The sequence below is a fragment of the Plecotus auritus genome, assembly GCF_963455305.1.
Source record: "Plecotus auritus genome assembly, chromosome: 6".
NCBI lineage: Eukaryota > Metazoa > Chordata > Mammalia > Chiroptera > Vespertilionidae > Plecotus > Plecotus auritus.
The window spans coordinates 86,306,323-86,450,501 of NC_137773.1; the positions used below are offsets into that span (position 1 = coordinate 86,306,323).

Consider the following 144,179-nt stretch of genomic DNA (forward strand, 5'->3'; position numbering starts at 1 on the left):
CACCCCCAACCCGGGGGGCTTGACAGGGGACCTCAGGCCACGCCTCCCGCCTTGGCACCAGGCCAGGGGACCTCAGGCCACGCCCCCCAACCTGGCAGGGCTTGACAGGGGACGACCTCAGGCCTCGCCTCCTGCCCTGGTGCCAGGCCGGTGGACCTCAGCCACGACCCCCGCCCCGGTGCCAGGCCAGGGAACCTGAGGCCACGCCCCCTGTCCAGCGGGGCTTGATGGGGGACCTCAAGGTGTGCTTCCTGTCCTGGTGCTGGGCTAGGGGACCTCAGGCTGCTCCCCCCGGCCCAGTGCCAGGCCTGGGGACCTCAGGCTGTGCCCCCCACTAGGTGGGGCTTGATAGGGGACTTCAGGCCACGCCCTCCACTCCGGCACCAGGCCGGAGAACCTCAGGTGCACCCCCTGCCCCAGCACCAGGCCCGGTGACCTGAGGCTGCACCCCACTGCCTGGTGGGGCTTGATAGGAGACCTCAGGCTGTGCTCCCCACCCAGCGGTGCTTGACGGGGGACCTCAAGTTGCACCCCCAGTGCTGGGTCGGGGGAACTCGGGCCATGCCCCCTGCCCAGCGGGGCTCGATGGGGAACTTGAGGCTGCACCCCCCTGCCGGTGGGGCTTGACGGGGAACCTGAGGCTGTGCCCCCCTCCCAATGCCGGGCCAGGGGACCTGAGGCTGCACCCCCCTGCCTGGCGGCGCTTTACGGGAGACCTCAGGCCATGTCCCCACCTGGCGGGGCTTGACGGGGGACCTTAAGGCATGCCCCCTGCCCTGGTCTGGGCTGGGGGACCTCACGCCATGCCCCCCATCCTGGCGCCAGGCCAGGGGACCTCAGGCTACGTCCCCTGACCGGCAGGGCTTGACAAGGGTGGGACTGGCTAGGTCTGGATCTAGCCCAGTGGGTGGAGGGGCGGCCCGGTCTGGGTCTCACGTGATTTTGAGGTGCATGTGGGTGGGCGGGGACTTGACTCTGGGTCCTGTGGTGCGCCCCAGACTCTGACAGGAGGAAGGTTTTCACATATATTTTACTAATTTTCTTTAATCTCTGACACTTCTATTATAGAGAAAGGGCAAATAGCAATATTAAATTATTTCCTCTAATTAAACCCCTTTTATGTGCACTAATTTTGTGCACCGGGCACTAGTATAGATATATATTTGATGGTTTTTTTCCAAGTTGAATTTCAAGGCTGTAACCCAGGGAAATATTTTAAATTTAACCAATCTAATATACTTGAAATCGCATGGAAAGCTTTATCAAATAAAAATTAAAAACTATATTTTAAATGTTATAAAAGTTTTGGCTCCTAAGGAGGGCAAAATATTTCTTAAAATCCAACAGCGTAATTTTAAAATGACAAAACCCATAGCCGCCTGCATTTTTAATTAGGCTGAAGGTGGGGCCACTTTTGCGCCTTGTGAATCAGATGTAAACATTTACTAAATTTACTTTGCTTTTTAATAAAAGATACCTACTTAAATTATAAACAATTAAATTCTAATAAAGACTAGAAATAGCTAGTGAGATTTCTGTTTGTCTGCAATATAATTTTGACTGTATCTTTTAGGAATTTTGATTTGCTCTTCCCTTGTGTATTGTGAGAATAAAGAAACCATCTTTTCTATCAAAGAACAGTTTAGGCAGCCGCCATGATGGCCACATGGCTTGACGCTCCCCCTGGGGGCTGCCATCTTGAAACAGCATCCTTATAAGCAATTTGATTAAGTCTTCTAAGAAAGTTACTGAAGGCCTCCCATGAGCCCTCTGTATATGTAAATTAGCCTAGGGGATACTCTTAAAATATAAAATTCTAGCTTAATAAAAAGGAGAAATTTAAAATTTTGAAATCTCTTTCACTAATATTTACTGTGTAAACTAAGATTGTTATTAAAATATTAAATCTGATCCGTACTAGTAGTCACCATGACCTTAAGGGAAATTGTTTCATGTGACATGGCCTGGCAATACTTGCTGGGATTAAACAGCAGTTTAAAAGGTTGCTTGGTAATAAAGACAAAGGTTTTTAAATGAAACTTTCTGTAGCCTGAAAATTATTTTGGAAGGAAATAAAGAGAGGTTTTCTTCAAACATCTAAAGAACTGTAATTGAAAAGTCAATATATTTGGCCTCTTGAACTGAAGTAAATAATTTGTGTTTTTGCCTCTCTGACAAAGCTAATGTTAAAGTTACTTAAAGACTAATTGCAGGGACTTAATGTCATTTACTGTCTATAACCTAGGACAAGTGAAGTTAAAAAATAAATCTTATTTCAGATTAATTTAAATTGGCTAATTGAAATAAGTGAATATTCATAAAAACTTAATTGTACTGGACCAAAAAAAAAAAAACTGTTCCTGAAGTATTCAGTCATATTTTTGTGCAAAAAATTAAAGTTAAAAGTTATCAAGACTGCATTGTAAAATTTTTAAAAGCCTCCTAATATTTATTTATTTATTTATTTATTTATTTATTTATTTATTTTTTTAGCCTCCTAATATTTAAATAAAAAACGGGGGGATAGTGGAAAAATATGATATGTGGAGAAATATCCTGTAAATAAATTACATCAAGAAGTCTTTTACTTTGGAAAATTATTTTTCATTTGTAATGCTAATAGCAAGACACCCATGAAAAATCACATGGTGTCAAAATAAGCCAAAGGAAAATTGTTTGGGCAAAAATAAAAAGGATTCCAAGTCAAATTTATAGAAAAGATTCCTTTATTAACCTTTGGTCGAGAATATGTTTGTATATTCCAGAAAAGCCCATGTGGATTCCTGCAACAGTGGATCCCAGAGAGGAATTGACAGGACTGCTCCAGCCACAGAAATAGCAGTGGCCCCAAGAACAGAGGAGAAACAGTCCAGAAAATGAAGATGGTGAAGACACCTTGCCATGCTAGCAGTCTGCAGCTGTGCATCATAGCAGGTTGCCCAGGACCAAACCAGAGAGGGTTGGACCTGCATTGCCACCATCCAGAACTGAAATATCATTGCTGACATGTACACACAAAGAACTGTTGGACATTGAAATTGGAACTCAAAGAACTGTTGGCCCAGAAAGAAACTGACTGCAGGCTAATTCCTTTAATGCCTGACAGCAATTTAAAGGGACTTGATAGAACTCTGTCCTTTCCATTGAATTTAAAAATTTTAAAACATACATTCTTGTTTAATTTAAAAAATCAAAAAGGGTGAGATGCCGAGAACCAATTCCAGCATGTAATAATTACAAGTTTTATCAAAAGGTTGGTGAAGCTTGGGGAGCTCAACAGGGTTGAGTCATATGAAATTTACCTGTTGGAAACGGCTAAAAGGCAAAATAGATATATATATATATATATATATATAATGAAATTAAGGTTTTATAAAGCCATGCTTATTTTTATTATGTTGACACTCCTGATCTTTTCTATCTTAGTCCATTAAAAAGAAAACTAAACTGATCCTAAGTCACAAGCATGATTTTATAACCCACTTGGCCTCCGCTGGGCAATGGCTCTAGCAGGCCTCTCGGTCCTCTTCCTCCCTTCCCCTACACTTCAGTTCAGCCCCTAGAGCAGGGGTGGGCAAACTTTTTGACTCGAGGGCCACAATGGGTTCTTAAACTGGACCGGAGGGCCAGAACAAAAGCATGGATGGAGTGTTTGTGTGAACTAATATAAATTCCAAGTAAAGGAGCGGAGGGGAGAGCAAGAGAACCGGATAGAACAGCCGGATCCGGCCTGCGGGCCGTAGTTTGCCCAAGGCTGCCCTAGAGCCTCCCTTGTAGACTTTAACAAGGACCTAGTTGACCTCCTTGCTTCCAGTTTCTTCATGTTTAATCCATCCTTCCAGAATCAGTCCACCTTTAAAAATTGTGATGGTGTCCTCCCTAGTTTCTCTTTACTTTGTCCATTCATTCCTCATCATTCCTCCACATGTTCTCTCCTCTTTTCCTCTACCGTCCCATGATCCCCAGGAGTAGTACCTTCTCCCAGAAGCCTTCTTTCATTAATTCACTCACTCATTCACTAAATGTTTGCTGAGCATACACTGTGCTAGAATTGGGAAATAGTCTTGAGCAAGGCAGACGAGTTAACACCTGCAGTGGGGTGTGTAAGGGCATCTATGGGTCCCCCTGCACTCCCTTTTCCCCCAACTGTGGCTTATTGAATTCTGATGGGGCCATTAAAGCTGTAATGATCACCAGGGACCCAGGCTCCTTCTGTCACATTGTTTTGCCATCCTTATTATATAACATCCACCTCAAGATCTAAAATGGCTGTTGGTGCTCCAGCCATCATGTCTGCATTCCAGCTAGCAGCTTCAAATTTTCCCATGTGCGCAATTGGGGCAATACCTACCTTGGAAGATCGTCAAAAAGAGGAGACCAGACCAAAGTGTCTCTTGTGGAGCTCCTGTGATTAGGCAGAAGCTCCCAGAGGCTCTTGGTAGGACTGGGTTCCCTCTATTGTGCAATGCCTGCTTCCCAGAGCCCTTACCCAGTGGGCCCTCCAAGGAACTTGACAGCCTGTGGGCCTTCAGTAGGCTCCCTTGCTCATCTCTCTGACTCCTGGGGCAGTAATCATGTAGGCAGCACCCATTTTCAATCCCTCACCAGCCACTCAGACCCCAAGGGCAGGGCCTGATTCTCCTCCTCCAGGCACCCTGCCACCCCAACACCCAGCCTGTTAATCTGAAGGAGAAGGCTGGGGGTCGGGGGAGGGCTGCTGTTTGGTGCAAGAGCTGGTGCTGCTAAGTAGCTGAAATAGTGAATCACCAGAGGGTAGGGGCGAGTCTGGGTTCCGTGAGCCTGGCAGGGAATCAGCACAGAGTCAGGGCCTGAAGAGGAGGCAGTTCCCCAGGATCAGCCATGGAATTTGTAGGGCCCAGTGAAAATGAAAACGTAGGCCCTTTGTTCCAAAATTAAGAATTAAGATAGTGACAGAAGAGCATTAAGCCAAGCACAGACCCTGGAGTCCCAGCCCAAGGAAGTGATGGACAATTTTAGTGTCACCTGGAGGCTCCATCATAGAGGATTCTAGAAGGGACCCACGACCCAGGGCCACTTCCTGGGACAGAGAGGCCTGCTCTGGGGCCTAAGGCCGAGCATCCCTGGGGGCATGTGGGGTACTGGCCTGGCAGTGAGAAGCTGCTTTTAGGGGAGGCTTATCAGGAATGGCATCACTGTCCTCTGCAGGATTTCTTCAAAGTCCTATGATCCCGTGTCACACTCCCCTGGGAAGGGGTGGTCATAATATGGATTCCCAGATCCACCCCCATCCCAAGAGGCAGGCTTTATTCGGTCGGGCCCAGGGATTGGTGATTTTGGAACAAGCTCTAGCATTGGTTCTTAGGAGATTCTGGAGTTTCCCGCTCCTCCCCTCGACACTCTACAGAATAAACCTTGAGAACAACTGGTGGGCTGCTTCAGTGGCTGGAGTGCAGATTTATTCTGTAATATTTGAGTAAATTTACTCTGTTTACAAATGGCCTCAACCATCCTATGCTAGGAATTGTTTCTTGCCATCTTTGGTCCTGGACTGGCCGTGCTAAATGAAGCCTGAAGAACATGCTCCTTCTCCAGCTGCTGTTCCGAGCAGGCCAGGGCAGGCCGGGAGGGAGCATCTACTCTCCAACACCACTGGGGTAGGATGGGGCTGGAGTGTGGATTGTGACCCCCAAATGGGTATGCTTAATGTGTTTACTGCAATGAAAAACGAGAACGGGCTTGGAAGACTCGTGTCTTTACTGTCATTTGTAGTCCTCGTGGAATCCTGCAAAGGACACAGCAGAGCCTAAGGCAGAACCCAGCTGGCACTGGGAAAGAAGAGGCATCACAGTGCACGCACCGTGAGCTTCAGTGCCTTCCAGCAGAGGAGGTGTGTATTTAAAGACATTCTTTCTGTCTGATTTCATCTAAGTCTTGAACACTAAGACCAGACAAACATTGTGGTCATCATGGATTTTGGATTTCTACAGTCAGTGAGTATCTTTCTTGCCACTTCCTCCCCCACCACCACCCCGCACACCTGGCGAGGGCCGAGGTGGGCCCAGCGCTCCTGCTTGACGTGAATGAGATAAAATATTGGGGACCAAATATACTGCAATATACATTATTAAGAAACGTTCTAATAACAATTGGAGCACAAAACTATTGGTATAAAGAGATTTCCAAAGAGAGAAACTATTGCATTGCATTAGATGGCACTTCCTAGACTAGAGGTTTGTCTTTCTTCTTTGCAGTTGCTTTTGGGACAGGACTCTCACACGGAGCAACCAAGTGCGTGTTGCTATTGGGACACAGATTGGGAGTTTAAAGTTCAGGGCTGTCCAAGTCCTTGGGATCTGTTTGTCCCCAGAGATCTCAACTTCAAACAGTTCCAGATGGGACCTGCCCACGGTCACCGTTCTCCAGGATCACCAATTCCAAGGCAGGCATTCTAGAAGATTCTATGGACCACACTGCAGGCATGGCTATTTGTGCAGATTTGGCGGGATGGCGGGCTTCTGAATGCACCACTGGAACACTGACTGCCTTGGCCCCCTTGAATCAGGTGCATTGCAGACTCAGTGGTTGGCTTCATGTTGGCTGTAACCTTGGACAGAACCACAGTCCTTCCTGGTGCTGGTAATCCTTCTGGTGTTAATTCTTAGACACAGCGGGCCTATTTCTGTGACTTGTTCTTTGAGCCACATGGGGCCATGGACTACCTGCCATCTAGGGACACGCTGTGTGGATTTTTGGAGTCTAGAAGTGGGGTCCCTAGTATCTCCCTGCTTCAGCACAGGACAGGAGGCCAAGGACAGCCTGTCTACGAGAGGCCATGGGGTGCAGTACGGAGACACGCCTTTCCATCACAGGGGCACCAGAGCAGGGTCTCCGTGGATGAGGTCAGCGTGGGACTGACCAACAGCTGTGAGACACCTTTCCTTCCTGGGATCTGCCTGAGTTTTAAAAATCATGGTGAAAACTGGACTGAGCTGAATGGAGAAGCCAACGCAGAGGTGCTGACCTGCCCAGCTCGGTCTTTCCAGCTCGGCGGGGCGTGTGGAAGTGGCCTGAAGGTCACAGTCCAGGAGGAAAAGATGATCCGGGTGGCCCCCAGGGAGCCACTCAGGTACTCAGAACCAGGTGTGACCTTCGGCTGTGGTGAACAACAGTTTTCTTGGGGAGGAATAGCATGTCCTTTCAGGGTGCACATGCCCTGGGATCCTGTGAGTCAGAGTCAAGGTCACTTCATGTAAGAGGCACGATTGTTGTGGAGCTCGAGGAGGCCAGGCAGGCCTGGGGAAGGGCCTCAGTGCTACATACCCTACAGGGAGTGGTTTGGGTCGCTGCGCTCCCGTTTTACCAGGGGCTCACCCAAGCTGCGGGCATCCGCATCAGCCTCACTGCTCCGGTCTTCACTGATGTCATCTGTGGGGTCAGTGTTGGGGAGAAAGGAGTGAGTGGGGGGCGACGGGAGGGAGGGAGAGAGAAGCACATCCTCAGAGGCGCCCAGGCATGAAGAGACCTCAGCTCTGGTCTGGTTAACCTGGTCCTTTTTGGCCTTCTCATCCGTGACTTCTCTTGACCAGTGCTCATTTGCCTGGGTCACATTCCTGGCAGGTTTTCCCTTGGTGCTTGGTCTTCCCACCCCTCTGGGGACAGGGAGTAGGTCAGAGCTGGGGGCCTTTCTGCCCCGCTACCCCTTCAAATCCTCCTCCCACCTCATTCCTAGCTGTGGCCCTGCTCCTTGGAGCCTGATGTGGGTGCCCATGAAGTGCCACACTCAAGCAGGAGAGGACAGGGCTACTTGGAGGCATTACTGGGACACCTACTGCTGCCAGGGTGTCACCCTCTGTCTGGGTGCCAGCTCCTGAGGCCCTCAACCCACCCGAGAAGCTGCTCTGATTTTCCACCAGGCCATTCACAGGAGGAAGCCCATGGGAAAGCCACGGACACACCCACCTTTGTCCAGCAGTGTCAGTGACAGGGAGGCGAGGTCGTTGAACTGAAAGAGAGAAGACCAGAGTCAGGGCCCTCTGCAGAGTGGGTCCTCGTGAATGTCAGCAGTGTCACCCACCCACAGTTAAAACAGGCTTTCGCTTTGTAAGTGAGGGGTTCTTACATAAGAAGTAGCTATGATGCTATGTGTCCCCTCTGCCACTTTCTGGGTTGCGTCTGAGAGCTGCTAGAGAGTTGAGGGGGTGCTGACTGCTCAGGCCAGCAAGGAGACAGGGGCTGTGGCCTCTGAATAGTGACAGTGAAGGAATAGCTGGCATTTATCAAGGGCTTATTATGTTCCAAAAGCTGTATAAGTATAACCTCATTTCTTCCTCAAAATAATCCCACATGATACCCAAAATAATTGAAAACAGGTGTTCAAACAAAAACTTGTACACACATGTTTACTGCAGCACAATTCACAATAGCCAAAAGGTGGAAACAACCCAAATGTCCATCAATAGATGAATGGACAAACAAAATGCTGAACATCCACACACTGGAAAGAGCAAAGCCACTAAAAAGAGCAAAGCACGGACACCTACAACATGGGTAAACCTTGAAAACATGATGCTCAGTATGAGAAGCCAGACACCAAAGGCCACATAGTGTGTGATTCCATGTGAAATGTCCAGAACAGGCAAATCCAGAGACAGATTCATGGTTGCCAGGGGCTGGGGAGGAGGATGGGGATGGGGCTTCTCTGGGTGATGGACTATTCTGGAATTAGATAGAGGTAATATTGCACAACACTGTGAATGTACTAAATGTCACTGAATTGTTCACTTCAAAATGGTTAAAATAGTAAATTCTATGTTATTTGTATTTTACCTCAGTGTTTGAGGCCTCATTCAGAGGCAGGGTATCCTGCCCAGAGTGAGAATAAAGAGTAGGCCGAGGAGACAGGATCTGAACCCAGGCCTGCAGGCTCTAGCATTAGAGCTCTTTCCTGCCCACTGTCCACTGTGTCATGCTCAGCAGACTCCCTCACCCCTGCAGGCTTCTCTGGCCCTCACCTCTCCCATCACGGCAATGGGTGTCTCTCCGGTTGCCTTGGCGACACGGTGCTCCACCAGATAGAACATGTACTCATCATACAGCAGGCGGATCAGGTGGAAGGAGCCGAAGCTGGCGGCGCTGCGCAGGGTGAGGTCTCGGATCACCATGGAGCTGGGGGACAGGCAGACAGAGGCTAGGCACCTTTCGGGAGCACGGAGCCCCACCAGGCAGGCGAACCAGGCTTTTCTTCAGCTCTGAGGTTGTCTGGGGACCTCTTAGACCTACAAGGGGCATGCCAGTTGCCAGACAACCCCCATGTCCCAGTGTGACTCAGGTGGGGACAGGCAGATGGGAGGTGAGCAGGAGCGGTGGCTCTAAGAAGAGGCCACTGAGAACATAAAGGTGACAGTCTCTGACATAAGCCTTAGAGACCACCTTTGGTAAGGAGTCTTTTCAGTGCTATAATGACTCCCCAACAGCAGGCCACCTTTCCTAGCCTCCCCTGTATCCTTCCCTCCTCGGTCTGTGGTTTAGGTACCTAAAAACAAGACAGAATTTCAGGGTGTCTTTGCCTCTGGGGTTGGCAAACTAAAGCCCAATCCAGACCAAACCTAGCTTACCCAGCCTGTTTTTATACAACCTGAGCACTAAGAATAGCTTTTACACTTAAAATGGTTGGGGGGAAAGTCAAAAGAAGAATTATTTTGTGACCCATGAAAAGTATCTGAAATTCACGTTTCAGTGTTTATAAATAAAGTTTTATTGGCACACAGCCATGCCTGTTTGTTTACATGTGTGTGCCATGTGCCAATAAAACTATTATTCAAAAATACTTAGTATCGGAGAAACCAAGATGGCGGCATAGGTAAGCACCTAAACTGCTGCCCCGCACAACAATTTCAAAACTACAACTAAAAGAGAGAACGGACACCATCCAGAACCACAGGAAAGCTGGCTGAGTGGAAATTCTACAACTAGAAGGAAAGAGGAAATCTCACGGAGAAGGAGCGGCAAAGAGCTGAGGTACAGAGAGACACGCGCGCAGAGAGAAAGGGCGTCGGAGTGCCTGGCTGGCTTTCTCTGGCGGGAGGGGGAAGGAAGCCCCCGACTGCACTGAACCCCAGTTCTGACTGCACTGAACCTCAGTTCCAGGCGAAACCCTGTGGACCCAGGCTCACACAGGTGGAGTTTGGACTGTTAGGTACAGAGAAAGGCACACGAAGACTCAGGGGAGCCGTGGCGGCAGAGGTCTGGAGGCGCCAGTGTGCACAAAGACTGAATGCAGAGGTTGCTGCAGGCATTCCCTAGCGGAAGGGAGTCGGAAGCTCCTGACGGCACTGAACCCCAGTTCCGACTGCACTGAACCGAAGTTCCGGGCAAGCCCCTGGGGACCCAAGCTGAAATAAAAAAATATTATACAGAGACCCAACAGCAGACTAGAGGAACACAAGAATCAAGTCAAAGATTTGAAATACAAAGAAGCAAAAAACACTCAACCGGAAAAGCAAAAAAAAGAAAAAAGAATCCAAAAAGTTGAAGATAGTGTAAGAAGCCTCTGGGACAACTTCAAGCATACCAACATCAGAATTATGGGGGTGCCAGAAGAAGAGAGAGAGCAAGATACTGAAAACCTATTTGAAGAAATAATGACAGAAAACTTCCCCGACCTGGTGAAAGAAATAGACTTACAAGTCCAGGAAGCACACAGAACCCCAAACAAAAGGAATCCAAAGAGGACCACACCAAGACACATCATAATTAAAATGCCAAGAGCAAAAGACAAAGAGAGAATCTTAAAAGCAGCAAGAGAAAAACAGTTAGTTACCTACAAGGGAGCACCCATATGATTGTCAGCTGATTTCTCAACAGAAACTATGCAGGCCAGATGGGAGTGGCAAGAAATATTCAAAGTGATGAATAGCAAGAACCTACAACCAAGACTACTCTACCCAGCAAAGCTATTATTCAGAATGGAAGGTCAGATAAAGAGCTTCACAGATAAGAAAAAGCTAAAGGAGTTCATCACCACCAAACCAGTATTATATGAAATGCTGAAAGGTATTCTTAAAGAAGAGGAAGAAGAAAAAAGTAAAGAGAAAAATTATGGACAACAAATACATATCTATCAACAAGTGAACCTAAAATTCAAGTGAATTAAAAATCTGAGGAACAGAATAAACTGGTGAATATAATAGAATCAGGGGCATAGAAAGGGAGTGGACTGATAGTTCTCAGGGGGAAAGGGGTATGAGGGGTGCAGGAAGAGACTGGACAAAAATCGTACACCTATGGATGAGGACAGTGTGGGGGGAGGTAAGGGCAAAGGGTGGGGTGGGAAGCGGGTGGAGGGGAGCTATGGGGGGGAAAAGGAGAAACAATTGTAATAATCTGAACAATAAAGATTTATTAAATTAAAAAAAATACTTAGTATCGGATTCTTTTTAAAAAACAAAAAATGACCCCTGATCTCAAGTAACATGGCACCCAATTGGAAACCCAGGTCTACAAACACATCTGCCATGTAGTCCCAAACACTCAAATGCCCATTTCAGAGCTCACCTACTCTCAGTTAAGTCTAATCACTATTGTAAGCAATAAAAGAAACAGGCAGGGGCAAGAGAGGAAGGGAGACACAATGTAAATACAGACTATTACAGTAATTAAATGAGGGTTATCACACTGGAGTGTTCTGATGCCTTGGGCCTAGTAAGCAAACCAAAATCTAAGCCATGTCAATGTCTGAGAGTGAAACTTAAAACAAGGAGTCACAACTAGTTCCTAAATAAGGCAGCTGCTGGAACTGTAGCCAATCAAATTATGTCCCTGCTTTGCTTCCTCATCTTTTCCATAACACCTCGTCCTCGTTCCCGTTGGTGGAGGCACCTGACACTTTGGGTTTCACGCTGACCAATTCGAATTGGTATTTGCTCAAATGTTTGGAAATTCTAATGTGTCTCAGTTTAACTTTTAATAGGCTGAAAATGTCCATACTTGTATATTCACAATGGGGCTGCAGGGAGTCATTAAAGACAGCTGATAACATTAGTTTATTTAATCTTTTTGCATCTCTGGGCCAGCATGTAGATGCACTCTGAAGGCAGTTTTGTTTAGCCACAGAAAATGACAGCTGGCTTCAGTTGGTTGTGGCTTCGAGATGGCTTAAGAAGAGCAACCAAGGAAGGAACCCAGGTGGTGACTGTCTGTGTCCAAACTGGCACTTTAGGAAGTAAAGGTCACTTGAAGAACATTCTTGAATGCAAAGGGTGTACTTTTAAGTGGACAGGGTGAAAGGTCTCAGGGTTTGTGATACGTTTTCTCTTTAGGAGCTTCTCTGGTTCTTTATGGCCAACTCCCCTTAGGTAAATGAAGGGCCATGGACTGCAGGTCCCTGGGAAGGAGGCTCTCGCCCTCTGCTCACCTCTGCTGCCTCTCCCTCCATTCCCCACCCCCAGGAAGTTGTGCTTGGTTTGAGATTGTGCCAGCTCCCTTCTCCTGAAGCTCTTTGTCAGACACAAGGTAACAGGCCTGGACACTCATGACAACTCAGGCTGTTCAAACACTGTTTGTTAGAGGACCCCATATCCACATGCTTCAGGTCTCACCCCCCCATCTGTGGCCCACCCAGCTCGGTTCCAACCTTCCTTCCCCTGAACCCCCCCCACCTCCTCCTGTGTTGGTATTCTGTACCCCCTGCCCCCAACCTCAACATCTGGTGCTATGCTTCAGTTCAAGTAGCTTTTCTGAACCATCTCCAGGTATGTTTCGGGTTCTCCACACGGGCTGATAGCTTCCTGCAGTAGGAACATTAGCGGAACTCCACCAGGAGAAGCTCAACCTGAGCGTAGTGATCCCACATGAAGCCTGTGCCCATCCCTGTACCATTTTCTGGTGGAGGCTATAGAAATAAGTCCCTTAAGCCCAATAAAATGAAGTCAGGTAGTGTTTCATCCTTATAGCGAAAAGTGCCCATGTCACAGAGGCAAAGACCCCTTTCAACTTTAGCTGTGTTCTCGTTTTCACATTTCTAAATCATAGACTCATCCTACTGCTCTCGACTGGTCAGATCATGACTTTCCCTGAGACACGCCACCACAGGCACTCTGTCTCTGTACCGAGACTCAGAGGTGTACCGCCCTCTTCATCCATCATCTCAGTGTTGCTTCACAGTACTTTTTGGCTCAGTCGATGTTCCCTTATGTGACAATGGGGTGTTAAGCTCACAGCTGAGCCAGGCAGTATATTAGGCTCACATTTCCTTCTTCATTCACAAAACCCACATTTCGGGGCTGGGAAAGGTGCAGTGGAAAAAGCAACATCCTGGCTCTTGGGGAGTGTGCTCGATCACAGAGGAGACAGACAACAGATAGGCAAACAGAGGACGAGGTGACAGGTGACCATGAGAAAAAGCAAGGCATGAGCCACAGAGGATGAGCAGGTGCGTGCTTTTACTTAGGGAGGTCTGGGAAGGCTTCTCTGGTGATGATCCAGCCACATGGCTATCCGGGGGAAGGGTGTTCCAGGCAGAGGAAGGGCAGTGCAAAGACCCTGAGGTGGCAAGGCTAGAGTAAAGGATAAAGCAGGAGTTGGGAACAGGGAGTTACTGGGCAGTTGGCTGAGAGACCAGTGAAGTTTGTGGGTTTTTTTTAAGACCCAGATAGTAAATATTTTCAGCTTTGTGGCCACATGGTCACAACTCTGCTAAGGATCCATAAACAATGAGTATGGCCTAGTGTTAATAACAGTTTATGACCAAGTGCTAATAACAGTTTATTTGCACAATCAGGTGAAGGGTGGTCTGACCCACCAGCTGTAACTCCCTGTTCAGATGGATCACGCATGTCCTGAAAGCCTTAGAGTGGCTATCATTTTCCTGGGGTTAACTGATTCTTTCTTTCTTCCTTTCCTTCTTTTCTTTTTTCTTCTTTTCTTTTCTTTCTTTTCTTTCTCTCTCTCTCTTCCCCCCGCCCCTCTCTCTCTCTCTATTTCCATTGATTTTAGAGAGGAAGGGAGAGGGAGAGAGAGATAGAAACATAAATGATGAGAATCATTGATTGGCTGCCTCCTGCACTCCCCCTACTGGGGATCGAGCCTGCAACCCTGACATGTGTCCTTAACTGGAACTGACGCTGGGACCCTTCAGTCTGCAGGCAGATGCTCTATTCACTGAGCAAAACCAGCCAGGGACAACTGACCCCTTCTTTAAAAATGTTCAATTTCCCATGTATTTATCACTGAGACCAGGATCCCCTGCAGAACTGCTGGGCTGCTGTCAGCAAGCACAGTTCATGTCTTCTGGGCAGTGTCCCTCCTGAAGCCTCGGTTCCCTGCTCCCTTCTACAAAGGTTAGAATTGCATCTTGGAAATGGTTTTCCTTCAGAATTCTGAAGATACTGCTTTCTCTGTACCCAGACTCACAGGAGGAACTAGATCCTGAATTCTAGTTCAGTCAGAAGACACTGTTCTGGTTCTTAGGCCTTCAGTGCGGCCCGTCGCTGTTTCTTGGATGCCTTTCGGTTGTCTCCAGCCTGATAGTCCACAGGGATGCTCCGTGGGAAGGCTGTCACTCATGGTACTGGAAACACAGCGGCTTCTTCAGTTTGGAGACGGGTGCCCTTCAGTTCTGAGACAGCTACTTGATTATGGTTTTATTATTTTCTTTCCCTCCATTTTTCTTCACTTAAAATAATTCCTATCAGTTGGATAGTGAACCTTCTAGATCAAATCCTTTCATTTTTCTCACATTTTTTTCTTTCTCCATATTTTTTCCTCTCTCGTATTTACTTTCTGTGATAGTTTATGTGTCAACGTGACTAGGCTCTAGTGCCCAGTTATTCAATCAAACAGTGGTCCAGGTGTTGCTGTGGAGGTATTTTGTGGCTGTGATTCACATCTATCACCTCTAGACATTAAGTGAAGATTACCCTTGATAACATGGGCCTCATCTAATCAGTTGAAAGGCCTTCAGAGCAAAACGGAGGCTTCGCTGAGGAAGAAATCCCACCCATGGCCTGCAGTGTCACCTGCCTGAGTCTCCAGCTGCTGGCCTGCCCCACAGATTTCACACTTTCAGGCCCTCACAGTTGCATGAGCCAGTTCCTTGAAATACATCTCTTTATATATAGTATATATATAATAAAACCCTAATATGCAAATCGATTGGGCGGCAGAATGACCAGATTCTATGATGTGCACTGACCACCAGGGGGCAGACGCTCAATGCAGGAGGGAGCACCACTCAGCCAGAAGCCGGGCTCATGGCTGGTGAGCGCAGCGGTGGACAGTCAGGCGGTAAAGAGCGAGGGGTCCCGGACTGCGAGAGGGTGCAGGCCAGGCTGAGGGATCCCCCTCACCCCCCCGCACGATTTTCTTGCACCGGGCCTCTAGTTAATATATAATTATTTCTATATTCATATAATTATGATTAACCATAATGTATTTATATATATAATTTAAAATATATGTACCCTCGACACACCTGACCCTTGCTCAGTACCACTCTGCAGGGACACATGGACTGCAGGGGAACTGATGCCAGTTTCTGCCTCCTGCTTGCACTTGGCAGTGAGTGACTAAAAGCCTGATGGTTGCTCCCCGTCAGGCTCACTGACCTAACTGACCACCTCACACCACCTCCCAAACTCTTGCTCTCACTCATTGATCTGCCATCGTCTGCTCTCCTATTCTCCTTGTTCTGGGGATTTATGCCTTTTTACCAGTTCCTCTACTGCCACTTTGTGGGGTTTTGCTGGGGAGCAGAAATAAACACATGGACTCAAGCTGCTATGTTTCTCCAGAGGATCGATGACGATTTCTGTCTGTGGAAGCCTGCCACCTACTTTTAGGCCACAGAGGGCCTCTGGGCCTGACCCCGGGAGCCAGCCTGCCAGATGAGGCCTACAGGTTGGGCCCCTGGTTTGGGCTTTTGGCCACTGAAGGCGGGACAACCTCTGGAGCCCTCCACCCCTGCCCTCCCAGAGTTCTCGGGGAGTTCAAGGAGCACTTACCTATAAAAGGACCATTTCAGCAGGAACTGCCGGGCGGCCTTGGGGAAGCTGGGGCTGCCCGCATGCTGCTTCAGGACCTGCGTGACCACGTTGTCGAGCCAGCTGGCCCACTGGTCCAGGGAGCTCTGCTGCTGTAGGGTCAGCTTGAAGTCCTGCTCCAGCCGCTGCACCACGCTCTCCTTGCACTGGCATACCCACGAGGCTTGCTCCTGCAGGCGCAAGGGCAGTGGGTCAGAACAGAGAATCAGTGACAGCCCCCCATACCAACGCCATGGGTGAGAGCTCAGGGACCTAGACTGCGGCCATCTCCTGAGCACCAGCTCCAAGTCTGACCTTAGACCGAGCATGCACCCGTCTTCACCCGTGGCCTTTTCCAACTGCAGTCAAGCACCATTAGTACCCACTTCACGGGGACAGAGACAATGGACCAGAGAGGGAAACTGCCCCGGCATATAAGGACTTAAATCCAGGTTTCCCGGACCTATAGCTCCGATTATACCATGTCTTTGGGTTTTATTTTTGAGTGGTCAATTGTGAATATGTGTGTGTTTAATGGGTTAACCCAGGGCCTGAACTAGACATAAATACAGTAGCAGGATCCATTTACTGACAGCCTGAACTTTTCTAGGCCCAAAGAAAGAGCTATGAATGTGGCAATAGGAAGGCACATTTTTAAAGAAAATGAACGAAGGTGATGGTCATAACTCCGAGAGGCTGAGAGATTCTGAAGTGGCGACCTGTGGTCCTTGGGTGGGCCGACCCTGAATCTAGTTCATGCAGCAGAAATGTGCACTGGGTGTGCTATGGGCTGCAGATTGAGGGCTTATGCATTTTTCTAAAGGGTGGAAAGCTAGGCCACAGGGGTTGGGGTCATGCGCACATTGTCCCTGCTTTGCAGTCTGGTCCTGGAACCCCATCCAGGCTGTGGGGAACCATGTGGGGAAAGTCACCTGCACGTTGGCAAAGTCCACGCGGTTGAGATCGCTGAGCATCTGGTTGATCTGGGAAGTGTTCTGAAGCACGGCCCGGGCCGCCTGTGCCAGGTGATTGAGGGATGTGTATCTCCGCAGGGTCTGGGCGAAGGCGCTAACCACGCTGACCTGTGGCCAAAGATGGCATGAGAGGGTGAGCTGCACGCATGCAATGCACGTAGGGAAAGCCTATTCCCTCTTCTCCTTGGAGGGCATGGACTCAGGGACAGTTCAGGGGCAGGAAAGAGGGATGTACCCTTGTGACAGTCTCAAGAACTTGAAGAGTGAGAATCAGTGGACACAGATGTCACCAACACATCACGTGGCACCTATAGTAGACAGTGTGGCAACAGTGGGTTAGAACTCAATTCCATCAGCTCTCTGGAGTGGTTGGTGAAAATGCTGGTTCCTGGGCCCGCTGGGTCAGACTCTGTGGGGGTGACCTTGGGATCTGTGATTTACTGACTACATAGGTGGTTCTTTTGCTCCCTGAAGTTGCAGTATCACCGGCCTAACAGCAATTCCAGACTATAGGCAGGCAGACCAGATGCCCCAAATCTGGCCTCCTCTATACATGGCAACTCTAAGAAATGTGTGCAAGAACAATTGCAAGAAGTTATTCTCTTTTTCCCGTGCGGGCCAAATATCCACATTTAAATTCTGATTTGTGGCCAAGACTAATGTAATAAGGATACAGCAAGGAGATTAAATTTCGTCTTTTCACGAGCATAGAAATATTCAATCTGTTGAGAGCTGACCCAATGTGACACATCAAATGGCATCTTCATCAAGCCCCTCCCTGCCACTACCTATCCTACATCAGCAGCATCTTCAGGACTTCCTGAAGGGACCACTGATCCTCAGGACACACAGGAGCGACCGGCTATCCCTGGGACCCAGCAGTCAAGTTCTCCCAGAGCAGAGCGAAAGGAGCCCCCTCCTCTGAGCTACTCCCGGCCCCCTCCCATTACAGCACAGCTGGGCCCAAGGGGTCCCCAGGCCCGTGGCCTCTGCTTCTGGTCACCAGTGTGGTCTGAAGGCCCAGAACCCATTCCCAGGAGTTACCTTAGTCTGGATAACCTGTTGTGGGAAGTCACTCATGGCGTTCGTCAACCAGCCTTCTAAGCTCTTGGCAAAGTTACGAATGGCCTGTGTCAAGGTGCCTGGGAGATGGAAACACAACATTAACAGTGAGAAAGGCAGAGCCTCGCCTCTCAGGATCAGCTGTGCGTAAGAGATGCAAATGTAATGAAAGTTACCACCAAAAGCAACACAGAGGAAAAGAGAACAAGGGAGCAGCACAGGCATGGGGGATAATCTGGGACACTTAGTGAGCGGAGCCTGGAGTAAGGGTTAGGGCTGTCCAGACCGTTCATCTCTGTTCACCTATCTGTCTACACTAGGGGTTCTCACCCAGGCTGACCCTGCCCCCTGGGGGACATATGTGGTTCTCATGACTAGGAGTGCTCTTGGCCTTGAGTGGGTGGGGACTGGGGATGCTGCTCAACACCCCACAGTGCGCAGGACGACCCCACAGAGAGTGACCTGGCACAGTGTCAGCAATGCTGAAACGGAGACCCTCATACACATGCATGTAAATATATTCTATCAACTTCTAAAGTTACTTTGAGATGGGTTACAGTAAGAAGGAAATAATAGGACTCTTTAAAAATAAAAATCCCCCAATGTAAAAGCAAATCTACCTCAAATTCAAATCTTAATATAGACTTACTGCACACTATACTTAACAGTTGTTGGGCAGGCAAGACCATAGGATAAATGCAATCATTATGCTGTTTCCCATTTTCTGGCACAAAAGCAGCAAACCAGTTCAAGAAAGACCAGCGGTTTCCAAGCACTGACATAAATGTGCATAGGTCACCTGCCAAGTGTAACCTGTGGTGTCTGCTGGAGGCGTTAAGAGTGAGGCCTCCCATTTGAACCAGTGATCCCACTTCTGGGAATATAACCCAAGAAACTAGAAACACCAATCAGAAAGGATATATGCACCCCTATGTTCATAGCAGCACAATTTACAATAGCTAAGATTTGGAAACAGCCTAAGTGCCCATCAGCAGATGAGTGGATTAAAAAACTATGGTATATCTACACAATGGAATACTATGCTGCTGTAAAAAGGAAGGAATTCCTACCATTTGCAACAGCATGGATGACTCTGGAGAGCATTACACTAACCGAAATAAGCCAGTCAGAGAAAGATAAATATCTCATGATCTCACTCATTTGTGGAATATAATGAACAACATAAACTGATGAACAAAAACAGATCCAGAGACAGAGAAGCATCAATCAGACCATCAAACGCAGAGGGAAGTTAGGGGAGGGTGGGGGTAAGGGGGAGAGATCAACCAAATGACTTGTATGCATGCATATAAGCCTAACCAATGGACACAGACAACAGGGGAGTGAGGGAATGAGCAGGGGGTTGAGGCGCAAAGCGGGGATAAGGACACATATGTAATACCTTTATCAATAAAAAAAAAAGAGCGAGGCCTCAGCCTTGACCAGTATGCTTGCTCAGTGGTTAGAGCATTGGCCTGCACACCAAAGGGTTGTGGTTTCAATTCCCGGTCAAGGGCACATACCTGGGTGGCAGGTGCATGCAGGAGGCAACCAGTCTGTCTCTCTGTCACATCAATGTGTTTGTCTGTCTGTCTGTCTCTCTCTCTCTCCCCCTTTTCCCTACCGCCCTTCCACTCTCTCTGAAAAAGCAATGGAAAAAATATCCTCTTTTGAGGTTTAAAAAAAAAAAAAAAAAAAAAAAAAAAAAGAACGAGGCCTCAGGTACCCACCTTGCTCACCCTTCACTTGGGATGATGCCAGGAGCCCACAGGAAAGTCTGGAAGTCAGGGGCTGGCACAACAGTGCCCCCTGGTGGTGGGCATTGTCACCACTACCAGAGGCCTGGCAGGCAGTTCCCAGTCAGTTCCCTGGGAAGGTCCATGCCAGCCCCAATGGGTGTAGCCAGCGAGGCCCAAGATTTCATTTTTTTCCTCCTTTCCTAAATTAAAGATGCTGGAATCCGGAGAAAATTCTATAGAATCCACCTTTCGGTGCTAAAGAATCACAGGTTTGGGAGGAAGCTGAGCTCAGCCTCATATCAACTTGGGGGAAGTGGGATAAAACCAGATTCAGACTATCCCTAGGGCTTTCAGCAAATGCAGCAGCCTGGAGGGTATGGATGTCCTGAGACTTGGGCCCCACAGTCTAGAACTCCTCTGGGGACATCAGAGACCCAGAAGCCCACAGTGTTGGGCAGTGACCTGAGGGTGGGCAGCCCTCACCAGAGCCATAACGCCCTCCCTCCTCTCTCCCTGAGGTCAATGACAAGGAAAACATGCAGGCAAGGGTGAGCATCTTTCCAGGGTGACTAAGCTGCTGCTCTCACTGATTCTCAGTGTCCCAGTCTGAGCTGGACCTGACAAGGTGGCTGCAGGGGTGCAGGGGAGAAAGGAGAAAGGCGAAAGGCAGGTGAGCAAGCTGCTTACTGGGTACTGGCCGCAGCACGTCGGGAATGAGGACCTCCACCAGAGCCTGGTAGAGGATGTGGTCACAGTTCCTCATCCACTTAAGGATGGGGTCACATTTACACAGAGACACCAGCTTGTCCTTCGGGAGGATGGTGGCTTCGGGAATCTCATCACTGTGGGGGGATGCGGGAGACGAGGTGAGCCGAGGCCTGGAGACCACCCCACACGGGTCATGCTGTCCACCCGCCGCCTATAGCTGAGATAATGACATTTCCCACTATGGCTACTGCTGACTTCTCATTGGGATGGCATATGGTCACCAATAAAACACACTTGAAACATGTGAATGGGCAATGCAAATTACAAATCAACTGTCAGAAGTATAAAAACAACATGTAATTATGGGGGAGCGCCAATTCTTGGAAAGTTGGCGCATTTGTCTGTGGGTTGCAGTGTGGATGTCATCGCGCCTGTCTGGGGGAACAACCACAGCACCTGGCTGGTAGAGAGGCGGGGCCGTCGCTGGAGGAGGCTTTAGCATTCCAGAAGGAAAGCCACAGCTTCTCAATGTAGTGGAACTGGAGGTTCATCACGACATCCAAAGTTGCCTGGAAATAAAATTGACCCGTTAGACACGTGAATGTGGGTGTTCAAAAGGGTGTGGATCGCTGTAGCTGGTTTGGCTCAGTGAATAGAGCATCGGCTTGCGGACTGAAGGGTCCCGGGCTCGATTCTGGTCAAGGGCACATGTCCAGGTTGCGGGCTCCATCCCCAGTAGGGGGCATGCAGGAGGCAGCCAATCAAAGATTATCATTGATGTTTCTATCTCTTCCTCTCCCTTCTTCTCTGAAATCAATAAAAAATTAAAAAAAAATAATAAGGGTGTGGATCACGTCATCAGGACATTCTAAGCAGTCAGTGGTGATTCAGGCTGTGGGGAGGGGATCTTTTGAAATCAGAGAGAGACCATAGTGGAGATGGAAATGGACAAAGGGGCGCTGTCCAGGGAGCAAAGATTCTATCTGCTCCTTGGCTAGAGGGAGCAGGGGCCTCTCTGGGTCCTCTGTGTTGTCAGGGACACCTGGGGATGTCTGAGGATTTGGTAGTCCTGGGGAGGCACACTGGGCTCTGCACCCAGGCCCTGGGGGCACCGAGGTTCCCACTGAATCCCCACAGCCCAGGTGTAGGCTCTTCCTGGGGGCCACCTGGAGGGGGCAGTCACCTCACAGTGCCGCCGATAGGCCAGCTGCAGGGCCTTGACGTCTTGAAGCGTGATGCTCTCCTGCAGCAAGACGCTGCCCAGGTCAGGTGCTGGGAACTCCGGGAAGACATGGGAGACATCTGGGGGGGGACGGAAACGGGGTCATCAGCAGACCTGCAGAAGGTCCACAAGCCGAAGACGGGCTGGGCGTCCCGTGTGCTGGGGGACGCTGTCCGGAAGTGGTGGTGACCACCTGACAACCCTGGGCGGCATCCTGGCTTCCCTGAGCAGTTACACAGCTTTTGTAATCTTCAGTTTTCTCAGGTACAGAATGGGGACAGCAGCATCACCTCCGAGCAACATGAAATATGCTGAGACAAGACAAAGCATTGCACCAGGGCCCAGACACAGTGAGTGCTCTCATCACCCCAACAGGGGAGCCAGCCAGAGCAGTGCCTCTAGGGACAAGGCTGGCCCTGTGGTGACCTCCCGGGCCTGACAACCTCTCCAGAAGACCCAACACAGGAGGGCTCTGTTCAGGCTCAAGAAATACATTAAAAATACACTAGGCCACTGATGTCTCAGTGTGTGTATGCTTGACACTGATCCCAGTGACCCTCCCTGGGCATGTCCCTGTGGCAGGCTCTTAGGATGCAATCCCAAGAAAGCAGTGGGCCACCTGGGTGGGTGGGGAAATGGTCTCTCCCACAGTTCCCAGGGAAGAGGGCCAGGCAGCCCTTTGTGAGGGCACCGGGAGGGGAGAAATCCAGTTTTTTAGGGATCTTGAGCATCCAGTTAAGCAAGGAGAAGAACCCAGGAGGACAGCCAAATCCTGCTGCTGCCCTGAGCCGACAGGTTTTAAAATAGGACATCTAGCTCAGCCGGTGTGGCTCAGCTAGTTGGAGTATCGTCCCGTACACCGAAAGGTATCAAGTTCAATCCCTGGTCAGGGCACATATCCAGGTTGCAGATTCCATCCCTGGTTAGCAACTGACCAATGTTTCTCTCTCACATTGATGTTTCTCTTTCTCTCTCTCTTCCCCCCTCTAAAATCAATAAACAAACAAACATATCCTCATGTGAGGATTAAAAAATAAAATAGGACATCTCATCTTCTCTCTGATGGGCATTTAATTTTATTTAGTTTTTTTTTTTTTGTTAATCTTCACCCGAGGATATTTTTTCTTTCTTTCTTTCTTTCTTTTTTTTTTTAGAGAGAGTAAAAGGGAGGGAGAGAGGAGGAAAGAAGAGAGAAAGAGAAAGAGAGAAACATCAGTCTGAGATTGGTTGCCTCCCACACATGCCACCACTGGGTCCAGGGATCAAACCTGCAATCCAGGTACAGTTTCTTGACCAGGAATCAAACCCTCGACCCTCTGTGCACAGGCCGATGTTCTAAGCACAGCCACACTGGTCAGGGCTATTTATTTATTTTTTGATGGTCATTTTATACATTAATTTTGGGGACATATGCTGATTGTTCTAAAATCTTACGGATGCCACAAGGAAGGTTTATCTAAAACTTTCTATGTAACAAAAAAGGTGTCAGGTTCTGCCGGGTAGCTCAGTTGGCAGGAGCGTTGTCCAGATATGCCAAGGTTGGGAGTTCAATCCCTAGTCAGGGTACGTACAAGAATCAACCAATGAATAAGTGGAACAACAACAACAAAAATCAATGTATCTCTCTCAAATAAAAAGAAATTTATAAAAAAGAAAAGGTGTCACACAAGAAAACTGTTTAATGCAGCCCTTTAGATGCTGCTGGTGCCGAAACCCACAAGCACACAGAAGTGCTGAGGAGATCTGGAACTTTCACAGCAGGCCCTGTACCCAGGGTGGGGGTGTCACTACTCACCTATGTATTGTTGGTGGTGCTGGCTCTGGGCGGCCATGGCCTGCTCTGGCGTGCTGTGTAGGCTGCTGTGCGAGCCATTGTCCCCAGGGCTGTCCGACTTCTGGACTGGACGGTACCTGGGTACAAAACACACGTGCCACCATGAGGCCCCAGCAACACTGCCTAGAAGAGGCCTGAGAAACACAGGGCTAAACAGGGTACAATTGGTGTGTGTGTGTGTATAATCTATAATAATAAAATCGTAATATGCTAATTAGATTGGACAGACGAATGACCTTCCAGACATCCTTTCAGACGAAGCCGCAGCAGCAGGGGCTGAGGCAGAAGCAGTTAGGGGCGATCAGGCAGGCAGGTGAGTAGTTATGGGCAATCAGGCAGGCAGGCAGACTGGTTAGGAGCGATCAGGCAGAATGGTTAGGGGTGATCAGGCAGGCAGGCAGGCTAGTGGTTAGAAGTCAGCAGTCCCGGATTGCAAGAGGGATGTCCAACTGCCGGTTTAGACCCAATCCCGCAGGGGGTCCTGGATTGTGAGAGGGTGCAGGCTGGGCTGAGGGAGCTTCCCCCCTACCCTCCCAGCACAAAAATTTTCGTGCACTGGGCCTCTAGTTTTAAAATAATTGTGATCAAATATACATAACAAAATGTACCACCTTAATAATTTTTAAGTGTATAGCTCAGTGACATTAAGTACATTCACATAGTTGTACAACCATCACCACCATCCCCCTCCAGAACTTTCTATCTTCCCAAACTAAAACTATGTCCCCATTAAACACTAACCCATCCCTGCCCTTCCCCAGCCCCTGGGTCCCACCATCTACTTTCTGTCTCCATGAATCTGACTCTTCTAGGGACCTCCTATGTCTGGACCTCCTACAATATTTGTCCTTTTGTGTCTGGCTTCTCTCACTGAGCATAATGTCCTCCAGGTTCATCCCTATTGTCATATGTCAGATGTCCTTTCTCTTTATGGCTGAATCCTATTCTATTGCATATATACCGGTATGTATATTACATTTTAATGATCCATTCATCTACTGTTGGAGTCATCGATTTATTGGGGTCATCGATTGAAACTATTGGGGTCATTGACTGGAACAAAGGTGCCACTCTGGCGGGGGATGTGGATAGTGGGGAGGCTGTGCGTGTGTGAGGCAGGAAGTATATGCATCTTTCACTCAATTTTGCTATGACCTAACACCACTGTAAAAAATAATGTCTATTTATTTAAAGAAGAGAACGCTCCGTCATTTCTGTTAGCTTGAGGTTGCATCCTCGGCCCCGAGTCCTGCTGGCCTCCCTTCATGTCAGTGGAGGTGAGTATCTTGGCTCTCCCAGGACACTGGAGACTGAGGTTAATGAGTTTGTTTTCTCCACTGCAGAATGGAAGTCCCCTCATACGAATGTATTTAATGTTTGAGAAACATTCTCCCTAGAAAAACCCAGGCCCGGTCCCCTTCCTCAGGCCAGACTCAACCTGGTAACTCACCTCGGTTTCTGATGCACAGGCTGCTGCCGCATGGCCATGTACTGGGTGTCCTCCTGCAGCCGGTTCAGGGGCGAGTCCGGCTTTAGACGGATCCCATAGTAATGATACTTTGAGTTGCCCCTAGAAACCAAACACCCGGGGTCAGCTCGTCCTAAAGGACAGGAGTGCTCTGTTTTGGCACCTGCACTTTGGGCCCTTGGGTTCAGTGTTTTCTGGACCTTGTGGGAAATGCTTACAAGCTGCCATGTGGCCAGAGAGGTTTAGAAAATTCTGCACACTACCTCCCCTTCTAGGAGGTTCCCCTCTTGTACTTTAGTATGATAAAGGCTCTGAAAACCAGTTCTGTGGCTATGTGCTGTAAAGATATTCTCTGTCAAGGATCAAAGTGGCAGAGGACAAGAGAAGACTTGCCTGTTCTCTTGGCTAGGATGCTGGCTTCTGAGAGGGCATGAATGTTTCCTGCCACCCACTTCTACATGACTTCACTAAAAGCAAGCGCTAGGCCTGTCACTGATCACAGCCACATGATCTCTAGGCCACTCACTTTAAGGAGACTGTGGCCACTTTTTTTCTAGTGAGAGGGGTGTTCGCGTTATTGTCTGGTGAAGTCTGACACATGAGGTTCCCTGGCAGCTATAGGCCAAGGGCAGGCCATGGTAGGTTAGTCCAAGTATAGTGAAAGGCATCAAGAAATAGTAAATCCAACTCCATTAGATAATCCCGAGGCAGCTTTTTAAGAAACCTATTATTATGAAAAATTTCAAACAAAGAGAAAGCTGAAGAGAACCCCTGTGTCCTGTCACCTGAAGAGAACTGAACCACAGCCCGCACCTTGGCCCTGGCCAGGCCAATGCTGCCGCCAATTTGGGGCAGCTCCAAGTCCACCCAGAGGCATGTCAGTCAGGAAGTGTGGGCAGGTGGAGGAAGCCCCATGTTCTCCAAAAGCTTGATTTGTATATAAAGAAAGAGGAGGAACGGGTGGGTGTGCGGGCTGTCAGACACCACTTCTACCCACCTGGTACCCAGCCGCCGGGTCCTCAGGCCCATAAACACGGAGCGAATCAGTTTCCCAAAGGAGGCGGCATTCACAGGGTCCAGCTTGTGCTCCTGGCAGTGCCGAAGGTAATGGTTATAAAGAGAACTTCGGGGGAGACTGACGCCTTCAGCGGTTTCGTAATTATCTAACAGCCACTGGAGCTGGAGAAAGAGACACAGTCCTGACTGTCAGATTCCCCCTAACACCAAAATGCTAACCACATGCTTTCCCTTCACTTCACATGGTGAGGAAATTCACTGCTACTGTCATGGATTTGGGTTCAAAAGATTCTGGGCATGTTACTTAGTAGCTTCTTTTCACCTGCTTCTTTATTCCTTCAATTTTCATTCTCCTTGACTTGAGAAAAATATGCATGGATGGAGACCTCGTACAATTTGTCCTTATAATCATTTAAACATGCACACGCCCCTGACACTGCTTAAACATCAAATGTCTCCTAAACCCATGGGAATGAAGATCAATTCTGATGACGAGAAAAAGGCAGATTCAAGAAAACTCAGGGGCCCATGAGCACCATGCCCTGCACTGGCCAGTTGTCCATGGAGACGGACTAATATCTCCTGCAGGTTCTGACTGAGCGGAGCATAGATGAAAACTGTGTGAAATACCTATGAGGCTCATGTGCCGGACTTTGTGCTCAGGCCAAGGCAGGAAAAAGAATCGAAAGTTGAAGTTGCTGCCCCCAAAGGTCACTAGTGTTGGACAGGCAAGAGCCACCCTTGTAGAAAGCTAAGTCCCCACATGGGGCAATACAACTGCCTGGGAGCCCCAAGCACAATGCCCCCAAAGCTGTAGTTTGATTCTGGCTTCCATTCTGCTTTGTGAGTACAAAACGCCTTTACCACGCACGGGCTTTGGGGACAGGCAGGAGCCATGTGCATGCACAGGAACCAGCCTGAGGCAGGATCCTGTGAAGGATCCAGGATCACTGTGGGAGGTAAGGGTCTATCTAAGCTGCCACCTCTGTCCAGACAACTCCACTGACAACGATGGTGGATGGGACAGGAGCCACGTGATGACACTGTTTCTGGGCTAGAGGGTGGGCATATTGCGTGGGTGGTGGGCTGGAAGGGGCACTGCACCAGGGGTCCTGAGTGAGGAAGGCTAATATCTGGCCCACTGTTCAATGCCTGGCCCATTACCAAAGGTAATGGTTAGAGAACTTCAGGGGAGACTGACTCATATGTAAAGAGAAAGCTTTGGGAAATATGATTCCTTTCTCCCAACTCCATGTTATTTAAATTGAAAGTAGACTTCTCTGTTTGGGTGATTCTGTTGAGCTGACATCAAGGTCATCATGAGATTAAGAATGCAGTTATCGCCCTGATCGGTTTGGCTCAGTGGATAGAGCGTCGGCCTGCGGACTGAAGGGTCCCGGGTTCGATTCCGGTCAAGGGCATGTACCTTGGTTGCGGGTACATCCCCAGTGGGAGGTGTGCAGGAGGCAGCTGATCGATGTTTCTCTCTCATCAATGTTTCTAACTCTCTATCCCTCTCCCTTCCTCTCTATAAAAAAAATCAATAAAATATATATATATAAAAAAAAAAAAAAGAATGCAGTTATCTTCCTCCAAGTAGAAGTGACTACAGGGAGAATTGAAACTACTCTCCAAAAGAATAGTTGGTTACACTTCCTCTCTCTTTGGCATTGAGAAGTTACTATGAAGGGAAACTGATTTGAAGGGCAAATGAGTAAAGACATGAAGAAGTTGGGGGAGGGAGCCATTGAGGAAGTGTCTCAGGCAAAGGAACAGCCCATTCAAAGGCCCTGAGGCAGGACTGTACCTGGGTGTTGGAGGAACAGTGAGGAGGTCTGTGTGGCTGGAGCAGAGTGAGCAAGGAGGAGAGAGGGAGGAGCTGAGAGCAGGGAAGGGATAGGGAGGTCCTGAAAGGCCATTCCGTGAACTTGGTTTCTACTTGGAGGGCAATGGGGCCCTGCAGGCTTCTGAGCAGAGAGGTGCAAGGATCTGACTTAGGTTTTAGTAGGATCACTCTGGTGGCTGCCATGAGAAGGGCATGGGAGCCGGGGGTTGGCTCAACAATCCACGGGAGAGATGGTGTGTGTGTGTGTGTGTGTGTGTGGCCACAGTGGTGGAAATGAGAAAAGTGTCTGATTGTGGATCGTTCTGAAGGTGACATCAAGGAGCATCAGGAGTGAGGTGCGGGAGGAGGCTGAAAGCAAGGATGAACACTTGGAAGTACTTGATGAGCAGGGACAATGGTGAGAGGAGGAGGGGTGAGGGGGATGTCAGGGCTCAGCTCTGGACACTAAAATGTGGAGTTGGGAGAGGGGTCCAGGCAGATGCCCTGCAGGAAAACTGTCCTGACAGCAGCAGAGATGGGGTCAGCCAGGCAGGGAGGGTGAGTCAGGAATAGTGAAGAAATAATGGTCCTGTCAAGACCACTGCTAGGCATTTGCCACAATAATTTGTAACAACTTCTGGACAAGGGATCCATCCATGAAGCTGCCACTCTAGCCAAGCCCCATATTAGTCTGAAGGTGACAGCTTTGTCATTATACTGGCCTGCAGTTGGCCATCAACTAAAGGCTAAAGGATCTTTGACAATGTGTGTTTTTTTTAAATTAAAAAGTCATATAGGCCCTAGCCAGTTTGACTCAGTGGAAAGATGGCCCTCGAACTGAAGGATCTCAGGTTTAATTCCAGTCAGGAGCATTAAGTACCTGGGTTGCAGGCTCTATCTTTGGCCCTGGTAGGGACGAGTGTGGGCGGCAACCAATCGATGTGTCTCTCTCTCCCCCTCCCTTCCACTCTAAAAATCAATGGGAAAAAATATATAATCTGGTGAAGATTAACAACAAAGACATCATATAATCTGAATACAATTAATAAAAGCAGGGTTTGGAAATAAGAGTTCATTTTAGTAGATAGTGGCTGCCTCCCCATAACAGTGAATTGGTGAATATGTTGTGGGGTCCCTGAGTCAGTGAGTGTCAGGGCAGGGGGTGGTGGGGAGCTTCTCACAGTGATCTGGGAGACAGTAGGGTGGTGGTTCTGGGAGAAGCCTGGCACCTCCAATGCTCTTGTTGGGGGACCTTGACTGAGGCCAGGCATGTCAGTGGGAGGCCACAGTGACACCAAGGGGTGAAGGTGTTTTCATCCCCAGCACCATCTTCATCACCTCCTTCCTCTGAAACAGCTATCCCTTGTTTTCATGCCATCAAATCACAGCCACCCCTATTTTAGAGACTGCTCACTTGAGGCCCCCTTCCTGTGGGATTTCCACATTCGGCTGTAAGGTTCCTTCAACCTGCAGACCCCTAGGTCTGAGCCCCCAAGGGCAGCATGGGAAGCTCTGGGGGGACCCTGACATCGGCTAGATCTGGAACATGCTGCCCCGCCCTCCTGGGCTCTAGGCATCACCACGTGCACCCACCCCAAGACAGCACATGGGAAGGACACAGTAGTAGTTTCAGAGGTAAACCTCTACCCTGGCTTCCTGGGCAGACTGGTTTGTGTAGGCTGGTTTTCTCATACCGCCGAGCTCCTGCCCTCGCAGTCCAAGCTCTTGCTCCTTTTGCTCCCACAGCCCCAATGCTGGGGGACACTGTGACAGCCCCCCTGCCCCCTAGCCAGGCTCATCTGCTCTGGATTGGGCTGGCAAAGGATTGGGGATTGTGGCCCCTGTCGCCAATACTAAAGCTATCTTAGATGTAGGCAGACGTGGTGACAACTGTCACAAGTGAACGTAGCAAGCTGGCCAGAGGGCAGGCTCAGCCAGCTGAGACTATGACAGGTGTCAACAGGACACACTGCCCATCTCTTTACCCCTTCCTCCCGCTCTCACATCTGCAAAGACTCCACCCAGCATACATGGTCAACTCTTTAGAAAAATCTGTCTATTCCCTTTGACTCCAAATTGCCAAGCTCACAGCTCCTGATGGAAGGAGGCTCAACCATAGATCAGCAGGGAGAAAACAAACACGGGGAGATTTTCCTGCTCGGAAGTCAACTCAGGAATATAAACTGGCTGGAAGCACCCAGGAAACTCTGCCTTCCAAAAGAAAAGTGTTAGAAAGCCAGGAGCAGCCCTGCAGCCAGACCAGCAGCGCATGCGTTTCCCCGAGACATTTTACAATTCCCACGGACCCACGTGCTGTCTGCTGGGGTCTGCGCCCCCATCCTGCCTTCCTCACAGGGCTCTCCCCAGGGCTGACCTAGCGCCGGGCCCACAGGCTGACGTGGCCATGTATGCCTGCTTGACAGCTGAAGCAAGCCTGCCCCATTGAACAGAGATGGTCCCTGGAGTAGACTGTCATTCTGCACACATTCTAACTAGTGCGCTCAGAGTTTGACAGGGTGGGGATAGGTATCCTTCCCTCCAAGCCCTTACTGAAGAATTTTCCTCCCCAGCTGTGGCCACAGGTGACACTGTCCAGCAGTGATGGGCAACAGGGTGGCCACGACCCACCTAGCCTGGGGGGGCACTGGGGAAGGGCCTGATGGTCTTCTGTGTTTTTCCTGAGACAACTCCGTAAGGCTGTTTTTCCTTCTAGTAACCCACCTCCGAGGCTGAGGAGTGCAGATCCTCATCACGTGTGCCTAGAGCAGCTGGCCTCGCCTGTGCCACCCCATAAACCCAGAAGTTTTGGGGCCTTTCTCTAGCTCCGCTCTGCCTCAGAACCACTGCCTTTCAGGCAACACTTGCCAGTACGAAAGTCTTGGGGCCACAGTTAGGATCGTGATTGACTACAGGGGACTTCTTTTTCTTGATGTTTTAATTCTCAAGAGAATTGAAGACATTTGGGGTCAAATCCCAACCTAAGTGCTTGAGAAGCACATTCTGACTTCAGTGGCCTGTCCTACTTTTAAATTTCCAGTTCCACATAAAGCTAAATTGAGAGCATTAGGAGGAGTAGAGGGAAAAGGAAGGAGTGTGAGGAGACCACAGCTTTCCTTCTAAACTGTCCCAGGAAACAGAGACTCTTAACCATCACCAGTGCCATCTTGCCCCATGAGGCTGCCCAGTGACAAAGACGTTTGCCTCCTCCTGGCACGAGACCCACAATCACAGTTTTCCCCAGGAGGCAAGTGAAGGAGAAAGATTTTTTACAAAGCCCAAATTAGTAGGAATGTGTTGCTTTGAATTTTTCTCAAATTACCTTTTTTTCCCCTAAAGGAAACTTAGATCATAGGAAACTTAGCTAAGAAACTTCATAGCATTCCCTATCCTGTGTCATACTTTGTTATTGTTACTTATTTTAGTATTAACTTTATTTATAACGCTTGTGAGATGCCAGGCATTGTTGGAAGCATGTCACGTGTATTAAATAATCTAATCCTCATAACATGCCCCTGAAGAAGTAGGCACTCTGATCATCTACCTTTAGGAATGAAGAACTTGCCTCCATCCCCTTTACATTGTAGGATATTTTTGCTGCATATAGAACTCTAGGCTGGTTTTCTCCCCCTTTCAACATTTTAAAGGTATCAAGTCATTTCCTTCACTCATTTTTGAAATGCCCATGCAGGTACGTGCACAGTGGGGCAGACCACCAGGCGACACACACTTACATGGCTGTTGAGTAAACCGCTTTTGTGTGATGTGATCCCTTCGCTTTTTTGGAGGTTTTCGATCGCCATTTCAAGCTAAAGAAAATGTGTGCAGAAACAAAACAAAACAAAATGGGAAAAAGGGGGGGGGGGGAAATCAGATGGTTAGCATCAGCCAAGACTTGTTTTTATTAATATCCAAATAAATGATTCAAGCGCCTACAAAATAAAAGTAAGGCTTAATGCAGGCAGGGGAGATGGGTTACATTATGAGTTGAAGCTACAGGCAGGCATGTTACTTCATTACATGCAGAGGAGCCCAGGAGCCCGAGGAGCACACGCAGCGGGTGAAGTTGTGATGTGAACACGGGCTGCATGTGCACAGGCACACCATGAACACGGAGTCGCTGCATACATTCAAATGTGAGCAAAGCCGGAGAAGAATCCACACACAGAGAATCAGATGACCAACAGAGCCCAAGGACAGTTGGTAGCACTGACTTTCTGGCCAGCCTGTCCTGTCACAAATCCAGTCTCTCTCCTGGATGCTTTGGGAAAATACCAACAAGGACAAAGACCCAGGCCCTGCCATCAGAGGCACTGGACCCTGGGGTCACTGGATATGTCACAGAGATAAGCTCCTGGATGTTTATGAAGTGTGAGCTGTGCAAAGAGGAATATGCGGCAATGAGAATGGAGTTATCAGGCAGGCCTGCCTGGGGGAGTGGACTTTTCAGTTGGGTTCTAAGGATCTCATGGACTTGAGGACTGAAGTGGTGCCACAGGTCTAAGCAAAGGAAGGAACACCCCACTGTGTGTGGCTAAGTTTGTATGTGCTGAATTTGACCTTGACTTGTACATGGAAATTTAAACTCTGCTGTGGCCCACCACAATAGGCAGAGAACTGCAATGAAAAGCAATGAACCTAAAGCATACGCTGTCTGTCCTCAAATACAGGAAAGGCAAAGACTTCAGCAATGCTTCTGCAAAAAAGCAGATTGAACAAGTATTCCAGAAAGTGCAGCAGGGCTGGGTTCAGGAACGAGAGGAATACTGTTTCACCCATCATTTCTTTTTTTTTTTTTTTTTTAAATCCTCACCTGAGGATATGTTTTCCATTGATTTTAGAGAAAGGAGAGAAAGAAACATATATCAATTGCCTCTCGTATATGCCCCAAACAGGGATGGAACCCACAACCTGGGTAAGTGCCTTCACCAGAAATCTGAAGTGCCATGATCTTTGAGTGTACGGGACAACCACTGTTGTTTATGTACACTCTTGCCATTTTCTATTCAACATTGTACCGGAAGTTCTGGCCAGGGCAATTGGAAAACAATAACAAATAAAAGGCAGCCAAATGGGAGAGAAAGAAATGAAACTATCTCTATTTGCAGACACCATGATTTAAATATAAAAAAATCTTAAAGGATCCATAAAAGACAATTAGCGCTCATAAATGAATTCATATAAGTTACAGTATATAAGAGCAACATACAAAAATCAGTTACATTTCTGAGTAATGAACACTGTGTAGAGGAAATTAAGAAAACAATCCTACTTACAATAGTATCTAAGAGAATAAATACCTAGCAATAAATTTAACCAAGGAGGTGAAATACTTGTACAATGAAAACTATAAAACACTGTTGAAAGAAACTAAAGATAAACAGAAAGATATCCTATGTTCATGGATTGAAAGACTTAATATTGATAATATGGCAATACTCTCCAAAATGATCTATAGAATCAATGCAATCCCTGTAAACTTCCAACTGCTTTACAGAAATAGACAAAGTGATCCTAAAATTCATATGGCATTGCAAAGGACTCCCAATAGCCGACACAATCTTGAAAAAGAACAAAGATGGAAAACTCACACTTCCGATTTCAAACTTAACACAAAGTTACAGTAACCGAAACAGTGCATTCCTGGGATAAAAATAGAAATGCAGATTAATGGGATAGAATTGAGAGTCTAGAAATAATCCCATACATCTATGGTCAATTGATTTTTGACAAGGGTGTCAAGACAATTCAATGGAAAAAGAATAAAATTTTTTTTTAAATGGCACTGGGATAACTGCACCACCACATGCAAAAGAATGCAGCTAGACCTTTACATCATATACAAAAGTCAACTCAAAATGAATCAAAGAACTAAATGAAAGAGCTACAACTATAAAACTCCTAGAGAAAAACATCAGGTAATCATGTAAAACAAGGTTATCTTCATGACCTTGGATTTGGCAAAGGATTCTTAGATGACATCAAAAGCACAAACAAACATTTAAAAAATAATTTTAAAGATAAACTGGAGTTCATCAAAACTAAAAACTTTTGTGCACCGCCCAGCTGGCATGTGGTTGAGCATTGACCTATGAACCAGGAGGTTATGGTTCGATTCCCAGTCAGGGCATATGCCTGGGTTGCAGGCTCGATCCCCAGTGAGGGGTGTGCAGGAGGCAGCCAATCAATAATTCTCTCTCATCATTGATGTTTCTATCTCTTTCCCTCCCTCTTCCTTCCTCTCTGGAATCAATAAAAATAAATATTTTTTAAAACTTTCATGCACCAAATGACACTGATAAGAGAGTGAAAGGACAACCTACACTCTCCCATACTAGTAAATCATATATCTGATAAGGGTCTTGTATTTAGAATATTAAAGAACTCTCAGAACTCAACAACAAAAGGACAACCCAATTAAAAATGGCAAAAGGCTTGAATGGGCATGTCTCCAATAAGCACATGAAAAGTTCCTCAACGGCATTAATCATTAGGGAAATACAAGACTAAAATCACAATGAGGTACCACTTCATATCCCCCAATATGGCAAAAAAAAAAAAAAAAAGATAATGAAGTGTTGGGAGCAAACATGTAGAAATTGGAACCCTTATACATTGCAGGTGGAATGTCAAATGATGCAGCTGCTGTGGAAAACAGTATGGCAGTGCCTCAAAAAGTTAAACATAAAACCAGTTAACCCATATTATCCAGCAATTCCACTCTTAGTTATGTATTCAAAAGAACTGAAAACAGGTGTTTAAACAAAAACTTGTACACAAATGTTCATAGCAGCATTATTCATAATGGTAAAAAGTGGAAAAACCCAAATATCAATCACAGATTAATAAACACAGTGTGCACCATCCATATTATGAAGTATTACTCAGCTCTGAAAAGGAGTGAAGCAATGACACAGACTACAATGTGGATGGACCCTGAAAACATCTCACACAGAAGGCCACACACTGTATGATTCATTTGTGAAATGTCCAGAACAGGCAAATCCACACAGACAGAAAGCAGACTGGTTGCAAGGGGCTGGGAGAGGGGATGGGAAGTAACTGCTAACTGGTACAGGGTTTCCTTTTGGGGAGATGAAAATGTTCTGGAACTAGATAGGGTAATGGTTGCACAACATTGTGAATGTACTAAATGTCATTGAATTATACACTTTTAAATGGTTAAAATGGTGAATGTTATGTTATGTGAATTTTACCTCAATAAAAAGATATAACTAATTTAAAAATCCATTAGTCTCTCTTGCAATTTGAATGAACCTTTTACTCACATGCATGGTTTTAACATCATTCTCTGGTCACTTGGACAATATTCATTCAGTGAGTTGGCAGATCTTCCAAATGTTGACACATTTCATTACATAATATTGAAAAATCACATTTGTTAATATCACTACCAACCTCATTGGAAAAGATACAAAGTTTTTCAAAATTCTCTTCTCTTTTTTTGTTTAAAAAAGTACTGGCAACAAAATCTGTCAGTTGTTTTTGTGGATACACCAGGTTCACACCATTTATTTTTGAGAAAATGTCTGCCACGTCTCTGAGTCTGAATGATCACAATGTGTCTGTTATTCTTTCAGGAAAAAAATGACATTTCAAAAAAAGTGGCTAGTTCCACTTAACTCATTGTACAGGAGCTTTTCCTCGAAATGGCCATCATACTTTGTCAGACAGCAGAAGAGCTGTTTGTCACAGAATATTAAAAAGACATGTAATCAAGGGTTGAGATTTAATACAATTAGTAATTTTTACTACTTCATCAAGGACATTCCTAAGTAAAACTGGTATTTGGTATTTTATTTCTCTTTTTCTTTTCGACTGAAAGCATAATGGTAAAGGATCAGTGTCTTCTAGAAGAGTTTATTGCCTCTGCCTTGATTCCTGCCTTGATTTGTGCTCATCTGTTTCAAGGGTGTTGATTTTGCACAATCACTGCAAATGATGATACAGGGAAAATGGTAACTAGTATTATTGGCTTAGTATTATTATAAAAAGTTTTGACCTTGTGGTGCCTCTTAAGGGATCCTAGGGACACACACAGGTTCGCTGGTTATAAGGCTGACTGCTAAAAATCATGGTATTATGAGTACAGAGGAAAAGAAAAGAATATAAGTTAAGATTTGCTGCATAAGACCATCTTCAAAAACCCATAGCTATTAAATAAGATTTAGACAAGTAGAGATACAGGAAATTAATTGAATGTATTGTGAATGTCCCAAGATGTTCACTGTGTTTTATTTTATTTTTTTAATTTAATAAATCTTTATTGTTCAGATTATTACAATTGTTCCTGTTGTTTCCCCCCATAGCTCCCCTCCACCCTGTTTCCATCCCACCCTCTGCCCTTACCTCCTCCCGACTGTCCTCATCCATAGGTGTACGCATTTTGTCCAGTCTCTTCCCACAAACCCCAAACCTCTTTCCCCCCGAGAATTGTCAGTCCACTCCCTTTCTATGTCCCTGATTCTATTATATTCAACAGTTTATTCTGTTCATCAGATTTTTTATTCACTTGATTTTTAGATTCACTTGTTGATAGACATGTATTTGTTGTTCAGATTTTTTTATCTTTACCTTTTTCTTCTTCTTCCTCTTCTTAAAGAATACCTTTCAGCATTTCATATAATACTGGTTTGGTGGTGATGAACTCCTTTAGCTTTTTCTTATCTGTGAAGCTCTTTATCTGACCTTCAGTTCTGAATGATAGCTTTGCTGGGTAGAGTAATCTTGATTGCAGGTTCTTGCTATTCATCACTGAATATTTCTTGCCACTCCCTTCTGGCATGCATAGTTTCTGTTGAGAAATCAGCTGACAATCGTATGGGTGTTCCCTTGTAGGTAATTAACTGTTTTTCTCTTGCTGCTTTTAAGATTCTCTCTTTGATTTTTGCTCTTGGCATTTTAATTATGATGTGTCTTGGTGTGGTCCTCTTTGGAGTCCTTTTGTCTTGGGTTCTGTGCGCTTCCTGGAGTTGTAAGTCTATTTCTGTCACCAGGTGGGGGAGGTTTTCGGTCATTATTTCTTCAAATAGGTTTTCAGTATCTTGCTCTCTCTCTTCTTCTGGCACCCCCATAATTCGGATGTTGGTACGATGAGATTGTCCCAGAGGCTCCTTACATTATCTTCAAATTTTTGGATTCTTTTTTCTTTTTGCTTTTCTGACTGAGTGTTTTTTGCTTCTTTGTATTTCAAATCTTTGACTTGATTCTTGCGATCCTCTAGTCTGCTGTTGGGTCTCTATATAATATTTTTTATTTCAATCAGTGTATGTTTAATTTCTAGCTGGTCCTTTTTCATATCCTCGAGGGTCTCGCTAAATTTATTGGCCTTTTCTAGGAAATTCTTGAAAAACCTTATAACCGTGGTTTTGAACTCTATATCCAGTAGTTTGCTTTCCTCCATTTCTTTCATTTGTGATCTGTTTCTTTGTCTCCGCATTTTCGCTGCTTCCCTGAGTTGGTAGAGTAGCTTTGTGTGCTAGGTGTCCTATACAGCACAGTGGCTCAGCCTCCCCAGTTACCTGAGGTGGACACTCTTGGTCAGGGGTCCTCAAACTTTTTAAACAGGGGGCCAGTTCACTGTCCCTCAGACCGTTGGAGGGCTGGACTATAGTTTAAAAAAAAACTATGAACAAATTCCTATGCGCACTGCGGGCCCGGGACAAGTCAGCTGCTAAGCAGGACATGCAGTGGCACCTGGCGGGCCGGATAAATGTCCTCGGCGGGCCACATGTGGCCTGCGGGCCGTAGTTTGAGGACCCCTGCTCTTGGTGCACCCCTTTGTGGACTGTGTGCTCAACCTTGATTGTTGTTGGTATCACTGGGAGGAATTGGCCTCCAGGCCAATTGGCTGTGAGGATCAGCTGTGTCTACGCTGGGAGAACTTCTGTGCTGGAAACACTCTTATGAGACAAGACTTGCAAAATTGCAAAAGCCTCTGTGCTCAGCTTGGATGGGGCGGAGTTTCAGGGCGGAGCAGACAGCCTTGGTTTCCCGTCAGCCCTGCCCTATGAGGCCCCTGGGTCTCAGTGTCCCTCAGTAATCGCTGCAAGCACCTCAGAGAGAAAGCCACCCTCGAGTTTCGCCCGCTGCCAGACAGTCCAGTTTCTCCCCGAATGAGTCGGGGTTCCCAGAAACTAGCCCGGAACTGGAGTTCAATGCAGTCGGGAGCTTCCATCTCCCTTCCGCTTACATTATTAGAAGGCCAGCTGCACACTCAGCCGCCTGAGCATTCAGCAGTCAGTCCTCTCTGTGTGTGCGCGCCTCCGGACCTCTGCCTTCCACAGCTCCCGAGTCTCAGTGTGCTTTCTCTTTTCCTGACAGTCCAGATTCCCGAATGGGTCTGGTTTCCCAGCGTCTCGCCCGGGACTGGAGTTCAGTGCAGTCAGGAGCTTCCGTCTACCCCCCGCTTTAGAAAGCCAGCCGCGCACTCAGCCGCCTGTGCACACAGCCGCCTGTCCTCTCCGCGTGCGAGTCTCTGCACTTCAGTCTTTTGCAGCTCCTCTGAGTCTCAATGTGCTTTCCTCTTTTCTTCTAGTTGTAGAATTTCCACTCAGCCAGCTTTCCTGTGGTTCTGGATGGTGTCCATTTTGTCTTTTAGTTGTAGTTTTGATATTGTTGTGTGAGGCAGCAGTTTAGGTGTTTACCTATGCCGCCATCTTGGTTTCTCTCTCTGTTCACTGTGTTTTAAAATATCACTTAATTATCTGAAGGCGATAAAGGTCAGGAAAATACCATCAAGCCCCAGAAGGACAGATGCCAGACAGGTTGATGCCCAGGAGTCAGGACTGAAGGCGCAGAGCACACACATGTCCAGCAGAGGGCGCTATGGCACCGCCTCCCGGCCCCACATGCGAGACACATGCCACATCTCTGAAAAGGAGCATCTGGCCCTTGAACTTGATCTAACCGAGGGCCTTTAACAGTCCTCTCGGTGGCTGGAGAAGTTAGGGTTTAATCTTTATATATGCTTAAAATGAAAACGAATTTTATATTTGACTGGAGTTTATTTCAAAAAGTTCATCAGTGCTACATGCACAGGCCCATATGTCAAAAAGCACCAAAGAGCCACGGAGGCATGCAGTGGTGCCCCATCCCTAACCCCAGCCCTAGCAGCTTTTCCTAAAATCATTTCTCTTTTTTGACCTTCTGGTAATCTCCTTCACATTTTAGAATTATGCATGTGCTTGTGCATCTGCTTCTTGATTTATCAGGCGCTTAATCTTTACTTTTGACTTGGTGCAATGCAGCACGTACTCCTTTTTATTGGCCATTTAATATCATTTGCTTCTGCTACATGAATTGCTAACAGAAGGCCTGCTTTAAGGACTCATTCGAATGGAAGACAGAAAATGTATAATGCTTATGATAAAAGATACAGTGTCTCAAGAACCCAACATAATAGCAGACAGCAGACTAGTTTTAAAGCTCCAAAGTATATTAAAATTAGCCAATTATTTAAAAATTGTGAAAGAAAAATTTAAAAACCCTTTCCTTTCATGTATAATTCTACCAAGATTTTACCTGATTAAGGACTATATTAATGCCTCCTAATAGAGGGTGTTGGTTACTTCTCCTCAAGTTTATTAGCATCTAACCCAATGGCCATTCCATAATAACCTTGTTAAAAGGACCTGCCAGACAGAGGTAGCCCCTACAAAGGGCCAGCAATGACAACTATTGATGAAATACCTGCTAATCCAGGCTGGGTTTTCCCTAATTCAATTTCTAGACCATGCCTCCTGGGAAGGGGCAGGGATGTTCCTTGGAAAGACCAGAGAAAAGTTGGGACAAGGACAGAAACCTGCTGTAGCTAACCCTCCATCCTAAAACACAGCATACTTACATGACCATAAGTGGAGAAAATAAACATTTAGATGTTGCATGAGTAACCCCTTTGGATCTTTAAAGAAAATGGGGAGTATTTTAAAGGAAGGAAGCAGCACGATGGGAATTTTGAGGCAGAAACATAAATCCTAGAATTACGCCTGGAGAAATCGACCATCCGCAGTTAGGGGCCATGGAGGAAAAAGGGGGAACAGTGGGCTCACCACTGGGGAGAGAGGGAGGCTGGCTTAGGGAAATGGGACATTTTAAATCTGTTAGTCCATCTTTATTTTGTTAATTCAGCATTTTAAAGTTATGTAAGTAATATTACATGTGTATGCTGTACAAAAATCTGATTAGGCCAGAGGCATATAAGTCTCCATACTGGGCCAGGACTGGGGTGGGGCCAACAAGGCACCCAGGGCACCAAACTTAAGGAGGTGCTCATGCTCAAGGTCGCACCTGAGCAGGGTTAGCACTTGGAGGTGAAACCCTCCTTAAATTTGGCATCCTGGGCACTTTACCCTTTGGGTTGTGTCAAAGAGGTCCGACCTGAGCTGAAATGACAAAAGCAAACCTCTCAGGTTAGTATCTCTGCTCAATGTACTTTAAAAAAAAAATGCAACAGAAAACTTTAGCATGAAAGGATTGGCAGATGTTAAAGGATGGATGCAGGAGCCGTATTTTTTTGTTTGTTTTGTAAATCCTTACCTGAGGATATTTTTTCCATTGATTTTTCAGAGAGAGTGGAAGGAGTAGGAGAGGAAGAGAGAGAGAAACATTGATGTGAGAGACACATCAACCAGTTGCCTCCTGCACTCGCCCTGACTGAAGTGGGGATCCTGCAACCGAGATACAACCCTCTATCTGTATGAAGATCTCAGGTTAGAGCATTAGCCAGAACCACAATCCTATGGCTCCTGGCTCTGGCTGATGCTCTAACCACTGATCCACACCAGCCAGGGCAGGAGCCATATTTTATTTCTGTTGCAAGCCTCAGGGCCATTTCTGTTCATGGCTCCCAGAAAGCCCCTCAGATCTCACAAGCTGCATCCTTGTGAGATGTTTCATGCCAAAACCAAGCTGATAAATAACAGAGAGAAGGCAGAGTCAGGGATCAGATTCTCATCTGAGACGATCACTTCCTAGGGGCTTTCATGGGGATGTGTGTTAAAACACAGCCCATTCATGGATTTCCAATTGACTTAAAAGCTTGATTCCTTAAAGGCAACCCAAAGAACAAACCACAGTAGCTAGTGCCCCGAGTCTGACCTGCACATCTGCTTGCAACCAAGGGTGTGTGGACCAGAGAATGCTGCTATTTCTCAATAAATTTGTTTCCTATAATTCTAGTATATTCTACTATTATAAACTGGTGCAGTCTAAAACTGAGCCTGCCATATCCATGAAAGTTAACATGGCATGCGAGGAACACTTTGTGATCACTAACAGCTCTAATCTTGAGTCCATCTAGCCAGTCCTCTAAGGGATAAGTGTGTCTGGCCCCCTGTGTCCTCGCAGCCCCTGCTGAGCTGACAGCTGGAAAAACTAAGAGAGGTGAGGTGGAAGCTAGGGCCTCTCGGACTGAGCAGTGGACACTGCCCCACATATCACAGCTTCTAGAAAGCAAGTGACTTCTCTCTATGCCTGTCCTCAAAGCCAGGTTCTGGGGAGTAGTCTACACAGAGAAAGAGAGAGGACAACAAGCCTCTCTGATGTCAGGGTGATGCCACAACACCCTGAAAAGAACAGGGATGAGGCTAAAACATTACCTTCTATTTCAGATTAGCCCACCACCAAAATAGTAAGTTTTTTTCTAACTGAAAATCAATCAATGTAATCCATCATATTAACAGTGTAAAGAAAAAAACAACCTCATGCCCTGACCAGTTTGGCTCAGTGGATAGAGCGTTGGCCTGCAGACTGGAGGGTCCCAGGTTCAATTCCAGTCAAGGGCATGTACCTTGGTTGCGGGCACATCCACAGTGGGGGTGTGCAGGAGGCAGCTGATCGATGTTTCTCTCTCATCAATGTTTCTAACTCTCTATCCCTCTCCCTTCCTCTCTGTAAAAAATCAATAAAATATATTTAAAACAACAACAACAAACAAAAAAATACAACATTATGATCAATGAAGAAAAAGCATTTGACAGAACTCAACATCCAAAAACTCTCTGAAAACTAGGAATAGAGGAAACTTCCTCAACCCAAAATAGGGCATTTATGAAAACCTACAATTAACATCACACTTAGCAGTAAAAGATGAAAAGATTTCCCCCCAAGACTGGGAACAAGGAAAGGATGTTCATATGCTCCTATTCAACATAGTAGAGTTCTAGCCAGCAAAAAAAGGCAAGAAGAGAAAACCAAGATGGCGGCATAGGTAAGCACCTAAACTGCTGCCTCGCACAACAATTTCAAAACTACAACTAAAAGACAGAACGGACACCATCCAGAACCACAGGAAAGCTGGCTGAGTGGAAATTCTACAACTAGAAGGAAAGAGAAAGGCTCACAGAGAATTGGAGGTACGGCAAAGGGTCTTTGTGCGCGCAGAGAGGAAGGGCTGCTGAGAGCCTGGCTGACTTTCTCTGGCGGGAGGGGGAAGGAAGCCCCCGACGGCACTGAACCTCACTTCTGACTACACTGAACCCCAGTTCCGGGTGAAACCCCGTGGACTCAGGCTCATACAGGGGGAGTCTGGACTGTCAGTTAGAGAGAAAGGCACCCGGAAACTCGGAGACCCGGGGGAGACCCGGGGGAGCCCCGGTGGGCAGGGGTCTGGAGGCACGCGCGCCAGTGTGCACAAAGGCTGCGGAGGTTGCCACAGGATTTCCCTAGCAGAACGGAGTCAGAAGGTCCTGACTGCACTGAGCCCCAGTTCTGACTGCACTGAACCCCAGTTCCAGGCGAGCCCCTGGGGACCCATGCTCTTACAGGGGGGAATCTGGACTCTCGGGCGGAGACTCGGGAGCCGGGGAAGGCAGAGGTCTAGAGGCGCGCGCGCGCAACGGCAAGGCTGACGGGAAGCCAAGACTGTCTGCTCCGCCCTGAGACTCCACCCCATCCAAGCTGAGCACAGAGGCTTTTGCAATTTGGCAAGTCTAATCCTATAAGGTTGTCTCCAGCACCGAACTTCTCCCAGCGTAGACACAGCTGTTCCTCACAGCCAACTGGCCTGGAGGTCAATTCCTCCCAGTGATACCAACAACAATCAAGACTTAACTACAACAAGGCTGTACACACAGTCCACAAAGGGGTGCACCAAGAGTATCCACCTCAGGTTAACTGGGGAGGCCGACCCACTGGGCCATATAGGAAACCTAGCACACAAATCTACCCTACCAACTCAGGGAAGCAGTGAAAATGCGGCAACAGCCCTGACCGGTTTGGCTCAGTGGATAGAGCATCGGCCTTTGGACTGGAGGGTCCTAGGTTCGATTCCGGTTAAGGGCATGTGCCTGGGTTGTGGGCACATCCCCAGTGGGAGGTGTGCCGGAGGCAGCTGATCAATGTTTCTAACTCTCTATCCCTCTCCCTTCCTCTCTGTAAAAAATCAATAAAATATATTTTATAAAAAAAAAAAATGCGGCAACAAAGAAACAGATCACAAACAAAAGAAATGGAGGAAAACAAACGACTGGATATAGAATTCAAAACCACGGTTATAAGGCTTTTCAAGAATATCCTAGAAAAGGCCAATAAATATAATGAGACCCTTGAAGATATGAAAAAGGACCAACTAGAAATTAAACATATACTGACTGAAATATTATACAGAGACCCAACAACAGATTAGAGGAACACAAGAATCAAGTCAAAGAATTGAAATACAAAGAAGCAAAAAACACTCAACTGAAAAAGCAAAAAGCAAAAAAAAAAAAAAAATCCAAAAAGTTGAAGATAGTGTAAGAAGCCTCTGGGACAACTTCAAGCGTATAAACATCAGAATTATGGGGGTGCCAGAAGAAGAGAGAGCAAGATACTGAAAACTTATTTGAAGAAATAATGACTGAAAACTTCCCCCACATGGTGAAAGAAATAGACTTACAAGTCCAGGAAGCATACAGAACCCCAAACAAAAGGAATCCAAAGAGGACCACACCAAGACACATCATAATTAAAATGCCAAGAGCAAAAGACAAAGAGAGAATCTTAAAAGCAGCAAGAGAAAAACAGTTAATTACCTACAAGGGAGCACCCATATGATTGTCAGCTGATTTCTCAACAGAAACTATGCAGGCCAGATGGGAGTGGCAAGAAATTTTCAAAGTGATGAATACCAAGAACCTACAACCAAGATTACTCTACCCAGCAAAGTTATCATTCAGAATTGAAGGGCAGACAAAGAGCTTCACAGATAAGAAAAAGCTAAAGGAGTTCATCACCACCAAACCAGTATTATATGAAATGCTGAAAGGTATTCTTAAAGAAGAGGAAGAAGAAAAAAGTAAAGATAAAAATTATGAACAACAAATACATATCTATCAACAGTGAACTTAAAAATCAAGTGAATTAAAAACCTGAGGAACAGAATAATCTGGTGAATATAATAGAATCAGGGGCATAGAAAGGGAGTGGACTAATAATTCTCAGGGGGAACGGGGTATGGGGAGATTCAGGAAGAGACTGGACAAAAATCATACACCTATGGATGAGGACAGTGGTGGGGAGGTAAAGGCAGAAGGTGGGGTGGGAACCGGGTGGAGGGGAGCTATGGGGGGAAAAAGGAGAAACAATTGTAATAATCTGAATAAAGATTTATTAAAAAAAAATTTAAAAAAAGGCAAGAAAAAAAAGTTATCCAGATTGAAAAGGAGGAAGTAAAATTGTTCCTATCTGCAGTTAACAAAAAACTCTTAGAACTAAAAAGTGAGTGCCACAAGGTTGCAGGATACAAGGACAACAGCCAAAAATCAACCGTATTTTCACATACTAACAATGAACAGTTAGAAACGAAATTAAAAAATCAATACCACTGCTCTGTATGTTCTAGGTTGGGGGCTGTCTGCACGTAAGGCAAGAAGATGGTGGCTGCAAAGATGACGAAAGCTGTTGGAGTCCATCAACTCTCGGCTCCAGTTTGTTAAGCAAAATGAAAAGTATGTGCTGGGGTACGAACAGACTCTAAAGATGAGCAGGCAAAGTGAAACTGGTCATCCTCACCAACACTGTTCAGCCTTGAGGAAATCTGAAATGGAGGACTATGTCATGGTGTCCATCACTACAGTGGCAATAATGCTGAATTGGGCACAGCATGTGGACATACTACAGAGTATACACACTGGCTATCATTGATCTAGGTCAGTGGTAGGCAAACTGCGGCTCGCAAGCCACATGCGGCTCTTTGGCCCCTTGAGTGTGGCTCTTCCACAAAATACCATGCCCTGGGTGAGTCTATTTTGAAGAAGTGGCGTTGGAATAAGTTTAAGTTTAAAAAATTTGGCTCTCAAAAGAAATTTCAATCGTTATAATGTTGATATTTGGCTCTGTTGACTAATGAGTTTGCCGACCACTGATATCATAAAAAGCATGCCAAAACATATTAGTGAAAAGTAAATCATGCAAGATTTTTCTTTAATAAAACTGGCCAGTGCTTGGTTTAAAAAATAATTAAAAAAAATAAAATAAAGACTAATACCACTTACAATAGCTCCGAAAACATGACATACTTAAGTATAAGTCTAACAGAATGTGTACAGGATCTACACGTTAAAAATTACAAAATGCTGATGAAAGAAATAAAAGAAGACCTAAGTAAATGGGAAAGCATACCATGTTCATGGACTGAAGACCCAACTCAATTCTCCCCCAAACTGACCTACAGATTTAGTGCTGTTTAATCAAATTCTTACTAGGAATTTTTTATAGATAATAGAAAATTCTAAATTTATATAAATAGCTTACACAATACTGAAGAAAAGTAAAGTTGGAGGAATCACTCACTATAAAGCTGTAGTAATTAAGAACAGGCACACAGATCAATGAAACAGAACAGAATGTCCTGAAACAGAGCCACACACGGCCAATTGATTTTTGACAAAGACGCAAAACCGATCCAATGGAGGAAGGGTAGTCATTTCAGCAAATGATGCTGGAACTACTGGTGGTTTCATATGCATAAAAATAAACCTTGACCAAAACCTTACATCTTATACAAAAGTTAACCCAAATGAAGCAGATCCAACTACAAAATGTAAAACTATAAAACTTTTCCAAGAAAACAGGAGGAAATTTTTATGACCTGGGAGAGGCAGAGTTCTCAGGTATGGCATCAAAAGTGTGATCTTTTCAAAAAAGAAAAATTAATAAATAAGACTTTATTTAAAAAATTCTTTTTTTCTGCAAATGACACTTGTAACAGAATGAAAAGATACTCTAAAAACTGGGAGAGAATATTTGCAAATTGCATATCTGACAGGGGACTTATAAAGAACACATAAAGAATTTTCAAAATTTAACAATAAGCCGAAACCGGTTTGGCTCAGTGGATAGAGCGTCGGCCTGCGGACTGAAAGGTCCCGGGTTCGATTCCGGTCAAGGGCATGTACCTTGGTTGCGGGCACATCCTCAGTGGGAGGTGTGCAGGAGGCAGCTGATCGATGTTTCTCTCTCATCGATGTTTTTAGCTCTCTATCCCTCTCCCTTCCTCTCTGTGAAATATCAATAAAATATATTTAAAAAAAAAAATTTAACAATAAGAAAACTAACAATCCAGTTTAAAAAATAGGCAAATGACTAGAACTGACACATCACCAAAAGCATATATAAGGCAAATGAGCACGTGAAAAGCTGCTTACCATCATTAGCAATTAAGAAAATGCAAATTACAATCACAATGAGATACCACTACACACCTACTAGAATGGCTAAAATGAAAAAATGCTGACAACAAGGAGTGCTGGTGAGGAGTGGAGCAACAGGATCTTACACATCGCTGGGGGAAATGTGAAATGGTACGATCACTTGAGGAAACTGTTGGTGATCTCTGATAAAGTTAAATACACACTTACCATATCAATCAGCAATCCGCTTGTAGGTATTTACTCAAAAGAAAGGAAAACATATGTCCATACAAAAACCTGTCGGTGAGGACTGATAGCTGCATTATTCATAATCGTCCAAAACTGGAAATCTCCCCAACTGCCCTCAACTAGTGAATAGATAGGTAGGAATACTACTCAGTCACGAAGAAGGAGGAAGTACTGGCTGATACAACAACCTGACTGGATCTCAAAGGCGCCACACTGAGTGAAAGAAGCGGAACTCAGAAGGTCATTACTGAATGATTCTGTTCATACAACAGTCCCAGAAAAACAAACCTCTAGTGATGGAGAAAGGGTCAGTGGGTGCCAGGGGTTGTGGGTGAGGGGAGGTCATGACTGCAAATACCAGGAGGGAGTTTAGGGGAGACAACCATTAGGATCCTGACTGTGGCAGTAGTTACACAAACATGCATGTGTGTCAAAACTCAGGGCTGTATTCCCAGAAAAGTCACACAGCTCTGTATTAATTTACAAAGTAAAAGTAAATATGGAAACTAGAGTTTTGAAAGTTAAGTTTTTAAAGCAGATGTTTTGGACAGGAGCATGGTGGGTACAATTCGGCATAGCTCTTAGGAGAAATCTCCTCTTGTTTATTCAGTCTAGTTTCATATGGGTGGACTGACCTAAGCCTCTAAGGGGCTGATAATAATGATGATATCACCAGCAGCACATACCAGTATGGAGTTATTTTTACAAATATGCAGTGTTCACAATAGCCCATGATGGGATATTCAGGTTTTTGGGGTTTTTTTTAAACCAGTGGAGGAACTGAGGTTCAAAGAAGCTGAGACTTGACTTGGGTCACAGGGCCTGGTTGGGGCTGGCAGGGCTCCCTTCCAGGGCTCCAGGTTGCCTTCCACTCACTGTCCCTACTTCTGCTGCTAGTCTATCCAGGGCCTATCCTGTTGCCCGAGAGCCTCGTACATACCGTTGCTGGAGACGACCGGGAAGTGTGGGCCAGCGAGTGTCTGGTGCTGTCCATACCCCCGTGGATGAGATAGGCTCCTGTGCTGGAGATAATGGGGCTCCCCCCGACATCCATGGTGATGCCCACCATGCTGTGGGAAGGGACTGCTGTCGGCGAGGAGCCTGCGACGGTCACCTGGGCGTCACCCGGGGCCTCGAAGTAAGATGCTGCGCTGCTTGTGGCATACATTGGAGGCTCGGGGTTATAGGCATAGGCCGTCCGCCTGTCAGAGAGAGAGAATGTGCCTCCTCTGAGTCTGGAAGGAATCCGGCAAAACTTCATGTCAAAGTGGAAGCCTGATGAGACTGAACATGTGGGGTAAGTCAGATACCAAACGCCTATGCATCACAGAGTTCAAAGCAATCGACTGAAAAATTCAGGATCACATGCGGACTCATCAAAAACTGATCATTTAAAAATTCTAAGTATGAAGGGGTCATATGAGGGAGCTCCTTCATGGAGATGGAACACTTCTGTGTCTTATTATGGTTATGTAAAATTTATACATGAGCCCTAGCTTGTTTGGCTCAGTGGATAGAGCATCAGCCTGCAGACTGAAGGGTCCCGGGTTCAATTCTGGTCAAGGGCACATGCCCCGGTTGTGGGCTTGATCCCCAGTAGGGGGCGTGCAGGAGGCAGCCGATCAATGATTCTCTCTCACCATTGATGTTTCTATCTCTCTCTCCCTCTTCCTTCCTCTCTGAAATCAATAAAAATATATATTAAAAAAAATTTATACATGAGAAAAAATGGCACAGAACTACACACACACACACACACACACACACACACACCGGAGTCAAAACTGGTGAAATGGAATAAGACCCATGGGCTAGTTAACAGTCCTGTCCCAATGTTATTTTCCTGCTATTGTCCTATAGTCATACTCAAAAAAGATGTCACCACAGGGGGAGACTGGGTGAAGGGTCTCCCATTTTGTAACTTCCTATAAGTCTATGATTCTATCAAAAAAGGTTAAAAAATGAAATTGCATAATAAAAAGAAATTTCTAAGTGATATGAAGAATTTATCTAATATTACTTTGACATCTGGATTAAATGCTTAGCTATCTATGTATGTCATCCCATAAAGTTTTCAGTTCCACTCCAGTAATGCTGGCCATAGTAAAAGGCAGTTGGTAATGGTTTCTCCTTGGTGGTGACTAAAGGCTATGACCTGTCCCAAGGGAAGGCCCCTCTGGTGGCAGGTGGCCCCAACCTCTGGGAGGCGTGCACTCCCATCCTGTCCCCTGGTGACATCATATATAAGTGTAATACAATCGAACCCAAGACCTTGACACTGGTACAATCTACACACCTTGCTCAGATGTCATGGATTTGACCTTCAGTGTTGTGCTGCTGTAGAAGCTCACACAACTCCTTAACCACAACCACACTCTCACCCTTGATCCCTGAACTTTCAAAGGAGAGTTGTCGAAATCAAATGAGCAAAAGGACTTATGTCTTGAGCCCAATGAGCTTCCCGAGAAATGTGTCATTTTCTGCCACAAGCATCACATAGTTCGCAAGCAGAAAACCCTATAAGTCCCTGACAAATAAAAAATCAAGTCATATCAACATCATAAAAAGCTAGAGGTTAACAAAGGCCAGGAAGAGAAAGCAGAGACAGAATCGGCTTCTGGATTGTGAAGACTGAATCTTTAGACTTGGATTACGGTTTGTTTTTCTTAAGACTGTCTTTTCTAGAAGTAAAAACTACAAAAGTGTGTGATTTCTGAAATCTCCACAGGACTGTGATGACCTCATACCACAGTAATGGTTCCAACATAGCACCCAAAGGATAAGGGGGAGGGATTTGTGCAAACACATCCCAAAAGGAAAACGGTGGGAGAGTCGTGAAGGAAGGTTCCAGACGTGGCCTGAGGTTCTCTGTGAGGCCCCTTCCAAGGGCAGGGAAAACCACGTACAAGGCTCCATTCGTGTAGACGGCGTCTCCGCCTTCCACGTACTGCACTTGGGATGGGTACACGTGTTGCACAGGCTGGACCTGAAACATCAGATATTTCTTTTTACACACAGTATAGTCTACTTGTTCATGATTTTCCATCATTCAAGCTGAAAATAACTTTGATTGCCTTTTATGAACATTAAGTACTGCATTACAGTTGGCACGTCTTGAAAGAAACTAGGAGAGGTAGTCCTGATCCACTGCTATGCATGAGGGAAGCCAAGTCCAATGTGCCTGTTCCATGGGGAAAGAAGCCAAACTGACAGCTAGGAAGGGCCCTGGGGCCTGCCAGCCACTGGGTAGAAGGGTTGGTAATGCTGGACAGTGGAAATCAGAGTATGGACAGAACGCCAACCTCTGAGCACTGGACCTGTCACCCACACCCAAGGACAGGGCAGAGGGCTCCAGCTGGTCACTCTCTACATGCCCCCTCCAAACCCCCTTAGGTTGGCCCTGGTGCCCCTCCCCAGCAGGAGGGCAGGGGTCCTGGAGCCACATTGGGGAGATACTGTGAAGGTCTGAGCAGAACTAGAAGAAAGGATGGGCCTAGAGTGGGAGATGTAGACCGAGGGTGATGGGAGGACCACAGAACAGCCCTACCTGGTCCCTGTCAGTGCAGCGCCTCAGCTAATGGCCCACAAGGGACGCTGGCCCTGGTAGTAGAGGCCGAGTTCTGCATGGAAAACTTCAGAATCTCACCGCAGAGGGAACCTTATCCAATGCCTAATTTAACCTCATGAGGGGTAACAAAATTAAAGGCTGAGTGACCTCTCTCTAGGCCTGTGTATGGAGCTGATTCCCACCTCCGAGGACAACCCAGTACTGATACACTCGTACACGCTCAACTCCTGGAGTAATAACATATCATGAGGAGCCAGGGATTACCATGCTGAGTGGGCTTTGCCTTAGGGGACCGAGTGAAATGCACAAGTCACTCCACAAGTCTGAGCTGCCCAGAGAGAAAGTGGTAGTGCAGGTCCAGCCTCACAGAGGGGGAAAGCTTCTGGAATCATGACATTAGCCTTGATCTCCCCTCCCTCAAGGAGCTAAGGTTCCCTTCTGTGCCTGCTCAGAATTTTTGTTTCTCCCTGACACCATAAGCCGCCCCTGGTTCCCCCTACACACACTGCTCATCTGAACAGGAACCCCTGAAGAAAGAAGCGTGTACTCTGGGGTCTCGGCCGTCTCTCTATTTCACTCATGGTCCCTCCCTTTCAGGCAGGACCCTGCACAAATTTTAATTCAGCATCTTGCAGAGCACGAGCTGGCCCTTGGGTCAGATCTGGCTTGCCTGTTTTTTGTCAATAAAGTTTTACTGACACACAGCCATGCCCCTTCTTTTACATCTATGGCTGCTTCTAGAGACAAAGCAGAGTTGAGTGGTTGTGCAAGACACTATCTGGCCTGCAAAGCCAAAAAAATGCACTATTTGGTCTTTTCCAGAAAAGGGCTGCTGACCACTGTCCTAGATTCCATTGACTGTCTGAGCTGATGGTCTGTGCTGTTCTTTGGTGGGTGAGCCCACACTTTTAAGCTTTCTTCCCAGATAATTCAATCTCACAAGAGGCACTTCCTTGGTCATGGCTCTTGTCTGAGGGTATAACATTTGCCTGCAGAGGGGTTTGCCTCCCCAGGAGGTTCTGTGTTCCTCCAATCCAGAACCTTTGCTATCTGTTCCCATGTCTAGCTCAGCACCCAGTGCTCTATCAAGGGGCTGGCTTATGTCTCATGCACTGAATTTCTGAATGAATGAAAGATCACAGCTGTCTTGGTTTGCTGCAAAACTGTTTAAAGTGAAAGATCTTTAATAAAACATAGCTTCCCAAGAACCTTCTGGTAAGGAACTGAAGACTTTAAAGAAGGAGCAGCAATGACAGAAAAGAATGCATAACACAGAGAGGCCTCCAGATCGCTAAGTGTTAATATGCCCCACATCACCTGTGCTATGGTTACCTGCTGTGGCACCTGCTGGATTCTGGGGAGGGAGATTGGCTGCATCTGGGCCCCTTTGGAAGCCGAGCCCGTTGCCTGGACCAGCACCCTCTAAAAGGGAAGGAGAGAGGGACATTCAGACTTGTCAGAGCTTAGGCCTGAAAACAAACACAGAATACAACCATAGCTACTGCCGCCTGGCCTGCTGTTGCTTTATTGGACACACAAAACTGAAAATGTGAAGGATCAAATGAATGTCAAAGTCAAAAGAGAAACAGGAGTGTTTTGTTTACATAAAGCTGGGGTTTTAGTAATCAATGACTTCGATTCTGTGATTTTCCAAAATAGACCCTAAATGTCACTGGTTGTGGTGATTCTGCAGTGCCTTTGCCTTCTAAACACCACTGTATAAAAAGAAATCAACAGAGACCAGGCATTCTATTAGCTCACAATCAAAGACAAAAAGAACATAAACAGTGCAAATATCAATGAATGAATGGATACACACAATGTGGTCTCTCCACACAATGAAATATTACTCAGCCCTGAAAAGGAGTAAAGCTTTGATATGTGCTACATGTGGATGAACCTTGAACATATAATGCTCAGAGAAGCCAGACACAAAATCACACTGTGGTTCCATTTATGGGAGATGTCCAGAACAGGCACATCCACAGACACAGGAAGTAGGTTTATGGTTGTCAGAGGCTGGGGAGGGGGATGAGGAGTGACTGCTATGGGAGACAGGGTTTCTTTTTTGGGAGTGATAAATGTATGAAAAATGCCACTTATTTGTTTGCTTTATAATGGTGAATTCTACATGATGCGAATTTCATCTCAATTAATTAAGTAAATAAGAGCATTAAGGATTTGCATTCATACACTCTAAAGCTGAACTGTCCAATATGGTAGCTATTAGCTGTGTATCCGTTGTGGCCATTTCAATTTCATTCTATTTAAATAAGCTGTAAAATTCTGTTCCGCAGGCACACTGGCCACATTTCCAGTGCTCAGAGCCATGTGAGGCTGGTGGCAGAACACATCTGTGTCTGCGTAGTGGGAAGTTGTGTTGGGTAGTGTAGGAGGGCTGAGAGGGGAAACATGGACAATGCACCATAGGAACTGAGCTGCAAGAATTCCTCTTTCTGACAAGGAAGCCTGGGGTGTTCACTGTTCAGGGAACAAAACACAGCTTGTGAATAAGGGTGCAGGAGGAAAGGGAGTCCCCTGCACAGGCAGTGGGGAAGCTCAGCTTTGAGCAGCAGACAGTGTATATGGGGATAGAAGGGGAAAGGCAGGGGGGTGTGGATGTTGACATGGGGCGGGGAAGGGGCACCTGGATGCATCTCTAGCCCTGGAACCTGGGAGAGACACGGTGGCCATGGCAGGACCCATTTCACCCACTCCCACGCCCCCTCTGGCAACCACCAATCTGTTCTATGAGCTTAATGTGTGGGTTTTTGTTGTTGTTGTTTCACATGTAAGTGAGATCATATGGTGTTTGACATCTCATTTAGCATAATTCCCTGTAGGTCCCTCCATGTGGTTGCAAATGGCACAATTTCATTCTTTTTATGGCTAATATTCCACTGTATCTATGTATCACATCTTCTTTACCCAATTGTCTGGATGGACACCTAGCTTGTTTCCATATCTTGACTATTGTAAATAATGCTGCAATATACAAGGGGCACAGATATCTTTTTTAGTTACGGGGTTTTTAAAAAAATATATTTTATTGGTTTTTTACAGAGAGGAAGAGAGAGGGATAGAGAGTCAGAAACATCGATGAGAGAGAAACATCGATCAGTTGCCTCCTGCACACCCCCTACTGGGGATGTGCCCGCAACCAAGGCACATTTTCCCGACCAGAATTGAACCTGGAACCTTTCAGTCTGCAGGCTGATGCTCTATCCACTGAGCCAAACCGGTTTTGGCTGAGTTACGGTTTTTGTTTTGACACAGCCTTAATGTAAAAATTCTCTCCACAAATCCTATATAATAAAAGCCTAATATGCTAAGTGTCTGATCGTCTGTTCAACCAATCAAAGCGTGATATGCTAATGGTATGCTAATGATATGCTAAGGCCGCTCAACCGCTCGCTATGATGTGCATTGACCACCAGGGGGCAGACACTCCGACCCGTAGGTTAGCTTGCTGCTGGTGTCCGGCCGATTGGGACTGAGCGAGATGGGCCGGACACACCCTGAAGCCCTCCCACGGTCCCTCCCCGGCTGGCCAACCTCCCGCAGTCCCTCCCCGGCCCCGATGGTGCATCGGTGGGGTCCCTCAGCCTGGCCTGCGCCCTCTAGGGGGATGGACCCCTCGGGGATGTCAGAGAGCCGGTTTCGGCTGATCCCACAGGCTAGGCCAAGGGATCCCACTGGTGCACGAATTCATGCACCAGGCCTCTAGCTTTAAATATATCTATTCTAATACTAGATTCAATTGTGAACCAATACTGAGAATTTTCACTTATCTTTTGCCTTATCCATAAAATCTTTCTGTGTAAAAAGGTCATTCCCAACGTAGAAGAAAACTTCCCTTAAAAGAGAAGAACAAACTAAGTCAGATTTGGTGGGGGAGACAGAGAAGGTGCAGCTATTTCAACAGCTGTAGCCTTGGGGCCAAGAAGGCAATTCAGAAGAACACAGATACCTCCCTGCTGAGTCAAGTGCTTTTCAAAACCACAGTGGATGCAACCACACTGGCCACAATGATCTTCCCCGGGCTGGTCTGTTACCTGCGGGGAGGCTGGCACTGGCTGGGCCACAGGCGCCTGGGTGGCCGCTGACGAACACAGAGCCACAGAAGCTGGCGAGTCTGCTGCACCCTCTGAACTCTGCATGCTCAGTTCTGAAGAGAGGCGGAGAGAGGGTGAGCGGGCAGGGCTGCAGTCATGAGGTCCACAGAGGCAACTGCAGATGCAGACAGGACAGGCGAGCGGGAGTTCCTGATAGTCTTCCAGGTTCAGAGCAAGGATCCGGCCAGGCTGGGTAAAGAACGGGGAATAGGTTGCACAACTGTTCCAAAGAAAGGGAGAGGGGAGGGGGCAGGGACTGTTCTTCCAAATATTAAACCAAAAAGTAGCCCTGCAGAGCTCCTCAGAGGCATGCAGGGACCACTGCTTGTCCCTGTCCCAGGCTGATCAGGCTGAACTATTTTCAGGACTCATGGAACTATTTACTCATGTACCCAGCAAGCCAAAGCCCCTGGTGGGTGCTTTCTCTTTGGGGAGTTTGGCAGTGATTCTCCTCAGGCAGGGTCTCTCCCCTTGGCACTGTGACACTGGGGCTGGATCACTGTCTGGGGGCATCCTGGGCACTGAGGGGTGTTGAGTAGCATCCCTGGGCCCCACCCACTAGATTCCAGAAGCACTCCCTCCTTAGGTGGCGACAATCAAAAATGTCTCCAGACATTCTCCAATGTCCCCTGGGGCAAAATTGTCTCCCAGTTGAGAACCACTGACCTAGGGAGAAAAAAGGTGATGTACAGTGATAGTTAAGAAACACTGTGCTGGGCTGGGTACAAGTCCTCAGAAATGTCAGCAGTAAATCAAAATTGCCCTCTGTACCTAGAGATCTTTGCCCACAAGAAAGCATAAGAATGTATTTCTTTGTAGCCAGATGCATACGTCTTTCAAATAGGTAATTTAAAATTTTCTACAAAAAGACTCAATATCAGAACAAAGTGGCAAATGATACAAAACCATTCTATAAAATGCAGAAAGTCTAACTGTCTTCATTTTTAAATAAACTACTGGCTACCTTAAGCATTTGAGAGGCAGTGGAATACACAAGCTGCAGAGAGAGGAGGTGGCTCTGCAGTTCCTATCCTGTCCTGGCCCCAGTTCTGAGCATGTCACTCATAGGAGTGGAGTCTCCTGGCTTCTGCCTCACATCACAGACCTGAATGGCACAGCACACATCACAGCACACATCCCAGGATATAGTGCCAGAACTTTTGTTTCTCTATCACCCCATGAGTTCCCACTTGCAAGAATGAATAAAAAAATTTTTTTCAAAGCCTTTTTTTATTTTTAGTGCAGAAAACAACTGGTAACAATAAAATAATTTGCCAAAGGGAAATAGAAAGGGATATGGGTGGGTTTGAATCTGAATGTGTTAGTTTAATCTCATCTTTATTGACTGGGATTATTCCATGACTTCCTCTAGTCCCCTGTCCACAAGCCTTTGGTACCATGAGAGCCACTGGATGGATCTGTGGTCTGCGTCTGTGGCATCTTTATTTCCTGTCAGCCTGACTCGGTTCTCAACACTAGATGTCCCCAGCACCACATGGTGACTGGCACATCCTCCTTCCTTTCCCTTTTTCAGAGGAGGTTGTGGCTTTCCAGCCCTGTGTTTCCAACTCTCTCTGCCTTCCTGACAGACTGACCTTTGGAATATTCTGTTGAAAACTGCTTAACCGAGGTCTCTTATTTACAGTTTTCCCTAACATTTAAATCAGTCATTTACACTCTATATACCACTTTGTTCCCATTTGAAGCCAAGTGGGTAACTTCAGTGACACTAGGAGGAGATAAGTGGACAAGAACTCTTTGTGAAAAGAATCTACTAGCAACAAAGTGAGAAAGCTGACTTCACTGAAACCACTTCTTTGTTCCAGAGGCAGAAATAATTTTGCCCCAAAGTCTAAGCCTTAGTGAAGCAAGGAGAGCTGTGAGGGCGTTGGGGATGGATAGTGAGTCCATGCTCAGCTTACTGTGGCCAGAATACACCTTCCAGAAAACAAGTTATTCCATATCATGTGGAGTTTTCATGCTAACGTGTTCCCTGGTTTAACACACTATTTACTATGCACTGTCTGAATTTATTGCACTGTTCAGCTTGTATTGTTTACATCAGGATCGGCACACTTTTGCTTTAAAGGACCAGAGACATTTTGGTCATCTAGTCTCTGCTGCAACTACTAGACATTGCCATCATGGCACAACAGCAGCCTTTGCTGACATGTAAACAAATGATCTTGGCTGTGTTCTAATACTAGTAAAACTTTATTTCCAAATACAGGCAATGGGCAATGGTTGCTGGTGCTCGGTCCACATAATCTGGGTTTGATAAAGTGATGTGGTTTTGGAAAATGGGTAGAAAAATTACACTGTCTTCATTTAAAACCTGGAGGTCCACAGGCCCTTAATCTAGTGCATAGTTCTGTGGCCATATCTCACCAACATGGCAGGGCTGGAGGGGGCTGCAGAGGGCGACTCAGATTGTTAGGAGGGTGGAGCCGCTAACATTTAAAGACAAATGGAAATATCAAACACTGGTCTGAAATGACAACAATGGTGCTCTAAAGCTTATGAAGTCACGCTGATTCACCAAACCGTGGAACCCCAGAAGCCAGGTGCAGCCCTTAAAACTTAAGACAGGAGTTTGGGCACAATGGACAGATCACTTTGGAGCATTGTAGTGCATTGAACAGTGTCTCCTCAAATTCATGTCCACCTGGAATCTCAGGATATGATTTTATTTAGAAATAGTGTCTTTGCAGATATAATCAAGGTAAGGATTGAGATGAGACCATACTGGATTAGGGTGGGCCCTAAATCAAATGACAGAGTTCTTATGAGAGACAGAAAGGACACACAGGGAAAAGGCCACGTGAAGACAGAGGCAGAGAATAGAGTGATGTAGCTACCAGCCAAGAGACTACAAGGATTGCTGGGAGCCACCCAAAGCTGGAAACGGCAGGAAGGATCCTCCCCTAAAGGGATCAGACCCTGCCAACACTTTCTAGTCTCTGGAACTACAAAAGGATATACATTTCTGTTGTTTCAAGCCACCCAGTTTGTGTTACCCAGGAAACTCAAATAAGGGTCCATAAGATGAGGAGCACAAGGAACAAGGAGGGACCAGGCCATACCACAAAATAATTTTGGTGTAGTGCTTCAGTACTATACACAACTCAGGCAGTTGGTACATACTGATCAAATGAATGAACACTTTGGTAACTCCCCAGTATTACATCTGATATTTAATTATATAAAACTAGCTAGTGAGACCATGAGAATCTATGATAGTACTTTATAAGACAGATAAATGGGTTCATATTTCAAAAGGCACTTCAAGTGGAAAATATAAATAAGTTCATAAAGGTTTCAGAAAATTTAAAATCTACTTTTAGGATATCTGGGTCTATTTTGGGAAATGTAGTGACCTTTTGAGACTGACTGCTCTGCTCTCCCTGAACACCTCCCTTGATGCTAGTATCAGACACACAGACTGACAGACACTGTGTGAGCCAGCTTGGCTGCTCCGATATATTAACACACAACACGCCTGTATGCAGAGAGCATGGAGTCCTTCCTTACCTACCTGAGATAATGTTGTAGGTTGCACATAAGCTGATCCAGTTTTCTGAAATAAAATTTTAAAAATAGGGTCCATTCATCAAAGGCTCTTAGCACATCAAAGTTTAGGATTTTAAAAAAAGGTTTTTAAAAGACATGCAAAAGAGCGCTGGCTTTCAGTAGTGGTGGAACAAATTGGTTGGACTAACCCTCCTACAGATAACAATGATAAAATATGGGCAAAATATTTTTGAAAAAACAACTATTTAAAGTCACTGGCTATGCAGGGGGGTGGGAGCAGGCAGGGAGAGGTCAACGGGGGAAAAGGAGACATATGTAATACTTTCAACAACAAAGAATTTAAATTAAAAAATAAAATAAATTCACTGGAAGGTGACCAAAGCAGGCAGACACTGCCGGGAGTTCACCCCTGAAATACCACTGTCACAAGGTCAGACCAGCAACTCTGTGGCTTTTGGCCCTGGGGTCCACCCCAATCCACAAATGCTAGGGTAGCAGAAAGCAGCAGCTTGTTGTGTTGAAGTGTCAGAGGAGAGAATTCAGAATGTTGGGAGGGAATCCTGGAAGAGAGAGAGGCACAGAGGGGACGAGCCCCCAGATCCAACTATAGAGGCCACCCACATCTTTTCTTTCTTTTTATCCTCACCCAAGGATATGTTTTTATGGGGGGGGGGGGGAGAGAGAGAGAGTGAGAGACAGAAATGTCGATGCAAAAGAGAAATATTGATTGGTTGCATCACACATGTGTCCCGACCAGGGATTGAACCAGAGACCTTTCAGTGCACGGGATGACACCCAAACAACTGAGCCACACCGGCCAGAGCACACCCAAATCTTTAAACCACACATGTGTGGGAGACACCAGGGATCTTGGAGAAAAAAAACAGCAGATTAAAGGTGAAAAAAACCTAAGATTTCAGCTGTTGCCCACTGAGGAGTGACAGAGCTTGAGCCCAGCCAAGTTAAATGCTATCAGGGGAACATGGCAGAATCCAGAGATATTACAACATATTTTTCATGATGTCCAGGACCCAATAAAAACTGTTGCTATGAGAAGAAATAGGATACTGTCATCCATACTCAAGGGAAAAAAAATGAGTCAATTACAAGAAAACCAATCCAAGTGATGCAGATAAAGCAGCTACTAAAAATATGCTCAGGAACTTAAAGGAAATTATAAGTACAATGAATGAACATATGGGAATTTCAACCAAGGAAGAGAAACTATAAAAAAGAACCCAATAGAAATTCTGGAGCCCTAGCCAGTTTGACGCAGTGGACAGAGCGTTGGCCAGCAGACTAAAGGGTCCTGGGTTCAGTCTACCTCGGTTGCAGGCTCGATCCCTGGCTCTGGTTGGGGCACGTGCAGGAGGCAACCAATCGATGTCTCTCTCTCACATTGATGTTTCTCTCTGTCTCTCCCCTCCCTTTCACTCTCTCTAAAAAATCAATGGAAAAATATTCTCTGGTGAGGACTACCAAAAAAAAAAAAAAAAAATAGGAATTCTGGAGCTGAAAAGAAATTTCACTGAAATGGAAATTTCTCTGGATGTGTTTAACAGCTGATTATCAGAGATGGCAGAAGGAAGAGTCAGTGAACTTAAAGATAGATCAATAGAATTTACCCAATCAAAAGAACTGAGGGGGAAAAAATGAAGAGAAATAAGAAGTCTAATGTACATGTAATTGGAGTGCCAGAAGAAAAGGAAAGAATGAGAAAGAGATACATTTGAAGAGTGACTAAACATCACTTAAATTTGGTAAAAGGCATCAACTTACAAGTACAAGAGGCTCAGTGAACCCCAAGAAGAATAAGTAAGAAGAAAGCCATTTTAGGTGTTGCTAAACTGCTAAAATGAGAGAAAGAGAGAGAGAGAGAGAGAGAGAGAGAGAGAGAGAGAGAGAGAGAGAGAGAGAGAGAGAACGCCATGCTAGCAGCCCTTGAAGAGCAGTAGTTCCAGCGGTCCTTCCAGAAGGTGTGAGGCTGGAGTGACTCCACCTGGTAGAACATGGAGCAGCAGGGGAAGGGAGATGACAAGGGCACCAATTGGCCACATTCAACATGAAGTTTGAGAATACTTGTTCCCGCTCAGCAGGGTCAGGCTCTTTGGTGATCAAGGTCACCCCAAAACAGTCTCATAGGTATGAGTGCATGTCTGTGCTTCTGTTTTGAACTTGAATTTGCGATAGGAACTGGGAGCCATTCAGTCTGTCTCTGTTACATTCATTTGTCCTCTCTCCTGTTTTTCTTCCTAAGGCAGGGACCCAAGCATTCTTTCTCTGATTCCCTTCATCTGTGACCTTTCTAGCTTGGGGTCCAGAGGCCTTAGGTGGACCAATACAACGGAGAGGGACCTCAAACACGACCCAGCCTGGCCAGATATGCCCAAAGCTCCTGGTTGCTCAGAAACACACCTGGTGTGTTGTTTACTGGTATAAGCCGAGCACTTTTCATTTGTCATCTGGTCCAAGATAAGAGCAGACTGGAGAAATAGTGGGAAAGCACAGCCTCATTGCTGTAGCTTCCTCTCCTGGGCGGGCACCAGCATCTAGAAGGCACATCTGACCTTTTGGAGATGCTGCCAACAACACCCACCAGTGAGGACATGTGCTGAGGTATGTGAGGGGGCACGGCAGACCCATGGACAGCAGCCCTGGGTTGCGGCCTCCATGAGTGAATCTGCCTGGGCACAAAGGAAAGAGACTTCTGTTTACAGGAAAATACTCTGGTTACCTAGTAACCAGTAATGACAGGAAAGGAAATGCAGGAAATGCTGAGGGCAATCTCTGCGCCCGCTCCTAGCCTGACACTGACTCACCAGGACCTGAAGCAATGTCCTTTCATTTGTTCCTCCATACGCCAAGCGCCAAGCGGAGGGACCACCTGCCTGACAGATATTTAGAAAACATTGGTCATCTTTGGGTAATTAGAGAAGAGCACACAAGGGTTTTTTAGTTCCCTTCCTTCTGATTGGCTAATTAACTTCCGCTTTGGAGAGCCACACAGCCTTTTACTTCTACTTTGGGGAGAGACACAGGTCTCCTCAGGCCATCAGTTCTGCTCTCCTGTTGCTTGGTGGCATCTGGATGGCACCAGGGTTCATTTTCCCCCCAAAAGGCAATTAATTTCTTATGACCAAGAAGCAACAAGTCCAGAACACTCTCAAGAGTTCTTTCAAGCTCAGGTCTCGTGACACTTGTACTGATATTCCCAGTGTTCTTACAGTGACCAGAAAAATCAGGTCCATACCTTCTCTTGCACCCCCTTCAATCTGAGTCTGGGTCTAAGGAGCAAGTACTGAGTGGTTTAGGTTCTGTCTTAACTGTCCCCGATTGCAGGAAGCCTTCACCGTAGCCCTGCTCAGCTCTAGGCACCAAGAGGAGACTCCCACATTTGAGGAACTAAGCTTCCATCTCTCCTTGCCGAAAAGTGGATGCTTTCACAGTCCATGATGGTAGAAACCACGTCCTTTCTCACACTTGGATCACTCCCAACACACCCCGGAGACACTAATGCAGGCGTCTCAGGTGGACAGTCTCTGTCCTGGGCACTGTGGGGTGCTGAGAGGCATCCCTGGCCTCTGGGAGTACCCCCTGCCCACCCCGAGTCTCCACACACTGCCAATGTCGCTTGGGGGGCAGGATTGTCCCGAATGAACATGCGACGTTTAAACAAATATGCGATGTCTGAGAAATGAGCTGGATAAATGGCACTTGAGTGAAATGAACTTGTTGACAGGTTAAGAATAATAAAGAGGGCACTATCAATGACCTGGACATGAAACTGTTACAATCTGTCAGACAATGAGTGTGCAATTAGAGGGGGGAAAACAAGGGACCCTTCAGAGGCTCCCCGCCATTTCCAAGAGAATCAAATTCCAACTCCCAGCAAGGGCAATCCATTAATCCTTCTTTGCTTAAACTTTTGGGGCATCTTGTCATTCCTCTGGCAAGTCTTAACTTTTTTCTTTTGCAGTGGACTTGGAAAGATCAGAGCTGGCCCTGAGTTTCTCTGGAATAAAGTATCTTCAGAGTTCAAATTCCTTTTTCTTTTGGTAAGAACTGGGCATCTGTTCCTGTTTTCTTCTCAGCAGGCAAACTTTCCCTCTTTTTCCAGCAGAGGATCAAGCCCAAGCTCTGGAAACTGGGATTGGGGCAGGAGGCAGCCAGGCCCCTGTCGGCTCCTGAAGTCACAGGCTGTCATCCTCGGTCACATGGGACAGTTGCCTTTCCTCCTGTCCTAATGGGAGCACTCTCTTACTTCCCTCTTAAAGCACATTCAACTACTAATGTAAACTGTCCAAGCTCAGGTCTGGTTACCTCATCTTAGATGGGATCTGATTTTAGTTGCAAGTGACAATGCCATTTATTCAGGGGAAAATGGGAATTAAAAAACCTTCACTGGAGGGAGAAACCAAGATGGCGGCATAGGTAAACACCTGAACTTGCTGCACAACCACTTCAAAACTACAACTAAAAGACAAAATGGACATCATTGAGAACCACAGGAAGACTGGCTGAGTGGAAATTCTACAACTAGAAGGAAAGAGAAAAGCACACTGAGACTCAGAGGAGGTGCGGAAGGCAGAGGTACTGAGGCACGCATGCGCAGAGAGGGCTGGCAACTAAGTATGCGGCTTACTTTTTCAAGCCAGAGGGAGACACAAGCTCCCGACTGCTCTGAACTCCAGTTCCAGGCGAGACTGTGGGGACCCAGACTCATATGGGGAGAAACTGGACTATCTGGCATTAGGCGGAACTCGAGGGCAGCTTTCTCTCAGAGGTGCTTGCAGCAATTACCGCGGGATACTGAGACCTGGGAGCCTCTTAGGGCAGAGCTGACGTGAAGCCATTGCTGTTTGCTCCGCCCTGAGATTCCACCCCATCCAAGCTGTGTGCAGAGACTTTTGCATATGAATGGCCTGGTCCTTTGAAATCTAAACTTACCTATCAAACTGCAGCTGAGTAAGAGAGACCCAGAACATCCAAAAGAAGGCCCAAGGCCCCACAGCAGCTTGCATTGCTTCACAGCTGGGCCTCATGTGGGCATCTCCAAAACCAAAACAAAGAAGAGGAATCTGCAGATCTCTCTGTAGCTCCTGCTGGGTGGCTTCAGGCAGAGGTTAAATTTGCACCTCCTTGGAGATCCAAGAGCCAGTGTACCCAGGGTTCAGAGTAGGACCATCCAGATTACAACTCCTCAGATCCATAAGGGACATACTCAGGGGGCAGACTCAGTGAGCACCAAAGCCCCACTGAAGCAAGTCTTGCCTCATGAGGGTTGTCTCCAGCACAGAAGTTCTCCCATCGTAGACACAGCTGATCCTCACAGCCAACTGGCCTGGAGGTCAATTCCTCCCAGTGATACCAACAACAATCAAGGCTTAACTACAACAAAACTGTGCACACAGCCCACAAAGGGGTGCACCAAGAGTGTCCACCTCAGGTAACTGGGGAGGCTGAGCCACTGGGCCCTATAGGACACCTAGCACACAAAGCCACTCTATCAACACAGGGAGGCAGCGAAAATGTGGAGACAAAGAAACAGGTCACAAATGAAAGAAATGGAGGAAAGCAAACTACTGGATATAGAGTTCAAAACCACGGTTATAAGGTTTTTCAAGAATTTTCTAGAAACCGCCGATAAATTTAGTGAGACCCTCGAGGATATGAAAAAGGACCAACTAGAAATTAAGCATACATTGACTGAAATAAAAAATAATATACAGAGATCCAACAGCAGACTAGAGGATCGCAAGAATCAAGTCAAATATTTTTATTTTATTTATTTATTTATTTTTTTTTTAAATATATTCCATTGATATTTCACAGAGAGGAAGGGAGAGGGATAGAGAGCTAGAAACATCGATGAGAGAGAAACATCGATCAGCTGCCTCCTGCACACCTCCCACTGAGGATGTGCCCGCAACCAAGGCACATGCCCTTGATCGGAATCGAACCCGGGACCCTTCAGTCACCAGGCCGATGCTCTATCCACTGAGCCAAACCGGCTCCGGCTCAAGTCAAATATTTTTAAATACAAAGAAGCAAAAAACACTCAACCAGAAAAACAAAAAGAAAAAGGAATCCAAAAATATGAAGACAGTATAAGGAGCCTCTGGGACAACTTCAAGCGTACCAACATCTGAATTATGGGGGTGCCAGAAGAAGAGAGAGAGCAAGATATTGAAAACCTATTTGAAGAAATAATGACAGAAAACTTCCCCACCTGGTGAAAGAAATAGACTTAAAACTCCAGGAAGCGCAGAGAACCCCAAACAAAAGGAATCCAAAGAGGACCACACCAAGACACATCATAATTAAAATACCAAGGGCAAAAGACAAAGAGAGAATCTTAAAAGCAGCAAGAGAAAAACAGTTATCTACAAGGGAGCACCCATACGACTGTCAGCTGATTTCTCAACAGAAACTATGCAGGCCAGAAGGGAGTGGCAAGAAATATTCAAAGCGATGAATAGCAAGAACCTACAACCAAGATTACTCTACCCAGCAAAGCTATCATTCAGAAGTGAAGGGCAGACAAAGAGCTTCACAGATAAGAAAAAGCTAAAGGAGTTCATCACCACCAAACCAGTATTATATGAAATGCTAAAAGGTATTCTTTAAGAAGAGGAAGGCCGAAACTGGTTTGGCTCAGTGGATAGAGCGTCAGTCTGCGGACTGAAAGGTCCCAGGTTCGATTCCAGTCAAGGGCATGGTTCAATTCCATGGTTGCGGGCACGTCCCCAGTAGGGGGTGTGCAGGAGGCAGCTGATCGATGTTTCTCTCTCATCGATGTTTCTAACTCTCTATCCCTCTTCCTTCCTCTCTGTAAAAAATCAATAAAATATATTTTTTTAAAAAAAAAGAAGAGGAAGAAGGTAAAGATAAAAATTATGAACAACAAATACATATCTATCAACAAGTGAATCTAAAAATCAAGTGAATAATAAATCTGATGAACAGAACATACTGGTGAATATAATAGAATCAGGGGCACAGAAAGGGATTGGACTGACAATCCTCAGGGGAAAGGGGTGTGGGGGGTGCGGGAAGAGACTGGACAAAAATCATATATCTATGGATGAGGACAGTGGCGGCGGGGGGGTAAGGGCATGGGGTGGGGTAGGGTGGGAACCGGGTGGAGGGGAGCTATGTGGGGGAAAAAAAGAGGAGCAACTGTAATAATCTGAACAATAAAGATTTAAAATAAAAAAATAAAAATGCTTCACTGACATTTTCACCCAGCAAATGTTTTAGGCAGGCTTCTGATACCAGCTCTAATTAGTAAAAACTTGACCACCACAAGACTTGGTGTCCAGGAAATGAAAATTCTCCCCAGGTTGAGGGCAGGTGCCCCAAAGTTCATCACATCAAAAGGAATGGGAACTGGGTGCTGTGTGGGAGACCAACTGTCAGCCGCTTTGTGCTGAGAAAGTGGGCAAGGAAAGTGTTTTACACTCACACATATACACCCAAACACACACACACACACATGATCATGGATGCACACACAAACATGTGCCCACATAAAACATATGTGTGCACACAACACAATACATATACATGAATGCACCCATATGTACACATGTACACACAAACACATATAGAAACCATACATATATACAAACACGTACACAAAACACAAGTGCATGTACACACACGTACAGCACAGGCTAATGTGAGAAAAATGGCCCAAACCACTTAGACAACCTGTTGCCATGTTCTTACTATGAACATTTTTCTATTAAATTGAATGTTGACTAGTCCCAATAGGAAAAAAAATCAATGATTCTTACTGTAAAAAGGGTGACACACCTGTTTACATATTTGCACATGTGCCTATGGGAGAAAAATCTCAGAGTACAGGTTTTGCTCCACAGATAACTTCCTCAAATTGTAACCCCCATCACCCACTTTCTGACACAGCCTATCCTCCCTTACCTCTCAGCCTGTACCCCACTACACAATACCCCGTGCCTTTTGACCCTTCCCCTCAGCCCAGGTCCCTCCATCGACCCAGATCCTGACCTCGACATTTCTACTCCTCTCTTCCTTCCATCATTCACTGCCCATGGTGGCTTTCCTGCTGCAACAGCAGAGTGGAGTACCTATTACAGGACAGACTGGCAGAGCCTATTACTCTCTGGCCCTCTCCAAAGCTCTTATCCAGGTGTGAGCATGTGTCCCAGAGCGTCTCTCTCCTCAGAGGACCTGCTGACCAGGCTGCCCTCTGCCCTCTGCTCAGGTCCCAATCTTGTAGCTCACAGCATGTTCCATCATGCCATCTTAGAGTCACGTCTATCGCCACCATGATCCCATGCCTTAGTTCCTTTGCTGGGAGTCTGTGCTGTTTGGCATCTTTGCCTCCCTCTCATGTTCTTCCATCTATGTTCTCATGACAGCTCCACAGTTCTCCCCAACCAAGGTCTTAGTGGCCAGTTTCCAGGCTCATCTGAACTTGACCTCTCTGTAATGTTTGGTATTGCTCTTTGGGTTTCTGTGCTCTTGTTTCTGGTCTCTTCTTTCCTCTGAGGGTCCTTTCTCAGTCCCCTGCCCTGACCCTTCTTTGTCCCACATGGTCCTCCCCTCCCCCAACTCGGTCACCACAACTTTTAACACCACCCACTTGCCCAACTCCAGGTTCTATTTCCAGTTGCCTTCAAGACCTGGGAGCCCCTAAGGTGCCACAACAAATCCAAAAGGGAACTTCTTTCCCCTAAACTTGCCACTTTTGCATTTACTCAGCCACTGGGCTGTAAGTCACTGGGCATCTCCTTCGGCCTCCAGGCCACATCTATCTGGTGACCCTGACCTGCTGTCTTTGTTGGGTACACCCCTCAGGGAACTAGTACAGTCCCTACCTCCTCATCGCACACCTGGAAGTCTGGATCTGCCTCCAAAGTGGATGCATATTCCAAATCAAGGGCTACTATCAAGATGGGGTCCGAGACATCCTCAGGTCAAGGGTCTGTAGCTCTTGGGGAGGTTGAGTTCCTTGCGCTAGATGGTTCAGGCGTGCTTGTCACATCACAGGACACACTCTACTCTGGGTGAGCCAGACCTTCTGACCCAAAGACTGCCAATGTCCAGCCAGCCTGAGAGCCCTGCTCTGTGGAGTGCTTCAAAAGAAGGGGCACCTGGTTCTCTTCCCAACCTACCCCTGGATCTTAGTTCCATTAGGAAAGAGACTTAACAGCCTAAATAAAAAACTCAACTTCTGAACACATGCTGAGGTGAGTGTCTAGCTGGAAGGGGAGGATGGGCAGCATGGACTTTGGACTCAGGCACAACCAAGTTCAAATCTCAGCTCTGTCATTTGCTGTGGCCTCAGTTTCTTCATCTGCAAAATGGGTGGGGAGGATGAAGTGGAATGATATACTGGACCTGCTGCCTCAAGTCTGAATCCCAGCCATAAATAAATACAGTTGACCCCTGAACAACATGGTTTGAACTGTGTGATTCTTCTCATACGTGGATTTATTTTTCCAATAAATATATTGGGAAATTTTTTTGGAGGTTTGTGACAATTTGAACTTGTCTTGTCAGATGACCTGTATGATTTTCTTTAAAAATTTTTTTTCTTTATTAATTTCAGAGAAGAAGGAAGAGGGAGAGAGAGATGGAAACATCAATGATGAGAGAGAATCATTGATTGGCTGCCTTCTGCATGCCCGACACTGGGCATGTGCCCCGACTAGGACTCAAACTGTGACCTCCTGGTTCATAGATTGATGCTCAACCATTGAGTTACACTGGCTGGGCTGTATGATTTTCTTAATAACATTTTTATTTTCTCTAGCTCACTTTATTGTCAGGACACTGACCTCTTTCCCCTTAGATTGTCAAATAAAATAAATGACAACAGCCAACACAGTAATAGCTGTCTGGTGTGAATGAATCAAAATTATACCTTTAAAAAAATCTTCACCCAAGGAGTAAGGATATTTTTTCCATTAATTTTTTTAAAAGATTGGAAAGGGTAGGGGCAAGGGGGAGGAAAAGGAGAGAGAGAGAAAAAGAGGAGAAAGAAAAACATTGATGTGAGAGAGACACATCAGTTGGTTGCCTCCTGCACGCGACCCACAGGTTGAGAACTGCTGCTGTAGAGCCTAAGACCATCGGAAAACACATATATTTACATTACGATTCATTAACAGTAGCAAAATTACAGTTATGAAGTAGCAACGAAAATAATTTTATGGTTGGGGGGGTCACCACAACATGAGGAATTGTATTAAAGGGTCGTGGCATTGGAAAGGTTGAGAACCCCTGGTTTATGTGTACCATGAAATAAAAAGGTTAAAAATCGCTGACATGTGAAATATGTGTTACTCCACAGTTTATGTTATCGGTAAGAGCTCACAGTCCATAGTAGGGTATTAGTAGTTAAGTTTCAGGAAAGTCAGTTTTATGTGGATTTTGGACTGTGGGGGGACGATTTGCACCCCTAACCCTATGTAATCTGTCCAACCAAGTAAAAAGGATGGGTCAAGGACCCCAAGGACAATCACAGTGACAGTGGTGGCAGCAATCACCTCAGCACTGGTTGTGTGCCAGACTCTGGGCTAAGTGCATTACACATGTGTTCCTGCTTAGTTCTGAGGAAGCTATTCCATTATCACCCTCATTTTAGAAACAACAAACAGACTGAGGCTCAGAGAGGTCTGGCAATGAGCCGAAGGCCTTACATATAGCATGAAGAGGCAGAGCTGGATTTGCACCAGGACTTATCCTTTAACAGAAGGAGGCACAAGCTTGTAAAGACCCCTGAGTTTCCTGCTGTCTGTACTAGGCAGAGCCCTGTTTCCTTCCCAGATAAATTGCTCCTCAACCCTCTGGCAAAGAGAACTCAAAACAATAACAGGAGCTTGGTGTTTTGCTTGAAGAGCTCCATATGTCACTGGAGCTCTGAATGGACTGGCAGGACTCATTGAATGAGTTACACAAACCTGGTTTCTGACTGAGGCCTGCAGGACCCAAGTGTGGGCCACTGCACTGTGCTGCTTCTATCTACTAGTCGAAGTCTTTGCAGAATTGAAGCCAGTGTGGTACAGACCCAGAGTGACAAGGTGGGTGGCAGTCATTCTGGCATGGAGGACCACTAAAGGCTGGACAGGTGTCCCTGCCAGTACCACAGCCACAATGGCACCTGCCAGGATGGAAATGATGTGACCCCATGGAGCAGGGCCAACGTCAGGCTGGGGAGCACTCTGTCCCTCAAAGTCTACCTGCTTGTTACATCTTAGAAGGGCTGCTCAGTTGACATGGCGGGGAGGGGACAGGGAAACCCACCAGTGGCTTCAAAGTGGACCAAGACATGGCAGTGAGCAGTGATTAAAGCACTCCCTCAAATTACCTCACTGCCCAGTGCAGGTTTCCTGACCTCAGCACTGTGGATATTGGGCGGGATCATTCTCAGTTGTAGGGCCATCCTGGGCACTTTGGGGAGTTGAGCAGCATCCATGGTCTCTACCACTTGATGCCAGGACACCCATCACCCAGCTGTGACAAGCACAGATGTCTTGAAACATCACCCAATATCCCTGGGGGCAAAGTCAGCCATGGCTGAGAGGCTCTGCTTTTTCTGGGACTGCTCATACATTCTAACCTGCATTTTAACACAATTCTCAGGAGACCTGAATCACAGAAAAGTTTGAGAAGCCTGGTTCTAAACCAGCATTTCTCAGCATGGACAATACAGACTTTGGGACCAGATCAATCTTTGTGGGGCTATCCTGGGCACTGTAGTATGAGGAGCAGCATCCCTGGCCCCCAACTACTCAATGCCAAGAGCACCTTCTCTCCCTCAGTCATAACAACAAAAGTCTTCACACATCACCCAAAAGTGTCCCCTGCGGGGGGGGGGGGGGGGGCGGGGGGCGGCAGGATCACCCCCACTGAGAATGCCTGGTCCAAGGCCATGGCCTAATTACACATGGAATTTCCAATTAGCCAAACCATTCTTGCTTGGCGCTCTTGGTTCAGCTTCCTATCACACAGTTGTTCACACATTTGGCTTTGGGACCAACCAGGCCTCCTTGAGAAAACCAAGTCTAGGTCTTAGTCGCCCTATGACCACCTCCCAATCCCTCTCCCCACTCCTGGCTCCCCTAGCATGTTCCCCATAATGATCCTCCAGAAATATTTTGAAGTGAACGGGGACATGAGGTAGCTGCTACTCAGGGCTGCCCACCAACACTGTCCACACGGGCTGAACACTGGCCTCCACCTTTGGCTAGTTATGTGTCCCTGGTTCCAGGTTCTGGGTGCAGTCTCATTGGTGTCTTGCTTTCGGATTATACCTCATCCTCTTAGCAGCCTTTCTTTCCCTCTCACTTGCACCCAGGTTTCTATCTTTTGTGTGTGTGTGTTGGCGGGGGGCGGGGGGGGGTGTTTTATTTTTTTTATTTTTTTAAATAAATCTTTATTGTTCAGATTATTACAGGTGTTCCTCTTCCCACCACCACCCCCATAGCTCCACTCCATCTGATTCCCCACCCCACCCCAGGCCCTTACCACCCGCCACTGTCTTCATCCATAGGTGTAAGATTTTTTTTTTTTTAATATATTTTATTGATTTTTTACAGAGAGGAAGGGTGACAGATAGTCAGAAACATCGATGAGAGAGAAACATCGACCAGCTGCCTCCTGCACACCTCCCACTGGGGATGTGCCCGCAACCAAGCTACATGCCCTTGACCGGAATCGAACCTGGGACCCTTCAGTCCGCAGGCTGACGCTCTATCCACTGAGCCAAACCGGTTTTGGCCATAGGTGTAAGATTTTTGTCCAATCTCTTCCCGCACCCCTCACACCCCCTTCCCCCTGAGAATCGTCAGTCCACTCCCTTTCTATGTCCCTGATTCTATTATATTCACCAGTCCATTCTGTTCTTCAGATTTTTTTTTTTTAATCTTTTTAAAAAATATGGAACGCTTCACGAATTTGCGTGTCATCCTTGCGCAGGGGCCATGCTAATCTTCTCTGTATCGTTCCAATTTTAGTATATGTGCTGCCGAAGCGGGCACAGTTCTTCAGATTTTTTATTCACTTGATTTTTAGATTCACTTGTTGGTAGGTATGTATTTGATGTCATTTTGTTGTTCATAATTTTTATCTTTACCTTTTTCTTCTTCTTCCTCTTCTTAAAGAATACCCTTCAGCATTTCATATAATACTGGTTTGGTGGTGATGAACTCCTTTAGCTTTTTCTTGTCTGTGAAGCTCTTTATCTGACCTTCAACTCTGAATGATAGCTTTGCTGGGTAGAGTAATCTTGGTTGTAGGTTCTTGCTATTCATCACTTTGAATATTTCTTGCCACTCCCTTATGGCATGCATAGTTTCTGCCGAGAAATCAGCTGACAGTCGTATGAGTACTCCCTTGTAGGTAACTAACCGTTTTTCTCTTGCTGCTTTTAAGATTCTCTCTTTGTCTTTGCCCTTGGTATTTTAATTATGATGTGTCTTGGTGTGGTCCTCTTTGGATTCCTCTTGTATGGGGTTCTGTGCGTTTCCTGAACTTGTAAGTCTATTTCTTTCACCAGGTAGGGAAAGTTTTCTGTCATTATTTCTTCTTCTTTTTTTTTTAATATATTTTATTGATTTTTTATAGAGAGGAAGGGAGAGGAATAGAGAGTTAGAAACATCGATGAGAGAGAAACATCGATTCAGTTGCCTCCTGCACACCCGCTACTGGGGATGTGCCCACAACCAAGGTACATGCCCTTGACCGGAATTGAACCCGGGACCCTTGAGTCTGCAGGCTGATGCTCTATCCACTGAGCCAATCTGGCGAGGGCTGTCATTATTTCTTCTAATAGGTTTTCAATATTTTGCTCTCTCTCTTCTTCTGGCACCCCTAAAATTTGGATGTTAGTACACTTAAAGTTGTCCCAGAGGCTCCTTACACTATCTTCATATTTTTGGATTCTTTTTTCTTTTTGTTTTTCTGGTTGGGTGTTTTTTGTTTCCTCATATTTCAGATCTTTGGTTTGATTCTTGGGGTACGTTGATCTACAGTTGAATTTCTGTATATTCTTTATTTTAGACAGTGTGTGCTTAATTTCTGACTGGTCCTTTTCCATTTTTTTGATATTCTCATTAAGATCCTTAAAGGTCTCACTAAGTTCCTCAGAGGTTTTTAGAAGATTCTTGAGTAACCTTATAAATGTGGTTCTGAAGTCTATGTCATCCAGTAGTTTGCTTTCCTCCATTTCTTTCATTCGTGACATGTTTCTTTGTCTCCACATTTTAGCTGCTTCCCTGTGTTGATGGAGTGGCTTTGTGTGGTAGGTGACCTATAGGGGCCAGTAGCTCAGCCTCCCCAATCACCTGAGGTGGACGCTCTTGGTACACCCCTTTGTGGGCTGAGTGCAAAGTCTTGGTGTAGGTAAGCCTTGATTGCTGTTGGTACACTGGGAGGAATTGACCTCCAGGCCAATTGGCTATGAGGACCCGCTGTGTCTATAATGGAAGAACTGCTGCGCTGGAGACACACTTATGGTGCAGGACTTGTTTCAGTGGGGCTTTGGTGCTCACTGAGTCTGCCTCTTGAATGTGTCACTTATGGATGTGAGGAGTTGAAATCTGGTGTCTCACACTGACCACTAGGTACACTGGCTTCTGGATCTCCAATGGGGTGCAGGTCAGCTACTGTCTGAGGCCACCCAGCAGGCGCTACAGTGAGAACTACAGTTTTCTCCTCTTTGCTTGGGGTTTGGAGGTTTTGGAGCTGTCTGACCCGGGCTGCAAGTTTGGTAGGTTAAGCTGCGATAAGGCAGGCCATTCATATGCTAAAGCCGCTACTTGGAGCTTGGGTGGGTTTGTAGGTTGTGCGGGCGGGGTCTCAGGGCATCACTAGGCTAGGGCGTAGCAAACAGCGATGGCTGCCAGTTAGCCGGCTCTGCGTCCCTGTGTCCTGCACCCCAGCACAGTAAACAATTATTCCTGCGCGCAGCTCTGCAAGCAAGCCACCCTCACTTTCCAACCCGATGGCAGGGAGTCCAGCTTCTCCCCGTAGGAGTTTGGGTCCCCCACGTCTCCCCAGAAACTGGATTTCAGAGTAATCGGGGGCTTGTCTCCCTTCGGGTTGAAAAAAGCAACGCCTGCCGCCAGCCCGGATGGCGCGCCTCCATACCTCAGCTTTTCAGCGCTTGTGCACATCTCAATGCTCTTTTCTCTTTCCTTCTAGTTGTAGAACTTCCACTCAGCCAGCTTTCCCATGGTTCTGAGTGATAGACGTTTTGTCTTTTAGTTGTAGTTTTGAAATTGTTGTGCGAGGCAGCAGTTTAGGTGTTTACCTACCATCTTGGATCCTCTCTCTCCAGGTTTCTATCTTTTTTCCTCTCTTCTGCACACTCTCCAGTAGGTGGGGAATGTGTGAGGCCATTAAAAATGTGGACAGTCTGGAGGTTGTCTTAACTTGTCTCCTCCTATCCCACCTCCCAAGTCTTCAGAGCAGCCCAGACAGCCCAAGGGTGGAGGAGGAGCAAGGCAGGACAAGAGACAGTATCTCCTGGGTTCTGAGCCTGATAACCACCTGGAATAGGGGTCTCTGTCCTGATCCCCACCACCATCCATAGGGACAAGCAATGACCATGGGCAATGGGCAGTACCTCCATGACTGATTCAGGCAAAGAAGAGGCTGACTTCTTTCGTCCCACCAACATTGTATACGGACTTTTCCAATTTACCCCCTACCTCCCCTTCTGTCATCACTTTACTCTGAAATGTAAAAAGCAGAGAAATGGCCCTGCTAAGAATCAAGAACTTCTTGAAATCAGAGTCCTGGAGGGGCCCTTAGAAATCACCCAGCCCAGCTATTTTGCCCAACGGATGGAGGATTTACCCAACGATGGTTAAGTGGTTGGCCCAAGCTACAAAGCCTGATGTGGGGTAAAGTATTTCCATGGGAAATTTAAAAAAATAATTCATTTAAAAGAACATTTAAAAATGAGGCAATAATTCCTCAAAAGTGAGTTGCCCACACTGGGACTGGGTGTGAAATAGTTTCATGGAATGCAGGGTAGCATTTCTATTGGAAGGATTTTACAACTACCTTCTGCAACAGGCTGCAGGAAGGATCATGGATTCAAAAGAACCCTCTGGGGAGTCAGAATTCATGTTGATTCCAGCAACACTTGCTGTAATTAGATCTTAATTTCTGCATCTAACAGGGCTGGTGGCTTAAGAACTTGCTTTTTTGCCTTTTTTTTTTCTTTTTTTTCCAAGCTTGCTTTTACCTGTTCTAGAACACAAATGACACCCCATTATAAATTTCGGCTGCAAAAGACAGTTGGGAAACTTGTTCAGATACTTTAAATCGTCCCAAGACGTTAGCTGGAATGCTGGCACGGAGTGCAATGAACATTTTCTTGAAGCTACAGAGTGAACTGCCCTTATTAAAAAAAAAAAAAAAAGGAACATCCATATTACTAAAGCAAGTCTCACCGAAGGGCTGATTTACTGACCACAGGCTGCAGTGTTCTGATACGGGCGTCACTTTTGCGGCTTTTGCTGCGTTAGACAGATTGCACTCCAGGCGAATAAGGTAAGATCAAGTCCCCACCAAAAACCTGCACTGCTTAACATTTCTCAATTTATAGCCCTAGTTAGTGGGCAGGGGAGGGGGCAGTGCTGAGAGGAGGGAAAGAAATGTGTCACCGGCTTTGAATGAAGTTCAGGGGCAGTGTTTACCTAAGCAACCAGCCCTGGTAAACAAACGCTATCTCTGGCGGCACAAGAGGAGGTGGGGGAGTGACACTATTATGATCAAACCCACTATGTGGCTGGCAGTGCCCACTAACAGGGTAAGAGTTTTCCAGTTCCCTATTAGTGGGAATACACCTGCTTCCCCTAATATAATATACATATTCCCCTGAGGGTCAACAACTTCTTCAGAGGAATATTGATGAACCAGAAGGTTCTGAGTTCAGTTTCCATCATCAGCCAGCCTTACATCTGAATGTCTTTATGTGTGAGCCATCAGGGTTCAACTCCTGCCTTTGCTAATATTCTTGGGCAGCAAGAATGAAAGCATCGTGCTGAAGAGTGCTCCAGAAGTTGCTGCTCACCAGGGACCTACGATATAGTAGGTTGGTCAGGTAATGATTTTATAAACATGAGGAAGTAGATCAAAAAAGAAATTCCACTGAAGACTGAAATGTCTCCATCTGAGAGCAGTCTAGGACAGAGTCAAATGGCTAAAAGATTTTCCCCCAACATCTCTTCTTGGTTTATGTATAGGGTAAGATGTCAGCATGACAATATGCTTTCTTCTAAGTAGACCCCAGGTGGACTCAGCTCTACCTGTCATGGCAGATCAAATACAAACATAATTTCATCATAGAAAAATATATGCAGATGTTCAATTAAAGCCCAGGAGTCTGCAGTCCTGGTGCTGCTTGGGCTGCTTGCCGGCCCTCATTGTTTGCTGAGTAACAACGGTTGCCAGGGACAACGCAGTCCACTCCCGTCTCCAAGAGCCTGTTGCTGGGCAACCAGGAGAATACTTCCCAAACCAAACAATGTCATCCCAGGAGCAATCCTCTCTATCTCACATTAACCAGATCTAAAAAAAAACCCTCCCAAATATGTAATCTATTATTTTCAGAAGCCCTAAGAGAAAGGCAAATAATCTCTATAGTAACCGAGGAGAAAACAGTTTACCATATTTGTTCTGAAATAATAAAACCCGAGAAGGACCAACTTTGCCTGCATAAGCATCACAGGAGGGACTTCAGTCTTTCCTAGTGCCAGAGGAGAAAGTGCCTTTTTCTCCAAGAAGAAAGAATTTAACATCCAGCAAACAGTGAAGGATAGTTCATAGCTGCACAGGGGCTGTGATTAGACAAACTAAACCTGAGGATTAAACTATTTGAATAAAGAATGTAAGAGAAATAGCTCCTAGTTTAGAAAGATGTTAGCAAACGTCATGTACATACAAAATAGGTGCAAACTGAATCTTTGACTCAGCATTAGAAAGGCCTCCTGGGGCTTTGCCGGAAGGAACTTATAGCATCTGGAGTCCCTTAGCCTGCTCTTCCTGCCCCATTCAGGGAGGGAAGGACTCTTAGAGGAGGAAGCCAGGCCACATCAGAGGCCCCCAGATGGCAGAAGGCACAGGGACACACAGCCCCAGAAAGAGGTGGCAGGGAGGTCCCTAGCATTGGCCAATCTTGGCCCACAGGAAACACACACACACACACACACACACACACACCCCAAACTGAAAGCACACGGCCTTGGCTCTGTCCAGAGCAATGCAGGCTGAGCCTGGGTTCTCTGTGGCTTTGGAACTGGCAGCACCCCATCTTACAAGGGGAGCAGGCAGCACCCCATCTTACAAGGGGAGCATAGAGTTCTAAGTGGTTGGTCTTATTCTGGGAGTCGGGGCAATAGAATGGGAAACATATGGCTACAGCCGCAAGGGGTCCACATCTTAGATCAGTGGTCGGCAAACTGCGGCTCGCGAGCCACATGCGGCTTGCGAGCTGCGGTTTGCCGCTCTGTTGACTAATGAGTTTGCTGACCACTGACCTAGACTCTTGATTCCAATATTACAGGCTGTTGTTGTTCCTTGTGATTAAGCCCCTATCCCAGCGGTTGGCAAACTCATTAGTCAACAGAGTGGCGAGCCGCAGTTTGCCGACCACTGTCTTAGATGATAAAAGCATGTGACAAAACATGGCCTTTAAGATAGATACAACTGGTGCACAGAGACTTTGTTTTCTTAAGATAGCCTCTGAGAGGTGATCTTAAATAAACAGGAGGGAATCAGCATGTCTCCCTGAGGAGAAGACAGTGAATGCCATGCTGTTAGAATCTAAACCTGGGCTCCAGGGACATCAGAAATTTGAAGCTAGACCAGGGCCACTAACCAATGGTGAAGCGGTAACATGGAAGGTGACATGTCTCTAAGCCTGGAGGTGAGACCACCAGCAGCTAAAACCATGGAAGTCACTGCTTGGACAAAGCCCTACGGACACTGATGATTCTGCCTGGACTCCCCATCTGAAGGGAGGCTCTGACATGCAGCTGTGAAGACCCCAAACTCCATCTCTGAAAGGATTGACATGGGGGTCTTACTTGCATTATTCATTGATCTCAATTTTAAAAAAAATTATTGACTGTTTAGTATGAGCCAGGCATTGGCCAATAATCAAAACAGACACAATTCCTTCACTCATGGAGCTTATATTCTAGTGGATAATGAGCGGGTGGGGTGGGGTGGAGTGGTGGTAGTTACAGACAGTTAACAAAATAAATAAGAAAAATAAATAGCATGTCAGGTGGTAATAGGTGCCAAAGAGAAAAATGGAGCAGGGATATAGAGTGCTGGAGTGCTGGGGTGGGGTTGGGTTGCAATTTTTAAAGGGTTGTATTACATAGTCCTCCCTGAGAAGATTCATTAAAGAGATGAAGAAAGTGAGGAGCAGAGCTTAGAGAGAGTGTTCCAGTGGAGGGAACAACACTGCAGTGGAGGGAATAGCCAGTGTAAAGGCCCTGAGGTGGGTCCATGACTGGCTGGTGACTAAAGCTGAGTAAACCAGGAGACAAGGAGAAGACAAAACCCATGCAGACTATACTATCATTTGAGATGTGGCTTTTGCTCATAGTGAAATCAAAGTGATCACAGGGTTTGAGCCCAAGAATGACCAGATTTGACTTGCATTTTAACCAGGTCCCTCTGGCTGCCAGTTGAGAACAGGAAAGGGGTGAAAGCAGAGAGAGCAGATAGGAGATTAATGTGATAATCTGGATGAGAGACATGGCCTGTCCTGGGAGACAGCAGTGGAGGGCTAGATTCTGGATAAATACTGGAGGAGGAATCACAGGATTTGCTGATGGGTTGGAGATGGAGTGTGAGAGAAAGGAGTCAAGAGTATCTCAAAAGTTTTTGGCAACTGAAAAAATGAGATCAGGAAAACTGCAGAAATAGGCCTGAGGAGCACCTAGGAATTGAGTTTTATTGTATATATATATATTTTTTATATATATTTTATTGATTTTTTACAGAGAGGAAGAGAGAGGGATAGGGAGTCAGAAACATCGATGAGAGAGAGACATCGATCAGCTGCCTCCTGCACGCCCCCCACTGGGGATGTGCCCGCAACCCAGGTACATGCCCTTGACCAGAATCGAACCCGGGACCCTTGAGTCCGCAGGCCGACGCTCTATCCACTGAGCCAAACCGGTCAGGGCATTATTGTATATTTTTTTATTGATTGGAGAGAGAGAGAGGGACATTGATGTGAGAGAGAAAAATTGATTGCCCCCCCCCCTCCTCGCACATGCCCTGACCGGGAATCGAACCTGCAACCTGGGCATGTGCCCTGACCTGGAATTGAACCGCCACCCTCTGGAGTACAGGAGGATGCTCCAATCAACTGAGCCATGCTGGCCAGAGCAGAAGTTGAGTTTTAAAGGTGTGTGGGAGGCTCTTAAGACACCCAATTTGGGATGCTGAGAAAGCAGGCAGATATATAAATGAAGGCCTGAGGGGCAAGAGGTAAGTTAGACCCATCAGAATACAGAGAATGTGGGCTGGAGCCATCAGGGTATAGATGACACAGGCTGGAGCCATCTGTGTATAGAGGATGTGGGCTGGAGCCATCAATGTATAGATGACCTATTTAAAGTCATAAGACTGGCCCCTTCTACTATAGGAGGACACAGTGAGAAGTCTAAAACCCAGAAGAGGGACTGACACCCTGATCTTGAACTTCCAGCCTCCTGAACTGTGCACAATAAATTTTTGTTGTTTATAAGCCAACCCATCCATGGTATTATGCACATATGGAAGGCAACTGATGGATGTTTTCTCTCACATCAATGTTTCTTTCTCTCTCTCTCTCTCTCTCTCTCTCTCTCTCTCTCTCTCTCTCTCTCTCTCTCTTCTCTCTCTCTCTCTCCCCCCCCCCCCCCCCGCCACCTCCTCTACCCCTCTCTCTGGTATCAGTGAGCATATCCTCAGGTAAAGATTAAAAAAAAAAAAAAAAAAGCTCCAGAGTCACATAGAAAAGTAAAAGTGTATTTCTTGCTAAGTCATGTTTGAATTATGCAAGATTACCAAGAAATTTAACATAAGATAAATGAGGAAGGCCAGGGGTCTTGCAGTGAGAGTTTCAGAAACAGAGTTCTCCCGCTCTGGTCAATGAATGGACTTGGGCCAGCTCGAGAAGTGTCCACCTGTCTAGGGAAGGAAGGAAACTTCTATTGCTTTTAGTGCTCATCAGTCTCTGTGGGAATGATAATATATCTCAATTGGCCCAGGACTGAAAATCTAGTCAAAGATCCTTCAGCAAGATCCAGGGAGCCCTGAGGACATGAAAATGAATCAATGAGAGACAAAATGAGAAACATGTACCCCTCCGTCATCTCCCTTCTCCTCATCTCAACCCTCCATCCAATCCTCTGAAAACAAAAGGACATTTTATTCTGTCCCTGTAAAAGTTTCAACCCCAAAGCAAAACTTCACGGTACTTTGACAAAATGGAACAAAATGGTTTTTACTGTTGTTGTTGAACTCATTATTCTAATTAAGAATGAAATCTTGGAGATATTTTAGTTTTAAATCTAATTAATCCTAATTAATGCTAAGAAGATACATTGAAATTAATTCCATTTTAGAAAGACATTCTAATCAAAAGCTTGGGGAGAAATGTAATTATTAAATTTAAGAGGGCATCATAAAACCTTGAAAATATTTTAAATGACCTTCCTATTCCATCAATATTAAGATAAGTCTTCATTTTTCTCAGCAAACACTTCCCACTGACATGGGGTTGGCAAAGACCCCAGAGTGTGAAATGGGCAAGCAGCTCTCAATGTCCAGACAAATGCCTAGCTTAGTCTGGTTCTGTTTTCGGTGTCTCCATTACCAATTCTACATTAAGTCAGCCCCCAAAGCAGAGCAAAAGATCATTTAGGGGAAAAAAAAACTAAATAAAATGATGTCGCTCTGCTTGAAAGGTGGAAAGAGAAACTGATGAGTGCTGTCAGACGTAACTCAAGGAACGGTGAAGGGGCCTTTCCATCCTCCCCTCTCGCTCTTTGCTCTCACTCAGAATGTACCCTAGGACAAGCAGCCATCTTTCAAATCCTCCTGTGTGCCAATAGTGGTTCCAGTTCTCCTTGCTTCTGGAAGCCTGGCAGCTGACATAACCTGGCTGCCCAGGTGATCATTACCACTGTTACAATTTTTAAATTAAATTTATTGGGGTGACATTGGTTAACAGGATCATATAGGTTTCAGGTGTGGATTTCTATATTACAAGATCTGTATATTGCACTGTGTGCCCACCATCCAAAGTCAAATCATCTTCTGTCACCATATATTAGGCCTCCTTCACTCCTACCCCACCCCTTTCTCTCTGGCAACCACCACACTGCTGTTGTGTCCACGAATTTATTTTATATCCCACATATGAGTGAAATTATATGGTTCTTAGCATTTTCTGCCTGACTTATTTCACTTAGCGTAATATTCTCACTCAAGGTCCATTCATATTGCAAATGGCAGTATTTCGTCTTTTCTAATGGCTGAGTAGTATTCCATTGTGTATATGCACATCTTCTTTATCCAATCTTTTACCACTGTTACATTTGAACAGCATTTACTACTACATTATCATGTCTTTTTAAGATAAATATTTGAGATTTCCACCCACATGAAATTTGAAACAATCTGAATTAAGGAAAAAAGGTTGAGTTACAAAACCCCCACTAAAGCTTATTTACTACACTAGAATAATGAAGATGCAACTGCATTTCTAAGTAAATCAAATCCTCTTTTTTATTATGCAAATTTCAAGCTTAAGATTAGATTAAATGTGGATACTGATCTCAATAATTTGGGCTAAACGTTACTCATTGGGGAGCTATAGCATCTATCTGCCCAGGCTATTGCTCAGCCCATGCTGTGTAAGATAACAACTGTGACGATGCAGGACACCAGCAGAATGCTGCCAGAATCTTCTCTCTCCAGCAAATAGAGTGTGTGGTTTGTCCTTTACATACACATGAATGACGTGGACAACCACAGGAGGACTTTTTGGAGAAAATAAATTCTGTCTTCCTCTATGGGTATTTGTGTTAAATAAAATGAAGCCTACCAAACATGGGGTTTAATTGTTAGCCCAACACATAGTAGGTGCTCAATAAATGCTAATTAGTCATTGTTGTAATCCACCCCAGTATATAGGACCAATACCAGTTGCTGCTTTTTGCCTATTTAAATATCTGAAGCTCTAAAAGCAGTTATTTGCTATTTGGGGTTTCAAAAACAAATAAGTGTGACAAGTTCTTCGGGGAGCACCTCATGCTATGTGCTCTATTCCAGGGCATATTAGGGCCCAATACTTAATACTCATTTCTCTCCCATCATCATGCCAAATATAGCAGCTCTTCTTCCAAATTAACACTGCTGCATTACTTTCAGAAAGATTACATCTTATCAGCTCCCTTTTCCTTCTCAGAAATTCTGCCCTTCCATAAGACCTCAGAGCATGTACAGTACACTTTCCATAGCTGAACGTCTCATAAATTGCTTGACAAATGGCGACGAAGGCAGACTGTGTTTAGTGCCGTCCTTTCCAGTGAGAGAGCGAGCTCATGAGATTATTTAATTCCCCATAAGGAGATCCTCTTTGTTTTCTGTCCTTTGCTTCAAGTTTCTGGGGTTTGCATCATTAGACCACTGGCTTTGCCAATGCCTTCTCCAGGACTAATTCAAAGAAGGGGAGGGCTCCTGGAGTGTCTTCCCTGAGCATGTGCAAGGGAGGCAAATGCAAACGCGCAGCTTCTGGGCAAGGTGTAGAGAATTCTTGCCTGAAACAGGGGACCCTCAAGACTCAGGGTCAGAGAATGAAGTCCTAAATGGAAGCAGTGTCTCCCTTCTCCCTCAGAATGTATCTTATAGAAATACACATGTCCAGTAAGGGACATGGTCACATAAATACTGTATACCAATGTTCATGACAGCATGATTCACAATAGCCCCAAAGTACAAACAAATCAAATGTTCATCAGCTAATTGAACAAGATGTGGTCCATTCACATACTGGAGTACTACTCAGCCATGAAAAGGAGTGAAGCTCTGACACTCACTACAACATGAATGGACCTTGAAAACATGACACTCAGTGAGAGAAGCCAGACAAAAAAGGCCACATAGTTTGTAATTCCATTTATGTGAAATGTCCAGAACAGGCAAAAAATCCACAAAGACAGAAACCAGATTAGTGATTGCCAGGAGCTGAAGAAGGGAGATAGGGAGTGAATGTGAGTGGAGATGTGATTTCTTTTTGGGGTGGAGTGATATTCTGGAATTAAGAAGTGATGGCTGCACAACTCTGTGGATATACTAAAAACTACTGAACTGTTTACTTTAAATGGGTCAACTTCTTGGTACATGAACTATATCTCAATAAAGTTGTAAAAAATTTAATGTATGTGGACAACATGTCTCTGGTAGCATTATTTGAAGTCACCAAAAAGTAGAAACAATTTAAATGTTTATCAAGAGAAAAATTATCCTATCTAATAAAAGAGTAATATGTAAATTGACTGTGCCTCTGCTACACCTACAAGCCACGCCCACCAGCCAATCAGGATCAAGTATGCAAATTAACCCAACCAAGATGGCTGCAGCCTCGGAGAGAGCAGGAGGCTTGGGTTTCCCCAGCAATGGAGGAAGCCAAGCTTTCCGCCTGCCCTGGCCTGTCTTGGCCTCCACTTAAGGCTACAAAGTTTCAATTATAGAAGATAAATAAATCCCAGATACCGGGGCCTCAGCTTGGGTTGCCAAGGGGTGTGGCCAGCCTGCAAACCACCACAGGCCCCTCGCCCAGGCTGCCCCATACCCCAAGGGAACCCCTACCCTGATCCGGGACACCCTTCAGGGCAAACCAGCCAGCCCCCACCCATGCACCAGGCCTCTATTCTATCTAATAAAAGAATAATATGCAAATTGACCGTCACTCCAATACACAAGATGACTGCCCCCATGTGGACACAAGATGGCCACCACAAGATGGCCAGCAGGGGAGGGCAATTGGGAGGGACCAGGTCTGCAAGGGAGGGCAGTTGTGGGTGATCAGGCCAGCAGGGGAGGGCAGTTGGGAGGGACCAGGCCTGCAAGGGAGGGCAGTTGGGGGCAATCAAGCCTGCAGGGGAGGGCAGTTAGGGGTGACCAGGCCAGCAGAGGAGAGAAGTTGGGGGTGATTGGGCCTGCAGGGAAGGACGGGTTGGGGGAGACCCAGGCCTGCAGGGAAGAGCAGTTGAGGGGACCAGGCCTGCAGGGGAGGGCAGTTAGGGGTGACCAGGCCTGCAGGGGAGGGTAGTTAGGGACAAACAGGCTGGCAGGGGAGCAGTTAGGCATCAATCAGGCTGGCAGGGGAGTGGTTAGGTGGTGATCAGGCTGGCAGGCAGAAGCGGTTAGGGGCAATCAGGAAGGCAGGCAGGCGTGCAGTTGGGAGCCAGCAGTCCTGGATTGTCCTGGATTAGACTTAAATGGACAGTCGGACATCCCTCTGGGGGTCCCAGGTTGGAGAGGATGCAGGCTGGGCTGAGGGACACCCCCCCCCCCGTGCATGAATTTTGTGCACCGGGCCTCTAGTTAAATAAATAATGGTACATCCCTGCTGTATACTTTAATGCCATTAAAAAGTATGAGGTATATGCCCTAGCCAGTTTGGCTCAGTGGATACAGCATTGCCCTGCGGACTGAAGGGTCCCAGGTTTGATCCAGTCAAGGGCATGTACCTTGGTTGCAGGCTCGATCCCTGGCCCTGTCAGGGTGCATGTGGGAGGCAACCAGTTGATGTAGATACATCATTGTTTCTCTCTGTCTCTCCCTTTTCCTTACACCCTTTCTGAAAATCAATGGAAAAATATCCTCCATTGAGGATTAACAACAAAAGAATGAGGTACGTTCTCCAAGATATGCAGTGCCTGCCACACAGTAGGCTCTCAAATATTTGTAGAATCTATGCATGTGTGAAAACATACACCCCTAAAAGTGAACATGAACATATGTAAACTTAAACTAGAAACAAACAAGAAGGGAACAAAGTGAATTTACTGAGTGCCAGGCACTAATCTAGGCTCTGAACATTCAAAGGTAAGTCAGATGAAAGCCCTGCTCTGGGGAAGCTGACATGCTTGTGTAGGGGAGTCAGACAAAAGACCAGACACCAGATGTACAAGGTGATTGCAGAGAGATTGGGGCTGGGACAAAAGAAGACAGCAGAGGAACAGAACTGAGACAGTGGTGGGGAGGGGCTCCCAACCTCTCAATATGCTGGCTGGACCTGACCTGAGCAGAAGCCAGCCTGGGTAGATGTGAGAGAGAACATTCCAGGCACAGGGAATAGCAAGTAAAAAGACCCTGGGGCAGGGGAGCAGGCTGTCCAGAGATGTCAGCAGACATCCTAAGGGCATGGCCACAAGTCTGGATTTTATTCCAGTTCCTGAGAGAAGCCCAGGGTGAAGGCACAATATGGTCTGACTTACGTTTTTAAAACAGCATACATTTTAGACTATTAGGAGAAAAAATGAAAACAGGAAAACCAGGGAGGAAGTTCCCTTGGCATGTACTATGTTATGATTTTAATAATGATTAATATTTCTTAAGTTCTTAGTTGAGCTTCTTAAGACTTATATATGGCAGCTGGGCAGAAAATATATCATTTTATAAAAGAAGCCCAGTCAAGTCAGCCCAGTAAATGAAGGGCTAAATAATTAAGTATTTAATTAATAGGAATGTTAATGATGGCTTCTACAATTTTGATGCAGGTAATTATATACTCAGTCAATCATCATAGCCCAAGAGCATCAATGTGCTTTTTAATTCAGTGTGAATTGTCCCTATTGACTTATAAAGGCCATTATCTAAAAATTAAATAATTTATGAGTGTATACTCATTTTTTTTAAAGGCACATAAAAAAAGTAGACAGAGGAAATGGATCTGTAATTTGGTTATAGTTATTTGCTCTTAGGGATTAATATAGTAAATTGATTTCAATCGGGTTGGCAAACTTTTTCCTTAAAGGACCAGAGTATTTTTTGCTCCATGGGCCATAGGGTTATCTGTCACTATTTGTAGACAGTCACCATGGACAGTAAGTAAGGAATGAGTGTGGCTGCCTTCATGCCCTTCAGAACACTACTAAAGCCTGGGGCAACGGGGGGAAAAATCAATAATACTGACTTTGTCTTTATTTAAAATTTTGATATTTTGCTCACCTTGGATATCTTGGCATTTTGATTTTTAAAAATACTGCACTTAAAATATTTTTTATCTTGATTACTGAGTTTTTTGGCACCACCTACCCCTTAAATTTATGTCCAAGATGAATGCCCACTTGACTTGTCTCACCCTAGTCCCTGGAGCTGTCCAATAAAACTTCATGGACATTGAAATTTTATTTTCAATATAATTTTTATGCATCATAAAATATTCTTTTGATTTTTTTCCAACCATTTGAGAATGCAAAAAATGTTTTCAGTGCGAGACTTACACAAAAACAGGCATCATGCCAGATTTGGCCCCAGGGTTAGTTTGCTGACTCTGTGTTGGATGGTCATTTAAAAAGCATTTCTTAGTGATATTCACATTCACAGAAAAACACCTGCTATCCAGTGTTTTTTGTTGATTACCCAGTGGACAATCAAAGGACTCTGAATAAATTAGTCCTATTGTCTCCTTTCTGAAATCCCTGTTAAGGTTGTTTCTCATTCTTTGCTCACCCCCAGGTCCCCAAATGCACCAGCACACATGTCCAGAACATGACTATGTACAATGTAGATTTTTAGGGTCTTCACTAGATCTGTGATCCTAGGATTCAGCAGGAGAGGTGGGAATTAGCAGATGGAAACTAAGAAAAACACACCTCTTTAATGTAACACTGGGAAATACAATCTGAATGAAATATTTATTAGTTATTTTTAATTGTGGTAAAATATATATAACAAAAATGTATCACTTTAACCATTTTTTAAAATTTCTTTATTGATTAATATGTTACATAAGTGTCCTTCTTCCCCCATTACCCCCCCCCACTCATGCCCTCACCCCCCTGTTGTCTGTGTCCATTGGTTAGGCCCATATGCATGCATACAAGTCCTTTGGTTGATCTCTCCCCCTTACCTCCACCCTCCCTTACCTTCCCTCCAAGGTTTGATGGTCTGATGGATGTTTCTCTGTCTCTGGAACTGTTTTTGTTCATCAGTTTATGTTGTTCATTATATTCCACAAATGAGTGAGATCATGTGATACTTATCTTTCTCTGACTGGCTTATTTCACTTAGCATAATGTTCTCCAGTTCCATCCATGTTGTTGCAAATGGTAGGGATTCCTTCTTTTTTAGCGCAGCGTAGTATTCCATTGTGTAGATGTACCACAGTTTTTTAATCCACTCATCTGCTGATGGGCACTTAGGCTGTTTCCAAACCTTAGCTATGGTAAATTGTGCTGCTATGAACATAGGTGTGCATATATCCTTTCTGAATGATGTTTCTAGCTTCTTGGGATATATTCCTAGAAATGGTATTACTGGGTCAAATGGGAGTTCCATTTTTATTTTATTGAGGAAACTCCATACTGTTCTCCACAGTGGCTGCACCAATCTGCATTGCCACCAGCAGTGCACCAGAGTTCCTTTTTCTCCGCATCCTCTCCAAAATTTGTCATTTATTGATTTGTTGATGATAGCCATTCTGACAAGTGTGAGATGGTACCGCATTGTCGTTTTGATTTGCATCTCTTGGATAATTAGTGATTTTGATAATTAGTCTCTTGGCCTTCCTTCTGTCTTCTTTCGAAAAGTTTCTATTTAGGTCCGTTGCCCATTACTTGATTGGATTGTTTATCTTCCTTTTGTTGAGTTGTATGAGTTCCCTGTAAATGTTGGAGATTAAACCCTTATCAATGATAAATAACAATGGCAAATATGTTCTCCCAAGTACTGGTCTTTCTTGTTGTTTTGTTGATGGTTTCTTTTGCTGTGCAAAAGCTTTTTATTTTGATGTAGTCCCATTTGTTTATTTTCTCTTTAGCTTCCATTGCCCTAGGAGCAGTATCAGTGAAGAAGTTCCTTTGGCATATGTCTGAGATTTTGCTACCTGTGGATTCCTCTAGTATTTTTATGGTTTCCCGTCTTATGTTTAAGTCCTTTATCCATTTTGAGTTTATTTTTGTATATGATGTAAGTTGGTGGTCTAGTTTCATTTTTTTGCATGTATCTGTCCAATTTTCCCAACACCATTTATTGAAGACACTGTCTTGACTCCATTGTATGTTCATGCCTCCTTTGTCAAATATTAATTGGGCATAGTGTTTTGGGTTGATTTCTGGGTTCTCTATTCTATTCCATTGATCTATACGTCTGTTCTTGTGCAAGTACCAGGCTGTTTTGAGAACAGTGGCTTTGTAATACAGCTTGATATCTGGTATTGAGGTCCCACCTACTTTGTTCTTCTTTCTCAGGATTGCTGCAGCTATTCGGGGTCTTTTTTTTATTCCAGATGAATTTTTGGAGAGTTCGTTCTAGGTCTGTGAAATATGCCGTTGGTATTTTAATGGGGATTGCATTGAATCTATAGATTGCTTTGGGTAGAATGGATGTTTTGATGATGTTGATTCTACCAATCCATGAACACAGTATGTTCTTCCATCTGTTTATATCTTCCTCTATCTCTTTTTTCAGTGTCCTGTAGTTTTTTGCATATAGGTCTTTTACCTCTTTAGTTAAGTTTATTCCTAGGTATCTTAATTTTTTTGGTACGATGGTAAATGGGATTGCTTTTTTAGTCTCTCTTTCTGTAAGTTCACTATTGGTGTATAGAAATGCCATAGATTTCTTGGCGTTAATTTTGTATCTTGCTACCTTGCTGAATTCATTTATTAAGTCTAATAATTTTTTGATGGGAGTCTTTAGGGTTTTCTATGTACAGTATCATGTCATCTGCGAATAAGGACAGTTTTACTTCCTCTTTTCCAATTTGGATGCCTTTTATTCCTTCTTCTTGTCTGATAGCAATGGCTAGTACTTCCAGTACTATGTCGAACAGGAGTGGTGAGAGAGGGCATCCCTGTCTTGTTCCTGTTCTTAGGGGAAATGGTTTTAGTTTTTGTCCATTGAGTGTGATGCTGGCTGTGGGTTTATCATACATGGCTTTTATGATGTTGAGGTATGATCCTTCTATTCCCACCATGCAGAGAGTTTTTATCAAGAAAGGGTGTTGGATTTTGTCAAATGCTTTTTCTGCATCAATTGATATGACTATGTGATTTTCTTCCCTCAATTTGTTTATGTGATGTATCATGTTTATTGATTTGCGGCTATTGTACCATCCTTGCATCCCTGGTATAAATCCTGCTTGGTCATGGTGTATGATCTTTCTGATGTACTGCTGGATCCAATATGCTAGGATTTTGTTGAGGATTTTGGCGTCTATGTTCATGAGGGATATTGGCCTGTAATTCTCTTTCATTGTGTTGTCTTTATCTGGTTTTGGTATTAGGGTGATGCTGGTTTCATAGAATGAGTTTGGAAGTGTTCCTTCCTCTTGAATTTTTCGGAATAGTCTGAGGAGGATAGGCTTTAGTTCTTCCTTGAATGTTTGGTATAACTCTCCTGTGAAGCCGTCTGGGCCTGGGCTTTTGTTTGCTGGAAGCTTTTTGATGACTGCTTCAATTTCTTCCATAGTTATTAGCCTATTGAAATTTTTAGAATCTTCCTGATTGAGTTTTGGAAGGTTGTATTTTTCTAGGAATATGTCCATTTCCTCCAGGTTGTCCAGTTTGTTGGAATAGAGCTGTTCATAATATTTTTTAACAATCCTTTGTATTTCTGTGGGGTCTGTTGTTATTTTGCCTCTATCATTTCTGATTTTGTTTATTTGGGTCCTCTCTCTTTGCTTCTTGGTGAGCCTGGCTAGAGGTTCATCAATCTTGTTTATCCTTTCAAAGAACCAGCTCTTGGTTTTATTGATCTTTTGTATTGTTTTTTTGGTCTCTATGTCATTTATTTCTGCTCTAATCTTTATTATCTCCTTCCTTCTGCTCACTCTGGGCTTTTCTTGTTGCTCTCTTTCTAATTCTTTGAGTTGTAGCATTAGATAATTTACTATCATTTTTTCTTGTTTTTTGAGGTAGGTCTGGAGAGCTATAAACTTCCCTCTCAGGACTGCTTTCATTGTGTCCCATAGATTTTGGATTGCTGTGTTTTTATTGTCATTAGTTTCCAGAATGTTTTTAATTTCTTCTTTGATCTCATTGGTAACCCAATCAATATTTAATAACATGCTATTCAGCTTCCAAGTGTTTGAGTGTTTTGGATTTTTTTATTGTAGTTTATTTCTAATATTATGCCATGGTGGTCTGAAAAGATGCTTAGTATGATATCAATCTTCTTGAATTTGGGGAGACTTTGCTTGTGACCCAGTATGTGATCTATTTTTGAAAATGTCCCATGTGCACTTGAGAAGAACGTATATTCCGCAGCTTTGGGGTGAAATGTTCTGAAGATGTCAATTAAGTCCATCTGATCTAGTGAGTCATTTAGGATTGTTGTTTCTTTGCTGATTTTTTGTCTAGAGGATTTATCCAGTGATGTCAGTGGTGTGTTCAAGTCCCCTACTATGATTGTATTGTTGTCTATCTCTCTCTTGATATCTTCCAGGAGATTTTTTATGTATTTGGGTGCTCCTGCATTGGGTGCATATATGTTTACCAGCGTTATATCCTCTTGTTGTATCGATCCCTTTAGTATTATTAAGTGGCCTTCCTTATCTCTTGTTATGGCCTTCACTTTGAGGTCTATTTTGTCAGATGTAAGTATTGCTACCCCAGCTTTTTTTTCATTTCCATTTGCCTGAAAGATATTTTTCCATCCCTTCACTTTCAGTCTGTGTGAGTCCCTTGTTCTGAGGTGGGTCTCTTGTAGACAGCATATATATGGGTCATGATTTTTTATCCATTCAGCCACTCGATGTCTTTTGATTGGAGCATTTAGTCCGTTTATGTTTAAAGTTATTATTAAAAGGTACTTGTCTGTAGCCATTTTTATTTTTTGAGGCTGTGTTCCTTCTTACTTTTTTGTTTCTTCTTTTTACAGCATTCCCTTTAGCATTTCTTGCATTGCTGGTTTGGTAGTGATAAACTCCCTTAGCCTTTTTTTTTGTCTGTGAAGCTCCTGATTTCCCCTTCAATTTTGATTGATAGTCTTGCTGGATAGAGTATTCTTGGATTGAGTCACTTGCTTTGAATCACTTTGTATATCTCCTTCCATTCCCTTCTAGCTTGATGTGTTTCTGTTGAGAAATCATTTGATAATCTGATGGGGGATCCTTTGAGGTAACTCTCTGTCTCTCTCTTATAGCCTTTAAGATTCTCGCTTTGTTGATAACATTTGCCATTGTAATTATGGCGTGTCTTGGTGTGGGTCAGTTGGGATTCATCTTGCTTCGGACTCTTTGTACTTGAGTAACTATTTTCTTCCCCATATCAGGGAAGTTTTCTGTCATTATTTCTTCAAATAAATTTTCTAATCCTTGCTGCTCTTCTTGTCCTTCTGGCAGCCCTATTATACGTATGTTATTTCATTTTGCATTGTCCCAAAGCTCCCTTAGGCTCTTCTCCTGCTTTTTAATTTTTTTCTCTAGTTGCTGTTCAGATTGGGCTTGTTTCTGTACCTGATCTTCTAACTCGCTGATTCGGTCCTCTGCTTCTTCTAGTCTACTGTTGAAGCCTTCCATGGTGTTTTTGATTGTAGCTATATCATTTTTTCTGATTTTTGCATAGGTTGTTGATTATCTCGTCCATCCAGTGTATGAACTGTATGACCATTACTCTAAATTCTTTTTCTGTCATGTTGCATGCTCTGTTTCACTTATTTCCTTACTTGGCGATTCCTCCTTTTCTTTTCTCTGGGGATTGCTTCTGATTGATCACCAGAAGGTTCAGATGCTGAGTTGCGGGAGCCTGGACCACATGCAGTGGGAGTTTTGCACCCCCCAAGTGTCACTGAAGAGCTCTGACACCAAGACATGCGGTTGCTGTGGGTTGGTGGGAACCATGCTGGCCCTGGGTCAGAATCACAGGCACTTAGTGTGGCCTCGTGTGTGTACCTAGAATCAGGGACCCTGCCTGTGCCACGATGAAACAGAGAACCCACTGGCGTGTGCCAAAAATCAAAGTCCCCTATTGTGTGTCAGGAGTCAGAGGCTCCCTGTGTCCATGCCGAGAATCGAGTATCATAGTCTCTGTTTCTTGGTGCTACCTCACACTGAGAATCAGGTCCCTGTGTGCACATGCACCAAGAATTGGAGTCACTGGCTCTTAGTGTGAATGTACTGGGAATCAGGGATCTCAGGTGCAGGTAATGAGGAACTGAGTCTAGTCACTGGTGGTCAATGCTGCCTCTTGTGTGGAGATTCAGGGTCCCCAATCTGCCCGGGAGACTGGGTTGCTCAGTCGCACTGTGTTGGCAGGAAATCCACTTCTGCCCTGTGGTAAACAGACTTCTGTGTGCGCTTGCCCTGAATCAAAGTCAGGTGGCTCTGCCCCTTAGTGTGGGTGTGGGGTCTGGTCACGCGGGTGTGCACTGTGGAAAACAAACTCCCTGTGTCCATGTACCCAGGCTCAAATTCAGCGCTGCCTTCCTGTGTGGGCACAGGGTCTGGTCGTGGGGAACAAACTCCCCGAGACTGCACATCCAGGTTCAAATTCACCGCAGACTCTCTGCTAAGGTGCAGGGTCTGCTCATGGGAAACAAACTCCCCGGGTTTGCACCCCCAGGCTCAAATTCAGTGCTGTCTCCCTGCATGGGCGTAGGATCTGGTCGCAGAAGACAAGCTCCCCAAGGTCGTGCACCTATGCTCAAATTTAGGACTGCCTTCCTGCCTGGGCGTGGAGAGGAGTTGCGGGAAAATTCCCCAAGTTCACAAGTCCGGGCTCAAGTTCAGCGCTGTCTCCCTGCCCTGCGTGGGCGTGAGATCTGGTCGCAGAAGACCACCTCCCTAGGGATGAGCGGCTAGGCTTGAATTCTGCTCAGTCTCCCTGCCTGGGCGCGGAGACTAGTCGCGGGAAACAAACCTCCCGTGTCTGACTCCACGGCTCAAAGTCAGGCAGAGTCGCTACTGCTTTGTGTGTGCAGAAAGCCTTATTGTGCAGCTGGGGTTTGGTAGTTTCTATGTCGCTGCTGCGGGGGCGGCGGGGGAGGGGGATTGGCTTTGTGACTCACAGAAATCTGCGGCCGGGTGCCTGGAGTCCTGGTGTCCCTGGGTCTGCAGCTGTGGGGGCAGATCTTCTACCAGAGTGGCTATAGGGTCCTGGTTTGCTTCCAAGACCAGACTGGGTGGTGGCGAGGCTAGGATCCTAGTCTCAAGCAGTTCTGTTCTTCAAGATGGCGTGGTCTCTGTGCCACCGGCGTCCTCCCCGGAGTGTTTGCAGCGGCCGCGGGGTTTTGCCGTCTAAAACTGCCTGGATTGGCAGTCCCCTGGAAGAACTGCAGTGTCTAACTGTCCCTATTTCACTCACACACACACCCACACACGTCCACACACACCTCTATCGCTTCCTCACTCTCTCTCCCTACCTTCATGCCGGTCGCCATCTTGCCTCTCTCACTTTAACCATTTTTAAGTGTACAGTTCACCTGCACTAAGTACAGTCACATTGTTAGACAACCATCACTCCCATCCATCTCCAGAACTTTTTTCATCTGGCAAAAGTAAAACTCTGAACCCACTGAATATTCTACTCAATAGCCCTTGGCACCCATTCTACTTTGTCTCTGAATTTGACTCCTCTAAGAACCTTCTGTGAGTGGAGTCATATAATATTCATCCTTTTGTGACTGGATTATTTCACTAACAAGGTTCATCCATGTTGTAGCAGTTGTTAGAATTTCCTTCCTTTTCAAGGTTGAATAATATTCCATTGTGTGGATGAACCACATTGTGTGAATGGTGTTTATCCATCATCTACACTAATAAAAGAGAAATATGCAAACTGACCGTCACTTCATGATGCCCACCAGCCAATCAGGAGTGAGTATGCAAATTAACCTGACAAATATGGTGGTGGCCCCGCCCCCCAGCCGCTCTGGGCCTCTAGGCAGCACGCATACAGGCGTGGAGTGGCCAGGTGGGGCGGGGCGCCTGCTATGAGGGGGAGGACAGGGGGCGGAGGGAGCTACAGGAGCGGCGCTCCAGCCAGAGCGAAGACTGAAGGCAGTGGCCAGAGTGAAGGCCTGGGTCCAAGGTGCCGGAGGAAAACCAGTGCCGGCAGCCAAGGGAAAGAAGGCCTATTGCACGAATCTTCGTGCAGCGGGCCTCTAGTCCATCAATGAACACTTGGGTTGCTTCCACCTTTTGGCTATTGTGAATAATGCTGCTCCGAACATGGGTGTGCAGAGATCTGTTCAAGTCTCTAAGTATCTACCCAGAAGTGGGACTGCAGGATGATATAGTAGTTCTATATATATTTTGAGGAATCTCCATACTGTTTTCCACAGAAGCTGCACCATTTTACTTGCCCACCAGCCATGCACAAGGGTTCTAACTTCTACACATTGTCACCATCATGTTATTTTCTTTTCTGCTTTTTAAAATAATAGTCATCTAATTATGTAAAACTGGCATCTCATTGTGATTTTTTTTATTTTAATGATTAGTGATATTGAGCTTCTTTTCATGTGCTTATTGACTATTTGTATCTTCTTTGAAGAAGTATCTAGTCAAATATTTGTCTATTTCTTAATCAAGTTGTTTGATTTTTTGTTGTTTTTTAAAAAATATATTTTATTGATTTTTTTACAGAGAGGAAGGAAGAGGGATAGAGAGTTAGAAACATCAATGAGAGAGAAACATTGATCAGCTGCCTCTTGCACACTCCCTACTGGGGATGTGCCCACAACCAAGGTACATGTCCTTGACCAGAATCGAACCTGGGACCCCTGAGTCCGCAGGCAAATGCTCTATCCACTGAGCCAAACCAGTTAGGGTAAGTTGTTTGTTTTTTTGATGTTGAATTGTAGGTGTTCTCTATATAGTATGGATATTAATCCTGAATTAGACATATGATTTGCAAACATTGTTTCCCATTCCATGCGTTACTTTTACTCTGTTGATAGTGTCTTGTGATGGATAAAAGTTTTTAATTTTCATGAAATCAAATTTATCTATTTTTTCCTTTTGTTGTCTCTGCCTTTGGTGTCATATCCAAGGAATCACTGCTGAATCCAATGTCATGAAGATAAACGCCTCCCCATGTTTTCTTATATGACTTTTATAGTTTTAGCTCTTACATTGAGGTCTTGACGCATTTTGAGTTAGTCTTTTTATATGGTGTAAGACAAGGGTCCAACTTCATTCTACTGTATGTGGATATGCAATTTTCCAACATCATTTGTTGAAAAGACTGTCCTTTCCCCCACTGAATGGTCTTGGTACCCTTGAAGTAAAATATTATAAACAAGTAAATAAGTTAAGTAACAACACACAAAGATCTACTCTTGCCAGAGAGAGCACCTGAAAAGTGAATTTGTAAAAGAAGCTGACATACATTCAGGGGTCCTCAAACTACGGCCCGCGGGCCACATGCGGCCCACCGAGGACATTTATCCGGCCCGCCGGGTGCCACTGCCTGTCCTGCTTAGCAGCCGACTCGTCCCGGGCCCGCAGTGCACATAGGGATTTGTTCATAGTTGTTTTTTTTAAACTATAGTCTGGCCCTCCAACGGTCTGAGGGACAGTGAACTAGCCCCCTGTTTAAAAAGTTTGAGGACCCCTGCATTAGATGAATTCTACTTTTCCCTGATGATAGTAGACATCTGCACAAAACTCGTATTCCTATTCTCACTGATGACTTCCTTACTATTATTTTCAAATGGAATTTGTGTGTAGTTACCCACACTACTCTACAAAAATACAAACATTATGCAAGGACTCCCGCCATTTTTATTTACAACAAAGTGTTAGATTTTCACCTAATTTTTGTCCTTCTATTTTTAAACACCTAGAGAATATTCAGAAGGTGGTTTAAACTCTGCAGATTGCCCATTCAAATGTCTACAGCAGGATCCTATAACTGGGTCCATGGATTCATGAGGGTGTGCTTCAGGGAGTCCATGAATCTGAACTTGAACATGAAATATAAGTGGGATGGCATGCACATGTCTATGCCTGTTCTTCTGGGGGGAAAAATCCCAACTTTCAGCAAAATTTGAAAGCGGTCCTGAAGAAAGATTACGAACTACTGGTGATATGTGTGTTTTTTGGAGTTTTTGGAGGGTTGGGGAGTCTGCTTTTAACTTAAGTTCATAAATTCAAGAATTCCAGTTTTTAAATGTTTTTATTTAAAATTTTTTATAGAGAGAGGGATAGGGAGAGAGGAAAAAAAATCAATATTGAGAAACATCAATCAGTTGCCTCCAGTGTGTACCCTCACTGGGAATCAAACCTGCAATCTGGGTATGTGCCTTGACCAGGAATCGAACCGGCGACCTTTCAATGATTTCAAAGTCAACCAACTGAGCAATACCAGCCAGGGTAAGGATACCAGTTTTAGATGAGGCTCATTGTATAATGCAGGCAGGTCAGTAGTCTTTAGAAGTAAGTGACACAATTAATTTACTTCCTGGAGGAGGGGCAAATTGGTGACAGTGGGTCCCCAATCACATATGGAAGAGATGTAACCAGGTGAGACAGTCACAGGAGACATGGCTGTCTCTAGTAGGAAGCCACAGTCTGAAGGCAATTAGACTTCTTTCCCACACTCTATATTTAGGAATTCCAACAGTTCAGGAAGGGATCATGCTGATAGTTAGCTGTATTTTCAATGACCAACTTGGCAACACCTAACACACAGGCCACCAAGCCCAGGAAATGCCTCGGATTTGAGGAAACCTGAAACAGAATTGTCTGCCAGTGGGGAATAAAGAAGAGAAAAGAGAAGTCATGGTCTTTTCTAGGGTTTATCCCAAAGGAACCAAGGATGCAAACCTAATTTGCCATCTTTGGTAGACAACATTGACTACTCCCATGGCAAGAGGGTTAAGATGAATCATTCTTATATTCTTATCCCAGAGAAGCCCAACACCAGTTCTGCTCCTCCTGGAGATCTAGCTATGTCTCAATTCTGAAAAATCCAGCTATAAAAATGATTTCGAAGTCATGCAGAATGCATTTCAAGTGGCATTTTAGCTGTATATGGAAAAAACTGAAATGTGGAACTAGTTCACCATTTTGATCTCTAAACATTGATTGTTTTTTACTTATGGATAAGCCATTACACATTTTCCTTCTTATGTGTCACTATTATAGTGTGCTCCCATACGAAGCCAACTGGTTACAGGTGTCAATTTTTCCCACACGGGAACCTGTTTCCTTGCACCATCATCTATAGCAGTCATTCATTTCAGAAGTCCCTGCTGGGTGCCATGACGTGCACACCAAACTGCAGAGCTGGTCCAACGTGCCCAGAGGGAGCAGCTGTCCTTGAGTGACAGCCACTGGGAGCCAAGAATCGGTGAGCCAGGGACCAGAACAAAAAGGAACCAATGCTTCCTGACTGCAGAGCACCTTCCCACCAAAGAGTGTTGGTCTAAACCTAACCTCAGCTCCAGGTCCTGAAAGACGCCATGAAGACAGAGGCCAGCTGTTGTGGAATTAAAATTTTTAAAAGGGCATAGTTTTATAGACATAAAAAGGCAAAGGGGATTCAGCCTGCAAGAAGGATGTGGCCAGATGAAGACTCTTCCTTAATGACAGCAAACAGGAGAAGATAATAAGGTAAATACTATTCCTCTCACCCATTAAGGAAGCAAAAATAATGTTAAGCCCTACTGAATATTCTAAGGAGTTTCATAAACTTCTAAATCAGCCTCATGATGATGTGCCAGGTGCTAGTCACATATAACCAGTGCTATGTGTTAGCCTAGCGCACAGCAAACTGTTCTCTAAATGACCCAACAGCAATTTTAAAAAAAAATAGTATTGATGTTTTGTTTTCCATTTCAGGGTAAGTCTTTTTCTTTTTTAAAATCACCGTTCAGGGAGAAACCAAGATGGGGGCCATAGGTAAACACCTGAACTTGCTGCCTCGCACAACCACTTCAAAAATACAATTAAAAGACAAAACGGACATCATCCAGAACCCCAGGAAGGCTGGCTGAGTGGAAATTCTACAACTAGAAGGAAAGAGAAAAGCACACTGAGACTCAGAGGAGGTGCGGAAGTACAGTGCAGAGGTACAGAGGCGCACGCACGGAGGGGGCTGGCAACTGAGTACGTGGCTGGCTTTTTCAAGCCGGAGGGAGACACAAGCTCCCAACTGCTCTGAACTCCAGTTCCGGGTGAGACTCTGGGGACCCAGACTCATACAGGGAGAAACTGGACTGTCTGTCATCGGGTGGAACTCGAGGGTAGTTTTCTCTCACAGGTGCTTGCAGCGATTACCGCGGGACACTGAGACCCGGAGGCCTCTTAGGGCAGGGCTGACGTGAAGCCATTGCTGTTTGCTCTGCCCTGAGACCCCGCCCCATCCAAGCTGTGTGCAGAGGCTTTTGCATATGAATGGCCTGGTCCTTTGAAATCTAGAATTACCTAACAAACTGCAGCTGAGTCAGAGATACCCAGAACATCCCAAAGAAGGCCCAAGGCCCGAAAGTAACCTGCATTGCTTCACAGCTGGGCCTCATCTGGCAACTCCAAAACCCAAACAAAGAAGAGGAATCTGTAGATCTCTCTGTAGCTCCTGCGGGGTGGCCTCAGGCAGATGTTAAATTGGCACCTCCTTGGAAATCCAAGAGCCAGTGTACCCAGGGGTCAGAGCAGGACCATCCAGATTACAACTCCTCAGATCCATAAGGGACATACTCAGGGGGCAGACTCAGTGAGCACCAAAGCCCTACTGAAGCAAGTCTTGCCTCATAAGGGTGTCTCCAGCACAGAAGTTCTCCCATCGTAGACACAGCTGATCATCACAGCCAATTGGCCTGGAGGTCAATTCCTCCCAGTGATACCAACAACAATCAAGGCTTAACTACAATAAGACTGTGCACACAGCCCACAAAGGGGTGCACCAAGAGTGTCCACCTCAGGTAACTGGGGAGGCTGAGCCACTGGGCCCTATAGGACACCTAGCACACAAAGCCACTCTATCAACACAGGGAAGCAGCGAAAATGCAGAGACAAAGAAACAGGTCACAAATGAAAGAAATGGAGGAAAGCAAACTACTGAATATAGAGTTCAAAACCACAGTTACAAGGTTTTTCAAGAATTTTCTAGAAACTGCCGATAAATTTAGTGAGACCCTCGAGGATATGAAAAAGGACCAACTAGAAATTAAGCACACACTGACTGAAATAAAGACTAATAAACAGAGATCCAACAGCAGACTAGAGGATTGCAAGAATCAAGTCAAAGATTTGAAATACAAAGAAGCAAAAAACACCCAACTGGAAAAGCAAAAAGAAAAAAGAACCCAAAAATATGAAGATAGTATAAGGAGCCTCTGGGATAACTTCAAGCATACCAACATCTGAATTATGGGGGTGCCAGAAGAAGAGAGAGAACAAGATTTTGAAAACCTAGTTGAAGAAATAATGACAGAAAACTTCCCCACCTGGTGAAAGAAATAGACTTACAACTCCAGGAAGCGCACAGAACCCTAAACAAAAGGAATCCAAAGAGGACCACACCAAGACACATCATAATTAAAATGCCAAGAGCAAAAGACAAAGAGAGAATCTTAAAAGCAGCAAGAGAAAAACAGTTACCTACAAGGGAGTATCCATACGACTATCAGCTTATTTCTCAACAGAAACTATGCAGGCCAGAAGGGAGTGGCAAGAAATATTCAAAGTGATGAATAGCAAGAACCTACAACCAAGATTACTCTACCCAGCAAAGCTATCATTCAGAATTGAAGGGCAGATAAAGAGCTTCACAGATAAGAAAAAGCTAAAGGAGTTCATCACCACCAAACCAGTATTATATGAAATGCTGAAAGGTATTCTGTAAGAAGAGGAAAAAGAAGAAAAAGGTAAAGATAAAAATTATGAACAACAAATACATATCTATCAACAAGTGAATCTAAAAATCAAGTGAATAAAAAATCTGATGAACAGAATAAACTGGTAAATATAATAGAATCAGGGGCATAGAAAGGGAGTGGACTGACAATTCTTGGGCGGAAAGGGGTGTGGGGGTGTGGGAAGAGACTGGACAAAAATCATACACCTATGGATGAGGACAGTGGGGGGGTGGGTAAGGACATGGGGTGGGGTGGGAACCAGGTGGAGGGGAGCTATGGGGGGAAAAAAGAGGAACAATTGTAATAATCTGACCAATAAAGATTTATTAAAAAAATAAAATAAAATTACCGTTCATGTTTGTTTGTTTGTTTGTTTATATGTTTATTGACTTCAGAGAGGAAGGGAGAGAGAGAGACAGAGAGAGAGAGAAACATCAATGATGAGAATCATTGATTGGCTGCCTCCTGCACGCCCCCTACTGGGGATTAAGTCTGCAACCCAGTCATGTGCCCTTGACGGAAATCGAACCTTGGACCCTTCAGTTTGCAGGCCAATGCTCTATCCACTGAACCAAACTGGCTAGGCCCCAACAGCAATTATTTTAAGCTTTGTGAGTCAGATGATCTCTGTCAAGACTACTCAACTCCTCTGTCATAGGGTACCAGCCACCATAGACAATATGTACACAAATGAACATTGACAGGTGCCAATAAAACTTTATTGACAGACTCCGAAATGTGAATTCATATAATTTCATGTGTTCTATTTAAAAATCATTTAAAAATGTAAAAAAATTGCCAGTCTTAACTCTTAGCTGTACAAAATCAGGCGGTTGGTTTGATTTAGCCCATGAACTGCTGACCCTGTACTAGACTCAAACATTTAGACTCATGTCTCTAAAAGAGAGCCTAAAATAATTCCGGATAAATAAATGGATAGGTATCAAAGAGCCCATATAATTATAGCCGGCCCTCTGTATCCACCAGTTTTGCATCTCCAGATTCAAACAACTTAGGATAAAAAATATTCCAAAAAGAAAAAAAAAAATCCCAGAAAGTTCCAAAAAGCAAAACCTGAATTTGCCACACGCTGAGTGCTACACTGAATCTATGTAAATTAAGTGAAATGTGGCACATCCTGCTGCATGTAGCCTATATGCAAATATAGGTTATGTGCAAACACTATACTGCTTTATATAAGGGACTTGAGCACCCAAGCATTTTGGTATTCTTGAGGTTCCAGGACCAAACCCCCTGTGGATTCTAAGGGACAACTATACAAATAATATTCTAGAAATCTCAGTGTCCAGAGGGTCAAGGACACTTTGAGGGTGAAGATCAACATCCCCCTGTCATGTCTCCCTCCTAAAGGAGGAAGATACAGGATTTCAGGAAGTATCTGTAAATGAGGGTGCCCACAAGACAGAGTTGGAGCCATGTTATAAGGGAGAGAAGACAGCCCTCACGTCCTGTCAGTTCTCACACTCTCTCCTCTCCACCACTGCACTCTGATGTGTGTGTCTTGCACCTTCATGATTCAGGGTTTTTGGGCATTTCACAGAGAAAGAGAAACTTGTGGATGCAAAAATATTGTAAAAGATGTCACCTTTGGATAGACATTTCTCCAAAGAAGATGTATAAACACTAATAAGCATATGAAGAGATGCTCAACATTGTTAGTTGTTTGGAAAATGAAATAAAAAACCACAACAAGATATTACTTCACACCTAGTAGGTTGGCTATAATAAAAACAAGGGAAAATAACAAGTGTTGGTGATGATGTGGAGAAACGGGAACCCTCCTACACGGCTGGTGGGAAAGAAAAATGGGCAGCTGCTGTGGAAAACATTTGGCAGTTCCTCAAGAAGTTAAACATGGAGTTACCATATGACCTGGCAATTCCACTTCTAGGTATTTACTACCCAAGAAAAATGAAAACCTATGCTCATACAAGAACTTGTCCACAAATGTTCATAGTAGCAACATTCACAACAGCCAAAAAGAAACAACTCAAATGTCCATCACAAATAAATGGATAAACAAGTGTGGTCCATCCACACATTGAAATATTTTTCAGCCAAAAAAGGGAAGGAAGCACTGACACTCATTACAGCATGAACTTCAACACATTATGCTCCGTGGAAGAAGCCAGTCACAAAAGAAGCCACATATTATATGATAGCATTTATAGGAAATATCCAGAACAGGCAAATCCAAATAAGTAGATTAATGGTTGTTAGAGATGGGAATTGGGAGTGACTACTACTGGGCACAGGGTTTGTTTAGGGGTGATGGAAATGTTCTAGAATAAGATTATGATGGTTGCATAATATTTTGAATATCATAAAAGCCACTGAATTATTCTTTAAAATTGTGAATTTTTGCCCAGTCAGTGTTGCTCAGTGGTTGAGCGTCAACCCCTGAACCAAGATGTCACTATTTCCATTACCGATCAGGGCACATGCCCAGATGGTGGGTTCAATCCCCAGCAGGGGGCATATAGGAGGCAGCTGATTGATGATTCTCATCATTGATGTTTCTATCTCTCTATCCCTTTCCCTTCTTCTCTCCCTAAAAATCAATAAGAACATTAAAAAAAGAAGTGTGCATAGCATTAAAAAAAAATTGTTAATTTTATGTAATGTGAATTTTATTTCAATTAAAAAAAATACTCAGCAAGCATTGACAAATGCCAGACAAGAAGAAAAACAGATGATATATAACCTAAAATGGTCCCTATATTCTTTACCTAAGAACTGAAATATGATGATGGTTGAAATAATAAGTAAGTTAAGCCTGAGAACTTGGTCAAAATTTTTTAAGTTTTTAGAAATAAACTTTGTTTACAAGCAAAACACCCCCTAGTGAGACTTTCTATTTGAAAACCTCCAGTGACAGTGGTAGTGGGGGTGGTATGTAAAAAAAATGCCAAAACATTTGGTTAGACATGTCCCTAAAGAGAACCAACAGGGGGAGCAATGAATGAGGAATGAACAGCTAGGGTAGGCATTTCACCCTCAGAAATTTGAAACCAGAATATGTCTCAGTTCAGGAGTCAAAGAATTAGAGACTTTCTGGCCAAAAGCCCTAAGAAAATATCATCATTGGAGAATAAAGGAGCAGATAGTTTTCTAGAAGATTCTATATTCATGAAAACTAAAAAAGAAAAACCAGATTAGGTTAGTGTCTCAGAAGTCTCAAAGGATGTTAAAAAGAAAAATATCCTTATTTAAATTGTTTTCCATTGAATTTAAAGTGGAAGAAAAGCTCGCATTAAGGATGGACAACTTCATCTACAATTAGGGCATCAGAATTCTGGTTTTAAATTGTTTGCAGAGAGAAATGGTCTTCACTATAATGAGAAGTCACCTACACGAGAAAGAAAGTTCAACAGCAGGACCTAGAGACAGCAGCAGCAGACACTACAATAGGAGCTCGGGTCCCTTTGCTGGCATATGGAGGACAATGGCCCGATTCGGCAGATTATGGATAGAGAGTGGCCCAGAGGTTGTATGCCGGACTGCTAGGTTAGGTTTCTGCTGGGAAGACAGCAGAATGAATGCTTTGGTGGAGTATCAAGGTAGCAAAGAGCTGAAAGCCATATATCCATGGGGAATTCAAAGGGGAGGGAAATGGTGTTGCTATGTGAAAATCGGCTCAGAGTCAAGGCAACAAGTGTGAACCTGTATGGGCACAAATCAGCTCCCAGGCAGGGCCTCCCCCAGAGGTACACACAGGCATGGGCACAGCTCTGGTGACAGACTGTGGCTGAGTCTGGCACACGAAGGCTGTGAAATGGGCAGAGCAGAATTGACTAGAAAGTAGGGACTGGTCTAGGGAGAGGTTCTGATCGCAGGCAGAAGTACATTCATCATGCACTTTCCTAAGGGGAGGATGCACGTTTTCACCAGGTTGTCAAAAGGTCTGTCACCTGCTATTTTATGAATGGGACTGGGAGTTAAGGGTAAAGGACAGGCATATTGTGACAGCCCCATGGTGTGGGTAGGAACTGGAGGAGGTGAAATGCCAGCTGGTCATGCTGGAGATGGTGTAGGTGCAGGTAAGGACACGAATGGACAGTGACCTTCACTGCAGGAATGGAGTGTGAATGTGATGAGAGAAAGCTAATGCAGGGAAAGGAAGTCTCCTGGACCCAGCAATTTTCTCCAGGAACTTGCTGACACCTCATACATACATGTGCACAGAGATGTTTGCTCAAGGTTGTTTACTGCAGTGTCACTGGTAAAGTGAAAAAGGATGAACTCAATGCGCCTCAATAAGAGGCTAATTCAATCCCTTAACCACAGCTGTGAGGTGGAATCTCATGCAGTTATGTGGAGAGAATGAGATGGACACATGAATAGGAATAAGGAAAGATATGGCATATGGATGGAAAGAGCAAGTTGCAGGAAAATGGGCAGAATAGATCCTTTTTTTGCAAAAGAAAAATAGAAAATTAGTTCAGTCATGAAAAGGAGTGAAGCACTAACACTTACTACAACATGGATAGACCTTGAAAACATCTCAGTGAGAGGGAGAAACCAAGATGGCGGCATAGGTAAACACCTGAACTTGCTTCCTCGCACAACCACTTCAAAAATACAACTAAAAGACAAAACTGACATCATCCAGAACCGCAAGAAGGCTGGTTGAGTGGAAATTCTACAACTAGAAGGAAAGAGAAAAGCACACTGAGACTCAGAGGAGGTGCGGAAGTACAGTGCAGAGGTACGGAAAGGGCTGGCAACTGAGGACACGGTTGTCTTTCCCAATCGGGAGGGAAACACAAGCTCCTGACTGCTCTGAACTCCAGTCCCGGACGAGACTCTGGGGACCCAGACTCATGCGGGGAGAAACTGGACTGTTTGTCATCGGGCGGAACTCGAGGGCAGCTTTCTCTCAGAGGTGCTTGCAGCGAATACCGCGGGACACTGAGACCCGGAGGCCTCTTAGGGCAGGGCTGAGGATCAGCCATTGCTGTTTGCTCCGTCCTGTGGATTCCCTGAGACCCCACCCCACCCAAGCTGTGTGCAGAGGCTTTTGCATATGAATGGCCTGGTCCTTGGCAATCTAAAATTACCTAACAAAACTGCAGCTGGGTCAGAGATACCCAGAACATCCAAAAAAAGGCCCAAGGCCCCACAGCAGCTTGCATTGCTTCACAGCTGGGCCTCATATGGGCATCTCCAAAACCAAAACAAAGAAGAAGAATCTGCAGATCTCTCTGTAGCTCCTGCGGGGTGGCCTCAGGCAGATGTTAAATTGGCACCTCTTTAAGAGATCCAAGAGCCAGTGTACCCAATGGTCAGAGTGAAACCATCCAGATTACAACTCCTCAGATCTATAAGGGACACACTCAGGGGTCAGACTCAGTGAGCACCAAAGCCCCACTGAAGCAAGTCTTGCCCCATAAGGATGTCTCCAGCACAGAAGTTCTCCATCATAAATACAGCTGATCCTCACAGCCAATTGGCCTGGAGGTCAATTCCTCCCAGTGATACCAACAACAATCAAGGCTTAACTACAATAAGACTGTGCACACAGCCCACAAAGGGGTGCACCAAGAGTGTCCACCTCAGGTAACTGGGGAGGCTGAGCCACTGGGCCCTATAGGACACCTAGCACACAAAGCCACTCTATCAACACAGGGAGGCAGCGAAAATGTGGAGACAAAGAAACAGGTCACAAATGAAAGAAATGGAGGAAAGCAAACTACTGGATATAGAGTTCAAAACTACGGTTATAAGGTTTTTCAAGAATTTTCTAGAAACCGCCGATAAATTTAGTGAGACCCTCGAGGATATGAAAAAGTACCAACTAGAAATTAAGCATACACTGACTGAAATAAAGACTAATAAACAGAGATCCAACAGCAGACTAGTGGATCGCAAGAATCAAGTCAAAGATTTGAAATACAAAGAAGCAAAAAAACACCCAACTGGAAAAGCAAAAAGAAAAAAGAACCCAAAAATATGAAGATAGTATAAGGAGCCTCTGGGATAACTTCAAGCATACCAACATCCGAATTATGGGGGTGCCAGAAGAAGAGAGAGAACAAGATTTTGAAAACCTAGTTGAAGAAATAATGACAGAAAACTTCCCCACCTGGTGAAAGAAATAGACTTACAACTCCAGGAAGCGCACAGAACCCTAAACAAAAGGAATCCAAAGAGGACCACACCAAGACACATCATAATTAAAATGCCAAGGGCAAAAGACAAAGAGAGAATCTTAAAAGCAGCAAGAGAAAAGCAGTTAGTTATCTACAAGGGAGTATTCATACGATTGTCAGCTTATTTCTCAACAGAAACTATGCAGGCCAGAAGGGAGTGGCAAGAAATATTCAAAGTGATGAATAGCAAGAACCTACAACCAAGATTACTCTACCCAGCAAAGCTATCATTCAGAATTGAAGGGCAGATAAAGAGCTTCACAGATAAGAAAAAGCTAAAGGAGTTCATCACCACCAAACCAGTATTATATGAAATGCTGAAAGGTATTCTTTAAGAAGAGGAAAAAGAAAAAGGTAATGATAAAAATTATGAACAACAAATACATATCTATCAACAAGTGAATCTAAAAATCAAGTGAATAAAAAATCTGATGAACAGAATAAACTGGTGAATATAATAGAATCAGGGGCATAGAAAGGGAGTGGACTGACAATTCTTGGGCGGAAAGGGGTGTGGGGGGTGCGGGAGAGACTGGACAAAAATCATACACCTATGGATAAGGACAGTGGGGGGTAAGGGAGGGGTGGTGGGAACCAGGTGGAGGGGAGCTATGGGGGGAAAAAAGAGGAACAACTATAATAATCTGTACAATAAAGATTTATTTAAAAAAACAACAACAACAACATCTCAGTGAGAGAATCCAGAGTGTGTGATTCCATTTAACAGGCACGTCCCCAGAGAGAGGCAGTGGGTTAGTGGTTGTCAGGGGCTGGGGAGGGGGATGAGGGTGAATGCTAAGGGGGATTGGGCTTCTTTTGGGGTGATGAAAATATTCTGGAACTGGATAGTGGTGATGCTTGTGTAACTTTGTGAACATACTAAAAACCACAAAAGGCTGCCATTACTTGATGTAGGTCTTGCCCTCTGAAGAGCACTCTGGCTCAAGTGTTTTATTTACTCGTGTATTAAATATGAAGTCCTATGGGAAGTCCCAGCTGTCTCTGTCCCCCAGGAGTGTACAACTGAGAACAGGATATAAGACACATAAATCACAATATGTCCAAGTAGCCTTGGATGCTAAATCTATAGGCGTGCCACCTCAGGAGTCACTGCCACTTCTGGCAGATCAGTTCTGTGGTCCCTAACTAGGAGATGATTCTGTCATCTATGGGACACTTGGCCATGTTTGGAAACATGGTTATGTTACAACTTAGGAGTGGGTGGGTGCTCTGGCAGGTGGAGGCCTAGGATGCTGCTCAACAGCTACAGTGCTCAAGATGGCCTCCCACCCTCCACCAGGAATAGTCCAGCCCCAGAGTTGTCAACAGTGCTGAGGAGGAAAAGCTCCACCCTAATCTGACATTTTCCCATTCAGCTCAGCAATTAAAATCTCAAGTATCCAATGTGAGAGAGCACTGGACAAGGGTCTTCAGAGAAGAGTAAGATTGTCATCAGTAGTAATAACATTCCAGAGAGAGGGGAGAGAAAAGTATAAGACCTGTTTAAGGGATGGCAAGCGCATTCAGAGAAATAGTGAAAGACGAGGCAATGAAAATGGAAATGGGGCTGAATGGAGACAAGCCTTGAACCAAGCTAAGTAGGATATGGTTATGACAAAGGGGAAGGGCCAGTCCATCAGTTTGGCTAACAAAAGTAGAGAGAAATTGCCCATCCTTCCCTCCTGACGTAGCCAAGGAGAATCGAGGCAGGAGGAGATAAAGTGGTAACCAAGGTCTGAAGGTTACGAAGTGATGTGAAGCATGCATACTGGTGGTGAGCTGAAGGCTGAGGAAATAGTGCTCCTAGGACAGGAAAGGAGGGATGGGCCCCTTGTAGCAAGAGACAGAAGTTAGGCTATGTAGACCCCACAAAGGGAGAGGAGAAGCTTACAACCAGAAGTCTGGTGGGGGTACCACCTTGTTGCCCTATCGCCACTTCTACCTCCACCATCTAAAATAGCCACTAACTGCTGAACCTTTCCCTTGCACTGGTCTCTCAGCGATTAGAGCCCCACTGACAAATACATGCTCAGTTGTGACCTAAGGCCAGCAATTAACTGAGTCACAAAGGGCTTCCAGAAATACTTTCTATTTACTCTCAGTTGTCATTTTAAGAGTTGGCTGTATAACCATACCATGATTTACACAAATAGCGAGCTCCTAAAATAATATATCCACAGTTTATGCTTTAACTTCGGATCTGAATGTCAGGGGCCAATGGTTGCTAACAATTATAAAATTCTCTAACATCTTCTCTCCTCTTAACTTTCCAGATGATGTTATATTAAAACACTTAGAGTATTTAACTAATTATAAGGTGTTTGAGATTTGGGGCTCACAAATACTTGCTGAATGGACAGAGGACCAAGAGAGCTCCTCACATAAAGAAGTCCCTCATAAGGGAGTTCTTCTAGAAAATGAAGACTTCTTTGAAAAAGCGGAAGCATATCCTTTAAGCCGTTTTCTGTGGGGCTGGAATTCCAAATTTATTTTTTCTCAAAGCGGGCTACATCTGCCTGTACATATTCTGAGAAGAACAGCAGAGGTGGGAAAGCGCTGTGTGTTTTCTTTGGGTTCTCCCTGGCCAGGGTGGAGCTGGAACATATTTGTGGGCTGGTAATTTTTTTGGAAACTGCTTCCAAGGCCTTATCCCACGGATCACCTTCTGGACAGAAACATATCCTAGAAACATGGCACTGTTTCTAAAAGATAAACAGTTCCTATTTTTAAAATGTAAGCATAATTAAGTGCTATTATGACTTTAGGAATGGACTTCTATATCGTTAGGATGATTTCAACACATTTCCAGGGAACTAGGCGCTCATGAGTCAAGCCTTCTGCTTTTCTGTGGGGACTGGTCCCAGTCTAATCATTCTGGTCTCCATCAGTCCTCACGCTTCCTGGTGCTCAGTCCTTCCTTGAGTTACTCTCCCTTTGCCTGCAGAGTCCATTTCCAATTACTCCTTCCATCTAAGAATCTCTTCAATACCTCTTCTGTCCAGCATTATACACAATGGCCAAAGGGTGAGAACAACCCAAGTGTCCATGGACAGGTGGATGAATGGATAAACACAATGTGGTCCACTCCACCTAGACAATGGAATATTATTCAACCTTGAAAAAGAAGGAAATTTTGACACATGCTACAAGGATGAAACTTGAGAGCATTATACTTAGTGAATTAGCAAGACACAAAAGAACAAATATTGTAGGATTCCTCTCAAATGAGGTCCCTAGAGAAGTCAAATCCATAGAAACAAAGTAGATGATGGGAGCCAGGGATTGGGGGAGGGGGATAGGGAATTAGTGTTAAAACCGGGACAGAGCTTCAATTTCAGTTTGGGAAGATGATAAAGATCTGGAAATGGATGGTGGTGATGGTTGCCCAAATGTGAATGTACTTAATGCCACTGAATTGCACACTTAAAATGATTAAAATAGTAAATTTTAATGTTTCAAAATTTTATATTTTGCCAGTTTAAAAAAACTCACTTTCCTCTGACTCTTAATTGGTTTCCTGCTCCTTGAAGGCTGTGCTCTGGCCCTCTATGCTCCCTCTCCACCCTCTCCCTGGGTGATCTCATCTGTTTTCATGACTGAAATGACCAATTGTACGCTGACAGCTCCTAGATCCTGACTCCAGCCTGGACTGTCCCCCTCAGTTACACACCCTGAAATCCAGTTGTGCATACTGGAAAAGGGCCCCACGTAAGTGTCCTACAGACATCTCAAGCTGGGCAAGCCCATGACTGAACTCCTGAATGCCCCCACCCCCACCCAAAAGCAGCTTCTCCTGTGGTCCCTCACTCATTGAAGCAACATGTTCCACCTGATCCCCTCAAAATAACTGCAAATATCTTAGTAGAAATAGACATCTGGGAATTGCTCTGGGGTCCTCCTGTCTCCTGTCCCACAGCAAGTCACCAGGTCCCAGAGAATCCCACAATTCTGTCTTCCCCAGTACCCCCAAGCTGGGGCTGTCAGGCAGGCCCTGTCGCCCTTCACCTGGACTATGGCAACATTAATCTCTTCCATTGCCAACATCCAGACTCCAAGATTTCTCGTGCATCTACAAAAATCATGCCTGATCATAAAGCTGCTTCCACACACACCTCTCAGCCCAGCACCAGAGAGACAAATCCCATTTGTCTAGCTGGGGATCGCAAATGTTTCCTGTAAAGGCTCAAACAGTAAATATTTTAGGCTTTGCAATCCACATTCTATCTCTGTCACAAATACTCAACCCTGCCATTGCCATCCCAAAGCTGCCAGAGATGGTAGGTAAATGAGTGGGTGTGGCTGTGTGCCAATAATACTTTACTTACAAAAACAGACTGCAGTTGGCTGATACTCGCTCTCCTCCTAATCATCCTTGTATTCTGCATTCAACTTGCTGAAAACACAGCCACACCACTACTCTACTTACTGACGGCCTGCAGGAAGGACATCAGTACCCAGAATCAGCTTAAATCCATCTCCTGGACACCTCTCTTGGACCCTCCTCTGTACACTCACTCACTGTGCCATACAGAGACACCAATTCCTAGTCAGGGCACATATGCAGCAGTCCCTTTTTGAAGCGGGTTTCCTTTCCTATTTGGTATTTGGTCTTCATAACCTCATAGGATAGTGCTCAACTGAGAGAATAATGGATGAATGAATGACAAATGTCAGAGACTCAGAAAGCAGGTCTTCCAGCAAAGGACTGGACACCACAGATCTGACAACTACAGGCAGAGGAGAAATCTACCAACAATCTAATTCATACTTAGAATAGCATCCAGACTCTTCCCCATGGCTTCTGCCTCTCCTCCTTTTGCTCCCAGGCATCAGACACACAGCTGCCTTTCTCAGCCTTGACCAGGCCCAGCTCATTCCTCTTGTCCCAGGACCTTTACACCTGCTGCCCCTCCCCCCTCCACCTGGAAGGCTCTTCCTTCTGAAGTCCACAGGGCCACTCCCAGTCACCATTTCAGTCTCAGCTCAACTGTCACCTCCTGAAAAGTTTCCCTGGACACCAGTAGTCCAGTTCTTAACCTTACTTACACACACACACACACACACACACACACTCAAAATAACTGCAAATATCTTAGTAGAAATAGGCTTACTGTAACAGGCCCTTACAATTGCTTTGTTGGCCATTACATGTAAGTTTTACATATTTTAATGGCTTTATAAATTTTTTTTAAACATGGACTATGGCAGCTGTAATTTGATTCACAGTATCTGAAATCCACTTGCTGTATGTATCTCCTACAAGTTTGGGAAGTCAACTATATTTTTCAGAAAGTCATTGCAGTCACAAAAATGAAAAATAAGGAGTTGCCAGAGCATAAAACATACAAAACCTATGTATCATAAAACAGGAATGCATTTCAGGAAAAAATAAGTGAGCTGCAGCAAGGAGCAAGGCCAAGGCCATCTGCCCCTGAGGGCTTAACTCAAGTCCTGGCATGAAGACCAGGTCTCACCTCCAAGTGGCTGATTCCAGACTTCTACCAGTGGCATTAAAGAGCCAGTGATAACAGAGAAGAGAAACCAGTGTTTAAATGTCCTCATCTCTATGTTCTGCCTACAGGGCTGGTCACTCCACAAAATCCACTCCAAGAGTGTGATGTTTGGGGTGTAATTTCAGAAGGATCTAAACCACAACCAAGATGTGGGACTGTGAGTGGCTTGTTGATTTTTCATGATTGCAGAGAACTTACGTTTGCAGAGTGTCATATTTATACCAATGGATTTCCACGCTAATGGAAGGGCATTTCCCACCCTAAAACAGGCAGCATAAGGCTTGTCCACTCAATCAAGCAAGACATATTCACTCATTGTCTACTCAGCATTTGGTACTGGGCAGGAAACCAAAATAAAAAAATAATCTCAGGCCACTTCAATTTATCCCCTTAATAATAATAATATTATTATTATTACTCTTCAATGAGTACCTATTATGTGCCAGGCCCTGTACTAAGAAGTTTATAGATATTATTTCTAACAAAGCAATCATAAAGCTACTATTACCTATTTCACAGATGCCAAATCTTACCTGCAGTCAGAGAGCTAATAAACGAAGGTGCCACACTTTAAGCCCCTCTGTCAGGCCCCAAAACCCACCTCTGCTACATGTTCTACATCCAACCTGCAGTTTTTCCTTTTCTCTTCCCTCTGCCCTGTTCATCTGATCTGAGCTGCACTGAGTCTCAGAGATGGCTGTATGGATCAGATAAGGAACAACTCTTAATTTCTACATATGCTTTCCCATAGCTGTGCAGGAAACCATTTATTCATTTAACAAATATTTATCGAGGGCTGACTTAGTGCCAGAATTATTCTCAGCCCCAGGAGCACAGAAGTTCATAAAACACAGAGCTTCTTTCCCTAATGGAGCTGACATTCCAAGAGGAGATAATAATAATAAAATCAATATGCAAAATATACAGTGTGTTAGACAGTGATAATGCTAAGGAGGCCAAGAAAGCAGGGAAGAAAGCTAAGAGGATGGCATCACATACAAGTGGGAAGGTGACATGTTTGAAAAGGACTGAAGACAATGAGGGAGCAACTTCTCCCAACCCCCCATTATCTGGGCCAATAACTTTCTGGGCAGAGAGTTTGAGGAACTTCTGGGAGGCCAGTAAGTAGTGGAGTGAGTACAGGGCATCATGGTTGGAGATGAGTCCAAACAGGAGATATTGAGATGCCCTGGCAGGTGTGGCTCAGTTGGTTGGAGCATCGTCCCATACACCAAAAGGTTGTGGGTTTGATTCCTAGTCAGGGCACATACCTAGCTTGTGGGTTCAATCCCCAGTAGGGGCACCTACAAGAGGCAACTGATTGATGTTTCTCTCTCACATGGATGTTTTTCTCTTTTCCTCTCCCTACCCCTACCCCCCAAAAAATCAATAAACATATCTTTGGATGAGGATTTTAGAAAAGAGATTTTGGGGTGGGCAGCAAGGTGGGGGTGGGGTGGGGTCTGGGATGGAGGGAGAACTTTGGCTTTTGCTCTAAGTGAAATGGGAACTGAGGAATACACAACAATATGACCCCTCCCCCTTCCAGGTTAACAGGCTAAAATCATCTGGGCAACAGGTGATGGTGGCTTGGAACAGGGGGTAGGCAGTAGAAGTGGCCAGTCATGGTTAGCTTCTAGGTCCCCACTGAAGGTGGAGTGGGCAATTTTGCTGATGACTTGAGAGGAAGAAGAATGGAGAACAATGCCAAAGTTTTGGCCTTAGCAGCTGAGAGAAGCCAGTAGATACTTATGAAGGGAGGCCAGAGCCTGGGATGAGCAGAAATGGGGGCACTATCTTGAGCTCTGTTTGGCCACCTTGTGTTTAAATTGCCGTCAGAATCATCTGGATGTGCCTACAGGCAGCTGGCCAGACTTTTCTGCTAGGAAGCTCTCAGAAGCCTATCTCCTCATTTGTCATCTTAGTCTTTGCTTCCCAGGCACGAATTCCCCCAGACTCACCCACTCCTTATCTCACATCCTACTACTTGATTCTGTATCTTCCTCTACTCAAGTTCTCCCACTCTTATTTTTTTCCTCTAAGAATCAGTTTGCTGACCTTGGGGTTTACAAAAAGCATGTAGGTAGTTATCAGTTTTCTCTCTAATTCCCAAAGCATATTCCATTCATTCATTGGACAAAATAAGTACACACTCAGTGTCAAGCATGTGTCTAAGAAAACATGGCCTGTGGTGGAGCTAATTGTCATTTACATTCTAGAAAGGGAATAAAAACGCTCTTTAAAAAAATCATTTCAGAGGAAGGAAAAGAGAAAGAGAAAGGGTGGGGGGAGAACATTGCTGTGAAATACCTCCTTATAAGTGCCCAGACCAGAGATTGAACCCGAAACCAGGAATCAAACCCAACACCTTTTGGTGCATGGGATGATGCTCCAACCGACTGAGCCACACTGGCCAGGGCAAAAGACCCTTTTTTATATGTAAGTCCACATTCCCTTATAATAATGCCAAAATCCAAAAAGCTCTGAAAACAGGAAATTTCTGGTAAATCTGGCACAGACTCACTTGGCAACAAATCTGACGTGAACTGACAAGAGGTTATTGATGGTCCTTATCTACCCTATTTAGTGGGAATCTGCATACAGTTCCATGCAGATATATGAGTGTATGTACTGGATGTGTCCTGGGTGGGGCTTTCAGACACTAGGTTAGAACTTATACTTCCCTGTCCCAGAGTTCATGAGGGTCACCCCAAGCAAGACAGTTTCTCTGAGAACTTATTTTTTAAATAGTTTCACATTTTACAAATAAGTAGGTGTGTATGAGGGGAGCCTATTATTTAAGTTATTGGTCAACCTGCAGTTAATTAAAAAGACCCAAATATATTATAAGATATGACTCCTTTAGTCTCTGGAATTTTATAAGCAAAACAACCACACATGACTATAAAAACCCCACAATAACATCCAAACTTTTGACTCAATTATAATATTAATTAAAGTTAAATTAATTAAATATTGATCGATATTAATTTTATAACTCCAATCTGAAACTACAATTTTGATCTAAGGAATAAAGAGCCAGATAAACAATTTCGAAGCATCTCCATTTCTGGTTCATGGCTCCATGCCAGCAGTGCTTCTGTGATAAATGTAGTTAATAGATGAATATTAAGGTAATATGTGCCCTTCACCCAGAAAGCAAATATCATCTGAATTTCAAAAGACTTGTTCTGCTAATTGGGGGTAATTAATAACTCTGTCCCGTCCTCCTGATTCCCCTTTTGAGCGTTTGGCAGTTTATCTGGAAGAAGAGATAAACGTACCTAAAGGGCTAAATAATTCAGTATTGCTTTTTTTTTTTTTTTTTAATATATTTTATTGATTTTTTTACAGAGAAGAGGGGAGAGGGATAGAGAGTTAGAAACATCAATGAGAGAGAAACACCGATCAGCTGCCTCCCGCACACTCCCCACTGGGGATGTGCCTGCAACCAAGGTACATGCCCTTGACCGGAATCGAACCTGGGACCCCTCAGTCCGCAGGCCGATGCTTTATCCACTGAGCCAAACCGGTTCCAGCTTCAGTATTGCTTTTACTGCGGAGCAAACCATTTCTAAACTCGCTCCTGACCCAAATCAGTTGGAATATCACAGGATCACAGAACCGATTATCATTTTCGTCATATATTATAGGAAGCCTTTTTAATAAAAACTACCAAGTCCCCTCCCATACTTCATCAAGCCTGTGGGAGAAGAAGTGCTGGTCATTATGAAAATTAACTCCCTTTTCTGGGGAGGGCTTACCACACACTCATTTCTCTGGTTAGAGCAGGTGAGTAACCATTCCTAAGGTTATTTTAGAATCAGTTCAAATCTTTCAACTGAAAAGATTTCAGTTGAAAGTGGGTAACACCCCCCCTACTCCCCAGGACAGAGAGTAAGGGTCTTTATATGAGCAAATAAAGAATATTTCAGGGCATGAAGCAAAAAGATGAAAACATATTGAAAATATGTGCAGTCATAAAAAAAACCTGTTGTTAATGTTTTGTGTCATTATTATTATCATTATTTTGTTGGGGAAGTCAGAACTGAGAGCCTTGTATAGGTTTGATATTTTGGATTTGCAAAGATAAAGCTGATTGGGAGGGGGGGGAAACTCATGAGAGTCTGCACTGACTATTGTACAAAACAAGGAAAAATTAGAGGAAGGTATCACACGGAGACGCAGGAATGAGGTCTATGGGGGAGCACAGCCCTGGACTCCTGCGCTGCATCCTGCCCTTGTCCCTCATTCCTGCGGGGCAACCAGGAGGTTAAAATTAAAACGATGAACCACCCCCGTCGCCGCCCTAATGGCAGGGTCAGCTCGGCCCCGGGGACCCTTGAAATAGCCACTAGGAAACCCAACTCTCCTAGCGCAGCGGAGAGAAAAAACCCACAGGGAAGAAGCCGGAGGGAGCGCCGCGGCTCCCCGAGTGCGAAAAGGAAAGGAATAAAGAGCTGGGAAGGGGGGGGGGGGTGTATTTTAGGGGTGGGACTTGGGTGTACACACACACACACACACACACACACACACACACACACACACAGGAGAACATGCCACCGAGGAGTTTGGGCCAGAAGTTGGACTCTTTAACAAAATAATAAGATAATAATAATACCTTTTGGTGAAACTTTTTTCGCTTCGCGATCAGTCCAAATAGGGGAGGTGCGAGGTGCGAAGGAATGTGGAGTTAAGCGGGAAGGGACCGTCGAAGGAGCTAAAAAGCTCCAGGATTTTGGGGGGCGGGGAGGAGTGAAAAACGGGTTCCCAGGAAGCCAGATTCTCTGGAGATTGTTGTGAAAAAGTGAGAAGGAGGAGGGGTTCTCCTCAAGACAAGCGCACCGACTTTTGGTTAAAAAGTGAGAAAGCGGTTCCAGGGGCGCCCTCAAATTCAGGATGTTTGGGGAGTCAGCACGAGTAGAGGGTCCCACAGCACTCCAAATCCAGGAATTTGGGGTAAAGGTGAAAAGAGTCTTCGAGGCCGTTCTAATTGGAAGTTTGAGGTTAAGAGAGTGAAGGGTTCCGGGAACCCCAACTTTAGAGGTTTAGGGAGTAAAGGGAAGAAAAGGGGCCCACAGGCGCGTCTAATTCAGGAAGCTTAATGGAAGTTTGAGAGAGGTTCTCGGGGCGCTCCCAATCCCGAGATTTTGAAGGTAAGATTGAAAGGAGTCCCCGGGCACACTACCCCGGAAGTTTTATAAAAGTGAGGCGACGGATCCCCACCTCCTCCCGAGTTTGGTTAAAAGGAGGGAGAGGGTCTCAGGGAGCCCCTAAACTAAGCCGCCCCTGCGGGACTGGGAGTGCGAAGGCGGGTCCCACGGGCGCGCTGTCCGGGACGTTTAGATGAACGGTGGGGGATGCGATGCTCGCCCCCATCCCCTGTCCAGGACCCCCACCGCCCCCAGCACTCCCCGTCCCGGCCAGCCCGGGCGGTCGCATCGGTCACCTGGAGTTCGGGCCGGGAGTTCGGGCAGCGGCTCCCGCGGCGGCGGCTGCTGCGTGTTGGTCCCCGTTGGTAAGTAACAGTCTCCACGGCTACAGTCTCTATGGCGGCGGCGGTGGCAGCGGCGGCTCCTCCTCGAGCTCCCGCCGACCGCCTCGCGCCGCCCGCCCGCCGAGACTGGGCGGGGCGTTGTTACCGGCAACGGTTACCAGGCTCCACGCCCCACCCCTTCAACGGCCCGCCCATGCCCGCCTCCAACGGGCGCGGGAGGGCAGGGCGAGAGGCCTTGCAGCGTCCCATTGGTTGAACGCTGTGCCTGTCTGAAAGGGCGTTCCCGGCGAGGAAGAGGACGAGGCCCGACCTATCGCCGCGATGAAGGGCGGGGCTTGGCGGGAGGCGCGCGGGCTCGCAAGGTTGAAGAGCGGGTGGCGCGCGGGGGACCTGGGCTAGCGGCGCGGCTCCCGGAAGGCCGAGTTTCCGGAACCCGGGGGCCTTAGTTTATTTCCCAGACGATTAAGGAATAACCAGGCCTTGTCGGGGTCCGGCGTCAGCCCGCTCTGACCTGCGGGCGCTCGCTGCCTGTTTTCCATAGCCCACAAACTGAAAATTTTTAAATATTTTTTATTTAAATGGTTAAAAAAAAAAAAAAAGGAGAATCTTGTGGCATGTGAAAAAACGTGAAACCTTTTATTTGACTGAATCCAGTATTTTCAACGTCTTCAAAGTTTGGCAAACTGGCCTGTGGACCAAATTCTGTCTGCCTGTGTTTGTACATAAAATGTTATTGAAACACAGACTCTCAACTTCCTTTAAGAGAGATAGAAGGCAGCTTTCACACTACACGATAGTGGAGAGTTGAGTAGTTGCACAAAGACCAAATGGCATAAGCAGAGCCAAGAATATTTACTATCTATCCGTCACAGAAAATGTATGCCAACTCTCTTCCCTCCCCTAACCCCCAAATGGTAGCTTCAACTATGAGTAGGACATTTGTGCCAAGATGGGAATGATGAGGAAAAAAGGAAGGAAATTTCAGGAATTTAGACTCCTTGGGGTGGAAACTCCGGTTGAACAAGCAAAAAGCTGGTCCTTGGGTGTGGCGGGAGCAGAGTGAAGGGGAAGGGCAGGAGTGGGTGCAGGGTGGTGAATCAGAGAATAGAGCAGGTCATTCCATTTGAGGTCTCATAGGCCATGGGGAAGGGTCCTTGCCAGGTTGGGAATGTCAAGGTAAGAAACATTCAAACCTGTAGAGCATTTTTGTGAGTTTATTTGAGCCAAACTATTGACAATTGCCAGGAAGCAAAATTTCAACGGGTTGAGAAAATGCTCCAGAGAATGGCAGTTTTGCATTTTATTTTATATGATACAATCAAAAGAGAAGACGTAAGTGGGTTATATGAAATCCATTGGTGATAGATTAGGGATGTAGGAGAAGGCGGGGAGGGGAGACTTCTGGGATTGGATAAAAAGTAAAGTGATAGTGGGTACAGGATACATAAGTGGGTATAGTATAGTTAATTGTCAACAATTAATAAAAGTAACAATGAGAGGATTTGGGGTCTCCACGCTGCTGCATTGGATGTGTCCTGTGGGGTCTGAAAAAAGGGAAGTTACCCTAACATTCCAAAGGTATGTTAATGTGGAGGCAAAAAGACAATAGACAGGCTTTATTAAGGTAAAGATTGACTTTTGTCAGGGAAGATTCTAGCCTAGGACATGACTACCCATCATAAACTGCTTTTAGTTAAAAAGTTTTCACTTCAGCCCAGGCAGTGTGGTTCAGTGGTTGAGCATAGACCTATGAACCAAGAGATCACTGGTTCAATTCCCAGTCAGGGCACATGTGTTGCAGGCTCAGTCCCCAGTAGGGGGCGTGCAGGAGGCAGCTGATTGATATTTGTCTCTCATTGAGGTTTCTATCTCTCTATCCTGTTCTCTAAAATCTCTTTCTCTAAAATCAATAAAAACAGGGCACGGCTTTGGATGGATGGCAGGCCCGTTCCCCTGGGTCTCTCATATGCCCTGTGCCAGAGCAAGCTGCGGCCTCGAACCATTGCCCGGCCTCTGCCTGTAGGCTGCAGGCACTGAAGCAGGTTGCACAGGGGGAAAAAAAATTTAAAAAAAAATAAAAAATAAATAAAATAAAATAAATAAAAACATATATATTTTTAAAAAGTTTTAATTTCAGATCATCCTATGTAGTTATTTTCAGTCTCTGAGTTTGTAAGGCTGCCATGCAGGCCTCCCCTGAGTTTGTCAAGTTTAGTATGTGGCCCCTTTCATCCAAAGGAAGCCATTGGTGGGGTTTTAAGCAGGGGGAAGATGTAATATGATTTGTGATTTTTAAAGCTCATGTGTAGAAAACAAATTGTAGGAGACAAGTAAGACAGAGAATTTGGGTGTCTGTTACAGTTCCTCTGGACTAAAAAGTATGATGGCTTGGATTAGGGACCTGGAGATGAGTGAGTGGATTGGAGATACATCTTGGAAAACATGCTAATGGACTGGACATAGGGAAGTGAGAAATAAAGTTTTAGAGTGTCATAGGAGGTGCTTTGGAATCATCTTTGTATAGTCCATTCTGCTATAACGTTTGTTTTTGTTGAGGGTGGAGGGAACGGCACCAGGTGTTAGACCCAGACCTGGGTATAGCAACCTTGGTCCTTGAGTTGTGGCTAGAAAAGAATTCAGAGCCAAGACTCAAAGTATAAGAGAACATTTATTTGGAAAATCACAGAGGTAGAAGTAGTAATTTGTAGAAGAAATGGGCTTAGGAAATAAGTTATAGAGGTAAAGGAAGGAAGGAAAGTAATGGTAACATGCCTGGGGGGAGGAATAGAAGGAGAGAGGGAAAGGTGGGGGTGCTCTGGGAGGGAGAACGCACTGGATCCTAGTCCTAAGGGTTTTAAGGGTGGAGATTTTAGGGGAGGTCCCAGGGGAAGATTTCAATGGAATATTCAGTAGTTTTCCAGGTGTGTCCTTTCAGGGTCTAGGTCTCCACTGACTGATTGGTCAGTGCCACGGCAGGGGGACAGTATCCAATGCAGCTGGTCCTGAGGTCAGCTATGGCATTGCTTGTCTGGTTTTGCTGCTTTTCTGGGCCTGGAGCTGAAATACAACTGAGGCCTAAATGTTATCTCTAGGGAGGACAGGTTAGGGGGTTCAAACTACATGACCATCGATATGCTAGGGGAAGAAAGGTCACCCTGGGGGAGAGGTCCCACCTTACAATTGTCCTTTGCTAGGCTTTCTGCCGTGGTGACCTTCTGTACCTGGCCCCTTGTCCTTGCTTTGCTCATGTCTCTCTAACTGCCTACCACATTTTGAAAATGTGAATTTATCCCAATGTGGTGTTGTTACCAAAAAAGCCACTTGAGTCTGACGGGGCTCTTCCCTCTTCGGCTCTTGTCACACTCACAAGAAAGAATTCAGACAAGTGACAGAAAGCAGTGTTGAAGCAAAGCAAGAAAATTTATTAAGGAGCAAAGCAAGTGAATTTATTAAGAATACACTTGGCATAAAGCACAAGTGGGCAACTCAGCTAGTCTCAGTGCCCTGTCTGGTGGAGGTTCAAGGGTTTTATACTTTTCTCCTATAGGTTTCAAGGTTACACTTAGACATTGTGGCAGCTTTTCCCAGAATTTATGAGAACATCTGATGATTTTATCTTAGCAAGTCCCAAGACGGCTCACTTCTTTGTTCAGTGGGTGAGAAAAACTTCCCCAGTTTTTCCCCCTTCCCCTCCTCCTGCCCCAGCAGCTATCTTTCCTCCCTAGCATTCTCCCTTCAAGTGATACCTTCTAAATGCTTTTGTTATTTGTCCCCCAGACTTCATCTGTCCTGGGGTTTAGCTGGCACAAATTAATTGTGTCTTTGTCCCCTATTTTTTCAGGCCAGGATGATTTAAGCTATGTAGATTCTCTGGTTAGGGAGGAGAGGTATAAACTATTTGCTCTCAAGTGCCTTTGGTGGGGAAGATAAGGTCTTGTGAGTCCCAAGTTGGCTGCAAGCTGCCAAACTGTTTGCCCTTGTTTAATTTTCTTGTCTCAGTTTCCCTATTTCACTTGTCAAGGGATTTTCTTAGCTTCTTATTATCATCCTGCCACAGTGCCATATATACAGTAGTGTTTATGCATTTCTTAACCATTTAACATGTGTAAAATTGTGCTATATCAAAATAAGGAGAGAAATTATAAAATACTTTCAGATGAGTGAAAATAAAACACAACAGAGAAAAACTTATAGGATGTAACTTAGTAGGAAAATGTATAACTGTAATCACCTCTGTTTTAAAAAAAGAGAAAGGCCCAGCCAACGTGGCTCAGTGGTTGAGTGTCGACCTCTGAACCAGGAGGTCACGGTTTGATTCCCGGTTGGGGCACATGCCTGGGTTGTGGGCTTGATCCCCAGTGTGGGGCATGCAGAAGGCAGCCGATCAATGATTCTCTCTCATTATTGATGTTTCTCTCTCGCTCTTCCTCTCCCTTTATCTCTGAAATCAATAAAAATATATTTTAAAATAAAAAGAGAGAAAGATCTCAAATGAATAATCTCACCTTCCATTTAAGAAACTGGAAAACAAGAGTAAACCAAGCCAGAGGCTAGCAGAGGAAATGAAACAGTAAAGATTAATAGAGATAATTAATAAAAACAAATTAGTTTGAAATATCAACAAAGTTGATAAACCTATAACTAGACACACAGATCAAGATAAGAGATAAAACTCAAATTACTAAAATCATGGATGAAAGGGGGGACATCACAGCCAACCTAGAAAAGATGATAAAACAGTACCATGAACAGTTGTATGCCAGCAGATTAGACATCCTATATAAAGTGAGCACATTCCTAGAAAGACACAAGTTACCAAAACTGACTACAGAAGAAACAGAAAATTGGAAAGAACCTATAATGATCAAAGAAACTTCATCAATAATGATAATAATAATAATAATCTTCCCACAAAGAAAAGCCCAGACCATATAGCTTCACTAGTGAGATCTACCAAATGTTTAAAGAAGAATTAACACTAATTTTTCATAAACTATTTTGAAAAATAGAAAAGGAGGAAATACTCTATGGGTCTAGTCTAACATTATATGAAACAAGTATTATTCTGATAACAAAACCAGACAAAGATATCACAAGAAGAGAAAACTACAGATCAATATTCCTTATGAACAAAAATGCAAAAATCCTGAACAAAATAGTAGCAAACTAAATCCAGCTATCCTATATAATAAAGAGCTAATATGCTAATTAGACCAGACGGCAGAATGACCTTCTGGAACAACCTTCTGGAACGACCAGTGGGCGGGGGACTGGGCTGCGAGGGCCTACGCTTGCACGAATTTTGTGCATCGGGCCCCTACTACATAATAAGAATTATAAATCCTGACAAGTGGAATTTATCCCAAGAATGCAAGTTTGGTTGATTCAATATTAAAAAATGACTATTTTAGTAGAATGGAGGACAAAAGATGCAGAAAATGCATTTGACAAAATCCAATACTCTTTTGTGATTAGAAAAGCACACCACTCAACAAACTTGGAACAGAGGAGAACTTCAACCTGAGAAAGGTCATGTACAAAAATGCCACTGAGGATGATACTTAATGGCAAAAAACTGAGTGCTTTCCCCCTAAGCTCAGGAACAAGACAAAGATGTCTGCTGTCACCATTTCTATTCAACATTGTACTGAATGTTCTACTCAGGGTAAGTAGGCAAGAAAAAGAAATAAAAGGCACCCAGATTAGTAAGGAAGCAGGGAAATTATCTCTATTTGCAGATGACATGATCTTGAATATGGGAAATCCTAAGAAACCCATTAAAAAGCTGTTAGAACTCTAGCTGGTTTGGCTCAGTGGATAGAGCATCAGATTTTGGACTGAAGGATCCCAGGTTCAATTCTGGTCAAGGGCACATGCCCGGGTTGTGGGCTTGATCCCCAATTGGGGGCATGCAGGAGGCAGCCAATCAATGATTCTCTTTCATTATTAATGTTTCTATCTCTCTCTCCCTCTCTCTTTCTCTCTGAAATCAATAAAAAAAAATACCTTAAAAAACTGAAAAAAAAAAAGCTCTTAGAAATAAACTAGGAATTCAGCAAGGTTTCAGAGTATAAGCAAATATATACAAAACTCAATTGTTTTTCTATACACAAGCATGAACAATCTCAAAATGTAATTAAGAAAAGAATTCCATAACTACACCAAAGTAATAAAAGAATTAGGGACATATTTAATAAAAGAAGCCAAGACATATACAAGAAAAACTTTAAAAAAATTAATTGAAAGAAATTAAAGACCCAAATAAATAGAAAGATATTCCATGTTCATGGATCAGAAAATTTAATGTTATTAAGATGGTAATACTCCCCAAACTGATCTACAGACTCAATATAACTATCAAAATCTAGCTTTTTAAAATAAATCGACAAAGTAATCCTAAACTTCATGTGGAAATGCAAGGAACACAAAATAGCCCAAACCATCTTTAATCTTGAAAAAGACCAAAATTGGAGGACTTAACATTGCCAAATTTTAAAACTTACCTCAAAGCTACAATGTGGTTTGGGGGTAAAGCTAGACATACAGATAAATGGAATAACAGTGAGAATTCAGAAATAAACCTGCACATTTATAGTAAATTAATTTTTGACAAGGGTATCAAAACCATTTAATGGAGAAAGAACAGTCTCCTCAACAAATGGTGCCAGGACAATTGGATCTTCACAAAAGGATAAAGTTGGACCCCTATCTCACACCATATAGAAGATTAACTTAAAATAGATCATAGGCCCTAGCCAGTTTGGCTCAGTGGATAGAACGTCGGCCTGTGGACTCAAGGGTCCGGGTTCAATTCCAGTCAAGGGCATGTACCTTGGTTGCAGGCACATCCCCAGTAGGAGGTGTGCAGGAGGCAGCTGATCGATGTTCCTCTCTCATCAATGTTTCTAACTCTCTATCCCTCTCACTTCCTCTCTGTAAAAAATCAATAAAATATATTTAAAAAATAGATCATAGACCTAATGTAAGAACTAAAACCATACAACTCTTAGAAGAAAATATAGGAGAAAAATCTTCATGGCCTTGGTTTGGCAATGGTTTCTTAAATATGATACCAAAATCACAAGTGACAAAAGAAAAAATAGATAAATTGGACTTCACCAAAATTTAAAACGTTTGTGCTTCAAAGGACACCATCAAGAAAGTGGAAACAGCCCCAAAATAGGAGAAATATTTGAAAATCACATATCTGATAAGGGACTTGTATCTAGAATATGTAAAGAACATCTATAGCTCAACAATAAAAAGGCAAATAACCCAATTTAAAAGTGGGCAAATATTTCTCCAAAAGATATGCAAATAGACAGTATGCACATGAGAAGAAGCTCTAAATCTCTGGTCACCAGGGAAATAAAACCAGAAATCAAAATCACAATGAGATACTGATTCACACACACTAGAATGATCATAATAATAAGATAGTATTGGTGAGGATGTGGACAAATCAGAACCTCCATAAACTGCTGGTGGGAATGTAAAATGGTGCAGCCAATTTGAAAAAATGGCAGTTCCTCAAAATGTTAAACATGGAATTGTTATGTAACTTAAGCATACATACCCAACAGAAATGAAAACATATGTCCACACAAAACTTGAACACAAATTTTCATAATGGCATTATCCCAACGTAGAAACAATCCAAATATTCATCACAGGATGGGTGAATAAATAACATATGATAAATCCACAATGGGATATTATTGGGCAATAAAAAGGAATAAAGCCCTGATACATGCTACCATATGGATGAACCTTCAAAACTATGCTAAGTGAAAGATCTCAGTTATTGAAAAGGTCACATATGGTATGATACCACTTATAGGAAATGTGCAGAAGAGGCAAATCCACAGAAATAGAAAGTAGACCATTGATGAGTTGTCAGGGGTTGGGGGAAGGGGTTGGGGAGTGACTGCTAAAGTGTATGGGATTTCTTTCTACGGTGATGAAATGTTATAAAATCATTGTGGCAATAGTTGCACAACTTTGTGCATATTCTAAAAAACACCAAATTATATGCTTTAAAAGGGTGAATTTCATGGCATGTGAATTATATCTCAGTAAAGTTGTTGTTATTTAAATAAGTCTGCTACCATATTAGTTAAGTTCATTTTTTTTTTAATTGTGCAACTCACTGACGAAGTTTTTGGGGTTTGTCGCTGTAATCCAATGTTACCAGAAGCCCTGTGGTTTTTATTGTGTCATTTTGCCCAGGGCAGTGATTTTTAGGAACATATATATCACAGTATAGCAGAACTGACCGTATGTAGTAAGTTATTTTACTTACTACATGTTAGTAAGCAGTAGGTTTAGGCTGGTCAAGTGAAAGTTGTCCTTGATAGAGAAACAGGATAAGATGGGAACCCTGCCTGATCACTTGAAAAAAAAAAAGTTTTTATTGATTTTTAAAGAGAGAGGAAGGGAGAGGAATAGAGAGATAGAAACATCAATGAGAAAGAAATACCATTGTTGGCTGCTTCCTGCACAGTCCCTACTGGGGTTTGAGCCTGTATCCCGGACATGTGCCCTGACCTGGCATCAAACTGGTGACCCCTTGGTTCCTGGGATGACGATCAACTATAGAGCCATACCAGCCACGTTGTTGTTGTTTTTTCTTTCTTTTCTTAAATCTGATCACTTTTTAAGAAAATCCAATTACTCTTAGCCATTTAGTTAAAGGGGACTCTCCTCAGAAATTTAGTAGCAGCCTGTAACAACACAGCTCTTCCCTCCAATGACCTGCTTTGCATTGGTGCCTAACCCTGCTGCACAGTCCTCTTGTTCAGTCCCTGGAGGAAGGAGAGGACCAAAGCCTTTGGTCAGCCCATGGTCCTTGTAAAAAATTAACAAGAATTTCAACCCTGGCTGGGTAGCTCAGTTGTTTAGATCATCTCCCCAGTACACCAAGGTCACGGGTTTGATCCCGGTCAGAGCACACACCCAGGTTGTGGGTTCAATCCCAGGTCCGGGTGGGTGGGGAGGCAGCCAATCCGATCGACTGATGTTTCTCTCTGTCTCTCTCTCTCTCTGTCTCTCTCTCTCTCTTTCTCCCTCTCTCTAAAATCAATTTAAAAAAAAAAAGCTTTCATTAGGGTAATGTAGATGAAAAGAATGCAATTCTGTGCGAATATGAAAGCCTCTGACTATAACCAGGAAAGGTATGCTTTGAGATTCATCCTTAGCTTTATTTTTTTTTTCAATTCCTCAATTTCCTAATGGAACAGTGGTTATATATTATGTTAGGACAAGAGGACACAGGTGCGAATTTCCTGCAGGAAATTTCAGCTCAGGACGTTCGCTCTGCTCTGTCCCTCTTAGCTCCCAGTATCTCTATTCTGGCTCAAGAAATCAAAGAAGTGCCTGCCCACTGCTGACGCAGAATGGAGACAGGGAGGAGAGAGATGAACCTCTGCCCGGAATGGACTGGAATGAAAGGCTGACATTTCCCCCTAGTGGACTCTGCGTCCAGTCCACCGAGAGAGAAAGCTTTGTCTGCTTAAAGAGGCCACTCAAGGCACACAGTGGTCTTTGGAGGGCACAGTGTGGAGGGGAAATGGCAAAGCAAACGTCTGCCATTCTGAGGAAGCCACAGAACCAGAAAAGTTGGGCAGAGTGGAGAGAAGGGGGTGCAGGGAAGGCAGGACCTTGCTTGCTTTGTCCTCTTATCTAAAGCTTGAGGGCAAGTGACGTCAGCAGGGAATCATTTTAGAGGGTGTGGGCAACTCGTCCCAGTTTCCTTGGGACTTTCCCACTTTTAAAACTGAAACTACTGGCTCCTCAAAAGGTTAAATAAACAGAGTTACTTATGACTTAACAATTCTACTAGATATATACCCGCAGAAATTGGTGACATTCATCCACACAAAAACTTGCCCATGGATGTTTATAGCAGCATCTATAATAATAAAAGTGTAATATGCTAATTAGACCAGAGTTCTTCTGAACGACCTTCTGGACAAAGCCAGGGCTGGAGGGAAGCCGGTGCTGGCAGCCAGGGGAAGGAAGGCCTACTCTTGCATGAATTTCATGCTTCGGGCCTCTAGTCCTATATAATAAAAGCCTAATATGCTAAGTGTCCAGTCGTTGGGTCATCTGTTCAACCAATCAAAGCATAATCTATAATAATAAAAGGTAATATGCTAATTAGACCGGACATCCTTCTGGGTGTCATTTCTGATGAAGCAGGGGCTGGAGGGAAGCCAGCCTGGGTCCTGGGTGCCTGCCGGCAGCTGGAAGAGGGAAGCCTGGGTCCCAGGTGCCAGAGGGAAGCTGGTGCCGGCAGCGGGGGGAAGGAAGGCCTACTCTTGCATGGATTTTCATGCATTGGGCCTCTAGTATGCTAATGATATGCTAAGGCCACTCAGTTGCTCACGATGACCTGCACTGACCACCAGGGAGCAGACACTCTGACCAGTAGGTTAGCTTGCTGCTGGGGTCCGGCTGATTGGGACTGAGTGAGACAGGCCAGACATGCCCTGGAGCCCTCCCACGGTCCCTCCCTGGCTGGTCAACCTCCCACATCTCTCCCTGGCCCCGATCGTGCACCAGTGGTGTCCCTTGGCCTGGTCTGTGCCTTCTCGCAATCCGGGACCCCTTGGGGGATGTTTGGAGAGCTGGTTTTGGCTTGACGGCGGAACGACCAGTCCCTATGACGCGCACTGACCACCAGGGGGCAGGCGCTCGATACAGGAGCTGCCCCGTGGTGGTCAGTGCGCTCCTACAGGGGGAGCACCGCTCAGCCAGAAACCAGGCTCATGGTTAGAGAGTGCAGCAGTGGTGGCAGGAGCCTCTCCTGCCTCGGCTGCAGCTCTAAGGATGTCCGACTGCTGGCTTAGGCCTGCAGTCAGTCGGACATCCCCCGAGGGCTCCTGGGCTGCAAGAGGGCTCAGGCTGGGCTGAGGGACCCCCGCCCCCCGAGTGCACAAATTTTGTGCACCGGGCCTCTAGTTATTTATAACAGCCCCCAAAGTGGAAATGACGCAAATGTCCATCAGAGGATGAATGGATACACAAAATGTGGTCTACTTACACACTGGAATATCACTGAGCCACGAAAAGGAGTGAGGCACTGACACTCACTACAATGTGGGTGGACCTTGAACACGTGACGCTCAGTGAGAGAAGCCAGACACAAAAGGCCACACAGTGTGTGATCCCATTTCTGTGACATGTCCAGAACAGGCACATCCACAGGGACAGGAAGTGGATCCATGCTTGCCAGGGGCTGGGGGAGGAGGGATTGAGAGAGTGCTTAATGAGTACAGGGCTATGGTGTTTCCCTTTGGATTAGTGAAAATGTTCTGGAATTAAATAGTGGGGATGGTTGCACAACAATTTAAATGTACTAAAACCATGAAATTGAACTCTTTAATATGATGAAGTTCATGTTATGTGAATTGCATCTGAATAGTAATTTTAAAAAAGGTCTTGGCTAACAGCTGTGGGGGTGGAGAGATTGTGTAAAAAAAGAAAAAGAGAGCCCTAACCGGTTTGGCTTAGTGGATAGAGAACTGGCCTGTGGACTCAAGGGTCCCAGGTTCAATTCTGGTCAAGGGCATGTACCTTGGTTGTGGGCACATACCCAGTAGGGAGTGTGCAGGAGGCAGCTGCTTGATGTTTCTCTCTCATCGATGTTTCTAACTCTCTATCCCTCTCCCTTTCTCTCTGTAAAAAATTAATAAAATATATTTTTTTAAAAAAGAAAGAGAGAAAAAGCTCTTGGACACAGACAACAGTGTGGTGATTGCTGGGGGGAGAGGAGGTAGAGAAGGGTATAAGGAGGATAAATGGTGATGGACAGAGACTTGACTTGGGGTGGTGACCACATAATACAGTGTACAGATGACGTGTTATAGAATTGTGTGCCCAAAACCTGTATGATTTTGTTAACCAGTGTCATCCCAATCCTATATAATAAAAGGGTAATATTGCAAATTGACCGAATGGTGGAACGACTGGTCACTATGATGCGCACTGACCACCAGGGGCTACCAGCCGTGGGCAAACTACGGCCCGCGGGCCGGATCCGGCTGTTCTATCCGGTTCTCTTGCTCTCCCCTCCGCTCCTTTACTTTGAATTTATATTAGTTCACACAAACCCTCCATCCATGCTTTTGTTCCGGCCCTCCGGTCCAGTTTAAGAACCCATTGTGGCCCTGAGTCAAAAAGTTTGCCCACCCCTGGAGCCGCTAGACACTCAACACAGGAGCTATCCCCTGGTGGTCAGTGCACTCCCACAAGGAGAGCGCTGCTCAGCCAGAAGCCGGGCTGACAGCTGGGGAGTGCAGCAGCGGTGGCGGGAGCCTCTCCTGCCTCCATGACAGAGCTAAGGATATCTGACTGCCACTCCTGCCTCCATGACAGAGCTAAGGATATCTGACTGCCACTCCTGCCTCCATGACAGAGCTAAGGATATCTGACTGCCACTCCTGCCTCCATGACAGAGCTAAGGATATCTGACTGCCACTCCTGCCTCCATGACAGAGCTAAGGATATCTGACTGCCCTGCCGGCAGTCAGACATCCCCCACCCCCACCCCTGCCAGGGCTCCCAGACTGTGAAAGGGCCCAGGCTGGGCTGAGGGACCCCTCTTCCTCTCCCCACCCCCCGAGTGCACGAATGTTGTGCACCAGGTCTCTAGTAAATTCAATAAAAAAGGAAACAATAATTACACTAGTGGCTCACATTTTTTTTTTAAGTTTTTTTTTTTTTTTTTTTTTTAAACCTGAAAGTTCCATGTTCCAGGCAGGGACCATCTTAGACCTGAGCAAACCAGATGTTTGGTCACTCCAGCTGTTGCAACTTGTAGGTTTGGTTGCAGACAGATAGATATTGAGTCCTTGCTACCCTCTGCTTACCAACAGTCTTACTGACTACAGTCAGATGCCCCATGAAGAAAGGGCTGTGAGATGAAATAATGGAAGTGTCCAAGAGCTTATTAAAGGCCCTGAGAAGTCCTGCAATCAGGCAGTTACGATCACAGCCTTTGGAACCTTCAGATTCTATTTGAAGTTTGGATCTGCTGTGTGCTAGAGTGTTCTTGGGCAAGTCATATAACCTTGTAAACCATAGTTTCTTCTTCTGTAAAAAAGGTGTCCAGTGAGTCCTGGCCAGTGTGGCTCAGTTGGTTGAGCCTTTTTCCTTACATGAAAAGGTCTCAGGTTCAATTCCCCATCTGGCACATACCCAGGTTGCAGGTCCAGGGCCTGTGGGGAGACAAACCAATCAATGTCTCTCTCTCTCTCTCTCTCTCTCTCTCTCTCTCTCTCTCTCTCTCTCTCTCTCTCCCCCGCCCCCGCCTCTCCCTCTCCCCCTTCCTCTCTCTAAAACCAATAAAAAACATATCTTCAGGTGAGGATTTTTAAAAAAAAAAGGTTTCCAGTGAAAGCCTATCTCATGGGGTTGAGGATTAATTGAAATGAATTCTGTACTGTATCTGGGATGCCTGCAAGTGCCTGAGAGATGTTACTATTATTAGTAAATGAACCTGTTAATTTTGTTGAACTCAGCATTTTCCAAACCTATTTAACCACATGCCACGTGCCCTATTTTTCCTTTATAACACCTATTAACCGCCCTCACCCAGGGAACAGCGGTCTACTATTAAGGATTATCCTGGTGTATTCCCGAAGAGCTGGCTATAAAGTGAGTTTCTTTGCCTCAGTCATTTCCACAATAAAGCCATAGTTCTGTTCCCATGGAGGGCGTGTGAGGTGTGGAGTGATCACCTGAGACCCCTATATGGGGTCAGACAGCTGAAAAGGGACAGGTTCTAATTGAAGGCAGGGGGCTCCACGGAGCACTAGGCCTCCACAGTTCAAAACCTTGGTATGGAATGATTCCAAAGATAGGTCTCTTGCACTTCAAACAGTCCATGACTAAAAACACAATTTAAAATGGGGCACTGAGATGAAATGAATGGCAAAAACCTGGGCACATCCTAAACTGCCACCAATAAAAGACTGAGTAAATAAAGTGGCATTCAGGTAAACAATGGAATATTATACAGCAGTGGAAAAGCAAGAGATGACTATGTAGGCAGATGTAAGACAATGGCTATGATTTATGTATTAAACAATAAAACATTAAGTGCAGAACACTGTTTATAGTATTTTCCTATTTATATTTTTAAAGTAGGACATTTGTTTCAAAAGGGGATGAGCTTACAAATATACTACCCTTTTTAAGCAAATGTATAAACATTTTTTGAGTGCTTACTATGTGCCAAGTCATTTTCCCATCATTTTGTCAGTATTAACTCATTTAATTTTCATAAAACTCTTGCATTGAGTCCCATTTTACATATGAAGGAACAGGGTGTATTACTTATCTATTGCTCTATAAAAATTGCTCCCAAATTTAGGAGCTTAAGCAACAAACTTTCATTATCTCATAGTTTCTGTGGGTCAGGAATCCAGGTGCAGCTTAGCTGGGTGGTTCTAGCTCAAGGTCTCTCATGGGGTGTGGGCAAGCTGTCAGCTGGGGCTGCAGTCTCATTTAAAGGCTCGACTGGGGAAAGAAGGTCTCTCCTTCTTTCCTTCCTTCCTTCCTTCCTTCCTTCCTTCCTTCCTTCCTTCCTTCCTTCCCTCTTTTTTAAATTGTGGTAAGAACATTTAACATGAGATGTACACTTTTAACAAAATTTTAAGTGTACAATATGTACAGTGTTGTTAACTGTAGGCACAATGTTGTATGGCAGAATTGCTGTCCAGCAGCTACAGAAAATTTGCAGCCTCTGGACAACTCTCTATGGGGAAGGATTCACTTCTAAGCTCACTCACATGGTTGTTGGCACACCTCACTTCCTTATGGGCTCCTGGCCGGAGACTTTCATTCGTCACAACATGGGCTTTTCAACAAGCTGCTTGAGTGTCCTTATGACGTGGCAACAGGGACCTGGCAGCTGCCTTTCCCTGTGCACTCAAGACAGAGCCACCATCTTTCTTTTGTTGTTGTTAATCCTCACCCGAGGATATTTGCCCATTGATTTCTAGGGAGAGCGTCAGAGAGAGGGAAAGATAGAAACATCAATGTGAGAGAAACACATCGATTGGTTGCCTCCTGCACGCACCTCGGGGCCAGGGAGGATCCTGCAACCAAGGTATGTGCCCTTGACTGGAATCAAACCGGGACCCTTTGGCCTGCAGGTCGACGCTCTATCCACTGAGCCAAACCGGCTAGGGTGCCACCATCTTTTTATATCCTAATCTCAGTCACAACATTGCATCAATTCAGACAGTAAATTTAGTCCCCACTCAAGGGGCGATGATTACTGACGGGTGGAAACAGGAGAAAGTGGGGATCATTGGGGGCCATCTTTTAGGGGGCATCTTAAAGGCTGCCTCTGCTTTGGGGCTACAGAAGGGTCCCATCACTTGCCCAAGCTCACAGAGCTAGCTAACAAATTGCAGAGCTGGGGTTTGAAGCCAGGCGGTCTGGCTCTGACACCAGGTGCCTGACTCTGCCCAGTACTCCCTCTCTTCCTTGCTCTTTTGCGGCATGCTTGTACATGCAGAGAATATTTCTGGGAAGATGATGCATAGAAACTAAGGGGATGTCCTAGCTGGTTTGGCTCAGAGGATAGAGCGTCGGCCTGCAGACTGAAGGGTCCTGGGTTCGATTCCAGTCAAGGGCACATGCCTGGTTTGTTGGCTCGATCCCCAGTAGGGGATGTGCAGGAGGCAGCTGACCGATGATTCTCTCTCATTGATGTTTCTATCTCTCTCTCCCTTTCCCTTCCTCTTTGAAATCAATAAAAAATATATTAAAAAAAATAAAGAAACTAAGGGTATCATAACAGTAGGAGGGAGGCTAGGCTTTTCCCACTGTTGAGGCTGTCTGTATGTCTTTTTTGTTTTGTTTTAATCCTTACCCAAGGATATGCTTATTGATTTTAGAGCAAGAGGAAGTGTGTGTGTGTGTGTGGCGGGGGGCGGGGGGGGGTGAGGGAGAGAGAGAGGCATCAATCTGTTGAATGTGCCCCAACCCAGAATCGAACCCAAAACCTTTGGGTGCACCAGATGATGCTCCAACTGAAATAGGAATTTTAAGGGGATATAGGCAGGTTTAGGGAATTTTTAGAATTGGGGGGTCCATGGAAAAAACACAGGGCTACAGACTGGGAGAAGTTACATTTCCATAACACAAGGGAGCCAGGGGCAGTTACATTTCCATAAAACAAGGGAGAGGCAACAGTTACATTTATATAAGACAAGGGAACTGGGAGTAGCCAAAAGTCTATATTAGTGGTCGGCAAACTGCGGCTCGCGAGCCACATGCAGCTAGTGAGCCACGGTTTGCTGCTCTGTTGACTAATGTGTTTGCCGACCACTGACCTAGACTCTCAGTTCCAATAATTACAGGCTGTTGTTGTTCCTTGTGATTAAGCCCCTATATTTACAAAATAAAGAAGGAGGAAGAAAGCCCAGAAGGAATAGAACAACAATGAGGGAGGAGGGCATCACATGTCCCAAGTGATGTTTGACCTTTGAGCTCAGGAGTTACTATAGTAACCAATTCAAAAGGGAATATTGACCAATCAGAAGGGATATCAGGACACAGAAACTGCAGCCTTTATAAACCGTGGAAACAGGAAGTCCGCGGGACTCTTCTCCCTCCCCACATGGGAGTCTGTGATGTGAGATTCATTCCCCTTCCCCACGTGGGAGTCTGTACATGTTCTTCAATAAATCTCCACCTTTGCTATACGATCTTCAGTCTGTGGATTCATTCTTTGACCCTGAGGGACAAAGAATCCAGGGAACCATCCTGTCCAGGGCAACACCGGGTGTTCCAGTCCAAAAACCACATATCACAACCAACTGAGCCACAGCAGCCAGGGCTCTCTGTATGTCTCTGTGTGCATTTTCTAAGTGCAAACATTATTTTTCTAATTTTTTTTTTGGGGGGGGGGGTAGGTCAAAAAGCCCCAAAGGTATGATAAAGTGAAAAGATATTTGGTGCTAAAATATAAAATAAAAATCAAACAAGAAAATGTAAACCATGTATTTATGAGAAAAGAATTAGCCAGTAAAGCCGCAGGGCCACTAACAATGAGCTTTGAGGACAAGGATGGCACCAAAACATCCCTCTGGGAGCTCTCCAGATCCCCTTGGGAGCACACCCCCCCCCACCTTCTCCCCCCACCACCCCCGGTTGTAAAAACTTTTTTTTTTCCCTCCCAGAGGGATTTCTTCCTAATTGACTCTTTTTATTCAACTAATGACTGTTAATTAACCAGCGCTATTAGGACTTTACAGGCCATTTATGCATTAGTGGGTGGCTTTAAGAGCCACTTACCAGTACTTGGCACAGACCTGAGTGTGAGCATCTGATCCTTTCAAGGGCGGCATGAAAGGACAATGTCCACAATGACTGGCTTCTGAATAGAGGATTTTGTATGGAAAGCACCTGTGTGCCGCGAAGACCTTTCTATTTCTACAGCTCTCTTGCCATCTGCAGCCACATTTCTTCACGACTCTGAATTATTTCCATAGCAAACCGCCATAACTTCCAGCAGCCTTTGAAAGGGCAGGCTGAATACACGTCCAACACATTTTTTCCTAAATTTTATTTTTTTCAGCCAAGTTGTATTAACCATTTCTAGGCAACCAGGGCACAGGGGAATAGAATGGCCATTCCTGGGTTCCAGATTGGCTGCCAATGAAAGGAAGAAGGAAAGAGGAAAAAGAGAAAAAGAAGGAGAACTGGAGAGAAATTAAAGTGAGAAAGGAGGAGAGAGGTTTAAAATTTAAAAAACAGCCAGGAAGATAAACAATTCAGTGGCAAAAGCTGTCAAAAATTTTTATTGCAATAATAATCTACACTAATAAAAGAGTAAGATGCAAATTGACCGTACCTTTGTGACGCCTGCCAGCCAATCAGGAGCGGGTATGCAAATTAACCCAACAAAGATGGTGGGTTAATTTGCATATGCAGGCACCACCCCAGCCACTCCAGGCCTCTGGGCAGCATGGGAAGGCAGAAAGGTGGCTCTGAGCCAGATGGAGCAAAAAGGCGGGTCCGTGCCAAAGCAAAGGCGGTGCTGGCAGCCAGGGGAAGGAAGGCCCATTCTTGCACGAATCTTCGTGCATTGGGCCTCTAGTAATCCTATATAATAAAAGAGTAATATGCAAATTAACCATCACTTCGCTACACCCACAAACCACGCCCACCAGCCAATCAGGAGCGAATATGCAAATAAACCCAACCAAGATGGCTACGGCCACAGAGAGCAGGAGGGAGGCTTGGGTTTCCCCAGCAATGGAGGAAGCCAAGCTTTCCGCCTGCCCTTGCTGGCCTAGGCCTCCACTCAAGGCTACAAAGTTTCAATTATAGAAGATGCATAAACCCAAACAGAAATGGCGGCAGCCACAGAGCTGGAAAGAGCAGGAGGATAGGGTTGCCCCTGGTGATTGAGGAAGCCAAGCTTTCCACACACCCTGGCCGGCCCAGGCCTCTCTTAAGGCTACAAAGTTTCAATTATAGAAGATACATAAATCCCCCAAAAAATGGCTGCTGCCAAGGAGGGAGCAGAAGGCTTGGCTTCGCTCCAGGCTACAAAGTTTCAATTGTAGAAGATAAATAAACCCCAGATACCAGGGCCTCTGCTTGGGTCACCAGGAGGTGTGGCCGGCCTGCAAACCACCACAGGCCCCTCACCCAGGCGGCCTCACACCCCAAGGGAATGCCCACCCTGATCCAGGACACCCTTCAGGGCAAACCAGCTGGCCCCCACCCATGCACCAGGCCTCTATCCTATGTAATAAAAGAGTAATATGCAGATTGACCATAACTCCAACACACAAGATAGCTGCCCCCATGTGGTCAATGATCCTGCCCCCATGTGAACACAAGATGGCCATCACAAGATGGCCAGCAAGGGAAGGCTGTTGGGAGGGACCAGGCCTGCAAGGGAGGGCAGTTGGGGGCGATCAAGCCTGCAGGAGAGGGCAGTTAGGGGTGACCCGGCCGGCAGAGGAGGGAAGTTGGGGGCGACCAGGCCTGCAGGGAAAGGCAGCTGGGAGGGACCCAGGCCTGCAGGGGAGAGCAGTTGGGGGGGACCAGGCCTGCAGGGGAGGGCAGTTGGGGGGGACCCAGGCCTGCAGGGGAGAGCAGTTGGGGGGACCAGGCCTGCAGGGGAGGGCAGTTAGGGGTGACCAGGCCTGTAGGGGAGGGCAGTTAGGGGCAAACAGGCTGGCAGGGGAGCAGTTAGGCATCAATCAGGCTGGCAGGGGAGTGGTTAGGGAGTGATCAGGCTGGCAGGCAGAAGCGGTTAGGGGCAATCAGGAAGGCAGGCAGGCGAGCAGTGGGGAGCCAGCAGTCCTGGATTGTGAGAGGGATGTCCGACTGCCTGTTTAGGCCTGGTCCTACCAGGATCAGGCCTAAACAGGCAGTTGGACATCCCTCGAGGGGTCCCAGATTGGAGAGGGTGCAGGCTGGGCTGAGGGACAACCCCCCTCCCCCGTGCACGAATTTCGTGCACCGGGCCTCTAGTAATAATAATAATTTTGTTGCCCGTTTTACAAAATGAAGCTAAGAATGTTTGATTCTTAACTTAATTTCAACCGCTCTAGTTGTAAGGGTAACACTGCCGACTAGACAGGATTCCATGCATGAAAATAGTGACTTTTAAGGAATTATAGAAGTATCTGCCTAAAATTCTGGCACAAGAGTCTAACTGGGGGACCAGCACTTCGAAGCTTACTCACATCTTCCTAAAGGACCCTGGTTATCCATGTTATTTGGGGGATGTCTCCGTGTCAATTCTGCCACGTTCATTTTTACTTGGAGGAAATTGCAAATAAGAAGAATATATAGTCTCATTAAAGAGAATGTGTTCATGGAAGAAGTTAACTGTGTGGATTTGGTGTTCTTCTGAATTTCCTTGTGGACAGCCTCGTCTTTTTTCCCAGACCACCACTGTTTCAGAACATTCACTTTTTTCCCCAAGAGGAGCCCACCCTGAATAGGTGGAGCGGAGGAGCACAAGTTCTTTCCCTGGCCACCAGGGGGCGAAGGGATCCATTTTAGGGGCCTTAGCATGTGCTCTGGGCTTTAAACACAGGTGGACCGAAATTCCTGTTGTTGTTAAAGTTATGGTGAATTCTGGTTGTATCCCTCGCTTTTGGTTTATGAAGTGGTCAAATAGAGGGGACAGAAGCTGGTCTTTCCATTCATATCAGGATGTATGTATGTATTTATTTTTATTCCTTTTTTTTTTAGAAAGAGGGAGAAAGAAACATCAATGTGAGAGGGAAACATCAATAGGTTGCCTACCGTACAGGCCCCCACCTGGGATCGAACCCGAAATCTTGGTATGTGCTCTGTCCGAACCGTTCGGTGTTTGGGACAACACTCCAATCAACTGAGCTACCCAGCCAGGACAGGGTGTGTTTATTTTATGAGGACAGGCAATAAATATTTTAATAAATGTAAAGATACAGATTAAAATGTGCAATTCTGAGTCTTGAAAAATTCTAAGTTGTAAAAATACTTCTATTTCTTATCCCTGAGTGCTTCTCAATCGTTCTTGCTGCAAGGTGCGCATATGAAGTCATATGCAGGTATTTGCATAAATTTTCCTCATGAAACCTCTTTCAACCTTTTAATAAAAAACCTGAACTTTCTTGCATGAATATAATTTTTAAAAGTATTTTTTAATTGATTTCAGAAAGGAAGGGAGAGGGAAAGGGAAAAACATCAATGATGAGAGAATCATCCATTGTCTGCCTCCTGCACACCCCCCACGGGGAATAGAGACCAAAACCCAGGCATGTATCCCAACTGGGAATCGAACTGTGACCTCCTGGTTCATAGGTCAACCCTCAACCACTGAACCACACAGGCCAGGGATGAATATAACTTTTAAAATTAACTTCTATACTTATAATCAGTATATACAATTACTGATTGAGAAATTTGCTAATGGTCTCTTGAAATTCTTTTTAATGTTATGAAATGTTTATAAGCTTTTTATGATATTTTTCTTTTAACTATATTTTTCTTTTCACTTTGAGCTATAACATCAAAGTGAACAGTTTTTAAATTTTTACATATGTGTGACTTTTTACATGTGTATGGACCTCTGTCACCAGCACCTAGGTCAAAATATAGAACATTTCCATCCCCACAAGGGGCTCCCTCATATCCATCCCCACAAAGGGCTCCCTCATATCCTTTTCCAGTTATCTTCCCCACCCATTTATTCCAACTTCTATCACTGTATTTATTTTGCTTATTCTTGAACTTCCTATTGATGAAATTGTACAGAATGTACTCTTTCTGTCTGGCTTCTTCTGTGCAATATTATATCTGTGAGATTTATCCCTATTGTTAAGTGGATCAAATTATTCTTTTAAAAAAATTGTTGAGTTGTATTCTATTGTATGAATATACCACTATTTATATATTCATTTTCCTGTTGATGGACATTTGGTTTGTTTCAAATTTCCTCAATTTCCCTCCTATGGTCTCTCAACTTTTTATTGGCCTTTTACACACACACACCACCACCCCCCTCCGCCGAAGGTGCCCCACTTCTGCTGCCTTAATGCCTTGGAACTCTGGTGTTGTTTACCTCCGACCCCATTTTGCCATCGGTGGTGGCCTTTTTTTTTTTTTTTTTGTATTTATTGATTTTCGAAAGAGAGAGGGAAAGAGAGAAACACCAATTTGTTGTTCCACTTATTTATGCATTCATTGGTTGCTTCTTGTGTGTGCCTTGACCGGCAACCTTGACATATTAGGTTGATTCTCTAACAAACTGAGCTACCTGGCCAGGGTGGTTCTTTTGGATGGATTGCATGGTGTTGCTGTTGTCCAGGGTGTCACCAAGATCAACGTCCTTCCCTTCTCCCAGCAGGCTGTGGTAGGAGGCGATCCAGCCTCCAGCTTGACCTTGACGTTCAGCAGGGCCTTGTACTCCTGGGCTTGGTGCTGCCCCTCTGCATCTCATAGTGCATCTCTTGTTCCCTCGGGCTATTCTCCAAACTGGCCTTCAGATTTCCATTGGGTCCAGGTGGATCTCCAAGGACTGGACCGTACGTCTCAGCTTTGTGAATGTCATCTCAGCAGCTCTTATGTCAGCGGTCTGGGAGGTGACCACTGTGGTGCTGTCCTCAATCTGCTGGGACCAGTGCTTGTCTAGTTCCTCTCGGTTCTCCCGAGCCAGCTCATCATACTGGGCCCAGATGTGTGCCATGATCTTGCTGAGGTCCCGAGATTTGGGAGCATCCAACTCCACTGTCAACCCAGAGTTGGCAATCTGGTTTCGTAGACCATTTACTTCCTCCTCGTGGTTCTTCTTCATGAAGAGCAACTCCTCTTTGAGAGCCTCAGTCTCTGTCTCCAGATGCAGCGGAGTGATTTTGGTGTCATCAGTGACCACTGATGTCGCTCTCCAAACACTGACTCATGGCCAACTCTGTCTCATACTTGACTCTGAAGTCGTCAGCAGCAAGACGGGCATTGTCAATCTGCAGAACGATGCCAGCATTGTCCACAGAATGTGCAAAGATCTGACCCCTCAGGTCCTTGATGGTCTTGAAATAGCCCCCCAGTCTGTGGCCCAAGCTCCCTTCTTCTGCAGGAGTTCTGGATTTTGCTCTCCAGTCCCCCATCATCAGCCACCAGGCTTCTCACCTTCTCCAGGTAGGAGGCCAGGCAGTCATTCAGGCATTGCACAGTCTCCTTCTTGCTCTGGATGCCCCCTATGCCTCCCAGACCCCTGGTCATCCCCACAGCCAGGTCCTCGGACCCCCACTGCCCCACACGCTGGTAAAGTGGGATGCAGAGAGGCCCAGGAGCTCAAGCCCCCAAAGCTGTGCTGCTGGCCTGCGGGTTCAGTGGCTGGGCAACTGCACAGAGCCCAGGTCTGCTAGTTTTACGTAGAAGCTGGACTGGCTGCGAAGCTCGTGTTGTTCTGAGAGGAAGGCAAGAGGCTAAGACTCAGGTTCAAGTAGCAGTCCTATTTCCTCAAATTCTTGATAGGCGCAATTGACAAGAAACTTGGGGTGCACACAAACAGGTGACAAGAAATGAAAAACAAACAATTTTTGCAAATCACTCAAAAATTACAACAGGCAAAATTATACTTTGCAGGTGATAGGAAATTTAAAACCACCTTTTGCAAGTCATTCACGATGACAGGTGAGATTATATTGGAAGACCCCTGTGTTCCCTCTTTGTTCACTGGCAAATCTAAGCTTTAAAATTTCTTCTAATGATGTGCATGGATTTTGAATCCAGTTGAATATTTTTCTACCAGAAATTTCAAATAATGACGATGCTCTTGTTTTCAGGACGTGCTTGTGTTAGAGTAGTCACTCCGCTGCTGACTTGATCCCTACCAAAAGGGCACTCCAGCTGCAAATTGATACCCATGAAGATGGGGACTTGGGGCCTTTCCCTGGAGCTGTCTCCACCCGAAGCCCTCTTCTGTCTCCCTGTGTATTGTCTATCCTTATTATAAGGACACCATTGAATGTAGGGCCCACCCTATTCCAGCATAGTCTTAACATATCTAATTACATCTGTTCTATTTTTTGCCAATAAAACTTTATTTATAAAGATAGGCAGGGGACCAGATTTGACCTACAGGCTGTAGTTTGCCAATCCTGGCCCTATAGGTTGGAGTATATAACCAATAACCTATTGGTGGGCTTATGGCAGATGTAATGGGAAAAAAGTATTAAAGTGCATAAGAAATTGTCAGAGAGCAAGGCCACAACAGGAAGTCAAAAGATAAAAACTAAAATAGGTTCATACTAGAAGAAATAGTTAAGTGTTGAAGATGGTTGGCTGCTGGAGGTAGGCTATTAGTGGGATTTGAGGAGGCAGAGGTGTTATAAACCTTTATGATCGGTTTGATACTCAAACAACAACAACAAAGATGTATTACCTTAATAAAAAAAGTAAAAACTTAAAAAAACAGTCAACTAATGTCAGGGCACTCCATCTTTACTGCCTATATTGTACCAGATTCTGTGGTATAGTCTCTCTGGGCCTGTGGAATTCCCACCAGGGGGCGCTGTGAGAAAAGTTACAGTTTTTCTCTGTAAATAGAAAATAAGAATCACCCTGGCTACAGTAGGGCTTGCCAATCTACCACCCCAGGGGCTGGATCCGGCCCTTTACCTGAATTTGTTTTGTTTGTTGTTTTGCTCTTTTATTTTTATTGAGGTATAGTTGATATATTAGTTTCAGGTATACAATATAATGATTTAATGTTTGCATATATGGCAAAATGTTCACCACAATAAGTCTAGTTATCATCTGTCACCAAACATAAATACAGAATTTTTTTACTTGTGATGAGAACTTTTTTCATTGAAATTTTTTTATTTAAGTACTAGAGGCCCAGTGCACAAAATTCGTGCACTCATGGGGGCATGGAGGGCCTCAGCCCAGATTGTGAGAGGGCGCAGGCCAGGCCGAAGGACCCCACCAGTGCACAATTGGGGCCGGGGAGGGACATGGGAGGTTGGCCAGCTGGGGAGAGACCATGGGAGGGCTCCAAGGTGTGTCCAGCCCGTCTTGCTCAGTCCTGATTGGCCAGACACCAATAGCAAGCTAACCTACCAGTCAGAGGTCTGCCCCCTGGTGGTCAGTGCACGTCATAGTGAGTGGTTGAGCAGCTTTAACATATCATTAGCATACTGGAGGCCCAGTGCACAAAATTCATGCACTGGGGAGGGTGTCCCTCAGCCCGGCCTGCCCCTTCTCACAGTCCGGGAGCCCTCAGGGGATGTCCTACTGACTGCTCACGGGGAGTGGGCCTAAGCTGCAGTCTGGCCTCCCTCTGCTGGAGGTGACTGGCTGATCAGGGAAAGGCACTGCCCCCATGACCCCCTCGCTGCTGCCACCTCTGGCCTCCCTCTGCAGGAGGCGACCCGGCGATCACGGGAAAGCCACACCCCCATCACACCTCTGCTGCTGCCACTGCCAGCCACGAGGCTGCCTGAGCCTCACCTGGCCCTCATTGCCTGAGCCTTGGGCCCTCGCAGTGGCAGTGGCGGCGGCTTGCCTGAGCCTGGGGCCAGCCCTGGGCAAATGGTAGCCACCATTGCATCCCCAAAGCTGCAAGTCTCTGCCCCTGTCCCCAACACTGCAAGTCCCTAGCCTGCTGATCGGTCGTTACTGTGACAGTGTCCTGACCAATTTGCATATTACCTTATTATTAGATAGAATATATTGGTTATATTAGTTTCAGTTATACACTACAGTGATTTAATATTTTTATACCTTACAATGTAATCACCCCACTAATTCTAGTAATCACATGTCATCATGCAAACTTATCACAATATTATTGACGATATTCCCTTTCTCTTTTAGACCCTTCCCCCACCCCCTCCCTTCTGGTAACCTTCCCTTTGGTCTCTGTTTCTGTGAGTCTATTTTGTTTTGTGTGTTTTTTTTAGATTTCACATATAAGTGAAATCATGATATTTGTTTTTCTCTGCCTGACTTTTTTTACTTAGCATAATACCCTCTATATCCATCTGTGTTGTTGCAAATGGAAGATTTCATTCTTTTTTATTGCTGTGTAATATTTCATTATATGTTGGTAGGTGTGTGTATCACATATTCTTTATCCATTCATCTACCAATGGACAGCTAGGTTACTTCTATACCTTGGCTATGGTAAACAGAGCTGTAATAAATATAAGGCTGTATGTATCTTTTCCAACTAGTGTTTTCATTTTCTTTGGATGAATACCCAGAGGTGCTGGGTCGTATGGTATATCTATTTTTATCTTGATGAGTCTCCCTCCTTCTCTTTCCATAGGGACTGCAGCAGTTTGCAGCCCCACCAACAGTGCACAAGGGTTCCCTTTCCCCCACATCCTTGCCAGCACATGTTATTTGTTGACTTTTTGATAGCAGTCATTCTGCCTGGTGTGAGGTAGTATCTCATTGTGGTTTTGATTTGCATTACCCTGATGATTAGTGATGGTGAGCATCTTTTCATGTCTGTTGGCCATCTGAATATCTTCTTTGGATAAATGTCTTTTCATGTTGTATGAGTTTCTTAATTATGTTGGATACCAATGGTAGGAGGGGGTGAGATCGGGGCTGACATTGCCCACCCCTTACATCTCAGCTCAAGCAGCCTCTCCAGACCTCCCTGCCTGGGTCAGCTCCCTCATCAAACTCTCTGGACCTACCTTGGGTCTCTTTGCACAATTCTCGGTTTCTCTGTTGTCTCAAGAAACATTCTTAATCTGGTTTTGCTCATTTTTGTGTCCTCAGCATCCAGCACAATGCCCAACATAGGGGCTGTGGCTCCGTATAGACTTCATCAACACATGCAGGAAGCAATGCATGCATGAATGAATGATGAGTGAATGAATGAATGGTCAAGCTAAATGAAAACCACAATTATCCTGCCCAGGAAGCAGTGGGGGTGGGGGTGGTATGGGGAGGCAGGGACAGGAAGTGATGTCACAAAAGGTGGCTGGGACAGAAGGTTCTGGAAGGGCTGGTAGGGAGGGAAACTGCCCAGCTTCCTGCCTCTCGTCACCACCACATCCTGGCTGGACCAGAAGGTGACGAGGGCTGGGAAGACGCAGCACATGTAAGCTTTCCACGGGGAGCGACTTGTTTGTCACTTTTGTGGAAGAAAAAAACACCTTGAGTATCCAGATGGCTCAGCAACCAATGCCTTGCTGTGATGGCCAGACCCACACCTTGTGAAGAGTGGCAGGTGCCAGTGGTATGGGAGAGGGGCACTTGGGCGTCCTTTGGGATTCAGCATCTGACTGTCATTCAGCAGCACATTTCACTAGGATTTGGTCTCACCACAGTCACATGTTTTGGCTTTGAGCCAAAGATACTGAGCCTCAGCATCTTAAAAAATTTTTTTTAATTTTTTTATTTTAGAGAGAGGAAGGGAAAGAGACAAAGAGAGAGAGGGAAGAGAAACAATGATTGGTTGTGTCCAGTGTGCACTCCAACTGGGGATTGAACCTGCAATCTAGGTATGTGCCTTGACGAGGACTCAACCCTGCAACCTTTTTGGTGCACGGGATGTCGCTCCAATCCACTGAGCCGCTGGGTCAGGGTGTGATGAAGACTTTTTAACAACGAGTACAGAATTAGTATATGAACAAAGCTCAAGCCTATATAGAAAGTGGGGAGTTATTTGCTAATAAATTATTTTCTTTTTATATTTTATCTTTAGTAATACCTGACAACCCAATCAATTAGCTACAGAAGATTTGGTCCATTTTAAGACATACAGTATAGGTTTTCCACATATAGTAGAGTCCCAGACAGTTCTATGAGGTTTGACAAATCCATAGAGTTGTATAACCACCAATTCAGTCAGATATAGTACATTTCCATCAACCCCCAATTCTCTCATGTTTCCCCTTTGTAGTCAATCCCTCTTCCTGCCACAGCCCCTGGCAGCCTTGGGCTGTTCTCTGTCACTATAGTTTTGCCTTTTTTAGAAAGTGACATAAATGAAACCACAAAGCGTGTGAATCTGTCTTCTTCCACTCAGTTAATGCCTTGGAGACTCACTCAAATGGCCGTATCAATAGTTCATTCCTTTGTTGCTGAGGTCCGTTGTAGGGAGGTGAAGGGGAGTTGGTTTTCCTCAGGAGACTTCAAAATGTTTTCTTACTCACAAGATCACATACAGACTTGACCCCTATATTCCAACATTTAGGAGACTTCCAGAAACTCATAGATTGAATGCTCTCTGGACTTCACAACTTCTCTCTGATCCGACATACGTGCCACTCTCCTTTCCTCCTAGGCCAGTGGTCGCAAACTCATTAGTCAACAGAGCCAAATATCACCAGTACAACGATGGAAATTTCTTTTGAGAGCCAAATTTTTTAAACTTAAACTTCTTCTAATGCCACTTCTTCAAAATAGACTCGCCCAGGCCGTGGTATTTTGTGGAAGAGCCACACGCAAGGGGCCAAAGAGCCACATGTGGCTCACGAGCCGCAGTTTGCCGACCACGGTCCTAGGCCC

At 45.2% G+C, this 144,179-nt stretch overlaps 1 protein-coding gene and 1 pseudogene across 5 annotated transcripts; both read right to left on the minus strand.

Moving 5' to 3' along the window:
• Positions 1-5,412: 5,412 nt before the first annotated feature.
• Positions 5,413-116,297, minus strand: RFX2 (regulatory factor X2). Of its 4 annotated transcripts, XM_080674471.1 has the most exons (19): positions 116,127-116,229; positions 57,944-57,985; positions 54,349-54,597; positions 51,626-51,715; positions 49,632-49,711; positions 47,666-47,927; positions 31,579-31,653; positions 26,003-26,184; positions 24,988-25,107; positions 23,499-23,614; positions 21,665-21,783; positions 20,938-21,050; positions 20,461-20,615; positions 18,017-18,114; positions 16,931-17,080; positions 15,981-16,189; positions 8,994-9,147; positions 7,942-7,984; positions 5,413-7,407 (listed from the first exon to the last, which is right to left on the minus strand). In XM_080674471.1, the coding sequence occupies exons 3-19, from the start codon at positions 54,451-54,453 to the stop codon at positions 7,304-7,306; spliced, it is 2,175 nt and encodes a 724-aa protein (XP_080530597.1). In that variant the 5' UTR covers positions 54,454-54,597; positions 57,944-57,985; positions 116,127-116,229; the 3' UTR covers positions 5,413-7,303. The 4 variants fall into 4 exon arrangements, with proteins under 4 accessions (XP_080530597.1, XP_080530594.1, XP_080530596.1 ...); XM_080674468.1 differs by lacking the exon at positions 57,944-57,985 and having other exon boundaries at positions 116,127-116,297; XM_080674470.1 differs by lacking the exon at positions 31,579-31,653 and having other exon boundaries at positions 116,127-116,225.
• A 21,634-nt stretch (positions 116,298-137,931) lies between these two features.
• Positions 137,932-142,464, minus strand: LOC308251710 (keratin, type I cytoskeletal 18-like; annotated as a pseudogene). The gene is made up of 2 exons: positions 142,358-142,464; positions 137,932-139,022 (listed from the first exon to the last, which is right to left on the minus strand). The product of its transcript is annotated as a keratin, type I cytoskeletal 18-like (transcript).
• Positions 142,465-144,179: the final 1,715 nt, after the last annotated feature.

What these genes read in the sequence shown, in the direction of transcription:
- RFX2 (XM_080674468.1), bottom strand. Translation starts at nt 54,453, where the DNA reads ATGCAGAGTTCAGAGGGTGCAGCAGACTCGCCAGCTTCTGTGGCTCTG. An exon ending in GTCTACACGAATGGAGCCTT is followed by an intron (nt 47,928 to 49,631) that starts GTACGTGGTTTT and finishes TCTCTCTGACAG; the next exon opens with GCGGACGGCCTATGCCTATA. An exon ending in CGTGCTGCGGCCAGTACCCA is followed by an intron (nt 18,115 to 20,460) that starts GTAAGCAGCTTG and finishes TCCATCTCCCAG; the next exon opens with GCACCTTGACACAGGCCATT.